Here is a 144179-nt window from a genome sequence, read left to right as displayed (position 1 = left end):
ATGGGTGATTGCCTTTGGGACCCTTGAAGATTGAAACTTTATATGTCTCAAGGTTTGCTAGACTATTCTCATGTTTCGCAATCCTTGTCTAAATTCACTTGTTCGAATATCAAAGCTCCGCGTTCGCTTTATGAATTGATATTTGAGATAATGAATTAACAATTATCAAACCCTCTCGTGTTCGCTGAAGGTAGTACTTTCATACGATCAAAAGTAAGTATTTTCGTTTATATCGTCTCCACGGGGATGGTGTATATCTTTAAATATTTCCACAATATTTGTCACGTTAAGGATCTGAATATAATTTGTTTATTTTTACAAAAACTATTTTAACTACTTGACATAAAAATAAAATGAGAAGATATAGAGTAATTCCGCTTGAGGTCGTAGACATCAACCAAGCGTAACAACCTGCAATTCTCTCGATCAATTAACGAGGTTCTAGCATATTCAACAATATTATCACAATCATTTCTACAACATCCTTCGTGTCCAAAGTGATATTGTTATTTCCAAGTTATCGTTTAAACATTCGTGCACAAAACATTTAAAAGATAACATAATCGATCGTGTCATAAAACGATATAGTTATTTCTAACGTATCTTTTAAACATTCGTGACTAAATCATTTAAAAGATAACAAAGTCGATCGGATAACTTAACGGACGATTTCCCAACCGATTAAATGTCCGAAAGCATTAAGTTCTTGATTAAAAGTGATTATCAAAGATTAGTCAAACGCATCAAGAGTGATAATTTAAGATAGATTGTTATTCTAGTTCTAGATTCAAGAGTTCGTGTCCAAATCATCTTGAATCTCGATGAAAGTATTAAGAACGAGAATAACAACAATATTGAATAAATAAGCTAGAACCATAATTAAAAGATAAAGAAATTACATAATAGCTAGGTTGAATACCTCAAAACCACAAGTTAGATGCAGCTACATATGTCTATGATAGCTTTGCAAAGGATAAAAGAAAGATGAAGATTCCATGAAAAGATCCACGATGTCTCAATGAATCCATTATTGAATCTACTCCTAACTACCTTGCTTTGTGTTTCTCTATGGAACTAACTCCTCTCTTACAAAACATAAACTATCTAAGAAAATATATATTACAGAATAGAGTGAAGATGGTATGCATATGGTATGGGATGAATTGGAAGAGAGGAGAGCCTTGCTTTTATAGGGCAGGAAATTTCGCTAATAGCCTAATTTTCGCTATTAGCAAAATTATTAGGTTACGTGCATGTCACAATCAATGTCTTCTAGTGCCAGATTTCCCGGAGTGGATGTCAATGTCTTGGCCTAACTAATACGCTATTAGTGTAATATACGCTAATAGCGATGTTCTTCACATTGTTGTGCTTTTTCATGATTTCGCTAATAGCCTAATTTAGGCTAATAGCCACGTTCTTCATAATTTCGCTAATAGCCTAATTTAGGCTAATAGCGCCGTTCTTGTGATCTTTTTGGCAATTCTTTTTCCTTGCTTATAATTTCCTGCATCAAAGGGTAAAGTAAAGCATTTAAAGCATAAATGGCATTAGTGCACATAAATGAAGCTTTTCCATAGATAACTTGCATAAAAAGTTACTAAAATGCTTATTTTAACACATGAATTATAGTACTTTTGGGTACTTATCAAACTCTCCCCAACTTGAATGTTTGTTTGTCCTCAAACAAACCATTTAAAAAGGAAATTTACAAGGCTTTGGAAATATTTTTAGTATGGTGCCAAATAGTTCAAAAATAAAATTATCGTGTGGTGATTCATCTGTGATTGCGCCGGCAAGCATGAAGTTCTCTAATTAATCCAAGCATAAATATTGAGTGTTAAACAAGTTCTAAGCACAAAATCTTCTAATAAAGTTCAAGTCACAAACATAATTATCTATGAACCACACCTAACACACTTTGAAAGTAAAAAAAATGAAAAAGGGTTAGTGTACACACATCCAATAATCAAGCTAACATTCTGATTAAGTTATGTGTCTATCCAAATATCATCTCAAAAAGTACAAAGCATGGATCAAAAGGTCTTTATAAGGTTATAACTTGGTTGGGCTACAAAAGAAATGTCATATGTGGGAAAATTGAAATCAAAAAGTTTGACAAATTCTTTGTAATAACAATTGAAACCGATAATCTTCCCTACAACTTTTTCAACCTTTGGTGATTACAATCTAAACTATAACCTTGACAACTTATTCTATTTTTGATTTTTTTTCTTCTTTTTATTTTCTTTTCAAATAAATGTTGCTACTACTAATATATATGTACTTCAATGTTGTCAAGTTAACTCTAAAAATCATCATGATACTTGCCAAAGATTACCTCCCTTTCTCCCCAACTTAAACCAATATCACCCCGTTTGAAAGTTTCCCTATCCTTAGATAAGGGATGTAATACAAGAAGGTTTTAGGGTTCAACAATGTAAAACATCAAAGTCCTAAAGTGATTCAAACATGAACTGAATTTTTCAAAATTTTGGATAATAAGCATTGTGCTTATGAGTATTGCTAGTTCATGTTTGAGGACTTAATTTGGCTCGTATTGGGATATCGATACTCACTCGTCTCGCGGGTAAGCTTTTTATTGTCAAGTGTTTCAACTCAAGTTTGAAAAAAAATGCCTTGATCCTTTCCATGCTTTCATACAATTTAAAATAATTATTAGATTTAACATAACAAAAACAAGTTAGTCAATGAATATTGGTCTCCGGCATATAGTATATAGATTGAGGCTACCTCACATTTAAGCTAAGTTCTAAGTGGTTCAAGAGTAAATATGTTTATGAGAAGAACTAAAAGAGAAAAATTTGTGCAAAGTACTTGTTCGAAAATTTTTACATGCTTTGGAAAACTAGGAACTAATACCTTGGCTTTGCGCTTTCTCAAAACTTATCACTACCTATAATTGTTGCTCATTTCTTTGGTTCTTTTGAGCACTTGATCAAAAACATTTACGAGCCATTTTCTTCTTTGAAACACAAGCAAGATTTTTATTCACAACTGATAGATCTCCGGCAAGTGCACCAAATACTATCGAAGTAGTAAAAATATCGATCCCACGAGGACTGTTTTTAACTTCAATAATTCAATTGCGTTATATAATTAGGATGTATAAAAGTTATTTTTGGTTTGCCACTAGGCAGTAGATTTGGTTTGATTTTACGAAATCAAATAAAAGAAGTAAAGATTTGATTAAGAAAATAGGAGAGAAAGATGAGATCGAATCCGTCGAATCCTCTAAGTTCCCCTAATTGGTCTACCGCACCTATTTGTTATGAATCCTTTTCTAATTTACGATGATTAACAAAATAGCCCTAATCAATCCCTTGAGTTAGGACCCTCTTCTTAAACTACAGCCCCTAATTCCTTAGGTGGTCTAATAATTCTTGAAGGTTTTACCGAACGTTAACCTATTATCACTAACAAACGATTATCTATTCCTAGACTAACCCTGTTTATTAGAACAATTCAATTAGGTCTAAGTTGAAAGCCATGGTCGGTGGTCATTCATTCTCACGAAAACAAGTTATATGTGATCAAGATATAAAAAGCATTAAGAACAATTGAATTGAATAAACTAGAATTGAATTCATAAACAAAATAGAGTTTCACAAGCAACATGTGTCAATTAGGGTTACAAAGATTCATCTCGGATCTAATCTCTAAGAGATTTAGCTACTCATAATCGAGTTTACTTTTTTTTAAACAAAGAAGAGGTATCCTAGCAACAGCCAGGGAACCTCAAAATAGATTACTAAAGAAAAGATGAAATACAAAACAAAGAGGAGGGGGGCCAAACCAAACCTCCTCGGGGATTAACAAACCTATAATTAGGCATCCCAAGCCTATCTTTAACAAAAGCACCTCTAATACTATTAGGAATTTCCATCCATATTTTCAAATGACTCATAATCGAGTTTACAAATAGCATAATCAATGAAATAATTAAAACATACATGAATTGGTAAAAGGTTGAAGAAATCGCCCTTCTAGCCGTCTCCGATGTCTCAAAATTGCACTTTGCTCTCCAAAATCGTAACCCTTGTTCTTCGCATTGAGTGCGGTATTTATAGAAGTCATGGGCCTGACCGTCAAAATCGCGTCGCGCCATGTATATAGGCGTGCCGCGATTTCCCTCAAATAGGGAGGATGTAATTTTGCTTCAAAAATCGCAGCACGGCTTGAAATTGGCGTGGCGCCATTTCCTTCGAACGGTACTTCAATATTTAAGCTTTTTGCACTCCGTAACAGTATAAATTGCATGAGAACTCTATCAAAATGTCACAATAAGTCCTAAAAATTACGTAATGACAGCATGTCATCACAACCCCAAACTTAAACCATTCCTTGTCCTCAAGGAATTTGCTTGCAACAGTGACAAACGACAAGTAAAATAACGGCTACGACAAAACGATAGTACCCAAAAGTTCATTCTCCTTCTAGCTAAAGATGAGCTAGTTTGACTTGTTCGCATCCACCAATTCACAACTCCTCGCATCAAATTGAAACGGGGTTCTACCGATCGACATGCAGTATACATATTACCATACGCTTGAAAAGTTTCTAAACATCAATCAAAGTTAATATCATTACACACTTTTGAGGTCTTTAGGGTTATAACGGGGCTTAGGTGAAAGGTGGGATATATTTGGATAAGTAGGCTACACAAAATTTGAGTTAGGCATTCCTACGGAAGTTAAAGCACAAAATTCAATCCTTCAATCATTCACCTTGTGGAATAACAATCAATGCAAAGGTACTAGAGAACATTTTTAACATTTAGGGACAATCGAGTTTGAAGTTACTCGGATTTTAAATGTTCTGTCCCCTTTTCATCATTCAATTTCTTTTTTTTTTTGATACACCATTTTTGTGTATATTTTGCATGACAATATCATATTTCTTTCATTTTTGTTCTCTTATTCTCTAGTACCCCCACCCCAAACTTAGTTGGTTGCAAATTCCAATAGCAACCCCAAACTTAATCTTTAGCAACATTCTACAATGCCTTAACTCGGAAAATACATTAAGGGACAAGTCATAAAAGTCTCTAGGCTTGTAATGTAGTTTGTCACCGAACAAAAAGTTCTAATCCTACCGGCTCACAATTGGTTAAGAAAGGATAAATTAAACAAATTAAAACGGGGTAGGCTTCAAAAAGCTCACAGACCAAGCACTTTTGCCTCGGTGTGTAATTGACAAAGACCAATCAATAATAGAGAAACAATGCAAGTTCTAGAAATGTAGTTGCATGGAAAACTAATCTAAATATAAGTAAATTGAAAAACAAATTTGGCAATGAACCTTATGGCTGAGATTTACGGGAGTATGTGACTACCTAGCAACGCCGTACACTTCGCCTTTGAATCAAGTCACCCCTCCTTTAGAACTTTTGGAATACCGTTTCATCAAACAACTGTTACTAAACCGGAATAGGTCACATGAAACAAAACAAATTCATTAATAAAACAAGTGCAGGAGCAATTACAATAGGGAAATAAGTTCAATGGACTTCGACATTAAAAAGAAAATAAAGAAAATACATCAAAAAGAAAATAACCGAAAAATAAAATACAAAGCGAGAAAATGCTAATCCATCGGTAGATCAGCCCATGTCCCGATCATCATCCGAGTGTCCAGCCCCGTGTCCTCAATCCTTCAAAGATGCCATCCCCTTGATCTTGCTCGGTGGTATTGAAATCATCGGTGATTTCCCTCCTCATGCGCAGCCCATACTCTTCTTGATGTGTAAAATATTGCTCCATGTGCTCACGGGAGCCTCCAAACCTCTCATAAGACCCCCTAATCGGACCCATATGCAATTGAGCCTCCGCAAGAACGCAGTGAGAACCTAGGACGGTTCACCCACAATGGTCCGAAGTCTCATTCATCCAATTAGCTTGCACATGCATAAATTCCTCAAGCTTTGGGTGAAGAGGAGCATAACCCCCTTGGCTACTACTCCCTCCTTGCTCCATTCGTTGTTGCCTTGCCGCCTCCCTCTCTCTCTCCTTCATATAGCCTTCATATTTCTTCACAAACCCATCCATGACCGAGTCGGTGATCGGCTTCATATTGCTTGTGTTGAGATCACTATCATAAGCCGGCACCAACTCTTGCTCACACAACCAATTAATTAAGCTTCCATGTCCCAATTGTGTGGTGTTCCCGGTTGCTAGATCATGAAGACTATTGGCCAAGAGGCGGCCAATATCTATAGGGTGCCCCTTGATGATGGCATAGGCAGCAAGCACCCTCTTGAGAGGAATTTCGTAAGTGCAAGATGCACTCTCAAGAGTCTCGGACCACATATGATACCCACGCCTTGGGTATCGGCAGCATCTCCGCATAAGTAAGCATCCGGGACTTTTTCCAAGTCGACCCAGGCCTACACATGGTGGTGATGATCTCATCAAAGGTATCCTCCGTAATGGCAAATCTCTCCCTCCTCAATTTTTCTACCCAACACTCCTCCGGTGCTTGAACATTCAGCCATGCGTTGAGAGCATCCGGGCTGAAATCAATGTACTTTCCTCGAACAAAAGATTGAAAGGGTGTATCGGACACCCTTGCATTTGCAAAGAATTCGACGATCACCGTTTTGTTGTTTGCCTCGTCGATCATCTCATTCAATCTCGTCCACCCTCCTTCTTAATTCAGACTCAAAGAAAGGATATTTCACTAGCTTTGTGAAATCAAACTTCCTCTCCCCTATAACTTCGAAACTCTTCATAGATTGATGGAACTCTTGGGCTTGGTCATTGATGAAATGGATGGCGTTTTCGGGTGGTTCGGATGCGGCACGAGGACGTTTGGATTTGCTTGTGGATGGTTTGGGGTTGGTAGTTTTCTTTGAGCGGGTGTTTCTTTGGTTTGAGGCCATTTGTGGTTTAGGAAGATGGTGAAAGGGAAGTTTTGTGAAGTTTGGGAAAGTTGGGAATGATAGTGGTTTGATGGTGGTTTGGATTGATGAATTGATGATAGGATTATGGGTAGATGATGTTTAGGAAGTGAAAAAGGAGATGAAGATGAAGAGAATTCGTGAATGGAAGTTTAGGGAAGTTTTGGTAGAGAAAGGTATGAAGAATGGAATGAAAATGATGATGAATAGTGAGATTTATATAGGGTTGTTTGGGCAAAATCGCGGCACGCCAATATGCAAGGCGCGGCGCGATTTTGTATTGTAACGGGCAATAACGGGCAAATTTGTAACGGCTAGTAACGGATAGTTCCAACGGCTATTTTTTTTCACATAACAACAAAATTGCGCCGCGGTAGATACCGGGCGTGCCGCGATTTTGGCGAAACAGGGTCACCTTTGCCGTTCGAAAATCGCGCCGCGGCCATATATAGGCGCGGCGCGATTTCGAATGCTCGTGAGCATTCTTTGCTTCCTCGTGCCAAAATTTTTTGTTTTCTTGAAAAATGCCCGAGTTCATTGAATCTTTGAAAAACTTTTGAGGAGAGAATCATGCAAGACATCGGTACCTTGCATGATTTTCTTGGCAAGAGGTATCCTTGAAATTTTTTTTTTTTTAAAATTTTCCTGCCATGTATTAAAAGAAAAGAAAAAATATTTTTGTGTTTTTGTTTTTGAAAGCAATAAAAATCATACCCGAAAATTAAACAATGGGTTGCCTCCCACCCCGGCGCTTCTTTACCGTCACTAGCTTCGATTGATGACGATCCCTAAGGATCAGTTGATGTCTCTCCCTCTTCATTGTTTGGGAGTCCTCCTTCACGGTACCGTTTCAGCTTTTGTTCCTTACCCTTAAAAGTTCCTTGTTCACTCGTACTTCCTTAGATCCACATCTTCATCAACGGGCTTGTTCCTTACCAACTCTTTGTCACAAGGTACCGCCTAACTCTTTCTATTGTATCGTAGAAGATAGAAAACATACACCATTGAAAAGTAGCCGGCCCATTACGCATTCCAAATGGGATCTTCTTATAAGTAAATACACCACAAGGGTTAGTGAAAACGATCTTAGGCGTATTGTTCCAAGTTCCCAATCCCCCATACTTGTTGTCAAGGATGTCTTTCGATGGTTGTTGTTGCATAAGTCCCGTGCTTGCTTCAAGTTCCTTAGCACACTCTTTCACCCCAACATCTTCAACCACTTTTTTACTTTCAATATGCTTAACAATTTCTCTGTCCATAGGTCGAATAGGTTGCGATTCAAGGGAGTTTTCTTCGACCGTTTCTTCAACAACGTCAATCTGGTAACACTTGGGATTTTCATCTTGTTGCTTCATTGCCTCAAAGATATTGAAAACTACCTGCTCCTTATGGAACCTCAACATTAGCTCTCCACGTTCAACATCAATCAAAGCACGACCGGTTGCAAGGAAAGGTCTTCCTAGAATGAGTGGCATATCCTCATCTTCACCATATCTAAGATCACAAAATCTCGCCGGAAATACCAAGTCATTAACCTTGACTAGCACATCTTCAAGTATACCGAAAGGATAAGAGATTGACCGATCAGCTAAAGTAATGGTCATTCTTGTTGGTTTTGGTTCCCCACACTTAAGCTTCTTCATCATTGAAAGAGGCATCAGATTTATACTTGCTCCCAAGTCACATAAAGCTCTTCCAATGTCTACCGGTCCAATTGAACAAGGGATAGTAAATGCACCAGATCCTTCGGCTTAGGTGGCAGCTTCTTTTGAAGAATAGCACTACAATTTTCGGAAAGTGCAATGTTCTCGTCATCCTTAGGCTTCCTTCGTTTAGTCAACAAGTCTTTCATGAACTTAGCATATAACGGCATTTGATCGAGAGCTTCACCGAAAGGAATATTCACCTGAAGTTGTGAGAAAAGTTGCATGAACTTCTTGAATTGACCTTCATCCTTTTCTTTCTTCTTTGAAAGGTGAGGGTATGGAAGCTTCACATATGATGGAATAACCTGTGGTTTATCTCCATCCTTCAAAATTTGACTCTTCGACTTCCTCAAGATTGAATCTTCATCAATTAACTTCTCACTTTTTTCTCCCTCTATTTTTTTCTTCCTTTCGTTTTCAACTACTCCATGATCATCTTCTTTTTCAACTACACCCTCATCATTTTTTTCAACTACATCGTTCTCCTCCACCTCAACTACATCATCAACCTTCTTTGGAGCTTTAGGAACTAAAGGTGTCAAAACCTTCCTGCTCCTCAATTCAATAGCATTACAAGACTCATTCTTAGGGTTATCTTTAGTGTTACCCGAGAATCCGCCTTTACTTTGTTCAGCCAATTGCTTAGCTAATTGCCCTAGTTGAGTTTCAAGCATCTTCCTAGAAGCTTCATTATTCTTTCTTTCAGCTTCTTGACTCTTCTTCATCTCTTCAAAATTGCCTTGTGTCATCTTCATGAAGTTCATCATGGTTTCCTCAAGAGCCGATGGCTTCCTTTGTTGTTGTTGAGGAGGAGTGAGCATCTGAGAGTTCAAAGCATTGTTATTTGAGTAGCTTAGATTGGGATGCTTATTGATGCCTGAATTGTAGTATTGATTCTGCCTTTGATAACCTCCCATGAAGTTAGCTTCTTCATTTGATCCTTCGGAACACATTCACCGTTGGGATGTTCTTCACCACATAAGTCACACTTGATTGCAGCTACTTGTTGTTGCTTATGAGCCAAAGTGAAGCCTTGAAACTCCTTAGTTAGAGCTTCGATTTGTTTGTTCATCGCTGCTTGGTTAGTAAGGATAGCAGGTTGTTCACTTACCCCAAACACTCCTCTTTCTTTCTTCTTAGCTTCAAGACGATACTCATTTCCAGCCATGTTTTCTATCAAAGCTTGGACTTCATGATCAGTTTTGCTCTTGAGACTACCTCCCGCGGAAGCATCTAAGAACATTCTAGTGTTTGGTGTTACCCCCTCGGTGAAGATTTGGAGGTATTGCTTCTCGGTGAACTCATGATTAGGGCATCTCTTAAGAAGCAAATTGAATCGCTCCCAAGCATCATACAATGATTCACCTTCTCCTTGCTTGAAGTTAGAGATCTCCATCTTCTTGTCCCAATACATAGACATAGGGAAATATTTCTCCAAGAACTTCAGCTCCAACTCTTCCCATGTTTGGACGTCCCGTTTGGAATTGTTAGCAACCAATCTTTTGCTCTTCCCGTCAAGGTGAAAGGAAATAGCCTTAGCTTCTTTTGTGCTTCAGTCACGGTGGCTGGTTGCACACAAAACTCGCAAGTTTCAGCAAAGCGGCTCAAGTGTTCATGAGGACTCATAGCTTCAGTCCCATCGAATTGCTTGTCCCTCAAACCGTTGAGGACAGCTTGTCTTGATGTCGAAAGCTACGGGGTTAGCTGGTTGAAAAGTGTGGGTCGGTTGACCGCGATGAGTGGCTAACCCGTAGTCTCCTAGCTTAGGTCTTGGTGGTACAACTCCTTCTCCTTCCATAGTTGCAGATTTAGGAGAAGAGATCGTTTCGTATTCGGTTGAGAGTGGCTCCGTATTTGTTCTCGCACACCCGGTGGAACGGACCGAGCTAACCTTTGCGACCGAACAGCTTTCCGAAGTGCTCTAGCAGTTCTTTCAATTTCCGGATCGTACTCTAAGTCGTCCGAGCTCGTTTACCTCGCATATACAACAAAATACCTTAGTAGCACTTTGCACAACGCAAAGTAATCAAGTGAATATGAAAACAGAAAAATAAAAATTAAAAACGTAAAATTAAATTGCAAAAACCCTAAATTATAACGTAATTGCCTTGTTGAAATAATTCAACGGTCCCCGGCAACGGCGCCAAAAACTTGATAGATCTCTGGCAAGTGCACCAAATACTATCGAAGTAGTAAAAATATCGATCCCACGAGGACTGTTTTTAACTTCAATAATTCAATTGCGTTATATAATTAGGATGTATAAAAGTTATTTTTGGTTTGCCACTAGGCAAAGATTTGGTTTGATTTTACGAAATCAAATAAAAGAAGTAAAGATTTGATTAAGAAAATAGGAGAGAAAGATGAGATCGATCCGTCGAATCCTCTAAGTTCCCCTAATTGGTCTACGCACCTATTTGTTATGAATCCTTTTCTAATTTACGATGATTAACAAAATAGCCCTAATCAATCCCTTGAGTTAGGACCCTCTTCTTAAACTACAGCCCCTAATTCCTTAGGTGGTCTAATAATTCTTGAAGGTTTTACCGAACGTTAACCTATTATCACTAACAAACGATTATCTATTCCTAGACTAACCCCTGTTTATTAGAACAATTCAATTAGGTCTAAGTTGAAAGCCATGGTCGCTGGTCATTCATTCTCACGAAAACAAGTTATATGTGATCAAGATATAAAAAGCATTAAGAACAATTGAATTGAATAAACTAGAATTGAATTCATAAACAAAATAGAGTTTCACAAAGAACATGTGTCAATTAGGGTTACAAAGATTCATCTCGGATCTAATCTCTAAGAGATTTAGCTACTCATAATCGAGTTTACAAATAGCATAATCAATGAAATAATTAAAACATACATGGATTGGTAAAAGGTTGAAGAAATCGCCCTTCTAGCCGTCTCCGATGTCTCAAAATCGCACTTTGCTCTCCAAAATCGTAACCCTTGTTCTTCGGATTGAGTGCGGTATTTATAGAAGTCATGGGCTCGACCCGTCAAAATCGCGCCGCGCCATGTATATAGGCGTGCCGCGATTTCCCTCAAACAGGGAGGATGTAATTTTGCTTCAAAAATCGCAGCACGGCTTGAAATTGGCGTGACGCGATTTCCTTCGAACAAGACTTCAATATTTAAGCTTTTGCACTCCGAACGTATAAATTGCATGAGAACTCTATCAAAATGTCACAATAAGTCCTAAAAATTACGTAATGACAGCATGTCATCAACAACAAGCTAATTTATTTAAACAAAAATAAATATTAGCAAAAGTAATTAAATTAACGTACTAAGAAATTAAATTAACAAACTAAGAAATCAAAACCATACTACTAAAATACTAAAAAAAACAATAAAATTTAACCAAATCCAAAATAAAAAAAACTAATAATCATAAAATGCATAAAGTCATAAAATACATAAAGTAAAATGAAAATAAAAACAAAAAATGCAGCATAACTAAAAATAGAATGAGCCAAGTCAATGAATTTTTTTTTTCGCCAGCATTTCGCTAATAGCTCGTATTTCGCTATTAGCGAAATTTTCTGAACAAAATTTTTTATTTTGATGTTTTTATGCTTATGACTTGGTCCTACATGCAATTAACGAGAAAATAATTGACTTACAAAACTGGGTTGCCTCCCAAGAAGCGTTTGTTTCACGTCATAAACTCGACGCCTTTTTCTTGAAGAAATCATGGATCACTTAATGAATTTGTCGATGTATGTCGAACAACTTCACCATCAAATTAAGGTTCAAAAGGTTCTTCTTTAATCATAAACGGACTGGTCCACCTCAACTTAAGTTCATCCGGAATTAAACTTAAATTTTTGTTTCGCAATCTGCTTACCATAATAACGTTTAACCTTCTCTTTTCAAGTCATGAATCTTTGAGATCAAATTCTTGCAACAAAAAGATCCACCTCAACAGCCGAGGCTTTAAATTTCCTTTCGTCAAGACATATTTCATATATGATGATCTATAGAAACAATAACTTTGGAACCTTATTAGATTAAGAACAAAATTTTTCTAATGCAAAATTTTGCATTGGAAAAATTTGTTTTTGTGTTGGTTAAGGATTGCACAAACAAGATAATCACTTGCATCTCATATAAGTTCAAAAGATGGATTTTAATTAGGTACAAGGATTATTTGTGCAGTTACCAACTTTAATCAAAGAAAAAGTATTTAAATATTCTGAATTAAAATTAAACTTATTTTCTTTGATCAAGATGTTATAAAGGGGCTTGAATATTTTTCAAAAATTGTATAAAACGCCGATCGAAACCGGTATACCCACAAGAAACTCCTCACTCCTTAAAAGGTATGGAAATTTCTCTATAACATCTATCTTAGCTTGGTTTACCTTGATACCTTTGAAGAAGTTTTATGACCAAAGACAAAATCTTTGGTAACCTTGAAGTGATATTTCTTACCATTGAGCACCAAGTTAATATCTTTTCATCGCATCGGTACGATGTCCAAGCTTTATAACAACAAGTTAAACAAAAATATATACAAGAAAGAATTTTGTGCAAAATTGCTTAAAATGACAAAATTGTTTTGATACTTAAGATAATTACGCCATCCCCGGCAACGGCGCCATTTTGAAGGTAGTATTTTCATACGATCAAAAGTAAGTATTTTCGTTTATATCGTCTCCACAGGGATGGTGTATATCTTTAAATATTTCCACAATATTTGTCACGTTAAGGATCTGAATATAATTTGTTTATTTTTACAAAACTATTTTAACTACTTGACATAAAAATAAAAGGAGAAGATATAGAGTAATTCCGCTTGAGGTCGTAGACATCAACCAAGCGTAACAACCGCAATTCTCTCGATCAATTAACAGGTTCTAGCATATTCAACAATATTATCACAATCATTTCTACAACATCCTTCGTGTCCAAAGTGATATTGTTATTTCCAAGTTATCGTTTAAACATTCGTGCCCAAAACATTTAAAAGATAACATAATCGATCGTGTCATAAAACGATATAGTTATTTCTAACGTATCTTTTAAACATTCGTGACTAAATCATTTAAAAGATAACAAAGTCGATCGGATAACTTAACCGACGATTTCCCAACCGATTAAATGTCCGAAAGCATTAAGTTCTTGATTAAAAGTGATTATCAAAGATTAGTCAAACGCGTCAAGAGTGATAATTTAAGATAGATTGTTATTCTAGTTCTAGATTCAAGAGTTCGTGTCCAAATCATCTTGAATCTCGATGAAAGTATTAATAACGAGAATAACAACAATATTGAATAAATAAGCTAGAACCATAATTAAAAGATAAAGAAATTACATAATAGCTAGGTTGAATACCTCAAAACCACAAGTTAGATGCAGCTACATATGTCTATGATAGCTTTGCAAAGGATAAAAGAAAGATGAAGATTCCATGAAAAGATCCACGATGTCTCAATGAATCCATTATTGAATCTACTCCTAACTACCTTGCTTTGTGTTTCTCTATGGAACTAACTCCTCTCTTACAAAACATAAACTATCTAAGAAAATATAAATTACAGAATAGAGTGAAGATGGTATGCATATGGTATGGGATGAATTGGAAGAGAGGAGAGCCTTGCTTTTATAGGGCAGGAAATTTCGCTAATAGCCTAATTTTCGCTATTAGCGAAATTATTAGGTTACGTGCCCGTCACAATCAATGTCTTCTAGTGCCAGATTTCCCTGGAGTGGATGTCAATGTCTTGGCCTAACTAATACGCTATTAGTGTAATATACGCTAATAGCGATGTTCTTCACATTGTTGTGCTTTTTCATGATTTCGCTAATAGCCTAATTTAGGCTAATAGCCACGTTCTTCATAATTTCGCTATTAGCCTAATTTAGGCTAATAGCGCCGTTCTTGTGATCTTTTTGGCAATTCTTTTTCCTTGCTTATAATTTCCTGCATCAAAGGGTAAAGTAAAGCATTTAAAGCATAAATGGCATTAGTGCACATAAATGAAACTTTTCCATAGATAACTTGCATAACAAGTTACTAAAATGCTTATTTTTACACATGAATTATAGTACTTTTGGGTACTTATCATTCGCTTCCACGCTTGATAATGGTTTATTCATGTTAAAGCGGTGAATTTAGATTAGAAATTAGGGTTACATAAAATTAAGGTTTAAGCCTTGGCTTGATCCGGATTACGTCATTAGACTTATCCAACAATCCCAAGAAAAAGAAATCTACTCACTAACGTTCATTGTAGATATGGAGAAGAAGAGGAAGAAGAACATAAAATAAATAACAAGAAAATAAAGATGAACTTTTATTCAAAGAAACAATTGTCACATATTATTTCCAAGAACAAAAGATGAATATTTGTGATGGAGAGCTACTCTATTTATAACTTTACAATTGACTTAAAATCTAAGCAACTATAAGGGCATTCCGTAAAACTAAAACAGGGTAACTTGGCTTTCAAGCAAAAGCAAAGAAAAGCAGTCTGGGAGGTGGCACGGCCGTGCCAAGCTTCGACTTGGGGGAGAGTATTTTTGTCTCCGAATCTTTCATATTTTTGCTCCAAATCAGCTCCAGACTCATTTCTTTTGCTCCAAGAAACCTTCCATCATATATTCGTTCCCGAAATATAAAATATGCAATTGAAGTAAAATAGTTCAAAAAGGAAATAATATTTAAATAAAATAAAACTAAATCTAATTAAAACGAAACTAAATAATGCATAAAAATAGACTAAATAAAGACTCATCAAATACTAAGGACCTACTAATCTGAGGGGTCCAATCTCACCGTCCACTTGCGGTGCCCATTTAAAGTTAGAGCTATGGACCATGTAATATCCCGCTCGTCGGCTAAAGGAAACTTTATCTGTCAATGTATCAGCAGGACTAATGTTCATGGAAAGCGAGCATGATGGAAAATGTTAAGTATGATGGAAGATATAATTATGTGATATCAGTCGGGTATGGACTTATGTATCGGTGCCGAGTCGACGCAATTAAGACGAAGGGTATTTTGGGTATTCGCATGCAAGGAGTATTTAAGCATGTTTGGACCCAAAATATTCATTTTCCCTTTCACTTTCTCTCTCTAGGTTTGAGAGAAAGAATTGTTCTCTTCCTTCTCTCTAACCCACGCCCTCTCTCTCCTCTCTAAATCATCCAAACTTCTTCCCAATGTGATCAAGCATGGTTTTGGGTGGATTAGCAAGCAAGGAACAAGTGAAGGACGAGATTAAAACATGGTTGGTGGGAAAAGTTAAGGATCAAGAATGAAAAGGAAGCTAGGGTTTGATGTTGATGCTTGAGAAGTGCAAGAAACATGTTTAGGTGAGTTCCATAGATAGTTTACCTTCCTTTGGTTGTGTAAATTCATGTTAGAAAGTATTGATTTATGTTAATGAGGGGTTTTAATCCCTAATGTCCCTTTGATCAATTCTTGTTGATTACATGTTAGTTTGCCATGAAATATGTTATTTAAAGTCAATATATGTTGCTGGATGATTATGGTGCATTGCAGATCGATTTGGACGAGTTTTGGGTCAAAATGGCAAATTTGGTACCACGGACCCGAAGAAACTCGCTATTCGCAAAAATTTCGCTAATAGCGAAATTCTTCGAATAGGGCTACGCCCCAAGGTCGCTAATAGCGACTTTCTCGCATTTGCCAACTTGCTTTTGGCTTGTTGGCACAACATAGGGTCGGTGGTGCACTCCGAAGCTTTTCTTTCAACGTTTTACAACTCTATAACCCCAAAACAACATCTAGGAAATGCACATAACATCAAACGATTCTTGAAACGAAAATCATGGCAAACTTAACAAGAAAGGCAAGAGTGACTCAAGAGAGTTTAAGCCGATATTACTCGGGTAGCAATGAATTAATAAAGGGAATGAATGTAGAACCTTGACATAGTTGTTGAGAACTAGCAAGATAGCAAGAATCCCTAAGTATGTCAAGTATAGGTATGAATGCATATGTAAGTAAGACGCGAAGATTATTCTCTTCGCATATGATTAAGAATGACTTAGCAAGTATGTATATGTTTAACTTATGTGAATGACAAGACCATAACTAATATAATGTAGGTGGCATGTCTCTTGCTATCCACTCCAGAGGGATACAAGGGGTTCTCATGATGGGAATGGTTCAAGACGCAAGGGACCCGCACGACACCGAGGGAGTCCGATGTACGTACATCGGTCATGTATGGGATTATTCTCGGGGTTACTCCACCCGAGGCTATCCGTAAAATGAATCAAGATAGTAATTGTTTGTTCAACGTTAACCTAATGAATGAACTTATGTACGACCATGCATGTTATGAATATGCTTATGATTATTCAAGAATGTTATCATGTAAGATTATGTTTATGTACAAGAGCATGAGATGCTATAAGACAAGTACAAGTCATGTATAGGACAAGTAAAGATTATGAAACCGATGACGATCTTAGGTTCCCCTAATCGTCCGGTTTAGGTTCGTGTCATGATTATGTTATGTTTAGGCCTCGATACGTAGAGCGTATTCTTGGTAATGCGGTCCTAGATTCTCCCTCGGCCGCCATGACACGTATAGGGAATGAAGCCTATAACAAGTTAAGATGAGACGATGACGGCCCTAGTATGCACGACCGTCTAGTATGCAAGTCCCCACACACGTATAATCAACCGTCGGGTTGTATTATAGACACGTGGTGACCGTAGGTTTCCCCGAGGTTACCTATAGCCTAAGTTTTAGGGGAACTCACCTGAGACATTATGTATCATCCCAATCCTTATTTGTTTCGGATAAGCGGGATGATTATGCATGTTCATAGTCGGGTGGATGATACATCAAGGGTTCGTTAGTAGCGCTGCAGATGTTATGGTCATCAAGGATGTATTTTTATGTATGGACGAGATGTATAGTATTTATGTTTATACGAACGTAACTTGTTGTAAATATTATTCATTCGGAAATTTTTATGCCGTATATTTTTAATGTATCCGGTACTAAAATTAATGCACGTGCTAAACTTTCTAGATACGTTTAGTATGGGTGTTACATTTGGTATCGAGCAGTCGATTCGTATCGTGCCATGAGTCATTAAATTACAACTAAAGTAGTGGGACCATTAGGTTCCGGTAAATGTTTTAATTGTCATTGTTAGTTGAGCCTCGATCAACTCAATTTAGCATTCGACGGTTAGAACGGATGCCCGAGAGCCGAATAGGACCCAGAGGAACGAAGTATGTGATGAAGAGGTACCGAGAAGTAAGAACTCGGAGCAAGTTATAGTAAGAGTTTGAATGTGCCAATGGGTGGCCAGTGAACTAAGCAAGTATAAATGTGAGTTCTCCAGAGTGCAAGGCTACAAGAATAGGAGAAGACGACATGTGTTGATGGAATTAGTAAGCTCTCGGGGATTGAGATATGAGAACGAAAATAAAGATCTATATGTTCAGGTGTGAATAAGGTTCTAACAATGAATGATGAATGAGTTGTGTAATATCCCGCCCGTCGTTGTCGGAATATTACCGTCGATCGCGCCATAAGATTAATAAAAAAGGAAAGTAAGTTTATGGAGAATATTTTAAGTGATGACAGCTAAATACGAGCTAAGTCTCGCAGTCATATTTAAAATGCTTAATGTAAAGGGTATTTTGGTAAATTCACGTCAAGGTAGTATTTAAATGTTTTTGGGGCCAAATATCTTCATAATGTTTTCTCTTTCTCTCTCTAGGGTTTGAAGTTGGGAACTTCTCTCCCTTCTCTCTCCTTTCCCACGCCCTTCTCTCTTTCTCTCCACCAAAATCTTCCAAATCTTCTTCCTTTCTTGGCATAAGAATTCATCTTGTTTCCTTTTGATCTCTTCTATTTTTAGAAGTGGGATTTTGTTGGTTTCACTACATCTTCTCTCAAGAAAAGAAACAAGGATTAGGGTTTTTGATTGGTAGTGGTTATTATTGAAGGTTTATGCATGAAGTTTCTTTAAGAATGGAGTAGCTCTAATCTCTACAAAGATTGGATACTTTTGAAAGGAGTTGTTTGTACCAGGGTTTGGCTTAAACTCTCTTTTATCTTTGGTTCTTAAGATATGTGATATGGAAGCTAGGTTTGGTTGTTCATTAAGAGGCTAGGGTTTTAGTGCTTGAACATGGAAGCTTATGTTGAAGCATGTATCATGGGGTTGTGAATCAAGAAGTTAAGGCCTTGGGTTTGTATTGAAGCTTTGAAGTGAACTTGAAGGCAAGATCAAGAACTAGGGTTTGTTAATGGTAAAGTGGAAGCTAGAGTTTGAATAGGGTATGGTTTCATCATGATCAAAGAAGAATTATGAAGATAGAAATTGATGGAGTAAAGGAAGCAAGTGGGACAAAAGCTAGGATTTGGACTTGTTGGAGCTTGGGGACTTGTTGATGCTTCAAGAAATTGATAGGTGAGTTCCTTAGATAGTTCCCACCCTTGGGATTATGTGTTTAAGCTTGCAAGAAAACCATATAATTTTGCTAGGGTTTATGTGTAGAAAATTACCCCTTTGTATGCCATGCAACCTTTATACTTGTGAATACTTGTTCAATGGCTGTTTTACAAGTTCCATATGATTTCTAGTGCCATGATATGTCTTGGGATGTTTTGTATTGAGGTTTTTGGGTCAAAAACACCAATTATGCAGGTCCGGATCGTCATAACTCGCCACGGCGAGCAAACAGGCTTGTCTAGGCGAGCAAAACATCCTCCCCGGAGTGTTACTGCCACCATACTCGCCACGGCGAGTAAGTGAACTCGCAACGGCGAGTGATGGAGCTCGCAATGGCGAGCTAAGGGTCATGTCACCCGGTTTGCTCGTTTCAGCCCCTTTTTAACATACTTCGGTCCGGTTCTTCAAGCAATCTTCTACGGTAACAAACCCCTCAATACATGACTCCAAGGCATGGGTTTTTTTATAAATGTTTCTTGAGCATTTAACAAGTATTTGCAACATGTAGACGAACATGGCTTATGAGCAAGGGCAAGAGCTAGAGCCTCGACATAGTTAGTCGAGAACTAGTATGTTTAGCAATTATCCCTAGAATGTTAAGACGCGAAGTATATTATCTTCGCACATGAAACAAGAATAAGTTAGTAAGCATGTTAGTTGTGGTTTGATTAGATATCTCTCCACCATTTTTATAATGAACAAGTATAAGATTACCGCTACTCGGATCGACTCAAGGGTCCGAAGTAGTAAGCAAGCATGAATAGGTTTAATCTTTCACGATGTTAAGACTAAGATTATAACCACATAACAGTTGTTCGTGTCTCTTGTTATCCACGTCGTGGGGATACGGGAGGTTCTCGACCTAAGGGGAACGGTTCAAGCCGCAAGGGACCCGCACGACACCGAGGGAGTCCGATGTACGTACATCGGTCATGTATGGGATTGTACTCGGGGTTACTCCACCCGGGACTCTCCGTAAAATGAACCAAGCTAATAATGTATGTTCAACGCTAACATAATGAATAATGAACGTAGATGCGAGTATATGTATGATATGACTATGACTATGATTGAGAATGAATTCATGTACGATTATGTTAGGTACAAGTACAAGTTAAGTAAAGAATGTGATGCCGATGATGCCCTTAGGTTTCCTTAATCGTCCGGCTTAGGATGGTGTCATGAATATGTTATATGAAGTCCTCGATGCGTTTACCGTATCTTGGCATAGTGGTCTTAGGTTCCCTCGACCGCCATGACACGTATGATAGTAAGCCTATAATTAGTAAGATGAATTATGACGGCCTAGTATGCACAACCGTCTAAGAATGCAAGTCCACACACACGTATAATCAACCGTCGGGTTGTAAAATAGACACGTGGTGACCGTAGGTTTTCCCCCGTGGTTGCCTATAGCCTAGGATTAGGTGGAACTCACCGAGACATTATGTCTCAACCCAATCCTATTTTTGTTTCGGATTAACGGATCGTATGTCAAGTTAGTTTCCGGATGGATATCTCTTCAAGTGCTCGTTCGTACACGCCGAGGAATGGATATGGATTGCAAGGATACATTTATTATTTTAGTCTAAAAGTATTGTATCATTTTATACGAACGTGTATTGATGTATAATATTCATTCGAAGTTTTATTTGTTGTAAATTTTTAATGTATCCAATACTAAATTAACGCTCTTACCGGACTTTCTAGATACGTCTAGTATGGGTGTTACATTTGGTATCGGAAGCAGTCGATCTCGTACCGTGCCTTGGGTCATTAAGTTACAACTAAGGAAGTGGGACCATTGGGTTCCGTAAATGTTTCAATTGTTGATGTTAGTTGAGCCCGATCAACTCAATTTAACATTTGACGGTTAGAACGGATGCCCGAGAGCCGAATAGGACCCAGGAGCAACGAAGTATATGAAGAAGATGATCTCGGAGATAGAACTCGCAGTAAGTAAAGTAAGAATATAATAGTGCCAAATGGTGGCCGGTGAGCTAAGTTATTCAACTTTGAATCCTCCGGAATGCAGAGTAATAATAAGATGGAATGTTTCAACGATGTTGAATAAGTTGTTAAAGATACTTCGTATAACCGTAAGTGAAGACTTTGGAAATATCCGAGTATGGCCGGAAGTTTTGGTAAGAGTCGTTGTTGGAACAAGACTGTGTTATAGAAAGGAAATATATTTCTTGAATGTAAGTACAAGGCTACAAGATAGGGAGAAGTCGACATATGTGGACGGAGTTAGTAGACTCTCGAAGTAGAGTTATGTGAATGAGGTTATGGATTTGTAAGCTCGTAGTGGACAAGGTTCTGGTGTTTGAAAGTGCGATAAGTTGTAATGTAGCGAGGAAAGTTACTCATAGTAGAAGAAGTTAAAGGTTTAAGTGAAAGCTTATGTCGTCCGTATTAAGGCGTTGATTTTTCGACGAGTCGAGAATGGTATTGAAATAGGTTGATGGTTGCCGTGCATATTTTGTAGAATATTTTACGATGATAGGAATGAATGATAAGCATTGGATTACTTGAGAAATAAGAATTTTTATGTGAAGAACGTTTTAGGAAAATTGAGTGAAGGAACTCGCCAATAGTGAACCCGGAGCGAAATTTGAGTTTTTCAAAAATTGTCAATTCGTTCCTAGGATTTATAGTGGCTAATGTAGAGTTGTCTTCACAATCTTATTATGCAACAAAAACCTTTTTATGACATCAAGTAATGAATGCATATTACATCCTAAGATTTTCAAAGGAAAAGGCATGAGCAACTATTAACGAAAATCAATACGGTTAAGGCAACTTTGGAAGTTAATATGTCAAGGGTCAAAGAAGAGTTTAGATCAAAGAATATAGAGGTTCCGGTATATGATTGGACGTGAAGACATGAAGTAAGAAGTTAAGGTGGTTAAGAGTTATGTTTGATCACGGGATTCTCGGGTTTTGTGGAGTATTAATTACCCCTCGAATCTATGATTTGCTTAATTAACTTACTAAGGCACGTTACTAGGACGAATTTAAATTCTTGCAAAGTTTATAAGATTTTAGAAAAGATATACGCATATGGATGATTGGAATTGGTATTCATAAATTTTAAATGGAATTCCGTAGGTATCGGTCGGTTACAATACATGAAAAATAATTTGAACATTTGGAGCAAGATTTGATGACACTATGTGTTATCAACTCGTTCCACGAATTTTATGGTAACGATCGAGACCCAAAATTCAATATTTTATAAATATAATAAAGAAACATCAACACCAATGATCCGTGTGCAAAATTATGAAGTTTTCTTCAATAAGAAAATTAACGAGCTATCATTGGTAAGATTAAACAAAGCATAGCATGCGAGAAACGAAGATGCCAAGTAGGATGTTCAAGAAAAGTATGCACGATGTGCAATACAAGCGTGCTATGGGAATTGAAAATACAAGTAGGTTTATCATGAGATTTTATCTAACAAGGCCTTATGAAGAGCAAGTTGCAGCATGGATGTCACATGAATGGTCATTAGAAGAGTTCGGGAAGATGATAATGCGTAAGGAAGGAATGAGAAGTTTCACTCGTCTCTATGATTTTGAGTATTGGTTAAAGACAACCGGTGGGAATCGCAGTAGCGCAACGAAGTAAATTGATTAAGTTGTTAACAAGTAAAGAAGCTTCATGAGAGGTATTATGAGACAAGCGAAAAGTTCTCGAAATGTTAAGTAATAAGACTTATACCGTCGGTGATGGATAAGATAAGGAGAAATGAATTATGAGCTAAGCAAGATGAGATTCATACTCACCGATGCCATAAAGGTTAAATGATAACGATACTTGCTAGAACAATGTTAAACCAAGATTTTATAACTTTTAAAAGTTAAGACGGGTATTAAGGGACTTGGAAATGAATTATTCTAAACAACATGATATTTTCATTTTTGAAACCAATGACACACGTCGTAAGTGAGTAAGTTCACTCAAGACGTGCGGACTTCCGGATCAACTCGTCGCTGACGAGTTTGGGCGAGATTCAAATCCTTTTCAAAATAAAGAAACTCGTCCCGTGGTTTGGCGATGCATCGTTAGCGGTGTGATTTAAAAATGCTTTCTTTAAAAAGGATATACATATATTCATTCCAAGGATCCGTATACCAATCTTTATAAGGTTTCTTAAAATAAAGAGATAAAACAAGTATCATTATTATCTAACATTATGTGACACCCGAGAGTATGTAGAAGACCATGGAAGGTAAAGTTTGACGAAGCGGACAACCGTGTTCTTCAAAAGGTTATATGAGGCATACAAGTTTATGATAAGAATGTTCAAGTGCAAGCATATTAAGTCGGAAAATTTAAGAGAATGTGAACCAAAGATTGGTTTATAGACGACAAGTTTAATGGTAAAATTTAAAATTGCTTCTCCATGTCAAGATACATGATTTACCCTAAGTAGATGAGATATGGATCCGAGATATCCGGTACAATATGCCGTAAGAATGAGTTTTGGCTCATGATATTTCAAGTTAAGTTAAGACTATGAGAAGAATGTTTCCGACGATACAAGGATTATTTTAAGATGTTATGGTTGAACTCGTTACATGTTAAGTGATCTCTAAATTTCGAGGACGAAATTTTTCTAAGGGGGTAGAATGTAATATCCCGCCCGTTCGGTGTCGGAATATTACCGTCGATCGCGCCATAAGATTAATAAAAAAGGAAAGTAAGTTTATGGAGAATATTTTAAGTGATGACGAGTTAAATACGAGCTAAGTCTCGTAGTCGTATTTAACACGCTTAATGCAAAGGGTATTTTGGTAAATTCACGTCAAGGGAGTATTTAAATGTTTTTGGGGCCCAATATCTTCATAATGTTTTCTCTTTCTCTCTCTAGGGTTTGAAGTTGGGAACTTCTCTCCCTTCTCTCTCCTTTCCCACGCCCTTCTCTCTTTCTCTCCACCAAAATCTTCCAAATCTTCTTCTTTTCTTGGCATAAGAATTCATCTTGTTTCCTTTTGATCTCTTCTATTTTTAGAAGTGGGATTTTGTTGGTTTCACTACATCTTCTCTCAAGAAAAGAAACAAGGATTAGGGTTTTTGATTGGTAGTGGTTATTATTGAAGGTTTATGCATGAAGTTTCTTTAAGAATGGAGTAGCTCCAATCTCTACAAAGATTGGATACTTTTGAAAGGAGTTGTTTGTACTAGGGTTTGGATTAAACTCTCTTTTATCTTTGGTTCTTAAGATATGTGATATGGAAGCTAGGTTTGGTTGTTGATTAAGAGGCTAGGGTTTTAGTGCTTGAACATGGAAGCTTATGTTGAAGCATGTATCATGGTGTTGTGAATCAAGAAGTTAAGGCCTTGGGTTTGTATTGAAGCTTTGAACTGAACTTGAAGGAAAGATCAAGAACTAGGGTTTGTTAATGGTAAAGTGGAAGCTAGAGTTTGAATAGGGTATGGTTTCATCTTGATCAAAGAAGAATTATGAAGATAGAAATGGATGGAGTAAAGGAAGCAAGTGGGACAAAAGCTAGGATTTGGACTTGTTGGAGCTTGGGGACTTGTTGCTGCTTCAAGAAATTGATAGGTGAGTTCCTTAGATAGTTCCCACCCTTGGGATTATGTGTTTAAGCTTGCAAGAAAACCATATAATTTTGCTAGGGTTTATGTGTAGAAAATTACCCCTTTGTATGCCATGCAACCTTTATACTTGTGAATACTTGTTCAATGGTTGTTTTACAAGTTCCATATGATTTCTAGTGCCATGATATGTCTTGGGATGTTTTGTATTGAGGTTTTTGGGTCAAAAACACCAATTATGCAGGTCTCCGGATGTCATAACTCGCCACGGCGAGCAAACAGCTTGTCTAGGCGAGCAAAACACCCTCCCCGGAGTGTTACTGCCACCATACTCGCCACGGCGAGTAAGTGAACTCGCAACGGCGAGTGATGGAGCTCGCAATGGCGAGCTAAGGGTCATGTCACCCGGTTTGCTCGTTTCAGCCTCTTTTTAACATGCTTCGGTCCAGCTTCTTCAAGCAATCTTCTACGGTAACAAACCCCTCAATACATGACTCCAAGGCATGGGTTTTTTTATAAATGTTTCTTGAGCATTTAACAAGTATTTGCAACATGTAGACGAACATGGCTTATGAGATTTATAATATGAGTTGCATCGGGTAGCATGTTATTTATAAGCAAGGGCAAGAGCTAGAGCCTCGACATAGTTAGTCGAGAACTAGTATGTTTAGCAATTATCCCTAGAATATTAAGACGCGAAGTATATTATCTTCGCGCATGAAACAAGAATAAGTTAGTAAGCATGTTAGTTGTGGTTTGATTAGATATCTCTCCACCATGTTTATGATGAACAAGTATAAGATTACCGTTACTCGGATCGACTCAAGGGTCCGAAGTAGTAAGCAAGCATGAATATGTTTAATCTTTCACGATGTTAAGACTAAGATTATAACCACATGACGGTGTTCGTGTCTCTTGTTATCCACGTCGTGGGGATACGGGAGGTTCTCGACCTAAGGGGAACGGTTCAAGCCGCAAGGGACCCGCACGACACCGAGGGAGTCCGATGTACGTACATCGGTCATGTATGGGATTGTACTCGGGGTTACTCCACCCGGGACTCTCCGTAAAATGAACCAAGATAATAATGTTTGTTCAACGCTAACATAATGAATTCATGTACGATTATGTTAGGTACAAGTACAAGTTAAGTAAAGAATGTGATGCCGATGACGACCTTAGGTTTCCCTAATCGTCCGGCTTAGGATGGTGTCATGAATATGTTATATGAAGTCCTCGATGCGTTTACCGTATCTTGGCATAGTGGTCTTAGGTTCCCTCGACCGCCATGACACGTATGATAGTAAGCCTATAACAAGTAAGATGAATTATGACGGCCCTAGTATGCACAACCGTCTAAGAATGCAAGTCCACACACACGTATAATCAACCGTCGGGTTGTAAAATAGACACGTGGTGACCGTAGGTTTTCCCCCGTGGTTGCCTATAGCCTAGGATTAGGTGGAACTCATCGAGACATTATGTCTCATCCCAATCCTATTTTTGTTTCGGATTAACGGATCGTATGTCAAGTTAGTTTCCGGATGGATATCTCTTCAAGTGCTCGTTCGTACACGCCTGAGGAATGGATATGGATTGCAAGGATACATTTATTGTTTTAGTCTAAAAGTGTTGTATCATTTTATACGAACGTGTGTTGATGTATAATATTCATTCGAATTTTATTTGTTGTAAGTTTTTAATGTATCCAATACTAAATTAACGCTCTTACCGGACTTTCTAGATACGTCTAGTATGGGTGTTACAAGTTGACAGAGAAATAAGTTAAGCCGTTCTTAGCGGACGAAATTAAGGTTTTATGTGGAAGTTTTATGTCAAGTGACATGATGAACAAGATATTAGTTTCTAATGTGCCGTGAATTAAATCGAATGATGTTAATGCTTGCCATGCAACAGCTTATAAAATTATTTTTTTATGATGACAAAGGAATGAATAATGTGCACTAGATTACTTGAGGAAGTAAGATTTTTATGTAAAATATGATTTCGGGAAACTGATCTGAAGAAACTCGCCAATAGCGAAATTTTTGCCATTAGCGAAATTACTCCGAGAGGATTTCGCCGATAGCGAACCCGGGGCGAAATTTTCGCTTTTTTCGGAAACCGTCATTTCGTCTCTAGGGCCTTAGTAGCTATTGGGGGTTGTTTTCACAATCTTTTATGCAAGAAACACTCTTTATAACATCAAGTATCGAATGCACATCAAGTATTAACGGAATCAATCCGGTTTAAGGTAACATTAGAAGATAACGTGGCAAGAGCCGACAAAGAACTTGGATCAAGATTTTTAAGGTTCCGGTATATGAATGGATAAAGTGGATGCAAAGTCATGAGATGGAAGATAAATTGGTAAAGAGTTAAGTGAAGTCACAAGATTTTCAGATTTAATGAAGTTATGAGTATTCCCCCGGACCTATGTTTTGCTTAATTGAATTGCTAAAGCTCGTTATGATGATGAATCATAAAGTTTACTCGAGTTTAGAAAGATATATGCATATGGGTGATTGAAATTGATATTTTTGAAATTCAAATGAAAAATTTTGTACGTACCGGTTTGTTACGATTCGCGTAGAGTGGGCTAAACTCACTAGAACCAAGATTTGATGGCACGTATGTGTTATCAATTCGTTCTGTGATTTTAGAGTAACGACTGGGACCTATGTTCGGTATATGTTTATTTATAGTGGAAAATCATCAACGTCAATAATCCGTGTGTTATATCATAATGTTTTCTTAAAGAAGGAAATTAACGAGTAAGCGTTAGTTGATTACGCAAAACGTAGTATGCGAGAATACAAGGATGCAATGAAGCAAGATCAAGGAAAGGCATGTATAATTTATGATGAATCTACCATGAGAATTCGAGTTTTGTTCGGAAACAAGTTTAAGTATGATAAGTATATGTCATGAGGTAAACCCAACCAAGTGGGAATGTGAGGTCCATCCCCAAGTAAAATAATATGGTAATGCGATAAGTCTACTGTGAGATTCAATCTTGCAAGGTATTGTGAGGTGCATGTTTATGGAAATGGTTGGCACATGAAATGTTTTGAGAAAGGTTCAAGAAGACGATGATTATATGGGAAAAAGAATGTGAAGTTTCAGTCGTCTCAATGGATTAGAATATTGGTTAAAGTCAACGGTGGGAATCGTAGTAGCGCAATGGAATGTTAATAGATAAAGTTTTCGACAATAACCATGGAACAGAAACTATATAGTAAGAGTCTTCTTGAGAAACAATATGGGACAAGCAAGAAGATCACACAATGTTAAGTAAGCGAAGAGATTAATACGGACGGTGAAGCATATGGTAAAGGTATAATGGATGCGTCGGAACCAAAGTAAGATAGGAAATGTTAGAGTCACAACAAATGAAGAGTATGTGCTATGATAAGAGAAATACATGTAAGAGTCGAAAGGTTCCTTTTTGTGACTCAAAGTAATGATTGAATTATCAAGTGTGGAACTGGTATTAAAAGAAGAAGTGTCATGCAGAGAAGGTAACAATATGTGATTGTAACCGGATATGATGTTTTGAAGATTCAAGTTTATTGTTCTTAGAATGAGGAAATGAGATTTTGTTATGAGGGTCAAGGATCCTATATGATTTATGTTATGCAATAATGTGAGTCTCCAAGATATGTATGCAAGTCAAGAAAGAATGAGAAAGAAGTTACTTTTGAAGTTCAAGAATTTCATTATGGAAGGAGATACAAATCATGAGTTATGCACGATGAAGTGCATACCCTCTTATGTCAAACTTGTTAAATGATCACGATACTTGTTATGAAGATTCCGAACTATGATTTAAAAACTCTTAAAATTTAAAATGGGTATTGAGGGACTTGGAAACGAAATTATTTTTAACATGACATTTTTCACAAAATTCTTTTAAAAGATTATGTCACTATTCGTTCCAAGGATCCGAATACTCATGTTTAGAAAACTTCTTAAAGCAATATGTTAGAATGAGTATCGTTATTATTTAACAAGAAGCGACACTTGAAGGTATGCGAGTGCTATAGAAAGTAAGATGTGTTGAAGTAAACAACAAAGTTTTTCGATAGGTTTCATGAGGTGCACAAGATTATGCCGGGAGTATTCGAATGCAAGTGGCCTAAGTCGGAAGTTTTAAAAGCTTATGAGCCGTAAGACTAGTTGATGAATGTCGGAAGTATCGGTGCATATAAATTTTGCTTCTCCATGGCACGTTATACGAGTCATCCATGAATTTGGGTGCAATAAGAATGGTAATGAAATCAAAAGATTTAATAAGACTCTAAAAAGAGACAAGAGATTCGTAGAATCGTCAAGATAGGTAATGTAAGGAAGAGGCACATGTCTCAAGGTGTAATAAGGAAGATTATGTATGAACTATGTATATGTGTGATGAGATGATTTAGTTGTTATTGAGCATTGCGGGGCAAACCTGGATCCCGGTAGGACCCCGAGTTAAAAGGCAAATCCTGAGAGTTCCGGTAATGATGAGTTACTTATATGAATGGTTTACGTTAAGCGGATATGATATGGATCCTGAGATAACTAGACCAAGATGTCGCAAGAATAAGATATGATCAAGATGATTCAAGTTAAGCCAAGTTTATGAAAGAGTTAATTTCCACAATATGAGGATTACTTCAAGATGTTATGCTTTGAACTCGGTAAATGTTAAGTGAACTCTAAATTTCGAGGACGAAATTTTTTTAAGGGGGTAGAATGTAATATCCCGCTCGTCGGCAAAAGGAAACTTTATCTTTCAATGTTTCGTAGGACTAATGTTCATGGAAAGCGAGCATGATGGAAAATGTTAAGTACGACGGAAGATATAAGTATGTGATATCGGTCGGGTATGGACTTATATATCGTTGCCGAGTCGACGCAATTAAGACGAAGGGTATTTTGGGTATTCGCACGCAAGGAGTATTTAATCATGTTTGGACCCAAAATATTCATTTTCCTTTCACTTTCTCTCTCTAGGTTTGAGAGAAAGAATTGTTCTCTTCCTTCTCTCTAACCCACGCTCTCTCTCTCCTCTCTAAATCATCCAAACTTCTTCCCAATGTGATCAAGCATGGTTTTGGGTGGATTAGCAAGCAAGGAACAAGTGGAGGAAGAGATTAAAACATGGTTGGTGGGAAAAGTTAAGGATCAAGAATGAAGAGGAAGCTAGGGTTTGATGTTGATGCTTGAGAGGTGCAAGAAACATGTTTAGGTGAGTTCCATAAATAGTTTACCTTCCTTTGGTTGTGTAAATTCATGTTAGAAAGTATTGATTTATGTTAATGAGGGGTTTTAAACCCAAATGTCCCTTTGATCAATTCTTGTTGATTACATGTTAGTTTGCCATGAAATATGTTATTTAAAGTCAATATATGTTCCTGGATGATTATGGTGCATTGCAGGATCGATTTGGACGAGTTTTGGGTCAAAATGGCAAATTTGATACCACAGACCCGAAGAAACTCGTTATTAGGAAAAATTTCGCTAATAGCGAAATTCTTCGAACAGGCTACGCCCCGGGGTCGCTAATAGCGACTTTCTCTATAGTTGCCAACTTGCTTTTGGCTTGTTGGCACAACATAGGGTTGGTGGTGCATTCCGAAGCTTTTCTTTCAACGTTTTACAACTCTATAACCCCAAAACAACATCTAGGCAATGCACATAACATCAAACGATTCTTGAAATGAAAATCATGGCAAACTTAACAAGAATGGCAAGAGTGACTCAAGAGAGTTTAAGCCGATATTACTCGGGTAGCAATGAATTAAGAAAGGGAATGAATGTAGAACCTTGACATAGTTGTTAAGAACTAGCAAGATAGCATGAATCCCTAAGTATGTCAAGTATAGGTATGAATGCATATGTAAGTAAGACGCGAAGATTATTCTCTTCGCATATGATTAAGAATGACTTAGCAAGTATGTATATGTTTAACTTATGTGAACGACAAGACCATAACTAATATAATGTAGGTGGCATGTCTCTTGTTATCCACTCCAGGGGGATACAAGAGGTTCTCAAGATGGGAATGGTTCAAGCCGCAAGGGACCCGCATGTCACCGAGTAAACAAGACGTAGATGTTCGTGTCTCTTGTTATCCACGTCGGGGGATACGAGAGGTTCTCGATCTAAGGGGAACGATTCAAGCCGTAAGGGACCCGCACGACACCGAGGGAGTCCGATGTACGTACATCGGTCATGTATGGGATTGTTCTCGGGGTTACTCCACCCGAGGCTATCCGTAAAATGAATCAAGATAGTAATTGTTTGTTCAACGCTAACCTAATGAATGAACTTATGTACGACCATGCATGTTATGAATATGCTTATGATTATTCAAGAATGTTATCATGTAAGATTATGTTTATATACAAGAGCATGAGATGCTATAAGACAAGTACAAGTCATGTATAGGACAAGTAAAGATTATGTTATGTTTAGGCCTCGATACGTAGAGCATATTCTTGGCAATGCGGTCCTAGATTCCCCCTCGGCCGCCATGACATGTATAGGGAATGAAGCCTATAACAAGTTAAGATGAGACGATGACGGCCCTAGTATGCACGACCGTCTAGTATGCAAGTCCCCACACACGTATAATCAACCGTCGGGTTGTATTGTAGACACGTGGTGACCGTAGGTGTCCCTTGAGGTTACCCATAGCCTAGGTTTTAGGGGAACTCACCGAGACATTATGTCTCATCCCAATCCTTATTTGTTTCGGATAAGCGGGATGATTATGCATGTTCGTAGCCGGATGGATGATACATCAAGGGTTCGTTCGTACCGCAGATGTTATGGTCATCAATGATGTATTTTTATGTATGGATGAGATGTATAGTATTTATGTTTATACGAACGTAACTTGTTGTAAATATTATTCATTCGGAAATTTTTATGTTGTATATTTTTAATGTATCCAAGTACTAAAATTAATGCACGTGCTAAACTTTCTAGATACGTTTAGTATGGGTGTTACGGACCAGCCATCGAAATTGGCAAACCGGGGAATCGAACACGGGACCTTGAGAGATGCACACCCCAAGGTCCAAACCGTTATCACTTAGTTAACCTAAATTACAACAATATTCTTGACTCGTCTCTCATTTGTTGGTATGATCTTGAATGTTATTTTTTTAAGGTTAGTTTGGTCTAAAATATAACCTTCATTAGTCGTTTGGTCCATCAAATTACTAACGAGAAGATGCGCTTAGTTATTTTTTACGGTTAATTTGGCCTTCAATATACCTTCCATTATTGTTGCATTCTTATTCCCATTTTCTTTTATGATTTTAACGGAATAAATGACTACGGCTTTGTTGAATAGTGAATTTCAAAACATCTTGGGGTTGTTTTATAAAATAAACAAATAATTGAAGGACTGATTAACCTTTCATTCTTTATTGGAAAGACAAGAGTAATGGTTTCTTCCTTTTTGGTTCAGAATTTCTTAATTTTTTATACTTGACAATTGAATATGTAAACAATGTCACGGTTTCTTTCCACATAAAAAATCGAGAGGTAGTAGACATCATGCTATAATTTTTCTTTTTTTGTTCTTTGAACTTTGTATTCCTTTTGTTGGTTGTGCAAAGGATATACCTATGGCTCAATATATCATCAATATGAATGCTTCACTGCCTCCATCCGACAAATTCATAATACATATATTGGATAGTACTCACATGTTTGTTCAACCCCATGTCGAGCAAATGATTCGAAGTCAAATTGCAAAGTTTCGAGAGGACAACACATATGTCAAACCTTCTTGATTCGATCTCGGGACTATATGTTTCTTGTATCTTCTGAATTTCATCTTTGGAATACATGTGATATTAGTTTTTAATTATGTTTCCTTTCTATTATATGTATGAAAACACTATTCCATTGATGTCGAGAGTGATTCGCCGTTTGAAAAGTTCTATAGACACATAATACGGTTATATGTGTATAATTATGAATATCTTTATAATTGTGTGAGTAATTTTTTTTGTTTTATATGCATTTTCTTTGATGTGATAATTTCTATGTGTGTGCCTTAATAATTAATTTAAATTATTAGCACTATATTTATTTTCTTAAGATAAATTGTAGTGTTTTCTTTGGAATTGCCGATAAGCTTTAGCGTAGCTACTTGTTAATTTTTATGTATATATATCTGGTTTTTTTTTTCCTTTTATCATTTAAAAAGTGTAATAAACTAGGTGAATGTATTTATACTTACTTTTTTCATTATCTCAATTATACCCTTAAACAACTTTTTCTATAATAAAGATCGTTGTTGATGTAATTAAAAAATAGATTATATTTTTTTATTATATTGTTGGTGTCATCCCTTACTCTAAATGCTTATTAGGTCTTGCAACAAGTTAACCTAATTTTTCCCTCTATTATTCCTTCATTAATTGTGATTAGTAACTTAACCCTCCAAATTTTCCCTCCTACTCTATACCCACTTTGAAATTCAAATCATGACTCTTTGGTTTTGCATGGTATGCCGCGTCCCAATAACCCTTGGTGGCGTTCAATATTTTTTTCATGCTAATAATTTTCACCTTTCCCATACCCCATGCAGACCCGGTTTTCCCTACCAATCATAACTCGTATGTTGGTTTCCAAGGCATGGCTTCTACAACCGAATCCCCACTATAAATACACTCCAATCTTGCTATTACATTCATCTTTTCTGTGTTTTGCTGATGTTAGGATGTAACCTTCAGACCCTTTTGTCATTCCATTGTTTAACTGATATACACATATCAGTTCATGATTATTCAATGTTTGGGGCGTGACAAATTGTTGTATGACAGCAGCTGTGTGCCGTTGCTACAGTTTCTGTTTCGGTTTAATTTGTTTTGTTGTATCATTGCCTTCTCGTTTAGTAGGTCTTGTGCCGGATTTGTGTTATTATATTATGTTGTTTCAAAAAATATAACTTCGTCACCTTCGAGATGGTTTAGTAGGTGGTTCCGCCGCCGATTTGGAGAATAAAGAGAATGTTACGGGAGGCACGGTTGATGTCGATGAGTGTGCGGTGAGGTTCAGTTCTTCTAACCATTCTTCATGTATTTGTTTTCCAGCCTTGGTTGATCTCAATCTTTTTTATTTCTCCATTATTATAATGTGTTCTTACCTTCATGCTCACATCTTTTTTACCTATTAGGTTTGCAACATGCCTGATAATATCAAACGAAACAAGAGGTTCAGCAGTCAGCTGTGTAGGCTCCCACAATAAATACATCAATCTTCATGAATTTTACAATAATTATTTATTTATCCTATTACCTATGTGGTGGATTGAATCAAAATAAGTGTAGAATATTCAAGTGGATATTTCGAAGGCTAAAATATCCTTCAAAAAAAAATCTCAATCGCTAAATAAATATGATTTTTTGATAATTCAATTGTACCTACAAATATTAAAGCTAGCTTAAGTCTTTCAAAAAAAATTAAAATTAAAGCAAGCTTAAGTGAAACGATGTTGAGTTTTCTATTTAAGTATATTTATGTATTAATTTGTTTTCTTTTGGTTCCATAATCTATCAATTCGTATTTTTGTTACTTAGCTTGCTGATGTCTTTAGGCTCCCTTGAGGCTCCTTTATGATGTCTTTTATCCTTCAATCCAAAGACTCAAGGATGTCTTTTTCTAACCTTTACTTTTCAAGAATGATTAGTTCAGATAATTTCTATGATTTTTCTTATAAAAAATCCATTTACTTTTACATGTAGTTTTTTCATATTTAAAACAATTTGAGATATGGAGCATAACATATTTTATTTGATAATTCAAAGTAGATTTTTCTGGTGTGATTCATATAAACATAGCAGTGCAAGTTAAGAAATGTTTGGTCTTATATAACACTTCATATATCCGTGCTTAACATATCTGTTCATTTGGTTTGAGTTGTTCTAAAGGGTTTTATTCTCATACACAATAACGATTTCCTTTCTCTATTCAAACCAAATTATTGTTAGTGTGAGAACCGTCATGGAGCCTAATGAGAGATGTAAAATTGTTCAACGAAGATCCCCATTGTTTTATATCACGAATGACGTACATGATCCTACTATTTAATATATATGGTGAATTCGACTTTTTTTTGTTTGTTCTATACAACTTATTAAATTGTTAACTGTTTTCTTATTAATGTGATGCAATTTAAGTTGTACATGCTTTTTCATATCATGATCATTCTTATGTTTTGCTAGTAAACTCCAACACAGATGTCATTAATAAAAATTAATGATTTGTAATTTAAAATGGCAAATTTTAACTTGGGTATATTAAGTCATGTCAATAATGCTTGACTCATTTGATAAAAAAATGACATAAGGTTTGGATCAAGTCTCAAAAGAGACAATTTTTATTATAATTGTTTTATACTTACAATGACTATTAACAAGAGTTATTTCAAGAGATTGGTTTAATACGTCAAAAATAAAAGGGATGAAAATACATATAACCGATGAAGATGGTCAAAATGCTAATGTCTTCAAATGTCGTTTATAGAGAAGTATTTTGTAATGTATGAAATAACTAATTTACGATGTATGATTTTCTATATTAATGTCAAGATGATATGACTAATGTAATACATTTTTATCATATGACTTTCACTATATTTTTTTTATTATGGTATAACTTATTTGTGCATGTTTTAATCGATAAGACCCGTGCATCGCACGGGTCGGCGATCTAGTTGAAATATATAATCATAATTAGTTTGGTTTGTTATAAGTTGAAAACAACAAACATTTATATTTTTAGTTTTAATAAAAATCAAAATTTCATTAAAAACACCGTTAATAATTTACAAAGGTTAACGCAATAAAAAGAGCGGAAAGATGGGCACGTGAGTGCTCGTCTTTTCGCTAGTATATATAATAACAATCTATTAAGAGAGCACAAAAAAATTTGTTACATGGACAAATTTACTTATAAATACCGATGTTTCGACGGAGTGGCATTGGCTCCCGGATATGGAGGGAGGATATACGGTGCAAGGGGCATATCGATTCTAACGTTTCGTGCGGCACCTTTAATTAATGCAACGGAAGAGCTCGTTTCGCATAAGCAGGTTCCTTTGAAGGTGTCTATTCTTGCGTGGAGGTTGCTTCGAGATTGGCTGCCCACGTAAATAAATCTTCTAAGGCGCGGCATTCTCCCCGCCGAGGCCATTAGGTGCGTGGCGGGGTGTGGTATCGACGAATCGGCACATCATCTGTTTCTTCACCGTAATACTTTTGGTTCCATATGGCAGCACATAAGGAATTGGATTGGCATTTCAGGAGTTGATCTGTTTACTCTTCATGACCATTTCTTTCAATTTACTAACTCCATAGGTGGGTCTCTAAAGAGTCACTCATTCATGTAGATGCTTTGGTTATTGTGTGTGTGGATAGTTTGGAATGAACGAAATAATAGATTATTTAACAATGTCCAAACTAATATGATAGGTCTCTTGGAAAAGATTAAGTATAATTCATTATGGTGGCTTAAAGCTCACAATGCCAACTTTGTTTAGGGCACGTTTAGTTGGTGGTCGGACCCGTTACTTTGTCCGGGCATTTACCGATCTTTTATTGTAATTATACAGTGATTGTTGGTTCTTTGGGGTGGCCTCTTTAGTACACCTTGTGCTAAAGAGGAATCATCGTCGTTGTTAATATATTTCATTTTTGATTCTTCAAAAAAAATGTCAAGGGTCATTTTCAATACAAGTATACAATTTCAAGAGGGAATTTGCTCGTAATCTTTAAAAAATCCAAATTTAAAAATAAAAAACTAAGCAAAGTCCCCATGTGACCGATATGGCATGTCATATTACATAGCAAGTGTTACGTAGACAAATAACCGTCACATACGTATAGAAAAAACATACAAAAAAGACAAGTTGCTTAACATTTAACGATTTCAAGAAAGATTGTTTGCCTATTTTCGAATTTCAAAGGTATTTATTTATTTACTCTATAACTAACTGACTCCATTTGTGTATCATAAAGGCATGAATGTCACATTGATCAATGCAAGTGTGACACATATGTCAATTCAACTCTTTTTTTCTCAACCTTAAAAAAATTACTATTTTTACTCTATCTTCCGCATCTTTTGTGTTTAAATATTCTTTTTAGTTGTATCACAGTTGAGTTGAATTAGTCGTTGTCATCACATCGACCCACACGAGTGCAATCCATAAATAACGGTTTTTTATTTTTGCTTCAAATAAAAAAAAACAAGACACGTCTTTTTACTTTGTTAATTCTATAAATAATCAAAAAATAAAAAATCAGCAGTTGTTATACAGCGGTATTGCAGATCTCTATTCCAAATCGCGATTCATCATGGTGAATGCAACCCAAGGCGTCTTTATTTCATGGTTTGTTTGTTTCTTCTCTTTTCAATTTGAACCTTCAATTGTTGGAATCGATTCTCTACAATACTTTTTTAATTCCATTCATTCATTGAGTTTTGTATTCTTTTATTGTTGATTGTGCGGTGACATACCAATGGCTCAATTTATCATTAAAATGAATGCTTCACTCCCTACATCCGACAAATTCATAATACATATATTGGATAGTACTCACATGTTTGTTCAACCACATGTCGAGCAAATGATTCGAAGTCAAATTGCAAAGTTTCTAGTGGACAACACATGTGTCAAACTCAAACCACCTTGATGACTATCTCAGTACTATATGTTTTATTAGTTTTTAATTATGTTTCTGTTCTATTATATGTATGAAAACACTCTTTCTTTTACGTTGAGAGTGATTCGCCATTTTGCCAATTTTTGCAAGCCATAATTATGATTAATTTTTCAGACTCGACTTGATTGTAAACTATAGTATTCATTCGTAGAAGACGCTCCTCGTATTAGGTTTTCCGGTGTCGGACACGACACGACAACCACACATAATTACACTAAATTATATGATTTTTTTCTTCAAATTATTAGCATGTCAACGTGGCGTACCGTGTCGTTGTTCATGTCTAGAAAGTTGACAACACCCCTTAACAAATTGTCAGCAAGAGTTAGTTCCTATCTATAGAGTCCTTCACATGAAACCAAAAGCTGGATTGAATAAGAAAAGAATGTGTAGTATCGCCTGATAAAAAAGTCTATACTAAATCTGATTTGTATCTTCTATTGATATAACTCACTTTACAGAAAATTTCACATACATTTTGTCTTTCCTATTTTAATTATCTACACCAAAGATTAAAGCAGATGCATGTCATTTAATTATAGTGAGAATATTAATTAGGCCTGATTGTTGACCCTTTGATTAAGTAGATGTCTTAAAAATATTGTGAATTAGTTGATATAGGATTCCTCTATTTGATTGGCCATTTCATTGTACTCGTATATTCACACACACACACACTCGTATACAAAGAACACATATATGTGGGAATTTATGACTTTCATTAATATAATGGATCAATTTATGAATGATAGATTTTTTTTGTTACATTATGAATGATAGATAATACATCTAACTTTTTATCATGCACAAGTTTATAGAGAATTGTTGGTAAAGTTTATATTAAAAACTGTTCCTATCTTTTGTTATCATATATATTTAAGGCAGTTAAAATGAAAAGTATTTTCAACAATCTACGATATAAACACATGAATCCCCTTCTATTCACAAATACACATGGCTTATTTCAGTCTCATTTATCATTAATGCTAGGCTGATTCAAATGTTTATTTCAATCAAATGACACAATTATGCTTCAAGTTTATACGGATGATATGATCGTAAAATCCGAACAAGAGGTTGAATATGTCATCCGTCTCAAAAATGTCTTTGAGCAAACTTGAAAATATAATATGAGACTCAACCCCGAAAAATGCACTTTCGTAGTTCGAGCAGGGAAGTTCTTAGATTTTTACCAAACATAATGAGGGATAGAAGCAAACCCAAACAAATGTCGAGTACCCAACTTCCACTTCCAAAAAAAGGTTACAAATGTTGAACAGAATGTTGACTACACTCTCACGATGTGTGGATTATGCTCAATACGCTCTCATTCACAATTGATAATTTATAATGAAGAGGTTCAAGAGGAAGTCAAGCACTAGGAGCTTCAAAGAAGGAGTCTCTCTCCTCATCCCTAGTCTCTAGGGTATGTTTTATTTCTTTTGTACTTTGTCTTTAGTTACCATGAGTAACTAAACCATACTGGATAGGTTCTAAGATCAACCTCTATTTTATTTGTCGGATCTATTTAATTAAAGTCTTTTTATTCAACTATTTTATGAGTCATATTTAATTTTTTTATTATACTAAATACTTAATGCTTTCACTCGAATTAGTCATTCTAGGATGGACGACCCTACGACCGTATAGCAACTTAATCCACGTGTGAATCTTGTGCAACTCAACGAGTTGGAGGGGATAAAACCCCACAAACTCATCATCAACTCGGATAGGTACTATTTAACCAATCTCTAAATAATTTGAGCGATATTTAATTCCAACAAATCGATAGAGAAGATTCAAAGAATCCTAACCACCGCTAACATTCTACATTTAAAAACGAGTTACTTCTAAACTTTCGCTTTGAGCAAACCTATCGAATTGCACAAACTCCCCCATTTACTTTATTTAATTGTTTTATCTATTTTTATTTTCTGTTTTAAATAAGTAACGTGAATTGCCTACTTGGAACGGCAATCCCTTAGGATACGATACTCTACCGATCACTTTATTATTCGATAATGATTTAGTACACTTGCCTAAATTGTCTATTAGTGAGCCGAGTTCTTTTGAGAAAAAATTCTTAAACATCTTCATTCAAAAATATGAAAGTTACACATAAGTTGGTTTAAAAGCATGAATAAAAAGTTATACATAAGTTGGTTTAAAAGCAATGATAAAAAATGATGATTGAAAACTTTTGAAAAACTAACTCAATGAAAATTTTCGTCTCAAGTAACCTCCGAAAGTAGTGTAGGATTTGCGGTGGCGGACCTACCGTAGGGCATTGTGTGCTATAGTCACACCAGATTATTGCCTTTTTTTTTGTATAAATGAAACGAGACAACGTACGCGTCTCCCTCTTCGCCCTCGGGCTCCATTTCAATATCTCACCGTTTCTCTCACGTCTCAAGTCTCTCAACCGATCATTACCACCTTTTCTTCTCACTCTCTTGCTAATTGAAATCGACTCAACTCTCTCGTCACGGTTGTCACTCACTCTAAGGTAAGTTTGTTTTAAGGTTTCAAAACTGGTAATTGGAAATGGAATTCGGGTATTTTAGAAACCTGAAGTTTGACAATTTTATGTAATAATTGGATATAGCTACGTTGCAAGGTCCCCCTTTCAACTATTGTCGGATTTCATGTTCAATTAAAGCTTGAACTTTTGGCATAGTGAATTTTTAATCAGCAACATGGTTAATGGTTTTCATTGTAAATGTATAATTTAGTTCATAGTTTATTTGAAATTTTAACCACAGATGACGCACGGACACTCCTCGCATTAGGCGTGTCCCCGTGTCGACACGGACACACGGGCGGATCTCTGTTGAGACCCCCAGGTGCCATGGCAACCCCTAACATTGCTATATATATGATATTAGGCATAATTATATCATGAATTTCCATTGGTTGCGGTGGAAGGGGTGCCGAACTTTCATTGAAATTGGGCGGTGTTCGAGTCCCGCCTCCGTCTAGTTTTTAATATTTCAACCGTAATTTTTATATTTTATTCAAAAAAATAGGTTCCTGTGGGGAATCGAACCAGCTCCCACAAGCCACAATCAAAAGAGACCAACCACTAGACCGTTGGTTGCTCTGTGATATCCCGCCCGACGGTATCGGTATATTACCCGTTGACCGTGTCGAATGAATTTAATTCATAGAAAGTAAATTATTGGAAATATTTTATGACATGTCGGCTTTTTACGGGAAAAGTATCGAGTTGTTTTTAACACGCTTGAGCCAAGGGTAAATTGGTAAATTCGCGTGGAATGGATATTTAAATGATTTTGGACCAAAATATCTCATAATTCTCATTTCTTTCTCTCTCTAAGTGGGAAAAGAATTCTTCTCCTTCTCTCTTCTCTTCTCCCACGCCATTCCTTCTCCTTCCACCCTCCTTCAAGCTTACAAACTTCCTCCTTCTTGGATTCTAGGGTTGGAGATGGATCTTTCATTATGGTTTTCTTCTTCCTCTCTCTCAAGAACAACTAGAAACTTTGGTGATCTCACAACTTCTTCTCTTCACCAATCTTAATGAAACTTCATCCTCTTTTGGTAAGTTTCCAAACTTGTTCTCTTATGATCATTTAAGATTAAGGAAGTATGGATTATGCTTGATTTTCTTCTATTCTCCTATTGAAGAAGTGATTGGAAATCTAGGGTTTGGTATATGGTGAAGGTGAATCCTAATTGGTGCAAGGTATGGTCTCCACATGAGCAAGGTAATAATAATAAGTTTTAATGGATAAATATCTCTATCCTTCCTCACCAAGAATTCCTTTTGACATGATGTTTTGAATATGTGTTTTGAGGGTAATGTTGAAGTATGGTTTTGATCTTGAAATGGTGTATTGGTTTGCAAGAAAAGGATGATAGGTTTGAATGGTTTGAGCAAGGAAGCAAAGGGAGCAAAACTAAGGTTTTGGGCATGTTTGAGCTTGGAGCTTGGAGTTGCTTCAAGATTGCGATTAGGTGAGTTCCATAGATAGTTTCCCACCCTTTGGGATTCATGATTATGCCATGTTAAGATTATGTTTAAAATGAATAAGTAGGTGACATGTCTCTTGATATCCACACCAGGGGGATACAAGGGGTTCTCATGATGGGAACGATTTAATCCGTAAGGGACCCGCATGTCACCGAGTAAGCAAGATGTAGGTGTTGGTGTCTCTTGATATCCACGCTAGGGGGATACAAGAGGTTCCCCAAGGGGAACGATTTAAGCCGCAAGGGACCCGCACGACACCGATGGAGTCTCGATGTGCCTTAGCTAGGTTTACATCGGTCATGATGGGATTGTACTCGGGGTTACTCCACCCGGGACTCTCCGTAAAATGAATCAAGATGATAATTGTATGTTCAACGCTAACATAATGACTAATGAACTTAGATACGTTCATGCATGATTATGTTATGTTATGTTATGATTATGTTCATGATTATGTAATAGTGATTACATAAATGATTAAGTTAAGAGCAATGGCATTAGATGCTTTAAGACAAGTGCAAGATGCAATAGAACAAGTAAAGTATGTTATGCCGATGACGATCTTAGGTTTCCCTAATCGTCCGGTTTAGAATCGTGCCATGATATGTTATGTTTAGGCCTCGATACGTAGAGTGTATCTTTGGCAATGCGGTTCTAGTTTCCCCCTCGACCGCCATGACACGTATAGGATGTGAAGCCTATAACAGTTAAGATAAGATTATGACGGCTCTAGTATGCACTACCGTCTAAGCATGCAAGTCCCCACACACGTATAATCAACCGTCGGGTTGTAATGTAGACACGTGGTGACCGTAGGTTTCCCCTCGAGGTTGCCTATAGCCTAGGATTTAGGGGAACTCACCGAGACATTATGTCTCATCCCAATCCTTATTTGTTTCGGATAATCGGGTTGGATGTCGAGGTAGTAGCCGGATGGATTTTGCGGCAAGAGCTCGTTCGTATCCGAAGCATGAAGAATATGGATCTCAAGGATGTATTTCATTTTATTAGACAAGATGTGATGTTTTGATTTTTGTACGAACGTGTTATGTTGTATATAAATTCATTCAAAATTTTCATTGTTGTATGTTTTAGTGTATCCAAGTACTAAATTCAACGCACGTGCTAGACTTTCTAGATACGTCTAGTATGGGTGTTACATGCTCGGTGATTTTTCATGAAACCGTTTAATATATATTATATACAATTTTGGTACCCCCAAGAAATTTATTCAAGATCCGCCACGCGGACACATGTCATGTATGATACGTCATCAACACCTATAATTACACCTGAGTTATGTGATTTTCTCGGATTATTAGCGGTGTCGGCGTGTTAGTGTTAGTGTCCGTGTCATATCCGTGCTTCATAGAGCCACACCAATATCAATTGTCTAGATAATCATTGCTTTTAAAAATAAAACTCCTGATAATTATTATGTTCCAAAGAATAATATTCCTAAGATTGTGATTCGAAACAAGTAAGAGTGGCACCGATCGATCTCTAACTAGTCGGAATAATCGCGATAACCGCCGCTTCAAAAGGAATTGTGTCGCGAGAGCTTCTTGATGACAAGTGCATCAACATTAGTTATTAAGTCATATTTAGGTCTTTATTATAGCATTTAGAGAGTCAATCGCAATGAATTCAAGGTGAAATCAAGCCAAAACAGAACAACTCAAAAGAAGAAATATGGAGAAAACAAGGAAAATTGCCCAAGAATGAAGCATTGTGCCACGTTTGGTGACCTTTGTGGCACGATTTATGAGCGTGGGACAAAGGATCAGCTCTGGAAATTTCGTGGCACGAAGCAATATGCAACGTGCCACGATGCTAGGTTTTGTCTGCTGCCACGTAGGATTAATGAAGACCATCGTGCCACGACCAGCCCGTAACGTGGCACGATGATGGGCTTTTCCGAAACCCTAATTTCTTTATATAAATATCCAGCTGCTAGCAAGGGTTGAGAGACCGATTATTATTGCGATTTTGAGCACTAAGGACGCCAGGAGACCAAGGAACGAGCTGCGAATCTCATACCAACACTCCGTTGTTTAGATTTATGTATGTTTTCTCTTGTTATTGCTTATGATTGTTTAGCTATGAGTAGCTAAACCTTTAGTTTGGTTAAGCCATGATGAAACTATTGTAATATATGATTTTGTAGTTGAACTCTCTCTATAATCAATGCTATTCGGTTTTTATTCGAATTACTTGTGTTTATTGCTTTTCATGTTATTGTTTTGTATGACTACTAGCCCTAGCTTCTTGCAATCACATGAATTGATCTTAGGAATTGAATGACTACTAGCCCTAGCTTTTAATCCCGAAATAGTAATTTTGTTTAACTCAACACTAGGAACCTAGAGATAGGAAATTGAGGGTTATGATACATGAATTAACGTTCCAATATTGCTTCCACGGTTATTCAATCAAGTTAAGAGATTAATAAGGTTATAACTTAGGAAAGGGTTTTGAGTCAAGAGATTGATCAAAACCACTTAGTTAATTTATCGTAAAAACCGAGTAGTAATTGAGAATAAAGAGAGGTAGACTTGTCATATAGAACAATAGTGGATTAACCGGCTTAACCATTCATCTCAATATAATTTTCTTTCGAACTCTTTCTACTTTAATCAACTCGATTAAAACAAACTTTTTCTGCCCAAGGGCACCCAAATACAAACTTTACACATCCTAACATATAACGCGCTTGATAGAATTGAAATTAACACGGTCCTTGTGGATCGATATTTTTTACTACTTCGATAGTTTTTGGCGCCGTTGCCGGGGACCGTTGATTTATTTCAACAAGGCAATTACGTTATAATTTAGGATTTACGCAATTTAATTTTCTCGTTTTTATTTTAAATTTTCTCGTTTTAGTATTCATTTAATTACTTTGTAATGTGCAAAGTGCTACTAAGGTATTTTGTTGTTTATGCGAGGTAAGGTGAGCTCCGACGATCTCGAATTCAATCCGTAAATTGAAAGGACTGCTAGAGCACTCTGGAAAGCTGTCCGGTTGCAAAGGTTGTCTCGGTTCGTTCCACCGGGTATTCGAGAACAAATACCGGAGCAAATCTCTCTTGAATCTCGAAACATCTGCTTCTCCTAAATCTGCTATCATGGAAGGAGTTGTACCACCGAGACCTAAGCTAGGAGACTATGGGTTAGCAACTCATCGCGGTCAACCGACCCACATTTTTCAACCGACTAACCCCGTTGCTTTTGACATCAAGACCACCGTTCTCAACGGTTTGAGGGACAAACAATTCGATGGGACCGAAGCTATGAGTCCACATGAACACTTAAGCCGCTTTGCCGAAACTTGCGAGTTTTGTGTGCAACCAGCCACCGTGACCGAAGCACAAAAGAAACTAAGGCTATTTCCTTTCACCTTGACGGGAAGAGCAAAAGATTGGTTGTTAACCATACCGAACGGGACTGTCCAAACATGGGAAGAGTTAGAGCTGAAGTTCCTAGAGAAATATTACCCTATGTCTAAATATTGGGAAAAGAAGATGGAGATTTCTAACTTCAAGCAAGGAGAAGGTGAGTCGTTGTATGATGCTTGGGAGCGATTCAATTTGCTTCTTAAGAGATGCCCTAATCATAAATTCACGGAGAAACAATACCTCCAAATCTTCACGGAGGGGGTGACACCAAACACTAGGATGGTCTTAGATGCTTCGCGGGAGGTAGTCTCAAAAGTAAAACTGATCATGAAGTTCAAGCCCTAATCGAAAACATAGCGGGTAATGAGTATCGTGTTGAAGCTAAGAAGAAAGAAAGATGAGTGTTTGGGGTGAGTGAGCAAACTGCTATCCTAGCTAATCAAGCAGCCATGAACAAGAAAATAGAGGCTCTAACTAAGGAGTTTCAAGGCTTCACTTTGGCTCACAAGCAACAACAAGTAGCCGCAATCAAGTGTGACTTATGTGGTGAAGAACATCCCAATGGTGAATGTGTACCGAAGGATCTAGCGAGGAAGCTAACTACATGGGAGGCTATCAAAGGCAAAATCAATACTACACTCCAGAATCAACAAGCATCCCAATCTTAGCTACTCAAATAACAACGCTTTGAACTCTCAAATGCTTGCTCCTCCACAACAACAACAAAGAAAGCCTTCACTCTTGAGGAAACTATGATGAACTTTATGAAGATGACTCAAGGCAACTTTGAAGAGATGAAGAAAAGTCAAGAAGCTTAAAGAAAGAACAATGAAGCCTCCAGGAAGATGCTTGAAACTCAATTAGGGCAATTAGCTAAGCAATTGGCTGAACAAAACAAAGGCGGATTCTCGTGTAACACTAAATAAAACCCTAAGAATGAGTCTTGTAATGCTATTGAATTGAGGAGCAAAAAGGTTTTCACACCATTAGTTCCAAAAGCTCCAAAGAAGGTTGATGATGTAGTAGTTGAGATAGAGGAAGATGGTGAAGTTGAAAAAGAAAGTGATCAAGGAGTAGTTGAAAATGAAAGGAAGAAAAAAATAGAGGGAGAAAAAAGTGAGAAATTGATATATGAGGATTCAATTTTGAGGAAGTCGAAGAGTCAAATCTTGAAAGATGGAGATAAACCACAAGTTATTCCATCATATGTGAAGCTTCCATACCTCATTTAGCCAAGAAGAAAGAAAATGATGAAGGTCAATTCAAGAAGTTCATGCAACTTTTCTCACAACTTCGTATGAATATTCCCTTCGGTGAAGCTCTTGATCAAATGCCATTATATGCTAAGTTCATGAAAGACTTATTGACTAAAAGAAGGAAGCCTAAAGACGATGAGAACATAGCACTTTTAGAGAATTGTAGTGCTATTCTTCAAAAGAAGCTGCCACCTAAGCCGAAGAATCACGGTGCTTTCACTATCCCTTGTTCCATTGGACCGGTAGACATTGGTAGAGTGATTTGGGAGCAAGTATCAACTTGATGCCTCTTTCAATGATGAAGAAGCTTGGATGTAGCGAGCCAAAACCAACAAGAATGACCATTACTTTAGCCGATCGGTCAATCTTTTATCCTTTCGGTGTACTTAAAGATGTGCTAGTCAAAGTTAATGACGTGGTGATTCCGGCAGATTTTGTGGTCTTAGATATGGCTGAAGATGAAGAAATGCCACTCATTCTAGGAAGACCTTTCCTTGCAACCGGTCGTGCTTTGATTGATGTTGAGAGGGGAGAGTTGATGTTGAGATTCCATAAGGAGCGAGGTGGTGTTTAATATCTTTGAGGCAATGAAGCACCAAGATGAGAACCCAAAGTGTTATCGGATTGACATTGTTGAAGGAATAGTTGAAAATAACTCCCGTGAGCCTCAACCTATTCAACCTATGGAAAGAGCAATTGTTAAGTCTATAAAGAGTAAAAAATGGTTGAAGATGTTGAGGTGAAATAGTGTGTTTAGCAACTTGAAGCAAGCACAGAACAAATGCAACAACAATCATCTGAAACATCATTGACAACAAGTGTGGGGGATCGGAAACTTGGAGTAAAGAAAAAAGACTACTTTCACCGGTCCATTGGGTATATCTCGCTTATAGGAAGATCCCCTTTGGGATGCGTAATGGGCCGGCAGCCTTTCAATGGTGTATGCTCTCCATCTTCTCCGACACGATAGAGAAAGCTAGGAGGTATTGTGACAAAGGGTTGATAAGGAACAAGCCTTCTTATGAAACTCGTGGAGCCGAGGAAATCCGGTATTCAAGAGACCTTAAAGGGTAAAGAACAAAAGCCGCAACTGTACCGTGAAGGTGGACTCCCAAACAATGAAGAGGGAGAGATGTCAAATGATCCTTAGGGGTCGTCATCGGTCAAGCTAGTGACGGTAAAGAAGCGGCTGGATGGGAGGCAACCCATCGGATTTAGATCCACTCGGGTATTGTCTATATTTATTTATTGCATTTTCATAAAACAAAAACAGCAAAAATATTTTTTAGAAAGTTTGAAAAAGAAATTTTTTTTCCAAGTCTAGACCAACGTGGCACGACGGTTCTTCATCGTGGCACGTTTTGATAGTTGTTTCAACATGGTTCGCCATGGAATTTTCGTGGCACGAACACTCTCAAAACGTGGCACGTTTGCCGGAAGAACTATGAACGCGGCACGATGGTTCTATGATAGTGGCACGTTGCTACCCGAGAATGATGATCATGCCACGTTTTTCGCATCGTGGCACGTGAGTGGGAAGTTTTGAAATCATTTGACCATTACGAACGGCTTCGTGGCACGACCATCACCCAACGTGGCATGATGACCCTTTGCCTATATATACATGCTTCACAAAATGTTTCATTATTTCATTCTCCCTACCGAAACTCGCCCAAATTTCATCCTACTCATCTTCATCCTCTCAAATTCGTCCTTAAACCTCAATTCATCATCTCCATCACCCCTACAAACAACCTAACCACAAATATCACCAACCCATTAATCTTTAAACCACAAATTCAACCAAACCCTTCTTTCACTAACCCTAACCCACAAATCTTCATCTCCCTCTATCCAAACATCTACCCTAACTCTACAAATGGCCTCATCATCCCACAAACGTTCTAGAACAACCCGCAACACCCAATCAACCCAACCACCCCCGAACCTACCTATGAGAAATTCGAAGATGATGTTCATGCCGAACGGTTCGAGAAAATCAAGGGATTCAAATTCTCTGGTGAAAGGAGGTTTGATTGCATCAACCTTCGAGAGGTATCCCCAATTTGAAACCACTATAAGGACACTTGGGTGGAAAAAGCTTAATGACATGGTAGTGAAAGAGAGCAATCGAACCATCGCTCTCGAGTTCTTTGCTAATGCATTTGGAAGTGAGAGTCGTGTTGCGTATGTGCGAGGGAAGCGGGTAGATTACAGCCCTAGAGCCATCAATGCATTTCTAGGGCTTAAGCCTCCAAGACAGTGTCACGTGGAGTTTAGGAGGCAGAGAAGCACAAACAACTTTCCATCCGATGATGTGCTTCACAGATTCTCGCAGAAATTGGGATAGAGTGTACCGATTATGTGAGGTCTAGGGCCACCGGACTGCCCACTAGGATGGATGTGGTGGATCTTAAGCCACAATACAAGGCTTTGGCTTCATTCATTCATTCTACGATTGAGAGTGTCTCTGCAACATCCGAGTTACCCATGGAGAGGCTGTACATTCTGGAGGCCATTATCTTTGGCTATGGGATTAATGTTGGGCAACGCTCAACATGAGTATCCAAGAGATGGCGTTGCGGGACTTCGGTGCATTTGGGGCACGTTTGCTTGATTAATGCTTTGTGTAAGAAGGAAGGTGTCCCGGAGGAGCTTGGGGACATCATGCTAAAGTCAAAGGGAGACATTGATGATACCGCTATGGTGAAGTTTGAGAAGAAGAAGGGTCGGGAAGGACCAACGGTTCGAGAGGGAGCGTGGAGGACCATCTCGTGCACAACCTATGCGGGAGGATGCGCCTCAATACCCACCACTACACCCGATGATGCTGGATTACTTAGGAGGTATGGCTTGCTGGGCTCGGGATACATCATCACAACTATATGTGGGCGGTCCTTACTTTGGAGCGGAGCTTTCTCTTGCTGGCCGATCGGCACCGTCGAGAGGTCGCCGCAGCAATGCTTTTGATAGGTTTGGCACCGAAGCCAACATGGAGGACTACATTATGGAGCAGAGGAGACGTGCTTTGGTGAGAGAGAGGGTCGCCTTCGATCCGACTTCCATCGTGGGAGGGCAGCTAGTGTGCAGAGCGCAAATGAGTTTTATGCGAGGCTTGCAAGGAGCCGATCCGGAGGCCACCGATGATGATGAGCGTGATGGACTTGGAGTCCAATTTTACTTTTCAGCTTTCGTATTTTGTTCTTTTAATTTTGATGTACTTTTTTATTCCATTTGAACATTATGTTGGTGACATTGTTTAACTTTATTGCCCCCGTTTGTGATGCTTTCCCGTATTTATTATTAATGAATCTCGTTTGTTTGTGATGCTTTCCGTTTGTTTGTGAACATTATACCAATGATATGCCAAAGAGTTCAAGGAGGATGATGCCTAATTGATTCAAAGGGAAGTGTTCGACAAAGGAATTAGGTAGCCACAACTCCCGTATATCTCAACTTGTAAGGTCCATAGCCAAATTTTTATTTTTCGAATTTTACATATATGAGTGTTCCATGCAACCGCTGTTTCTAGAACTTGCGATATTTCTCTATTTGTTGATTGGTCTTGTTTTGTACACACTAAGGCAAAGTGCTTGGTACCTTGAGCCTTTTTGAGCCTACCCCGATTTATGCGTTATTTATCCTTTGTGAAGCCAAATTGAGCCATTAGGTATAGATCTTTTTGTTCGGTGACGAGCCATGTTACAAACCTAGAAGGCCTTAGGAATAAATGTCCCAATTATTTGTTTGAAGTAAGCTCTTTAGGTTATGTGAAATGTTCAAGTTTGGGGTTGCTTCGGAATTAGCAACTTACTAAGTTTGGGGTGGGGGTACTAGAGAACCAAGAGAAGAAAAATGGCTAAATTATATATTTTATCTCTTGAAAAGCACTTGGAAATGTGCGAGAAAAAATGAATGAAAAGAAAAGAATCTTGTATATGAGACCAACAATGTTTATATGTCTCGAAAAGAATAAGTTCTCTAGTACTTTTCTCGTTTTAAATTTGAAAGGAACGAGATTGGTTTTACGTGTTGTTACCAAAGATATCCAAGTAGTATGAGCTTAACTTCATTGTTTTATAACACTACTTCCCAAATTATATCCACCTTTAACCTAAGCCCCGTTATAACCCAAAAAGACCTTAAAAGTGTGTACTTGACTCGACTTTGATTGACGGTTTAGAAATTTTTCAAGCTTACGGTAATACAATGACCGCATGATGATTGTGTGACCCTATTCAAACAATTGCGTGGAGTTGTGGATTTGGAGGTAAGAGCTAGGCATCCGTACATCATTACATCGGAAAGGAGTGAACTTTTTAAGCATATCATTGGTTGGTAAGCTGATATCTCACTGCGATTTTTCCATTTGTAAATTGGATTCCTTGAGGACAAAGAATGGTTTAAGTTTGGGGTTGTGATGACGGTGCATCAACATTAGTTATTAAGTCATATTTAGGTCTTTATTATAGCATTTAGAGAGTCAACCGCAATGAATTCATGGTGAAATCAAGCCAAAACAGAACAAGAGCTCAAAATAAGAAATATGGAGAAAACAAGGAAAATTGCCCAAGAATGAAGCATCGTGCCACGTTTGGTGACCTTCGTGGCACGATTGATGAGCGTGGGACAAAGGATCGCCTTCGGAAATTTCGTGGCACGAAGCAATATGCAACGTGCCACGATGCTAGGTTTTGTCCGTCGCCACGTAGGATTAATGAAGACCATCATGCCACGACCAGCCCGTAACGTGGCACGATGATGGGCTTTTCGAAACCCTAATTTCTTTCTATAAATATCCAGCTGCTAGCAAGGGTTGAGAGACCGGTTATTATTGCGATTTTGAGCACTAAGGACGCCGAGGAGACCAAGGAACGAGCCCCTGAATCTCATACCAACACTCCGTTGGTTAGATTTATGTATGTTTTCTCTTGTTATTGCTTACGATTGTTTAGCTATGAGTAGCTAAACCTTTAGTTTGGTTAAGCCATGATGAAACTATTGTAATATATGATTTTGTAGTTGAACTCTCTCTATAATCAATGCTATTCAGCTTTTATTCGTAATTACTTGTGTTTATTGCTTTTCATGTTATTGTTTTGTATGACTAATAGCCCTAGCTTCTTGCAATCACATGAATTGATCTTAGGAATTGAATGACTACAAGCCCTAGCTTTTAATCCCGAAATAGTAATTTTGTTTAACTCAACACTAGGAACCTAGAGATAGGAAATTGAGGGTTATGATACATGAATTAACGTTCCAATATTGCTTCCACGGTTATTCAATCAAGTTAAGAGATTAATAAGGTTATAACTTAGGAAAGGGTTTTGAGTCAAGAGATTGATCAAAACCACTTAGTTAATTTATCGTAAAACCGAGTAGTAATTGAGAATAAAGAGAGGTAGACTTGTCATATAGAGCAATAGTGGATTCACCGGCTTAACCATTCATCTCAATATAATTTTCTTTCGAACTCTTTCTACTTTAATCAACTCGATTAAAACAAACTTTTTTTGCCCAAGGGCACCCAAATACAAACTTTACACATCCTAACGTATAATGCGCTTGCTAGAATTGAAATTAACACAAATTCCTTGTGGATCGATATTTTTTACTACTTCGATAGTTTTTGGTACACTTGTCGGTATATCTATCACTTCTCACCGACTCCATCCACAAACTTGTCTTTCTTTCCACACATCATCCATCATGGTCAATGCAACTAAAGGCGTCTTCATTTCCTGGTTCGTAATCGTAAACACTCTCTCTTTTCCTTTCATTTCTTCATATGCATTTTTAATCCAATTCATTTCAAAAATTAATTAGTAATTTTAGTCCTCAAATAACCCCGAATGTGGTGTAGGCTTGTCACCTCGTAATGTGCTCCTCTATAAGTCTTATGTTCAAATACTCTTGGTGTTAACCATTCTTGTGTTTGGTCGGTTCATACATGAACTAGGATTGGTCTCCAATCCTTGGATCGGGTACTAAGTTTTCAATTAAAATAAAAAATTGTCCTCAAATGTGTAAAGGACAATACTAAGGACCTACCGATCCGAGGGGTCCAATCTCACCGTCCACTTGTGGTTCCCATTTAAAGTTAGAGCTATGGACCAAAGAATCGAAATTGGCAACTGTGGAATCGAACACGAGACCTTGAGAGATGCACACCCCAAGGTCCAAACCGTTATCACTTAGTTAACCTAAATTACAACAATATTCTTGACTGTCTCTCATTTGTTGGTATGATCTTGAATGTTATTTTTTACGGTTAGTTTGGTCTAAAATATAGCCTTCATTAGTCGGTTTGGTCCATCAAATTACTAACGAGAAGATGCGCTCGGTTATTTTTTACGATTAATTTGGTCTTCAATATACCTTCCATTATTGTTGCATTCTTATTCCCAATTTCTTTTATGATTTTAAAGGAATAAATGACTACGGCTTTGTTGAATAGTGAATTTCAAAACATCTTGGGGGTTGTTTTATAAAATAAACAAATAATTGAAGGACTCGATTAACCTTTCATTCTTTATTGGAAAGACAAGAGTAATGGTTTCTTCCTTTTTGGTTCAGAATTTCTTAATTTTTTATATTGACAATTGAATATGTAAACATTTGTCACGGTTTCTTTCCACATAAAAAATCGGTGGTAGTAGACATCATGCTATAATTTTTTTTTTCTTTGAACTTTGTATTCCTTTTGTTGGTTGTGCAGTGATATACCTATGGCTCAATATATCATCAATATGAATGCTTCACTTTGCCTCCATCCTGACAAATTCATAATACATATATTGGATAGTACTCACATGTTTGTTCAACCCCATGTCGAGCAAATGATTCGAAGTCAAATTGCAAAGTTTCGAGAGGACAACACATATGTCAAACCTTCTTGATTCGATCTCAGGACTATATGTTTCTTGTATCTTCTGAATTTCATCTTTGGAATACATGTGATATTAGTTTTTAATTATGTTTCCTTTCTATTATATGTATGAAAACACTATTCCATTGATGTCGAGAGTGATTCGCCGTTTGAAAAGTTCTATAGACACATAGTACAGTTATATATGTATAATTATGAATATCTTTATAATTGTGTGAGTAATTTTTTTTGTTTTATATGCATTTTCTTTGATGTGATAATTTCTATGTGTGTGTGCCTTAATAATTAATTTAAATTATTAGCACTATATTTATTTTCTTAAGATAAATTGTAGTGTTTTACACTAGGGTCTAAGAATTGCCGATAAGCTTTAGCGTAGCTACTTGCTAATTTTTATGTATATATATCTGGTTTTTTTACTTTTATCATTTAAAAAGTGTAATAAACTAGATGAATGTATTTATACTTACTTTTTTTATTATCTCAATTATACCCTTAAACAACTTTTTCTATAATAAAGATCGTTGTTGATGTTATTAAAAAAATAGATTATATTTTTTTATTATATTGTTGGTGTCATCCCTTACTCTAAATGCTTATTAGGTCTTGCAACAAGTTAACCTAATTTTTCCCTCTATTATTCCTTCATTGTGATTAGTAACTTAACCCTCCAAATTTTCCCTCCTATTCTATACCCACTTTGAAATTCAAATCATGACTCTTTGGTTTTGCATGGTATGCCGCGTCCCAATAACTCTTGGTGGTGTTCAATGCTTTTTTCATGCTAATAATTTTCACCTTTCCCATACCCCATGCAGACTCGGTTTTCCCTACCAATCATAACTCGTATGTTGGTTTCCAAGGCATGGCTTCTACAACCGAATCCCCACTATAAATACACTCCAATCTTGCTATTCCATTCATCTTTTCTGTGTTTTGCTGATGTTTGGATGTAACCTTCAGACCCTTTTGTCATTCCATTGTTTAACTGGTATACACATATCAGTTCATGATTATTCAATGTTTGGGGCGTGACAAATTGCTGTATGACAGCAGCTGTGTGTCGTTGCTACAGTTTCTATTTCGGTTTGTTTTGTTGTATCATTGCCTTCTCGTTTAGCAGGTCTTGTGCCGGATTTGTGTTATTATATAATGTTGTTTCAAAAAATATATAACTTCGTCACCTTCGAGATGGTTTAGTAGGTGGTTCCGCCGCCGATTTGGAGAATAAAGAGAATGTTACGGGAGGCACGGTTGATGTCGATGAGTGTGCGGTGAGGTTCAGTTGTCCGAATCTCTTTTTCCATTCACTTCTTCTAACCATTCTTCATGATTGTTTGCTATTCTAACCATTCTTCATGTATTTGTTTTCCAGCCTTGGTTGATATCAACCTTTTTTATTTCTCCATTATTATAATGTGTTCTTACCTTCATGCTCACATCTTTTTTCCCTATTAGGTTTGCAACATGTCTGATAATATCAAACGAAACAAGAGGTTCAGCAGTCAGCTGTGTAGGCTCCCACAGTAAATACATCAATCTTCATGATTGTGTGGACTTTCAAACAAAATTTCGATGAAAATGACTTATATGGTCTTCAGCAGTCAGCTGTGTTATTTGTGCTCTCAACCATTTGCATCTATATAAGCCATTGCCCCATAATTCAATAACTTTATACATGACAATGATTATGAAATTCCATTATGCAAATACATCCTCAGGTGCATGCTTCGTTGATTGTCTTCATATGCAATAAAGAAATATAAGCAAATACTTATGTATCTCAATTAACCACATGAATTTTACAATAATTATTTATTTATCCTATTACCTATGTGGTGGATTGAATCAAAATAAGTGTAGAATATTCAAGTGGATATTTCAAAGGCTAAATAAAAATGATTTTTTGATAATTCAATTGTACCTACAAATATTAAAGCTAGCTTAAGTCTTTCAAAAAAAAAAATTAAAATTAAAGCTAGCTTAAGTGAAACGATGTTGAATTTTCTATTTAAGTATATTTATGTATTAATTTGTTTTCTTTTGGTTCCATAATCTATCAATTCGTATTTTTGTTACTTAGCTTGCTGATGTCTTTAGGTTTCCTTTAGGCTCCTTTATGATGTCTTTTATCCTTCAATCCAAAGACTCAAGGATGTCTTTTTCTAACCTTTACTTTTCAAGAATGATTAGTTTAGATAATTTCTATGATTTTTCTTATAAAAAATCCATTTACTTTTACATGTAGTTTTTTCATATTTAAAACAATTTGAGATATGGAGCATAACATATTTTATTTTATAATTCAAAGTAGATTTTTCTGGTGTGATTCATATAAACATAGCAGTGCAAGTTAAGAAATGTTTGGTCTTATATAACACTTCATATATTCGTGCTTAACATATCTGTTCATTTGGTTTGAGTTGTTCTAAAGGGTTTTATTCTCATACACTAACGATTTCTTTTCTCTATTCGAACCAAATTATTGTTAGTGTGAGAACCGTCATGGAGCCTAATGAGAGATGTAAAATTGTTCAACGAAGATCCCCATTGTTTTATATCACGAATGACGTACATGATCCTACTATTTAATATATATGGTGAATTCGACTTTTTTTTTGTTTGTTCTATACAACTTATTAAATTGTTAACTGTTTTCTTATTAATGTGATGCAATTTAAGTTGTACATTCTTTTTCATATCATGATCATTCTTATGTTTTGCTATTAAACTCCAACACAAATATGTCATTAATAAAAATTAATGATTTGTAATTTAAAATGTCAAATTTTAACTGGCTATATTAAGTCATGTCAATAATGCTTAACTCATTTGATAAAAAATTGACATACGGTTTGGATCAAGTCTCAAAGGAGACAATTTTTATTATAATTGTTTTATACTTACAATGACTATTAACAAGAGTTATTTCAAGATATTGGTTTAATACGTCAAAAAAAGGGATGAAAATACGAATAACTGATGAAGATGGTCAAAATGTTAATGTCTTCAAATGTCGTTTATAGAGAAGTATTTTGTAATGTACGAAATAACTAATTTACAATGTATGATTTTCAAAATATATTAATGTCAATATGATATTACTAATGTAATACATTTTTATCATATGACTTTCAATATATTTTTTTTATTATGGTATAACTTATTTGTGCATGTTTTAATTGGTAAAACCCGTGCATCGCACGGGTCGGCGATCTAGTTGAAATATATAATCATAATTAGTTTGGTTTGTTATAAGTTGAAAACAACAAACATTTATATTTTTAGTTTTAATAAAAATCAAAATTTCATTAAAAAAAAACAGCGTTAATAATTTCCAAAGGTTAACGCAATAAAAAGAGCGGAAAGATGGGCACGTGAGTGCTCGTCTTTTCGCTAGTATATATAAAAAATCCAAATTTAAAAATAAAAAACTAAGCAAATTCCCCATGTGACCGGCATGTCATATTACATATACTACAAGAAAAACAACGATCCGGGACGGAATATTCCGTCGCACAATAGTGTAAATATCTCGTCCCAATTCAAATGCGGGACGGAATTTGCGACAATTTACTTTCGTCGCAAATAGTGCCGTCGCAATCGATTGGGGACGGAATTATTTCGTCCGTCACATATTTGGGACGGAATGTGGGACGGAATGAAATTATTTGTTTTTTTAACACTTCTTTGTTTCCGTCCCAAGGTTGCGACAGAATACTTTTATTCCGTCCCAATGCAAAGTGACGGAGTTTGGGACAAAATGAAATTAATGTAAATCATTTAAAACAAGTTCAAAGTTACAACACTATGAAAAGATAACAAATAACCAAGATGCATTACCGCCCACTCATTAAACCAAATTTCTTTTATTTTATCGTTGCAACATTTCCAATTGTTGTAAGGGCCATCAAACATAGATTTAATTGCCTTCGATATATCTTTAGTCTCGTTATCATCGGGATAAAGGCTGCCAAATTCAACACATGAATTAACAAATTAAATAAAAAAGATTATATAATCTACAATAAATTAAAACTGAGAACTATACATGCATATTAAATTAAATAAACAACTTGACTTACTATCCTTTAAGAGTATAAATCCAAATTTTGTTATCAGTAAGATCTTTGCCCCATGGTAGATGTGGTTTATGAGGACCAGGTAAGGTAGGGTCTCCAAATGGGATAAAATTTTCAGGTACATATATATCAGTAAAAGTTGATGACAGTATCAGTAAAATTTTGTTATCAGTAAAATTTTCAGGATCTTTGCCCCAAATTTTTTTACGTGCCATGTCTAAAAGTTGATGACAATGGCCAACATACATATCTATCTGAATCAACAGTGAAGCTAAATCCCACCGAATTTGTACATATATTATTGACACTCACGGTCGAAGTTAGATGATAAGGTATGTATAGGTAATAACTCCAAGAGTATCACATAATCTCATCATTCAATTGGACAAACATATTAGACAAAATACAAACAGCTATTTTGACTTCAATCTGTCTATAACAGACAAAACAAACCACACTCAGTACTTAATTTAGAAAATGCATAAGAAAATGCATTCAAAAGGTACCTTCAATCTTAATGATAATGCTTGCTTACTAAAATACCCAAGACACTAAATGCAGCAAATGAAGCAACATAGAAAAACCAAAACAAAGAAAACAAACCCATTTCATAATTTCAACAAACCAGGTTCAAATTTTCATTAAAGAGAAACATAATTTCAACAAAAATCAAAACAAACCAGTACAAAAATGATTATTACATGGGGTAAAGCACCATTAACCTTTCAACCAAAAAAAATTATTATTGTGCTCCAATCTTTAAACTCTCATTCATGATAAAGTTAATCAATACCCTATTGTTACCTTCAAACTCACATTCAAAGTATAAGCAAACAAACACACAAGCTCACCTCTTAGAAAAAACAAGCAAAACTTTGATAAAACTATTTTGACACAGAGTAGAAAGAATAAAAATCATTGTTGCATTTTTAGAAACATGTTAGGAAAAACAATTATGACAGGGTATTGATACCATCAACTATGTACTAAGCCATCAACATCATCCTCATCAGAAAGATTTTCCTGATTTTCTACCAACATTAAGTATTTCTAATAATAATGACAGAGGAGCTATAAAACAGAGCTTCAATGGAGAAAGGAGATTTCACATTAACATCAACTTACATGAAAAACTTATCAACAAGTGCTGAACTATTACTTAGCTAATTCTTAATAAAGATTCAGCATTGCTAGCTTTCAAAATGATGTATTTTTTATGTTAATCTTAACTATTTCTTTAATTGCCAACAAGTGAGTAATGCAAATTATTGCATCAGAAAAAAGATTAAATGTGGTGATTATTACTACCACTCTATGTTGAACTAACACAATTCATGTCTTAAATAAGTAAATCATAGCTTGAATATCAATACACATTAAGTATTGCACATGTTAAGATATCTAAAAGTGTTTTTCTGTTGTATTCTACTAAAATGATTACTATTTTGCTACAACATTCTGGAAAAAAAAAATCACTTTTCTGCTGCAACCTTCCGACAAAAAAAATCATTTTTATACTGCAACATTCAAACCCACATCTAGGACAAAATAAAACAATACTTTTCTACAACCTTCAAACTCACATTCAACATACTCTTTTACCAAAAATCAAATTTCAACAAACCCATTTCATGAAAATCAAAAAATTCATTAAAGAGAGACAAGTTAACAAGCTGAGAAAGAAATGAAATTTCAAACCTGAAATTGCACAGAACTGTGAAGGAAAAGCGATTTCTGATTGAACTGAGAAGGAGAAAGAACCTGGACTGAGAAGGAGGAGCGATTGTGAACTGAGAAGGAGAAAGAACCTGGACTAAGAAGGAGGAGCGATTGAGAGAGAGAGAGAGAGAGAGTGAGTGAGAGATGGAATTTAGGGAGGGTTATGGCGGGTTATCATCATCTTCAGATTACTGCGAAAGAGCTTTGAGAGGGAGAGCGATTTAGGTTTTCAGATGGATTGTGTTTTTACGGAACCGTGTGATAAGCAAGATGGATTGTGTTTTTGTTTTTGTTTATTGTTACAGATGGATTTGTTTTGTACGTATATAGATAAGGTTGGATTCTGTTGATATTATTTTTAATTATCTTAATCTTATTTTTGAAGAAAAATAATAAATAATATTAAAAATAACAAATAATTTTCCCGCCCACGTTATTCACCAAAAATATTCACTCCAACAATTCTCACAAATTTTTTGGATTAAAATAGACCAAGTTGTGACAGAAATAAAAATTCCGTCCCAAATTTGTGAAAAAAATATTAGTTCCGTCCCAAATTTGCGACGAAATATTAATCCGTCCCAAAAATATATATAAATTAAAACAAAATATTTGTAACACGAAGCGTCGCAAATTCCGTCCCGATTTAATTAATTTGGGACGGAAATAAAATTCCGTCACGACGTTCCGTCTTAATTTGGTCGTTTTCCGGTGTTACGTGGACAAATAACCGTCACATACGTATAGAAAAAACATACGAGAAAAGACAAGTTGCTTAACATTTAATGATTTCAAGAAAGATTGTTTGCCTATTTTCGAATTTCAAAGGTATTTGTTTATTGAGCAATGCTATTTAGTGGGAAAGAAAAGACGGCGAATGCTTCCCGACACGAATTAACCAATGACGGTTTGTTCTTTGGCGGAATACAAGGAGGTAGTTGCTTTGAAAAAATGGAAATCAAAAAACAATCCTCCCTATCCAATGGCTATAAAAGATTCGCCGTGTTTCACGAAGTTTTCTTTCGCCGTATTTAGCTTTATCCTTGTTTATTTACTCTATAACTAACTGACTCCATTTGTGTACCATAAAGGCATGAATGTCATATTCATCAATGACACATATGTCAATTCAACTATTTTTATTTCTCAACCTTAAAAAAATTACTATTTTTACTCTCTCTTCCGCATCTTTTGTGTTTAAATATTCTTTTTAGTTGTATCACAGTTGAGTTGAATTAGTCGCCGTCATCACATCGACCCACACTAGTGCAAATCCATAAATAACGGTTTTTTTATTTTTGCAAATCTCTATTCCGAATCACGATTCATCATGGTGAATGCAACCAAAAAGGCGTCTTTATTTCCTGGTTTGTTCGTTTCTTTTCTTTTCAATTTGAACCTTCAATTGTTGGAATCGATTCTCTACAATACTTTTTTAATTCCATTCATTCATTGAGTTTTGTATTCCTTTTGTTGATTGTGCAGTGACATACCAATGGCTCAATTTATCATTAAAATGAATGCTTCACTCCCTACATCCGACAAATTCATAATACATATATTGGATGGTACTCACATGTTTGTTCAACCCCATGTCGAGCAAATGATTCGAAGTCAAATTGCAAAGTTTCAAGAGGACATTTGTTCAAAAAAAAGTTTCGACAGGACAACACTTATGTCAAACCTTCTTGATTCATTTATATTAGTTTTTAATTATGTTTTTGTTCTATCATATGTATGAAAACACTCTTCCTTTTACGTTGAGAGTGATTCGCCATTTTGCCAATTTTTGCAAGCCATAATACAGCCATTATGATTAATTTTTCAGACTCAACTTGATTGTAAACTATAGTATTCATACAAGACACTCCTCGGATTAGGCTTCCTGTGTGAGACACGACACCCACACATATAATTGCACTAAATTATTTGATTTTCTCAAATTATTAGCAGTGTATCTATGTTGATATCGTGTCTGGTGTTCGCATTTGTATCCGTGCTTCATAGTTACCAAGTGAATCATGTTTGGAAAGTTGACAACACCACTTAACAGCTTGTTAGCAAGAGTTAGTTCCTATCTGTATAAAGTCCTTCATAGTTATAAAGTTCCTATCTATATGATGTATTTTTTCCAAGTAAAGATTATTACTTGATTGTTTGACACCTTGATTAAGCAGATGTCTTAAAATCATTGCGAATTAGTTGGATATAGGACCACACTTCTGTTATGTCTGATGTCATTTTCAGCTATTATGATTGTTTTTTCAGACTGGGCTTGATTGTAATTTGTAATTGACTGTTTAAAATGGTGTTGTGTACATTGATGATACCTAGAAAGCGAATCATGTCTTGAAAATTTACAGCACCCCTTAGCAGGTTGTGGTGACTTACTTTAAAGTTTTTGGAAGGAAATAGAAAGTCAAAAGTTTATGGTAGTAGATAACTTATGTTTTTCACTGGAGTACATAGCTACAACATGAATTGAATTTTGAACTCTTGAAAGGCAAATCATTTTATGCGGTTCATTTGGTCCTCTTTTGTGTCTGTCATTACTTCTACTGGCTATGGCTAGAGGAACACTATGAGACTGTATATATTCATCCTGGTTTTCAAATAGGATCCAAACCTCTTTTCCCATTTGACAATCTTTCCGACACGAAACTTCAAAACATTTTTCATGGGGAAAGATGAGCATTTGTTCGGTTTACTTACTTTGGTTTAGAGTGACAATTTCCGACACGAAACTTCAAAACATTTTTCATGGGGAAAGATGAGAATTTGTTCGGTTTCCTTACTTTGGTTTAGACTCATCAACTTTAATATCATTTGTTTCACAATTGTATGATATGGTTTTTCATGTATATATGTAGGCCGCAGTCAAATGTTTTTCTGGTATAATAATAATGGCAGCATCTTATTTTTCTGATTTTTCTTGTATATATGGTCTCAAGCACTTTTTTTCTTCATTTTTATTGATCATTTAGTTTGTTTGAACAGGTTTGAAGTTTAGATTTCTAACTACATTACTTAGATTATAACTTTCTCAATTTTCAAAAGACATGCTATTCCCCTTATTTTTAGTAAAGGCTATTATGTATGTTAATACTTTAGTTTTACATTTTCACTTTGCCAAACACTGGCTAGTTGCATCCATATCCATCTCTTCTCAGACACTCAAATAAAAACACTATCTATGCATATTAATTGTAATTATGTTACGTACTTTTCCTAAATAGGATTCTTCTAATAGATCCTCTAAATTACGAACCCTTTGCATCATGTGATTTTTCATTGAAGAAAGTCTTTGTGCATAATTGAGCTTGTTTAATGTATACAAAACAAATTTGTCCAGTAATAAGCACTTTTGCATAAAAAGTCTTGAGCAAACTCGAAAATATAATACGAGACTCAACCCCGAAAAATGCACTTTCGTACTTCGAGTAGGGAAGTTGTAAGATTTTTACCGAGCAAAACGAGGGATAGTGGCAAACCCAGACAAATGTTGATTACCCAACTTCCACTTCAAAAAATGCATACAAACGTTGAATGGAATGTTGACTACACTCTCACGATGCATAGCAAAGTATGTTCAACACGCTCTCATTCACAATTGATAATTTAGAACGAAGAGGTTCAAGAGGAAGACATGTACTAGGAGCTTCAAAGAAGAAGTCTCTCTCCTCATCCATAGTCTCTAGGGTATGTTTTATTTCTTTTGTACTTTGTCTTTAGTTACCATGAGTAACTAAACCTTATTGGGTAAGTTCTAAGGTGAACCTCTATTTTATTTGTTGGATCTATTTAATTAAATTCTTTTTATTCAGCTATTTTATGAGTCATATTTAATTTTATTATACTAAATATTTAATGCTTTCACTCGAATTAGGGCATACCTAAGATAACGGTATCTAATCACTCTAATTATGACGGTGAAATACTCCCTCCGGTCCTATTTATAAGAAAAAGTTGACTTTTTAGATTCATTGAGTAATTAATGTACTTGGTATAAAATATAGACCAAATACATTATTTATGCAATGAATCAAAAAAGTTAAATGTTTCTTACAAATTGGACCGGAGGGAGTATCTAATATAACAGTGAATACTTACACGAATTAGGAAGTACCTAAGTAACGGTTGAGAATCCACCCGAACCAGTGAAATTGAAATTCCTAAGAAAACAATGATTGAACTTAGAATTAGGCAAACAATTGCTGACCTAATCCACCTACCATAGTAATTTTACCATTTTCATCCCTGGTAAGTGGCAGAGGAAACATGTGAGTGAGATGGTGAACTTCTAAGATTCATAGATTAGGGAACATTTAGGATAAATTTAGGAACTCTTATTTAAGTATATGTTTCAATTACCTCTAAGAGAGTAAGACCCCACATTACAAGCTAGTAAAGGCGTACATAATCATTCTCGAATTGACGACCCTAGAACCATATAACACCTTAACCCACATGTGAATCAGTGCAACTCAAAAGTTAGGGGGATAAAACCCGACAAACTCATCAACTCGGATAGGTACTATTTACCTAATCTCTGAATAATTTGAGTGATATTTAATTCCCAATAAATAGTTAGAGAAGATTCAAAGATCCTAACCAACGCTAACATTTTGCAATTAATAACAGATTACTTCTAAACTTTAGCTCTGAGTAAACATATCAAATTGCACACCCCGCCCCCCACCCACCCCACCACACACACATTTACTTTATTTATTGTTTTATTCATTTCTATTTTTTGTTTTAAATAATTAATGTGAATTGCCTAGTTAGAACGACAATCCTTTATGATACGATAGTCTATTTATCATTTTATTATTTGGTAATGATTTGGTACACTTGCCTAAATTGTCTATTAGTGAGCCGATTCTTTTGAGAAAAATATTCTTGGAAATTTTCATTCAAAAATATGAAAGTTACACGAGTTGGTTTAAAAACATTGATAAAAAGTTACACATAAGTTGGTTTAAAAGCGTTGATAAAAAATGATGATTGAAAACTTTTGAAAAACTAAAACTCAATGAAATTTTTAAAGGGATACAAAAGATTTGATATATATATATATATATATATATATATATATATATATATATATATATATATATATATATATATATATTCCTATAAGCCATCCATGAAGGTGTCTTTTAGCAATCCACACCTCAAGGTGTGATTTTCACTTTTTAGTTATAATTTTGCTAAAAGACACCTTCATAAAAATTAGTTGGTGTCTTTTAGCAAATGCTCATAGAATAACTTGCTAAAAGACACCTTCATAAAATGTGTCTCCTAGCAAAACCCATATATATACATAAGAGTAAATTACTCTCCCCTCCCATCAAAGATACTTGAATTACACACCCTCCCCTCTTATGTTAGAATATACACTCCCCTCCCTTGAAAAGAAAAATTTATACTCTCCTCCTCTAAAAGATACTTGAATTACAACTCCCTCCCTTAATAATTAAGCATGCACTAAACTTTAATATATAAATTTATACTCTCCTCCCCTAAAAGATGCTTGAATTACAACTCACTCCCTTAATAATTAAACATGCACTAAACTTTAATATATTTTAACTTAAATAAATATTTTTATGATATATATACTAATTTTGAACCACCATTTAAGAAAAATAAATGCATTTTTTTATAATTTTTTGGTGGTGGCCGGGGTTCGAACCCCCGACCTTGCATATTTTATTCATTGTCCATACCAACTGAGCTAAGCTCACGAGGACTCATTTTTTATAATTTAAATGTCAAAGATAATTATCCCCGTGAGCTTAGCTCGGTTGGTAGGGATATTGCATATTATATGCGGGGGCGAGGTTCGAACCCCGGACACTCCACTTCTCCCTAATTAAATTGTGTGAGCTCTAGACACTAGATTACTTGACCAAAAAAAATGTCAAAGATAATTAAATTTAAATATTTTGCTATTAATTTTATATTTTGACATATATTAATTTTATTTTGGGTTGTTTCAGCATTTTATATTAGAGTTTAAAACTATATGTTAATGAAATTGTCAATAAAAATATAAAAAAAATATGTATTCAAATTTTGATTATATTAAAATAGACTCGTATTTAAATTTTTGGTCAAAAAAAATAGACTCGTATTGATTTTTTTTAACACAGAGGGAGGGGTGTAACACCCATACCGTACGTATCTAGAAAGTCCGGCACGTGCGTTAATATTAGTACCGGATACATTAAAATATACAACAAATAAAGACTTCGAATGAATTTATATACAACAAAACACGTTCGTATACTATCAATACATCATAGCTTGTCTAAATTATCATAAATACATCCTTGAGATCCATAATCTTCATGCTTCGTGTACGAACGAGCTCTTGTTGAAAAATCCATCCGGCTACTACCTTGAAGTCCATCCCGTTTATCCGAAACAAATAAGGATTGGAATGAGACATAATGTCTCAGTGAGTTCCCCTAAATCCTAGGCTATAGGCAACCTCAAGGGGAAACCTACGGTCACTACGTGTCTACTATACAACCCGACGGTTGATTATACGTGTGTGGGGACTTTCATACTAGACGGTCGTGCATACTAGAGCCGTCATAGTCTTATCTTAACTTGTTATAGGCTTCACTTCCTATACGTGTCATGGCGGTCGAGAGGAAACCTAGAACCGCATTGCCAAGAATACGCTCTACGTATCAAGGCCTAAACATAACATAATCATGGCACGATTCTAAACCGACGATTAGGGGAAACCTAATATCGTCATCGGTATCATGTTCATAGCTTGCTATATACATAACCCGTACTATTTCATATCTTGCTCTTGTTCTTAACTTAAACATAAACATATCATAATCATGTCGTGCATAACGTATCTAAGTTCATTCATATTGGTTAGCGTTGAACAAACAATTATTATCTTGATTCATTTTACGGATAGTCCCGAGTGGAGTAACCCCGAGATCAATCCCATACATGACCGATGTACGTACATCGGACTCCCTCGGTGCCGTGCGGGTCCCTTACGGCTTAAACCGTTCCCCTTAGGTCGAGAACCTCCCGTATCCCCCGGCGTGGATAACAAGAGACACGAGCACCTACGTCTTGTTAATTTCGGTGACATGCGGGTCCCTTACGGCTTGAATCGTTCCCCTTAGATCGAGAACCTCTTGTATCCCCCGATGTGGATAACAAGAGACATGCCACCTACTTATACTTGTCATGGTCTTGTCGTTCATATAAAATAAACTTATACATACATGCTTGCTTATTACCTCGGACCCTTGAGTCGATCCGATTAGCGGTAAACTTATACTTGCTCATATACATACCTAATCATGGTGGAGAGATTTACTAATCAAACCACAACTTAACTTGCTTGCTAACTTATTCTTGTACATGTGCGAAGATAATATTTCGCGTCTTATCATCTAGGGCTCTTGCTAACATGCTAGTTCTCAACAACTATGTCGAGGCTCTAGTTCTTTCCCTTGCTTAATGGATAATTTACTACCCAATTCATATCATGATTCTCTCGTATGCCATGCTTTACTAACATGCCTAATACTTGCTTCATTTAATCAACATTTGGGACCTTGGTTTGAGGGGTTTATTTTTATAAAAGATCGCACAAAAGATCCGGAACGGAAAAACACCGAATTCGCGTAACGAGCAAGCGGCACCAGAGGTACCACTTGCTCGCCATTGCGAGCTCTCCTTACTCGCCATTGCGAGTAATTGGTTCTTGCTCGCCATTGCGAGCTACCTTCACTCGCAATTGAGAGTTAACTTACTCGCCGTGGCGAGTAGGTGGCGAGCAGCACTCCAGGGAGAGTGTTTTGCTTGCCCCGGCGAGCCGTTTGCTCGCCGTGGCGAGTTGTGACAAATTCCGTACCCGCATAAATGGTGTTTTTGACCCAAAAACCTCAACCAAGTGTCTCTAATCATGTTATGACCCTTAGAGGTCATAGAAAACATTGTAAAACATTTTCATGGCAAGTATTAGCAATTATAGCAAGCATAGAAAAAAGGGCAACTAAACATACACATTAAACCCTAGAATTTATCATATGATTCACAACCATTAACAAGGCTTAAACATGATCCCAAAGGGTGGGAAAGCTAGCTATGGAACTCACCTAACAATTCCTTGAAGCATCAACAAGCTCCTAAGCAAAAACCCTAGCTTTGCTCCACTTGCTTCCTTTGCTCACACCATACATTCTTGTTATCCTTTCTTACAATCCAAAACACCATTTCATGCTCAAAGTCATACTCCAACATTACCACCAAAACACATATTCAAAACTTGAAATCAAAAGGAATTCCTTGTGAGGAAGAATAAAATATCAATCCATTCAACTTAATACTCTTACCTTGATCATGTAGAAACCACTCCTTGTACCGATTTAGAATCCATCTTCACCACACACCAAACCCTAGTTTTCCAATCACTTCTTCAAGAGGAGAAAATAGAAGATTCAAACACAATACACACTTCCCTAATCTCAAGTGATCATAAAAGAACAAGTTTTTTGGAAGCTTACCATCAAACAAACCTTAACTCTAGATTTCTTGCTTATCTTGAAACCTAGCTCTTGATTCCAACTTCTAATCATCTTCTTGTTCATGGAGAAAACACATCTTGCACAAGATCAAGCTTCCACTTCCAACATAACCAAAACCCTAACTTTTAGAGAGGAGATAGGGAAGAGATCAAACAAGATACAAGCTTCCCTTAGCTTAGATTAATCATGGAGGGACATAATTTAGAAGTTTGCCATGGGAGGAGAAGGATTTGAGAAGATTGATGGAGATGAAGAGAAGAAAGTGGCGTGAGGGAAAGAAGAGAAAAGGAGAAGAAATATTTTTCCCAACCAAGAGAGAGAAAAGGATAAGGGAAATGAGATATTTTTCCCACACAAAACATATAAATATTCCTTTCCATGTGATATTACCATATTGCCCCTGCCTTAAACGGGTTAAATCCGACACGTATACTCTTCCCGTAAATAGCCGACATGTCATAAAATATTTCCAATAACTTACTTTTCATGAATTAAATTCATTCGACACAGTCAACGGGTAATATACCGATACCGTCGGGCGGGATATTACATTCTACCCCCCTTAAAAAAATTTCGTCCTCGAAATTTAGAGATCACCTACCGATTATCATGACAAAGACTTACCATTTATGGTCTGATCCATACATCTTCTATTCATACATATCCAAGAAGTTCATCATTGCTTGTGTTTCCTTTTGTTCTCGATTCACATACATAAACATATAGTTTTCTTGGTCTTAATATCACTTAAACTTGAAGTTATCTTAGTATATCATGACTTGGAACTTACCTTGCTACACATAGACGTATTGTCTCGAACTCGAATCTTATCCGCTTAGAATAAATCATTCATAAAAGTATCTTATCATAACATGAACACTCAGATTTGCCTTTTAACTGGGATCCTACGGAGACCAGTTTGCCCCGCAAAGGCTTACTTGCAACATTAAAACACCTTTTTATGCATGCATAATCTTATTGGGTAAACATATAATTCATACATCAGTTTACTTATCGTGTCTTAAAACATGTGCATCATTCCGACATCACTTATCTTGACGATTCTACGAATCTCTTATCTCTTTTCGCAGTCTCATTAATTCTTCGATTCCATAACCATTCTCTTAGCATCCGAATTCATGGGTAACTCATAAAAATTCGTCGTGGAGAAGTGGAATTAAATACACCGATACATATGTCATTCATCAATCCATCTTGTAGCTTACATGTTCTCGAAACTTTCTAGCAAATCCACTTGCACATACATCAAACATTCATAACACATCCACCACATGTACATACTTTTGAGTGCCACTTCTTGTTAAATGATAACGATACGTGTTCTAGTATCTTACTTAATATAATTTCTTAAATATTGGTATGCGGATTCTTGGAACGAATAAATACTCGACTAAAAGAATTATCATTTCAAAACCGAGTCTATACCGGTACTACATAACCACAAGACGAGTCTTTATATTTTGAAAAAGGTTTCACAAATTCGTCTTATGTAAACTTACTTGCCTCGCGATGTACTTCCTCGGTTTGACAATGAAAAGTTTCGTGTTTAAATTATGCATTGTTCCCAAGTTCCTTGATACCAATCTTAACTTAAAAGTTGTAAATCATGCTATAACATTTCTTAACAAGTATCGTCTTCATTTAACAAGTATCGCATACAAGGGCATGAAGTTCATTACACAACACTCAAAAGTTGCTTCTTTCTCATGATAGCATACTTAACTTCAAAGATGGGTTCTTCTCTTTTAATCGATATACTTATTCATATTACATTACGATAGCCATAGAAAATCCTTGAACCTCTGGACACTAACTTGATTCTCCATATTATCTTATTTGGCTATCGCTTGAACGTTAATACCTTTTCCGGAAACCGGTCATCATTCTTGATACTTTGATTCTCTAATGGAGTCGCAAGTCGAACCTTCGAATCTTACATATTTTCCATATTTCATGATTACCGATTAACTTTCATGGCGCTACTCGATTCCCACCGGTTGGCTTAAACCATTACTCCAATCCGTTAGAGCAATTAAGACTTCACATTTCGCTTATCACTTGAATACTTACTTCTTGAGATCCTCCATGTCGCAACCAACATTATAATCTTATACTCATAATACTTGACTTGGGGGTAAACCTTACGTTATTGCCGGTTGCATTTACCATACATATCATATTCAAACTTGTCTCCAAGTAAACTCAAAATCCTTTGACAAACTCGTCTTGTACCCGAACCTATCTTTCTTACACATTTAACCTTTGCATTCTCGCATACTATATTTTGCTTAATCATACCAATGCTTGCTCATTGATTTTTCCTCTAGAAAACTTCGAAAAAATTGCGTACGGGTCATTGACGTTGGTGATTTTCTATTATATAAATATATTGAGTTTAGGCCCCGGCCGTTGCTATAAAATCATAGAACGAGTTGATAACACTTACGTGTCATCAATTTTAGATTCTAATGAGTCTAGCTCGTTCTACAAGGGTCGTAGCAACCCGGTTCCTAGAAAAATCTCATGAATTTTCAAAATGTCAACTTCAATCACCCCTATGCATAAATCATTTCTAAAATTCTTTAAACTTATAACTCAATAACATACCGAGCCTTTGCAAGTATATTAAGCAAAACATAGATTCGAGAGATACGTCATAATTCCGAGAACCTTGTGATTTCCCATGACTTTGCACCGCTTAACTTCTAACTTCATACTCATACATAAACATATGTGACCTTCCTTCTAAATACCGAAACTTCTATACTCTTGATCTTGGCTTGCTCTTGACTCTTGACACATTAACTTCCATAGTTACATTAAACCGTATCGATTTCGTTGATGATTGCCCATGCCTTTTTCCTTGGAAATCTTAGAATGTGATATGCATTCATTACTTGATGTCATAAAAGATTTTCTTTACACAAAAGTCTATTGTGAAGACATCTCACCAATAGTCATTGCAAACCATAGGAACGAAATGGTAGGTTTCATAAAACAGAAAGTTTTGTCCCAGGCTTGCTATTGGTGAGCTTCTCCAACTCTATTTTTCGTAAAACATTATTTACATAAAATTCTTATTCTCGCGTACAATGCACATCATTCATTCCTGTCATTGTGAAAGATTTTATAACATTTGCATGGCAACATCACCCTTTTTCAATACAATTCTTGGCACGTCGGAAATCAATGCCTCAATCCCGATAATACAAACTTTCTCCACTACGAATAGCTTACCTCATTACGTCCCACTTAACGCAACTTGATAACTTACATGTCCCGAATTTCATTCATATAAGACTATTCATGAAAGCTCGTCGACTCCGTCAACATATGTCGACTTCTAACTATCTTGTAACCTTGTACCGACATTCCATAATATCTTAACCTATACTTGTCGGAACGTTCCTTCTTAACATATCTTACATTCCCGTGAGGATTCACACTTCCACCCGATTAGTTCACCGGCCACCTTTTGGCACGATCAACTACTTCATCCCATACTTCGTTCCTCCCGGGTCCTATTCGGCTCTCAGCATCCATTCTAATCGTTGAATGCTAAATTGAGTTGATCGGGCTCAACTAACAACAACAACTAGAACATTTACCGGAACCCAATGGTCCCACTACCTTAGTTGTAATTTAATGACCCAAGGCACGGTCCGAATCGACTCGCTACGATACCAAATGTAACACCCATACCGTACGTATCTAGAAAGTCCGGCACGTGCGTTAATATTAGTACCGGATACATTAAAATATACAACAAATAAAGACTTCGAATGAATTTATATACAACAAAACACGTTCGTATACTATCAATACATCATAGCTTGTCTAAATTATCATAAATACATCCTTGAGATCCATAATCTTCATGCTTCGAGTACGAACGAGCTCTTGTTGAAAAATCCATCCGGCTACTACCTTGAAGTCCATCCCGTTTATCCGAAACAAATAAGGATTGGAATGAGACATAATGTCTCGTTGAGTTCCCCTAAATCCTAGGCTATAGGCAACCTCAAGGGGAAACCTACGGTCACCACGTGTCTACTATACAACCCGACGGTTGATTATACGTGTGTGGGGACTTGCATACTAGACGGTCGTGCATACTAGAGCCGTCATAGTCTTATCTTAACTTGTTATAGGCTTCACTTCCTATACGTGTCATGGCGGTCGAGAGGAAACCTAGAACCGCATTGCCAAGAATACGCTCTACGTATCAAGGCCTAAACATAACATAATCATGGCACGATTCTAAACCGGACGATTAGGGAAACCTAATATCGTCATCGGTATCATGTTCATAGCTTGCTATATACATAACCCGTACTATTTCATATCTTGCTCTTGTTCTTAACTTAAACATAAACATATCATAATCATGTCGTGCATAACGTATCTAAGTTCATTCATATTGGTTAGCGTTGAACAAACAATTATTATCTTGATTCATTTTACGGATAGTCCCGAGTGGAGTAACCCCGAGATCAATCCCATACATGACCGATGTACGTACATCGGACTCCCTCGGTGTCGTGCGGGTCCCTTGCGGCTTAAACCGTTCCCCTTAGGTCGAGAACCTCTCGTATCCCCTTGGCGTGGATAACAAGAGACACGAGCACCTACGTCTTGTTAATTTCGGTGACATGCGGGTCCCTTACGGCTTGAATCGTTCCCCTTAGATCGAGAACCTCTTGTATCCCCACGATGTGGATAACATGAGACATGCCACCTACTTATACTTGTCATGGTCTTGTCGTTCATATAAAATAAACTTATACATACATGCTTGCTTATTACCTCGGACCCTTGAGTCGATCCGATTAGCGGTAAACTTATACTTGCTCATATACATACCTAATCATGGTGGAGAGATTTACTAATCAAACCACAACTTAACTTGCTTGCTAACTTATTCTTGTACATGTGCGAAGATAATATTTCGCGTCTTATCATCTAGGGCTATTGCTAACATGCTAGTTCTCGACAACTATGTCGAGGCTCTAGTTCTTTCCCTTGCTTAATGGATAATTTACTACCCAATTCATATCATGATTCTCTCGTATGCCATGCTTTACTAACATGCCTAATACTTGCTTCATTTAATCAACATTTGGGACCTTGGTTTGAGGGGTTTATTTTTATAAAAGACCGCACAAAAGATCCGGAACGGAAAAACACCGAATCCGCGTAACGAGCAAGCGGCACCGGGAGGTACCACTTGCTCGCCATTGCGAGCTCTCCTTACTCGCCATTGCGAGTAATTGGTTCTTGCTCGCCATTGCGAGCTACCTTCACTCGCCATTGCGAGTTAACTTACTCGCCGTGGCGAAGTAGGTGGCGAGCAACACTCCGGGGAGAGTGTTTTGCTTGCCCCGGCGAGCCGTTTGCTCGCCGTGGCGAGTTGCGGACAGTCCGTACTTTCCTGCATAAATGGTGTTTTTGACCCAAAAACCTCAACCAAGTGTCTCTAATCATGTTATGACCCTTAGAGGTCATAGAAAACATTGTAAAACATTTTCATGGCAAGTATTAGCAATTATAGCAAGCATAGCAAAAAGGGCAACTAAACATACACATTAAACCCTAGAATTTATCATATGATTCACAACCATTAACAAGGCTTAAACATGATCCCAAAGGGTGGGAAAGCTAGCTATGGAACTCACCTAACAATTCCTTGAAGCATCAACAAGCTCCTAAGCAAAAACCCTAGCTTTGCTCCACTTGCTTCCTTTGCTCACACCATACATTCTTGTTATCCTTTCTTACAATCCAAGACACCATTTCATGCTCAAAGTCATACTCCAACATTACCACCAAAACACATATTCAAAACTTGAAATCAAAAGGAATTCCTTGTGAGGAAGAATAAAATATCAATCCATTCAACTTAATACTCTTACCTTGATCATGTAGAAACCACTCCTTGTACCGATTTAGAATCCATCTTCACCACACACCAAACCCTAGTTTTCCAATCACTTCTTCAAGAGGAGAAAATAGAAGATTCAAACACAATACACACTTCCCTAATCTCAAGTGATCATAAAAGAACAAGTTTTTTGGAAGCTTACCATCAAACAAACCTTAACTCTAGATTTCTTGCTTATCTTGAAACCTAGCTCTTGATTCCAACTTCTAATCATCTTCTTGTTCATGGAGAAAACACATCTTGCACAAGATCAAGCTTCCACTTCCAACATAACCAAAACCCTAACTTTTAGAGAGGAGATAGGGAAGAGATCAAACAAGATACAAGCTTCCCTTAGCTTAGATTAATCATGGAGGGACATAATTTAGAAGCTTGCCATGGGAGGAGAAGGATTTGAGAAGATTGATGGAGATGAAGAGAAGAAAGTGGCGTGAGGGAAAGAAGAGAAAAGGAGAAGAAATATTTTTCCCAACCAAGAGAGAGAAAAGGATAAGGGAAATGAGATATTTTTCCCACACAAAACATATAAATATTCCTTTCCATGTGATATTACCATACTGCCCCCGCCTTAAACGGGTTAAATCCGACACGTATACTCTTCCCGTAAATAGCCGACATGTCATAAAATATTTCCAATAACTTACTTTTCATGAATTAAATTCATCTGACACGGTCAACGGGTAATATACCGATACGTCGGGCGGGATATTACAAGGGGAGTGTAATTCAAACATCTTTGAGGGGAGGAAAGTGTAATTTACTCTATATATAAAGATAATGATAAAAAAACGTATTTTTTTTTGCGGTGGAAAAAAACGTATTTAACCCGATTAATAGTAATAAGTAATTTTTGTCTCCGGGATTTGCGATGGCGGACCTACCATGGGGCATTGTGTGCTATAGTCACACCGGATTATTGACCAATTTTTTGTTTTTTCTTTTATATGAAATGAGACAACGTATGCGTCTCCCTCTTTTCCCATCCGTTTCACTCTCTCTCTCTCTCTCTCTCTCTCTCTCTCTCTCTCTCTCTCTCTCTCTCTCGAGGTAAGCCATTTGATTCTCCAATTGTTTGCTTTTGGGAATTGGAAATGGAATTTGGGTATTTTAGAAACTGAAATTTGATAATTTTATAAACGAATTTTATCTAATAATTAAAGCTTTAACTTTTGGCATAGTGAATTTTTAATCGGCAACATGGTTAATGGTTTTCATTGTAAATGTATAATTTAGTTCATAGTTTATTTGAAATTGTAGATGTAATATCCCGCCCGTCTCTATCGGAATATTACCGGCTTGACGTGTCGACGTCAAATATTTAAAGAAAACAAGTATGATGGAAATTTATTATGGTATGTCACTTGGGTACGAGTTAAGTATCGGTATCGTGTCTAACACACTTAAGGTAAGGGTATTTTGGTAATTTCACTTGGGAAGGATATTTATTTGGTTAAGGCACCAAAATATCCCATTTTTGGATTTCTTTCTCTTTCTATGTTTTGGCAAGACATATTCTCCTCCTTCCCTCTTCTCATGCGCCACTCTCTCTTCTTCTTTCTTCCACTAATTCTTCCTCTACTCATGTCAAGCTTGTAGGTTATGTTCCTATATGATCTTCCAAGTTGTGGGAGTTTGGTTTGGGTTGTTCCACTCTTTCTCCTCAAGATAAGTTCATGAAGAAATATGGTTTGTTGATGTCAAGGGAAGATGATGCAAGCTATGGTTTATTCATGGTTAAGAAACAAAGAAGAAGATGATTTGAAGATGGATTGATGAGCTAAGGCCATAGTTGTTGGTAAGTCAAGAGTTAGGGTTTTGAGACATGAAGTAAAGAAGATGCTTGAAGCTTGGAAATCAAGTTCACAACATGATTAGGTGAGTTCCATAGATAGCTATCCTACCCTTTTGGGATTATGTTTTGATTTGTGAGAAAACATGAATTATGTTAGTTTGTAAAACTAGGGTTTTAGTACCCCTTTGTGTCATTTATGAGCAATTATTGTTAATTGATGCCATGCACATGTTATATAACGTTTTTATGATGTATTGGATGATTGGGTCACATTAGATCACTTGGAAGTTGAGATTTTAAGCAAAAATATGATTTCTCGCACTTCGGATCGATGGCAGGACGCTTAAGCGTCCACATCACGCGAAAGCGTCCAAAATGTCGTAACTACCGGACCTGCACGCTTGGAGGACGCTAAAGCGTCCTAAAAGCGTCCTCGGCACGCTTTAGCGTCGCTTAAGCGTCCAGACAGTTTTTGACGGCACTTTTTATGAAAACGTTTTGAAATGTTCACGGCTTTAGACAAGACTTTGTGCAAATGTTCTAAAATGTTCCACAGTCCGTAAATGTCTTTTGAGTTCCGTTTCTTGCAAACTTTTATTGAAATATTAACCCCTCAATTACAAGTGCCTAATGTACAATTCCAAACAAGGTTTTAAACGAAGGAAAGGCATGGTAAATCATTAACAATGCTTGTTGATAAATGATACGCAAGAATGATATGTTATGTAATATGCATGGGTAATGAACTAGCAAGGGAATGAAACTAGAGCCTCGACATAGTTGTCGAGAACTAGCTAGTTAGCAAGAATCCCTAGATGATAAGACGCGAAAAATGTTATATTCGCACATGATTAAGAATAAGATAGCAAGCATGTTAAGATGTGGTTTGATTAGTTAATCACTCCACCACGATTAAGTATGTACATGAACAAGTATAAGTTTACCGTTAATCGGATCGACTCAAGGGTCCGAGGTAATAAGCAAGTAAGTATGAATATGTTTAAGTATACGTACGACAAGACCATGATAAGTTTATGTAGGTGCCATGTCTCTTGCAATCCATGAAGGTATGGATTCAAGTGGGTTCTCATGATGGGAACGGGGAAGGCTCCGTAAGGGGATCACATGGTACCGAGTAATTAAGATGTAGGTGTTCGTGTCTCTTGCAATCCATGAAGGTATGGATTCAAGGGGTTTCCATTTGGAAACGGGGAAGGCTCCGTAAGGGGATCGCACGACACCGAGGGAGTCCGATGTACATACATCGGTCATGTATGGGACTGTACTCGGGGTTACTCCACCCGGGACTATCCGTAAAATGAACCAAGATAATGATTGTTTGTTCAACGCTAACCTAATGAATGAACTTAGATACGTTTATGCATGATATGGATACGATTATGTTACTCATGATTATGATTATGTTATGACATGTAAGAATGAGTCCATGCACGTTTATTTTAAGAACTAGAGCACTAGGTGCTATAAGACAAGTACAAGGCATGGAATAGAACAAGTAATGAACATGATACCGAGAACGATCTTAGGTTTCCCACGATCGTCCGGTTTAGAATCGTGCCATGATTATGATATGTTTAGGCCTTGATACGTAGACCGTATTCTTGGCAATGCGGTTCTAGGTTCCCTTTCCACCGCCATGACACATATAGGAAGTGAAGCCTATAACAAGTTAAGATAAGATTATGACGGCTCTAGTATGCACTACCGTCTAAGTATGCAAGTCCCCACACACGTATAATCAACCGTCGGGTTGTAATGTAGACACGTGGTGACCGTAGGTTTCCCCTCGAGGTTGCCTATAGCCTAGGATTTAGGGGAACTCACCGAGACATTATGTTTCATCCCAATCCTTATTTGTTTCGTATAAGCAGGATGTTATGCAAGCTTGAAGTCGGATGGATGTTCGGCAAGTGTGCGTTCGTGTTGCCGCAAGATGCTTTGGAATTTAAGGATGAAATTATATATGTATGGTCGAGATGTTTATGTGATTTATGTACGAACGCAATTTGTTGTATAAATATTCATTCGTATGAAATTTATGTTGTAAATTTTAATGTATCCAAGACTAAAATAACGCACATGCTAGACTTTCTAGATACGTCTAGTGTGGGTGTTACATTTGGTATCGTAGCAGTCGATTCGTACCGTGCCTTGGGTCATTAAATTACAACTAAGGTAGTGGGACCATTGGGTTCCGTGTAAATGTTCTGGTTGTTGTTGTTAGTTGAGCTCGATCAACTCAATTTAGCATTCAACGATTAGAATGGATGCCTGGGAGCCGAATAGAACCCGGGAGGAACGAAGTATGTGATGAAGTAGTTTGATCGTGCCAAAAGGTGGCCGGTGAACTAATCAAGTAGAAGTGTGAATCCTCCGGAATGTAAGACATGTTAAGAAGGAACGTTTCGACAATGTCGGGTAAGATGATAGTGATACTTAATGTACCCGTAAGCGAAGAAGTTGGATATATATATATATATATCTAACCATGACCGAAAGTTTCGGTAAGAATTCTTGTTGGAACGGATTTATGATATTCGGAATGTCGGTACAAGGTTACAAGATAGTGAGAAGTTGACGTATGTTGACGGATTCGGCCGAGCTCTCGTGAATGATGTTATATGAATGAAGTTAAGGACATGTATGTTCGGAAATTTGCGTAAGTGGCAACGTAAAGAGGTAAGCTATTCGTAGTGGAGGAAGTTAAGGATTCAAGAGAAAGTTTTATGTTAACAGATTAAGGCATTGATTTCCGACGTGCCAAGAATTGTATCGAAAAGGTTGAAGTTGCAATGCATACTTTATGGAATGTTTTACGATGCTAGGAATGAATATTGTGCATTGGTTACTTAAGGAAAAAAATATAGTTGGAGAAACTCACCAATAGCGAACTTGGAACATTTTCCGTTTTTTATGAAATTTACCCGTTCGTTCCAATGGTTTGCAATGGCTATTGGGGAGATGTCTTCACAATAATCTTTTATATGACGAAAATAATTTATGACATCAAGTAACTAATGCATAACATAGCCTAAGATTTTCAAGGAAAAGACATGGGCAACCATCAACGAAATCGATACGGTTTAAGGTAGCTTTGGAAGTTAATGTGTCAAGAGTCAAGAGCCAAGATCAAGAGTATATAAGTTCCGGCATTTAGAAGGAAGTCACCGAGGTATATACATGATGTATGAAGTAAGAAGTTTAAGAGGTGCAAAGTTATAAGAAATCACAAGGTTCACGGATTATGTGGAAATATGACGTATCTCTCGAACCTATGTTTTGCATAATAGACTTGTTAAGGCTCGATATGATGTTGAAACATAAAGTTTAAATAAATTTAAAAAGATTTACGCGTATGGGTGATTGAAGTTGACATTTTGAAAATTCACGAGATTTTCTAGGAATCGGTTTGCTACGACACTCGTAGAGCGAGCTAGACTCATTAGAATCTAGATTTGATGACACGTATGTGTTATCAACTCGTCCTATGATTTTAGAGCAACGGCCGGGGCCTAAACTCAATATATTTATAAAGTATAAAATCATCAACGTCAATGACTCGTGCGCTAGTTTACGAAGTTTTCTTTAAAAGAAAAATCAACGAGCAAGCATTGGTATGATTAAGCAAAATATAGTATGCGAAGATACGAGGGTACCAGGCTAGATGTTCAAGAAAGATATGTTTAAGTGTTAGATGAGTTTGTTAAAATAATTTGAGTTTTCTTGGAAAGAAGTTCAAGTGTGTTATGTATACCTTAGCAGGTAAATTCAACCAGCAAGAACGTAAAGTTTACCCCCAAGTCAAGTATTATGAGTTTGAAATTTACAAGACAAGTGTAAGGTCGTGATGTTGGTTGCAAAATGGAAGATTTTGAGAACAAGTTCAAGAAAAGAGTATTCAAGTGATAAGCGTAAATGTGAAGTCTCCATCGCTCTAACGTAATAGAGTATTAGTTTAAGCCAACCGGAGGGAATCGCAGTAGCGCCATGGAAGCTAATCGTTAATCATGAAACATGGAATTTTAGTATGAAAGAATCATAGTGAAGAATATTCGGTTGGTAACACAAGTTAACAAGAATGCATTATAAGACAAGTGAGGAGTTATCGACGTGATAAGTAAGGATGGATGCTCAATCAATCGGTATTAGCTAAAGTAAAAGTTTTAAGTATGTGTTGTTATATAAGTAAGATGAAAAGGACAAGAGTTATCATATATGAATTGATCGGGATGTATTAATGATGATATTGGGAAATATGTAAGATTTAGAGGGATGCAACTCTCGGGTTTTCTGAGATGAGAATCATACTCCCGTATGCAATACTTGTTGAGTGAAAACGATACTTGTTAAGATATGTTAAAGCATGATTCATAATATTTTTTTAGTTAAGACCGGTATCGAGGAACTTGGGAACGAAGCTTATTTTAAACGTGAAACTTTTCATTGTCGAAACCGAGGAGTTATGTCGTGAGCAAGTAAGTTCACATAAGACGAGCCGTGAAACCTTTTTCAAAATATAAAGACTCGTCTTGTGGTTATGTTGTACCAAAACCGACTCGGTTTGAAATGATAATTTTTTTTAGCAAAGTATCTATTCGTTCCAAGAACCCATATACGAATATTTAAAAAAAAATTCTTAAAGCAAGATGCTTGAACATGTATCGTTATCATTTAACAAGAAGCAGCACTTGAAAGTATGCAAATGTTATAAAAACATAGATGTTCGTGTGATACTAATATCATACGGGATGCACGGGTTTGTGCTAAGAGTGTTTTATACAAGTAAAAATAGATTTAATAGAAAGTTTCAAGAGCATGTGAACCACAACACCGGTTATTAGATTGTTCGATGAATCGGCATTGTTAATTTCACTTCTCCATGTCATGTTATATGAGTTATCCATTATTTTGGATGTAATGAGATCGCAATTAAATCGCAATGAGATAGTAAGATTTGTTAAGGCTCGAAAGGAGATAAGAGATTCTTGGAATCGTCTAAGTAAGATAATGCATGAACTATATGTTTACATGACCAGATGTTTATGATGTAATTGAGCACTACAGGCAAACTCCGGATTCTAGTAGGATTCCGGTTGAAAGGCAAATCCCGAGTGACCAAGTTAATGTTAAGTTACTATGTGAATGATACATGTTAAGTGATTAAGTTATGGATCCGAGACGATCAATCATGAGTAAGTTTTGATCACAATGTTCTAAGATGGTCTATGTTTTTAAGAGAGAGTGGGAATCACATGTTTTGATAAGAAGTATGTTCGAACTCTTTCGAGTGAGCATGATAAGATATTATACAACTGAACCCAAGAAGACACGGTTTAGCTACGATGACCGGTAGATGGTTTCTAAATTTCGAGGACGAAATTTCTTTAAGGGGGTAGAATGTAATATCCCGCCGGTCTCTATCGGAATATTACCGGCTTGACGTGTCAACGTCAAATATTTAAAGAAAACAAGTATGATGGAAATTTATTATGGTATGTCACTTGGGTACGAGTTAAGTATCGCATCGTGTCTAACACACTTAAGGTAAGGGTATTTTGGTAATTTCACTTGGGAAGGATATTTATTTGGTTAAGGCACCAAAATATCCCATTTTTGGATCTTCTTTCTCTTTCTATGTTTTGGCAAGACATATTCTCCTCCTTCCCTCTTCTCATGCGCCACTCTCTCTTCTTCTTTCTTCCACTAATTCTTCCTCTACTCATGTCAAGCTTGTGGGTTATGTTCCTATATGATCTTCCAAGTTGTGGGAGTTTGGTTTGGGTTGTTCCACTCTTTCTCCTTAAGATAAGTTCATGAAGAAATATGGTTTGTTGATGTCAAGGGAAGATGATGCAAGCTATGGTTTATTCATGGTTAAGAAACAAAGAAGAAGATGATTTGAAGATGGATTGATGAGCTAAGGCCATAGTTGTTGGTAAGTCAAGAGTTAGGGTTTTGAGACATGAAGTAAAGAAGATGCTTGAAGCTTGGAAATCAAGTTCACAACATGATTAGGTGAGTTCCATAGATAGCTATCCTACCCTTTTGGGATTATGTTTTGATTTGTGAGAAAACATGAATTATGTTAGTTTGTAAAACTAGGGTTTTAGTACCCCTTTGTGTCATTTATGAGCAATTATTGTTAATTGATTCCATGCAAATGTTATATAACGTTTTTATGATGTATTGGATGATTGGGTCGCATTAGATCACTTGGAAGTTGAGATTTTAAGCCAAAATACGATTTCGCACTTCGGATCGATGGCGGGACGCTTAAGCGTCCACAAGACGCGAAAGCGTCCAAAATGTCGTAACTACCGGACCTGCACGCTTGGAGGACGCTAAAGCGTCCTAAAAGCGTCCTCGGCACGCTTTAGCGTTGCTTAAGCGTCCAGACAGCTTTTGACAACACTTTTTATGAAAACGTTTTGAAATGTTCACGGCTTTAGACAAGCACTTTGTGCAAATGTTCTAAAATGTTCCGAGAGGTCCAAAAATGTCTTTTGAGTTCCGTTTCTTGCAAACTTTTATTGAAATATGAACCCCTCAATTCCAAGTGCCCGATGTACAATTCCGAACAAGGTTTTAAACGAAGGAAACGCATGGTAAATCATTAACAATGCTTGTTGATAAATGATACGCAAGAATGATATGTTATGTAATATGCATGGATAATGAACTAACAAGGGAATGAAACTAGAGCCTCGACATAGTTGTCGAGAACTAGCTAGTTAGCAAGAATCCCTAGATGATAAGACGCGAAAAATGTTATCTTCGCACATGATTAAGAATAAGATAGCAAGCATGTTAAGATGTGGTTTGATTAGTTAATCACTCCACCACGATTAAGTATGTACATGAACAAGTATAAGTTTACCGTTAATAGGATCGACTCAAGGGTCCGAGGTAATAAGCAAGTAAGTATGAATATGTTTAAGTATACGTACGACAAGACCATGATAAGTATATGTAGGTGCCATGTCTCTTGCAATCCATGAAGGTATGGATTCAAGGGGTTCTCATGATGGGAACGGGGAAGGCTCCGTAAGGGGATCACATGGTACCGAGTAATTAAGATGTAGGTGTTCATGTCTCTTGCAATCCATGAAGGTATGGATTCAAGGGGTTTCCATTTGGAAACGGGGAAGGCTCCGTAAGGGGATCGCACGACACCGAGGGAGTCCGATGTACATACATCAGTCATGTATGGGATTGTACTCGGGTTACTCCACCCGGGACTATCCGTAAAATGAACCAAGATAATGATTATTTGTTCAACGCTAACCTAATGAATGAACTTAGATACATTTATGCATGATATGGATACGATTATGTTACTCATGATTATGATTATGTTATGACATGTAAGAATGAGTCCATGCACGTTTATGTTTAAGAACTAGAGCACTAGGTGCTATAAGACAAGTACAAGGCATGGAATAGAACAAGTAATGAACATGATACCGAGGACGATCTTAGGTTTCCCCGATCGTCCTGGGTTTAGAATCGTGCCATGATTATGATATGTTTAGGCCTTGATACGTAGACCGTATTCTTGGCAATGCGGTTCTAGGTTCCCTTTCGACCGCCATGACACATATAGGAAGTGAAGCCTATAACAAGTTAAGATAAGATTATGACGGCTCTAGTATGCACTACCGTCTAAGTATGCAAGTCCCCACACACGTATAATCAACCGTCAGTTGTAATGTAGACACGTGGTGACCGTAGGTTTCCCCTCGAGGTTGCCTATAGCCTAGGATTTAGGGGAACTCACTGAGACATTATGTCTCATCCCAATCCTTATTTGTTTCGGATAAGCAGGATGTTATGCAAGCTTGAAGTCGGATGGATGTTCGGCAAGTGTGCGTTCGTGTTGCTGCAAGATGCTTTGGAATTTAAGGATGAAATTATATATGTATGGTCGAGATGTTTATGTGATTTATGTACGAATGCAATTTGTTGTATAAATATTCATTCGTATGAAATTTATGTTGTAAATTTTAATGTATCCAAGACTAAAATAACGCACATGCTAGACTTTCTAGATATGTCTAGTATGGGTGTTACATTTGGTATCGCAGCGGGTCGATTCGACCGTGCCTTGGGTCATTAAATTACAACTAAGGTAGTGGGACCATTGGGTTTCGGGTAAATGTTCTGGTTGTTGTTGTTAGTTGAGCCGGATCAACTCAATTTAGCATTCAACGATTAGAATGGATGCCCGAGAGCTGAATAGAACCCAGGAGGAACGAAGTATGTGATGAAGTAGTTTGATCGTGCCAAAAGGTGGCCGGTGAACTAATCAAGTAGAAGTGTGAATCCTCCGGGAATGTAAGACATGTTAAGAAGGAACGTTTCGACAATGTCGGGTAAGATGATAGTGATACTTAATGTACCCGTAAGTGAAGAAGTTGGATATATATATATATATATATATATATATATATATATATATATATATATCTAACCATGACCGAAAGTTTCGGTAAGAATTCTTGTTGGAACGGATTTATGATATTCGGAATGTCGGTACAAGGTTACAAGATAGTGAGAAGTTGACGTATGTTGACGGAGTCGACGAGCTCTCGTGAATGATGTTATATGAATGAAGTTAAGGACATGTATGTTCGGAAAGTTGCGTAAGTGGCAACGTAAAGAGGTAAGCTATTCGTAGTGGAGGAAGTTAAGGATTCAAGAGAAAGTTTTATGTTATCGGGATTAAGGCATTGATTTCCAACGTGCCAAGAATTGTATCGAAAAGGTTGAAGTCGCAATGCATACTTTATGGAATGTTTTACGATGCTAGGAATGAATGATGTGCATTGGTTACTTGAGGAAAAAAATATAGTTGGAGAAACTCACCAATAGCGAACTTGGAACATTTTCCGTTTTTTATGAAATTTACCCGTTCGTTCCAATGGTTTGCAATGACTATTGGGGAGATATCTTCACAATAATCTTTTATATGACGAAAATAATTTATGACATCAAGTAACTAATGCATAACATAGCCTAAGATTTTCAAGGAAAAGACATGGGCAACCATCAACGAAATCGATACGGTTTAAGGTAGCTTTGGAAGTTAAGGTGTCAAGAGTCAAGAGCCAAGATCAAGAGTATATAAGTTCCGGCATTTAGAAGGAAGTCACCGAGGTATATACATGATGTATGAAGTAAGAAGTTAAAGCGGTGCAAAGTTATAAGAAATCACAAGGTTCACGGATTATGTGGAAATATGACGTATCTCTCGAACCTATGTTTTGCATAATAGACTTGTTAAGGCTCGATATGATGTTGAAACATAAAGTTTAAATAAATTTAAAAAGATTTACGCGTATGGGTGATTGAAGTTGACATTTTGAAAATTCACGAGATTTTCTAGGAATCGGTTTGCTACGACACTCGTAGAGCGAGCTAGACTCATTAGAATCTAGATTTGATGACATGTATGTGTTATCAACTCGTCCTATGATTTTAGAGCAACGACCGGGGCCTAAACTCAATATATTTATAAAGTATAAAATCATCAACGTCAATGACTCGTGTGCTAGTTTACGAAGTTTTCTTTAAAAGAAAAATCAACGAGCAAGCATTGGTATGATTAAGCAAAATATAGTATGCGAAGATACGAGGGTACCAAGGCTAGATGTTCAAGAAATATATGTTTAAGTGTTAGATGAGTTTGTTAAAAGAATTCGAGTTTTCTTGGAAAGAAGTTCAAGTGTGTTATGTATACCTTAGCAGGTAAATTCAACCAGCAAGAACGTAAAGTTTACCCCCAAGTCAAGTATTATGAGTTTGAAATTGACAAGACAAGTGTAAGGTCGTGATGTTGGTTGCAACATGGAAGATTTTGAGAACAGTTCAAGAAAAGAGTATTCAAGTGATAAGCGTAAATGTGAAGTCTCCATCGCTCTAACGTAATAGAGTATTAGTTTAAGCCAACCGGAGGGAATCGCAGTAGCGCCATGGAAGCTAATCGTTAATCATGAAACATGGAATTTTAGTATGAAAGAATCATAGTGAAGAATATTCGGTTGGTAACACAAGTTAACAAGAATGCATTATAAGACAAGTGAGGAGTTATCGACGTGATAAGTAAGGATGGATGCTCAATCAATCGGTATTAGCTAAAGTAAAAGTTTTAAGTATGTGTTGTTATATAAGTAAGATGAAAAGGACAAGAGTTATCATATATGAATTGATCGGGATGTATGAATGATGATATTGGGAAATATGTAAGATTTAGAGGGATGCAACTCTCGGGTTTTCGAGATGAGAATCATACTCCCGTATGCAATACTTGTTGAGTGAAAACGATACTTGTTAAGATATGTTAAAGCATGATTCATAATATTTTTTTTAGTTAAGACCGGTATCGAGGAACTTGGGAATGAAGCTTATTTTAAACGTGAAACTTTTCATTGTCGAAACCGAGGAGTTATGTCGTGAGCAAGTAAGTTCACATAAGATGAGCCGTGAAACCTTTTTCAAAATATAAAGACTCGTCTTGTGGTTATGTTGTACCAAAATCGACTCGGTTTGAAATGATAATTTTTTTTTAGCAAAGTATCTATTCGTTCCAATAACCCATATACGAATATTTAAAAAAAAATCTTAAAGCAATATGCTTGAACATGTATCGTTATCATTTAACAAGAAGCGGCACTTGAAAGTATGCAAATGTTATAAAAACAAGGATGTTCGTGTGATACTAATATCATACGGGATGCACGGGTTTGTGCTAAAAGTGTTTTATACAAGTAAAAATAAATTTAATAGAAAGTTTCAAGAGCATGTGAACCACAACACCGGTTATTAGATTGTTCGATGAATCGGCATTGTTAATTTCACTTCTCCATGTCATGTTATATGAGTTATCCATTATTTTGGATGTAATGAGATCGCAATTAAATCGCAATGAGATAGTAAGATTTGTTAAGGCTGCGAAAGGAGATAAGAGATTCGTGGAATCGTCTAAGTAAGATAATGCATGAACTATATGTTTACATGACCGGATGTTTATGATGTAATTGAGCACTACAGGCAAACTCTGGATTCTAGTAGGACTCCGGTTGAAAGGCAAATCCCGAGTGACCAAGTTAATGTTAAGTTACTATGTGAATGATACATGTTAAGTGATTAAGTTATGGATCCGAGACGATCAATCATGAGTAAGTTTTGATCACAATGTTCTAAGATGGTCTATGTTTTTAAAAGAGAGAGGGAATCACATGTTTTGATAAGAAGTATGTTCGAACTCTTTCGAGTGAGCATGATAAGATATTATACAACTGAACCCAAGAAGACACGTTTAGCTACGATGACTGGTAGATGGTTTCTAAATTTCGAGGACGAAATTTCTTTAAGGGGTAGAATGTAATATCCCGCCGGTCTCTATCGGAATATTACCGGCTTGACGTGTCAACGTCAAATATTTAAAGAAAACAAGTATGATGGAAATTTATTATGGTATGTCACTTGGGTACGAGTTAAGTATCGCATCGTGTCTAACACACTTAAGGTAAGGGTATTTTGGTAATTTCACTTGGGAAGGATATTTATTTGGTTAAGGCACCAAAATATCCCATTTTTGGATCTTCTTTCTCTTTCTATGTTTTGGCAAGACATATTCTCCTCCTTCCCTCTTCTCATGCGCCACTCTCTCTTCTTCTTTCTTCCACTAATTCTTCCTCTACTCATGTCAAGCTTGTGGGTTATGTTCCTATATGATCTTCCAAGTTGTGGGAGTTTGGTTTGGGTTGTTCCACTCTTTCTCCTCAAGATAAGTTCATGAAGAAATATGGTTTGTTGATGTCAAGGGAAGATGATGCAAGCTATGGTTTATTCATGGTTAAGAAACAAAGAAGAAGATGATTTGAAGATGGATTGATGAGCTAAGGCCATAGTTGTTGGTAAGTCAAGAGTTAGGGTTTTGAGACATGAAGTAAAGAAGATGCTTGAAGCTTGGAAATCAAGTTCACAACATGATTAGGTGAGTTCCATAGATAGCTATCCTACCCTTTTGGGATTATGTTTTGATTTGTGAGAAAACATGAATTATGTTAGTTTGTAAAACTAGGGTTTTAGTACCCCTTTGTGTCATTTATGAGCAATTATTGTTAATTGATTCCATGCAAATGTTATATAACGTTTTTATGATGTATTGGATGATTGGGTCGCATTAGATCACTTGGAAGTTGAGATTTTAAGCCAAAATACGATTTCGCACTTCGGACCGATGGCGGGAAGCTTAAGCGTCCACAAGACGCGAAAGCGTCCAAAATGTCGTAACTACCTGGACCTGCACGCTTGGAGGACGCTAAAGCGTCCTAAAAGCGTCCTCGCACGCTTTAGCGTTGCTTAAGCGTCCGTACAGCTTTTGACAAGACTTTTTATGAAAACGTTTTGAAATGTTCACAGCTTTAGACAAAGACTTCAGTGCAAATGTTCTAAAATGTTCCGTAGGTCCAAAAATGTCTTTTGAGTTCCGTTTCTTGCAAACTTTTATTGAAATATGAACCCCTCAATTCCAAGTGCCTAATGTACAATTCCGAACAACGTTTTAAACGAAGGAAACGCATGGTAAATCATTAACAATGCTTGTTGATAAATGATACGCAAGAATGATATGTTATGTAATATGCATGGGTAGTGATGAACTAGCAAGGGAATGAAACTAGAGCCTCGACATAGTTGTCGAGAACTAGCTAGTTAGCAAGAATCCCTAGATGATATGACGCGAAGAATGTTATCTTCGCACATGATTAAGAATAAGATAGCAAGCATGTTAAGATGTGGTTTGATTAGTTAATCACTCCACCATGATTAAGTATGTACATGAACAAGTATAAGTTTACCGTTAATCGGATCGACTCAAGGGTCCGAGGTAATAAGCAAGTAAGTATGAATATGTTTAAGTATATGTACGACAAGACCATTATAAGTATATGTAGGTGCCATGTCTCTTGCAATCCATGAAGGTATGGATTCAAGGGGTTCTCATGATGGGAACGGGGAAGGCTCCGTAAGGGGATCACACAGTACCGAGTAATTAAGATGTAGGTGTTCGTGTCTCTTGCAATCCATGAAGGTATGGATTCAAGGGGTTTCCATTTGGAAACGGGAAGGCTCCGTAAGGGGATCGCACGACACCGAGGGAGTCCGATGTACATACATCGGTCATGTATGGGATTGTACTCGGGGTTACTCCACCCGGGACTATCCATAAAATGAACCAAGATAATGATTGTTTGTTCAACGCTAACCTAATGAATGAACTTAGATACGTTTATGCATGATATGGATACGATTATGTTACTCATGATTATGATTATGTTATGACATGTAAGAATGAGTCCATGCACGTTTATGTTTAAGAACTAGAGCACTAGGTGCTATAAGACAAGTACAAGGCATGGAATAGAACAAGTAATGAACATGATACCGAGGACGATCTTAGGTTTCCCCGATCGTCCGGTTTAGAATCGTGCCATGATTATGATATGTTTAGGCCTTGATACGTAGACCGTATTCTTGGCAATGCGGTTCTAGGTTCCCTTTCGACCGCCATGACACGTATAGGAAGTCAAGCCCGTAACAAGTTAAGATAAGATTATGACGGCTCTAGTATGCACTACCGTCTAAGTATGCAAGTCCCCACACACGTATAATCAACCGTCGGGTTGTAATGTAGACACGTGGTGACCGTAGGTTTCCCCTCGAGGTTGCCTATAGCCTAGGATTTAGGGGAACTCACCGAGACATTATGTCTCATCCCAATCCTTATTTGTTTCGTATAAGCAGATGTTATGCAAGCTTGAAGTCGGATGGATGTTCGGCAAGTGTGCGTTCGTGTTGCTGCAAGATGCTTTGGAATTTAAGGATGAAATTATATATGTATGGTCGAGATGTTTATGTGATTTATGTACGAACGCAATTTGTTGTATAAATATTCATTCGTATGAAATTTATGTTGTAAATTTTAATGTATCCAAGACTAAAATAACGCACATGCTAGACTTTCTAGATACGTCTAGTATGGGTGTTACAAGAGATAATCATTGCTTTTAAAAATAAAACTCCCGATAACTATTATGTTCCAAAGAATAATATTCCTAAGATTGTGATTCTAGGGACAATTCAAACCAAATCAATTTGATATGTGGTTGTGACCAAGTAAAACCGCCCATGATTTTAGACCTTCAAACAAATACATGCTAAATGATTTAAAAAATATTGGCTAAAATATGGTTTTGGTCCTGCAAAATAGGCCAGTTTTGGTTTTAGTCTCGCAAATTTTTTTTATAGCTTTTGGTCCCTGCAAAAATAGGCCAGTTTTGGTTTTAGTCCCTCGCAAAAAAAATTTATAGCTTTTGGTCCCTGCAAAAATAGGCCATTTTTGGTTTTAGTCCCCGCAAATCTTTTATAATTTTTTTTATAGTTTTTTTTTAAAAAAAATTAAAAATTCTGGAAAATTGAAAAATTAATAAAAAAAATTAAAAAAAATCTGGAAAAATTAAAAATTAATAAAAAATATTAAAAAATTCTGGAAAATCGAAAAATTAATAAAAAAATTTAAAAATTCTGGAAAAATTAAAAATTAATAAAAAAAATTGAAAAAAACCGGAAAAAATTTAAAAAATCTGGAACAAATAAAAGATTAAAAAATTCTGGAAAAAATAAAATTTCAAAAATTTTCTAAAAAAAATAAAATTATGGAAAAATGAAATTTTCGAAATTTTAAAATTTAATGAAATTCTGGAAAATAAATTTTAATGAAATTTTAAATTTTCGAAAATAAAAATGAAATTCTGGAAAAATGAAATTTTAATGAAAAATTTTCGAAATTTTTGAAATTTTCATTAGTATTTCTCAAAAAATTTCCGGGAATTTTTGTGTATTTATAAACCGAGCTTAGGTTTTTTATGTATTTTTCGAAATTTCGAAATTTTCATTAGTATTTTTTTCGGGAATTTTTGTGTATTTATAAAGCGGGAACTTTTGTGTATTTATAAACCGAGATATATACTAACCAAAGCTAGACATATATACTAACCAAAATTTCAAAATTTTGAAAAATACATTTTTTCCGTAATTTCGAAATTTCGACATATATACTAATCGAATATTTTTTATTTTCCGAATTTTTTCATTATATTTCATTTTATTAGATTATTTTATTTTTTAATCATTTTTTATTTTTATTAATTTTTCCAGATTTTTTTTATTTTTTCTGTTTTTTTCTATTTTTTTCATTTTTATTAATTTTTCAATTTTCCAATTTTTTAATATTTTTTCAATTTTTTTATTGATTTTTCATTTTTCCAGAATTTTTTAATTTTTTTATTAATTTTTCGATTTTCCAGACTTTTTAATATTTTTTTCAATTTTTTATTAATTTTTAATTTTTCCAGAATTTTTTTAATTTTTTTTTAATTTTTCAATTTTCCTAATTTTTTTAATTTTTTTATTAATTTTTCAATTTTCCAGAATTTTTTAATTCTATAAAAAAAATTATAAAAGATTTGCGAGGACTAAAAGCAAAACCGACATATTTTTGCGGGGACCAAAAACTATAAAAAAATTTTGCAGGGACTAAAACCAAAACTCGGCCTATTTTTTCGGACGAAAAGCTATAAAAAAATTTGCAAGGACTAAAACCAAAACTGGCCTATTTTTGCGGGGACCAAAAGCTATAAAAAAAATTTGCAGGGACTAAAACCAAAATCGGCCTATTTTGCGGGGACCAAAACCATATTTTAGCCAAAAATATTTTAGTTCCGCTTTGGTAATGTGGAATCAAAAACAAGTAAGAGTGGCACCGATCGATCTCTAACTAGCCGGAATAATTGCGATAACCACGGCTTCAAAAGGAATTGCGTCAGCAGCAGAGCTTCTCATCGACTCCATTCACAAACCATGGTCAATGCAACTAAAGGCGTCTTCATTTCCTGGTTCGTTATCGTAACACACTCTCTCTTTTCCTTTCATTTCTTCATATGCATTCTTAATCCTATTCGTTTCAAAAATTAATTACTAATTTTAGTCCTCAAATCACCTTGGAATACTCTTGGTGTTAAGTTAACCATTCTTGTGTTTGTTTAGTTCATACATGAACTCGGGATTGGTCTCCCAATTCTTGGACCGGGTACTAAGTTTTCAATTAAAATCAAAAATTGTCCTCAAATGTGTAAAGAGTTATCACTTTTTTTTGAACTCGATATCCGACCTAAGGACCGACTAATCCGAGGGGTCCAATCTCGCCGTCCAATTGCGGGGCCCATTTAAAGTTAGAGCTATGGACCAACCATCGAAATTGGCAACCGGGGAATCGAACACGAGACCTTGAGAGAAGCACACCCCAAGGTCCAACCCGTTATCACTTAGTTAACCTAAATTACAACAATATTCTTGACGGTGTCTCTCGTTAGTTGGTATGATCTTGAATGTTATTTTTTATAGTTAGTTTTGTAACATCCACACTAAACGTATCTAGAAAGTTTAGCATGTGCGTTAAGTTTAGTACTAGATACATTAAAATTTACAACAATAAAACTTCGAATGAATATCTTATACAACAATGTGCGTTCGTACAATGATAATACAACTCAACTTTTCTAAAGCATAGTAAATGCCCCTTGAATATCCATACCATCCCGCAACAGTACGAACAAACACTTGCTAAAACATCCATTCGGCTACTAGCTTGTCATCCAACCTGTTTATCCGAAACAAATAAGGATTGGGATGAGACATAATCTCTCGGTGAGTTCTACCTAATCCTAGGCTATAGGTAACCTCGAGAAACCTATGGTCACCACGTGTCTACAATACAACATGCCGGTTGATTATAGGTGTGTGGTCATGCTTACCAAGACAAGTAGTGCATACTAGACCCATCATAGGTACTTCTTACCTTGTTATAGGCTTTACTTCTTATACGTGTCATGGCGGTCAAGGGGAATCTAAAACCGCGTTGCCAAGAATACGCTCTACGTATCGAGGCCTAAGCATACTCAATCATGACACGATTCTAAACCGGACGATTAGGGAAACCTAAGATCGTCATCGGTATAACTTTCTTTACTTGCTTCTACTTGCATGAATACGTTGCGTCTAACAACATATCATATCTAGACTTTCTCGTGGAATTCCCGTTAACTTACTAGTTCTTGACAATCTACGTAAAGGCTCTATGACATAATATAAACATGTCTAATAATTATGCATAGCATTCATTGATTAGGTTAGCGTTGAAAAAACATAATTATCTCGAGTTCATTTTACGGATTAATCCCAAGTGGAGTAACCCGGAAGTTAATCCCTTACTACCGTGGAATTACCTAGCTAAGGTACACCGGACTCCCTTAGTGACGTGCGGGTCCCTTACGGCTTACCCCGTTCCCCTTGGAGAACCTTTTATATCCAACCTTGGAAGGAATACAAAAGACACGACACCTTCACTTTGATTACTTAGTGACATGCGGCTCCCTTGTGGCTTAACCGTTCCCCTCGGAGAACCCCTTGTATCCAACCTAGTGTGGATAGCAAGAGACATGGCACTTTCATCTTAAAAGTCTTAGTCTTATGCATGCATGAAGGTTAAACCTATACATACTATCTCTTTTACCTCGAATCCTTAAACGATCCAACTAGAGGTAAACTTATATGCTTGCTTAACTTTCTATGTGAATAGATATCTAATCGACTCACGTCTTGCCATACTTGTATAGTCACTTTAGCTCCTATGCGAAGAGAATACTCTAAAATACTTTGCGTCTTATCAAGCATATTGCCCATGCGTAGCATTCTATTTCTTTACTTGCTATTCTAATTCCCGACAAGCTATGTCAAGGCTCTACTTTCATTCCCTTCCCGAATTATTAAATTGCTACCGTATTCTAATCGTAACATCTCTCGTTTGTCATGCTTTGCTAACTTTGTCACATACTTGCTTCTTTCTCAAGAAAACCTTGCACAAGATTATCAAATAGGACCTTGGTTTAAGGGGTTTACCTTTATAAAAAGACTTCTCGAAGAAAAAGCCGAACCGGAACATGCCAACAACGCCCGAAGCGAGCAATCGGTGCACTTGCACACCGTCTACTCGCCTAGGCGAGTGATTTACTCACCGTGGCAAGTTGGGAGCGAGCAAACCCCCGGTTCTGGTGGTCTAGCTTGCCTAGCGAGCAACCCGCTCGCCGTGGCGAGTTGTGACAGTCCGGCACTTGTAAAAATGGTGTTTTGGACCCAAAAACCTCAAAACCAAGTGTCTCTATGCATATTATTACTCTAGTGATCTTAGAAAACCCGTAAAACAGTCTCAAGACAAGTATTCACAAGTATAGCAAGCATGGCAAGAAAAGGGCAACTAATCTTAATATATAAAAACCCTAGAATTCAAGGTTATCTTACAAGAGTAAAACACATAATCCCAAGGGTGGAAAACTATCTAAGAACTCATTTGATAATTGCAGCATCTAACAAGCTTAAATCCATCTTGCTCAAGCTCAAACCCTAACTCTTGATCTTGATTCCAAGATAGTCCTCAAGCTTCAATTCTAACCCATGGTTGTTTCTTGCTTGATAAGTTGCTAATATCCATATTGGTTCATCAAGCTTCCAAGCCTCACCTTCTCCTAACTTCAATGAAACCCTAACTTCTTCAATCTTGTCAATGGTGAAAGAAGTGAAATCATGTTAGAACCAAGCTTCCTTTTGGCTTAAGAAATCTTGACGGAACATAACTTAACTTGATTCAATGTTGGAACAAACTTTTGGATGGTAAGGAGAAGAGAGGTAGGGCGTGAAAGAGGAGAGAAGGAGGAGAGAATTCTTTGCCAAAAACCTAGAGAGAGAAAGGATAAGGGAAAATGAGATATTTTTGGCCAAACCTACTTAAATATCCCTCTTTCATGCATTTACCATAATGCCCTTGTCTTAAGCGTGTTAAATACGACACCGATACTTAATTCGTATTAAGTGACATCACATAATTAATATTTCCATCAAACTTTCTTTCGTAAAATTAATCCTTCCGGCACGATCGACCGGTAATATTCCAAAGATCGACGGGCGGGATATTACATTCTACCCCTTAAAGAAATTTCTTCCTCGAAATTTAGAGTTCACCTACCAATCACCGCGACTAAAACTCGCCTTTTTGGTTTCGTTAAATATAGTCTCGATCATACCCACTCCAAAGAGTTCGAAGCATACTTTCCTCATCAATACACGTAACTCATCCTCTTTCTTAATCCGCATAAAATCGAATGTAGTCTCTTCAGCCTTAATATCTTCCTCAAAATTCCAGGACTATCGTAGAACACCATGATTGAAACTTACCTTTGCTACATGTGGACCGGTTGTTTCGGATCCATAATTTATTCGCTTAGCATTAACTGTTCATATAAGTAACCTTTCATTAACTAAAACACTCAGATTTGCCTTTAAACTCGGAGTCCTACCGGAATTCAAGTTTGCCCGCAGATCTTACTTGCATCTAAATCATCTTATCACGCATACATCTCATCATGCATACATAAACTTTCCTACCACACCTTGTGACTTATGTTTCTTACTTATGTTACTCATCTTGATGATTCTACAAACCTCTTATCTCCTTTCAGCAGTCTTAAGAAACTTTTCTATTTCTCCAAAATCGCATTGCACCCGAATCCATGGGTAACTCGTCTAACTTGGCATAGAGAAGCGAAATCAACTACGCCGATTCACTGGCAATCTATTAACCAATTTTGTAGATCAAATGCTCTTAAAACTTTCTACTAAGTCCATTTGCACTTGCTCTTGAATACCCTTAGCAAAAATCTCGTGCATCCCGTATGTTATTGTTATCACACGGACATTGTCGTTTCTTCATAAAACCTTATCTCCATAATTTTTGCATACTTTCAAGTACCTCTTCTTGTTAGTTAATAACGATACTCATTCTAGCATTTTTCTTCTAGAAATTTTCTAAACATTGGTACACGAGTTCTTGGAACGAGTAGATACATGACTAAAACAAAATCATTTTAAAACGAGTACGTATTGGTAATGCGTAACCACAGACGAGTCTCTATATTTTGAAAAAGGTTTTACAACTAGCCCCAAACTTGCCTATAACAAGTTGGTTCTGAAGTCCGTACGTCTTAAGCGAGCGTACTTGCTTACGACATACCTCATCGCTTTTTAAAATAAACATCGTTCCCAAGTTCCTTAATATCGATCTTAACTTTAAAAGTTATAAAATCATGGTTTGACATTATTCTAGCAAGTATCGTTATCACTTAACAAGTATAGTATAAGAGGGTACGTACTTCATCGTGCATAACTCATGATCCGGATTTTCTTTACATAGCACATAATCTTTCCGACTAACCAACAGCTCTTCTATGCATTCGACATCACCAATTAGGCAACCCGATTACTTCATTTGTGACGACTCTAGTCTTTCTTGTCTTACTTAAGTGAAGGTACATCCTTTATACTTTTACCTTAATCCTCACCGACCGTATAAGCATCATTACTTACTTATCATATCGAGAACTCCTCGCTCGTCTTATGATGCTTCTTGCTAAATCCGTGTTACCAACCGAACATTTTTCACAAGATTCTTAAATAACAAAATTCCATATTCCATGGTTTCCGTTAACAACTTTACCGATTAACTTCCATTGCGCTACTCGATTCCCACCGGTTGGCTTTAACCAATACTCTAATCCATTGAGACGAGTGAACTTTACCCTTCTTCTATCATTTCATTAATATCTTCTCAAAACTTTCTATGTTGCACTCAACTCGCAATCTTGCTATACTCTTTGCTTGTAAGATTAAATCTCAATGTAGACTTACCTCTTAACATATCAATGCCATACTTACAATTGTTCTCGAGCAACCTTTACTTATAGAGCACATCTCTGTTACTACATACTTACTTAAGCATCTTAACATGAATCGTTCTTATGCCTTCCCATGGTAGACTCATCTTGCACTCGGACCTACTTTCCTTAAGCATCTAACATTGTATCTTTGTATTCTCGCATACCATATTTTGCTTAATCATACCAATGCTTGCTCGTTGATTTTCTTTTAAAGAAGACTTCATAAATTAGCACACGGGTCATTGACCTTGATGATTTTCCACTATATATATTTATAAAAGTATATTGAACCTAGGCCCTAGTCGTTACTCTAAAATCACGAAACGAGTTGACAACACTAGCGTGCCATCAAATCTTGTTCCAGGTGAATTTAGCTTACTCTTTACGAGCCGTGACCGATCGGTACCTGTAGAATTCCATTTTAATTCCAAAAATGTCAACTTCAATCACCCATATGCGTACATCTTTCTAAACTCATGTAAACTTTATGATTCAACATCCTAACGAGCCTTAGCAAGTCAATCAAGCAAAACATAGGTTTGAAGGATACTCATAACTCCACGAAAACCGAGAACCTTGTGATTCCACACCACTATAACTCCTTTATTCCTGTCTTCACATCCGTGACGTCCATTCTAGATACCAAAACCTCTAAACTCTTGATCTAAGCTCATTCTTGTCTCTTGGCACATTAACTTCCAAAGTTACCTTAAAAAGAATCGATTTCGTTAATGGTTGCCCATGACTTTTCCTTTGGAAACCTTAGTATGTGATATGCATTCGTCACTTGATGTCATAAAAGGTTTTCGTCGAATAAAAGATTGTGAAGATAACTCCCCATTAGTTACCGCAGATCCTAGAGACGAACCGTCGGTTTTCGGAAAAACAGAAAATTTCGCCCTAGGTTTGCTATTGGCGAGTTTCTTCACTCAATTTTCCGGAAACATTCTTTGCATAAAAATTCTTATTTCTCAAGTAATCAAATGCACATCATTCATTCCCAACATCATAAAATATTCTGTAATATATGCATGGCAAACATCAACCTATTTCGATACAATTCTCGGCACGTCGTAAATTGATGCCTTAGTCCGAAGGACATAAAACTTTCTCTTAAATCCTTAACTTCTTCCACTACGAGTAGCTTACCTCATTACGTTGCCGTTAAACGCAACTTCCCGAACACTAGAACCTTGTCCACTCTGAACATACAAGTCCATAACTTCAATCACATAACGTTATTCCTTGAGAGCCTACTAACTTCGTCAACATATGTCAACTTCTCCCTATCTTGTAGCCTTGCACTTACGTTCCAAAACACATTCCCTTTCTATACAATAAACCTATTCCAACAACAACTCTTACCGAAGCTTCAGGTCGTACTTAGATATTTCCAAATTCTTCACTTACGATATACGAAGTATCATAACATCTTACTCAATAATGTCGGAATGTTCCTTCTTAACATTGCCTTACATTCCCGGAGGATTCACACTTCTACTTGCTTAGTTCACCGGCCACCTACCGGCACGATCAAACTTCTTACTAATACTCATTCCGAGTTCTTACTTCTCGGTTCATTTTCATCACATACTTCGATCCTCTAGGGTCCTATTCAGCTCTCATCCATTTGTTCTAATCGTCGAATGCTAAATTGAGTTGATTAGAATCAACTAACAACAACAACTAGAACATTTACCCGGAACCCAATGGCCCCACTACCTTAGTTGTAACTTAATGACCCAAGGCACGATCTGAATCGACCTGATCCGATACCAAATGTAACACCCACACTAAACGTATCTAGAAAGTTTAGCATGTGCGCTAAGTTTAGTATTGGATACATTAAAATTTACAACAACAAAACTTCGAATGAATATCTTATACAACAATATGCGTTCGTACAATGATAATACAACTCAACTTCTCTAAAGCATAGTAAATGCCCCTTGAATATCCATACCATCCTGCAACGTATACGAACGAACACTTGCCGAAACATCCATTCGGCTACTAGCTTGCCATCCAACCCGTTTATCCGAAACAAATAAGGATTGGGGATGAGACATAATGTCTAAGTGAGTTCTACCTAATCCTAGGCTATAGGTAACCTCGGGAAACCTACGGTCACCACGTGTCTACAATACAACCCGCCTGGTTGATTATACGTGTGTGGTCATGCTTTATTAGACGGTCATGCATACTAGACCTGTCATAGGTACTTCTTACCTTGATATAGGCTTCACTTCTTATACGTTTCATGGCGGTCAAGGGGAATCTAAAACCGCATTGCCAAGAATACGCTCTACATATCGAGGCCTAAGCATACTCAATCATGACACGATTCTAAACCGGACGACTAGGGAAACCTAAGATCGTCATCGGTATAACTTTCTTTACTTGCTTCTACTTGCATGAATACGTTGTGTCTAACAACATATCATATCTAGACTTTCTCGGGGAATTCCCGTTAACTTACTAGTTATTGACGATCTACGTCAAGGCTCTATGACATAACATAAACATGTCTAATAATTATGCATAGTCGATTCATTGATTAGGTTAGCGTTGAACAAACATAATTATCTCCGAGTTCATTTTACGGATTAATCCCGAGTGGAGTAACCCCGAAAGTTAATCCCTTACTACCGATGGAATTACCTAGCTAAGGTACACCGGACTCCCTTAGTGACATGCGGGTCCCTTACGGCTTACCCCGTTCCCCTTGGAGAACCTTTTATATCCAACCTTGGAAGGAATACAAAAGACACGACACCTTCACTTTGATTACTTAGTGAAATGCGGCACCCTTGCGGCTTAATCGTTCCAATTGGAGAACCCCTTGTATCCAACCTAGTGTGGATAGCAAGAGACATGGCACTTTCATCTTAAAAGTCTTAGTCTTATGCATGCATGAAGGTTAAACCTATACATACTATTTGTTTTACCTCGGATCCTTAAACGATCCAACTAGAGGTAAACTTATATGCTTGCTTAATTTTCTATGTGAATAGATATCTAATCGATTCACGTCTTGCCATACTTGTATGGTCACTCTAGCTCCTATGCGAAGAGAATACTCAAAAATACTTCGCGTCTTATCAAGCATATTGCTCATGCGTAGCATTCTATTTCTTTACTTGCTATTCTAATTCTTGACAAGCTATGTCAAGACTCTACTTTCATTCCCTTCCCGAATGATTAAATTGCTACCCGATTCTTATCGTAACATCTCTCGTTTATCATGCTTTGCTAACTTTGTCACATACTTGCTTCTTTCTCAAGAAAACCTTGCACAAGATTATCAAATAGGACCTTGGTTTAAGGGGTTTACCTTTATAAAAAGACTTCTCGAAGAAAAGCTGAACCGGAACATGCCAACAACGCACGAAGCGAGCAAACAAGGTACTTGCACATCGTCTACTCGCCTAGGCGAGTGATTTACTCGCCGTGGCGAGTTGGGAGCGAGCAAACCCCCGGTTACGGTGGTCTAGCTCGCCTAGCGAGCAACCCGCTCGTTGTGGCAAGTTGTGACAGTCCAACACTTGTAAAAATGGTGTTTTGGACCCAAAAACCTCAAAACCAAGTGTCTCTATACATATTATGACTCTAGTGATCTTAGAAAACCCGTAAAACAGTCTCAAGACAAGTATTCACAAGTATAGCAAGTATGGCAAGAAAAGGGCAACTAATCTTAATACATAAAAACCCTAGAATTCATGGTTATCTTACAAGAGTAAAACACATTATCCCAAGGGTGGAAAACTATCTAAGAACTCACTAGATAATTGCAGCATCTAACAAGCTTAAATCCATCTTGCTCAAGCTCAAACCCTAACTCTTGATCTTGATTCCAAGATAGTCCTCAAGCTTTAATTCTAACCCATGGTTGTTTCTTGCTTGATAAGTTGCTAATATCCATATTGGTTCATCAAGCTTCTAAGCCTCACCTTCTTCTAACTTCAATGAAACCCTAACTTCTTCAATCTTGTCTTAATGGTGAAAGAAGTGAAATCATGTTAGAACCAAGCTTCCTTTTGGATTAAGAAATCATGAGGGAACATAACTTAACTTGATTCAATGTTGGAACAAACTTTTGGATGGTAAGGAGAAGAGAGGGAGGGCGTGAAAGAGGAGAGAAGGAGGAGAGAATTCTTTGCCAAAAACCTAGAGAGAGAAAGGATAAGGGAAAATGAGATATTTTGGGCCAAACCTACTTAAATATCCCTCTTTCGTGCATTTACCATAATGCCCTTGTCTTAAGCGTGTTACATACGACACCGATACTTAATTCGTATTAAGCCGACATCACATAATTAATATTTCCGTCAAACTTTCTTTCGTAACATTAATCCTCTCCGGCACGATCGACCGGTAATATTCCGGTGCGACGGGCGGGATATTACATTCTACCCCTCTTAAAGAAATTTCGTCCTCGAAATTTAGAGTTCACCTACCAATCACTCGCGACTAAAACCTCGCCTTTTTTAGTTTCGTTAAATATAGTCTCGATCATACCCACTCCAAAGAGTTCGAAGCATACTTTCCTCATCAATACACGTAACTCATCCTCTTTCTTAATCCGCATAAAATCGAATGTAGTCTCTTCGGTCTTAATATCTTCCTCAAAATTCCGGGACTATCGTAGAACACCATGATTGAAACTTACCTTTGCTACATGTGGACTGGTTGTTTCGGATCCATAATTTATTCGCTTAGCATTAACTGTTCATATAAGTAACCTTTCATTAACTAAAACACTCAGATTTGCCTTTAAACTCGGAGTCCTACCGGAATTCAAGTTTGCCCCGCAATGCTTACTTGCATCTAAATCATCTTATCACGCATACATCTCATCATGCATACATAACCTTTCCTACCACACCTTGTGACTTATGTTTCTTACTTATGTTACTCATCTTGATGATTCTACAAACCTCTTATCTCCTTTCGAGTCTTAAGAAACTTTTCTATTTCTCCAAAATCGCATTGCACCCGAATCCATGGGTAACTCGTCTAACTTGGCATAGAGAAGCGAAATCAACTACGCCGATTCACCGGCAATCTATTAACCAATTTTATGGATCACATGCTCTTAAAACTTTCTACTAAGTCCATTTGCCCTTGCTCTTGAATACCCTTAGCAAAAATCCGTGCATCCCGTATGCTATTGGTATCACACGGACATTGCCGTTTCTTCATAAAACCTTATCTCCATAATTTTTGCATATTTTCAAGTACCGCTTCTTGTTAGTTAATAACGATACTTATTCTAGCATTTTGCTTCTAGAAATTTTCTAAACATTGGTACACGAGTTCTTGGAACGAGTAGATACATGACTAAAACAAAATCATTTTAAAACGAGTCCGTATTGGTAATGCAACCACAGACGAGTCTCTATATTTTGAAAAAGGTTTTACAACTCGCCCCAAACTTGCCTATAACAAGTTGGTTCTCAAGTCCGTACGTCTTAAGCGAGCGTAATTGCTTACGACGTTCCTCATCGATTTCAACAACGTAAAATTTCATGTTTTTAAAATAAACATCGTTCCCAAGTTCCTTAATATCGATCTTAACTTTAAAAGTTATAAAATCATGGCTTGACATTATCTAGCAAGTATCGTCATCACTTAACAAGTATAGTATAAGAGGGTACGTACTTCATCGTGCATAACTCATGATCCGGATTTTCTTTTCATAGCACATAATCTTTACGACTAACCAACATCTCTTCTACGCATTCGACATCACCAATTAGGCAACCCGATTACTTCATTTGTGATGATTCTAGTCTTTCTTGTCTTACTTAAGCGAAGGTACATCCTTTATACTTTTACCTTAATCCTCACCGACCGTATAAGCATCATTACTTACTTATCATATCGAGAACTCCTCGCTCGTCTTATGATGCTTCTTTCTAAATCCGTGTTACCAACCGAACATTTTTCACAAGATTCTTACATAACAAAATTCCATATTCCATGGTTTCCGTTAACAATTTTACGGATTAACTTCTGTTGCGCTACTCTTATTCCCACCGGTTGGCTTTAACCAATACTCTAATCCATTGAGACGAGTGAACTTTACCCTTCTTCTATCATTTCATTAATATCTTCTCAAGACTTTCTATGTTGCACTCAACTCGCAATCTTGCTATACTCTTTGCTTGTAAGATTAAATCTCAAGGTAGACTTACCTCTTAACATGTCAATGCCATACTTACAATTGTTCTCGAGCAACCTTAACTTATTGGAGCACATCTTTGATACTACATACTTACTATTTCCATGAATCGTTCTTATGCCTTCCCATGGTAGACTCATCTTGCACTCGGACCTACTTTCCTTAAGCATCTAACATTGTATATTTGTATTTTCGCATACCATATTTTGCTTAATCATACCAATGCTTGCTCGTTGATTTTCTTTTAAAGAAGACTTCATAAATTAGCACACGGGTCAATGACGTTGATGATTTTCCATTATATATATTTATAAAAGTATACCGAACCTAGGCCCCAGTCGTTACTCTAAAATCACAAAACGAGTTGACAACACTAGTGTGCCATCAAATCTTGTTCCAGTGAATTTAGCTTACTCTTTACGAGCCGTGACCGACCGGGTACCTCGTAGAATTCCATTTTAATTCCAAAAATGTCAACTTCAATCACCCATATGCGTACATCTTTCTAAACTCGGTAAACTTTATGAGTCAACATCCTAACGAGCCTTAGCAAGTCAATCAAGCAAAACATAGGTTTGAAGGATACTCATAACTCCACAAAAACCGAGAACCTTGTGATTCCACTCCACATTAACTCCTTTATTCATGTCTTCACATCCACGACGTCCATTCTAAATACCAAAACCTATAAACTCTTGATCTAAGCTCATTCATGTCTCTTGGCACATTAACTTCCAAAGTTACCTTAAACCGAATCGATTTCGTTAATGGTTGCCCATGACTTTTCCTTTGGAAACCTTAGGATGTGATATGCATTCGTCACTTGATGTCATAAAAGGTTTTCATCGAATAAAAGATTGTGAAGATAACTCCCCATTAGTTACCGCGGATCCTAGAGACGAACCGACAGTTTTCGAAAAAACAAAATTTCGCCCCGGGTTTGCTATTGGCGAGTTTCTTCACTCAATTTTCCGGAAACATTCTTTGCATAAAAATTCTTATTTCTCAAGTAATCCAATGCACATCATTCATTCCCAACATCATAAAATATTTTGTAATATATGCATGGCAAACATCAACATATTTCGATATAATTCTCGGCATGTCGTAAATTAATGCCTTAGTCCTAAGGACATAAAACTTTCTCTTAAATCCTTAACTTCTTCCACTACGAGTAGCTTACCTCATTACGTTGCCGTTAAACGCAACTTCCCGAACACTAGAACCTTGTCCACTCTGAACATACAAGTCCATAACTTCAATCACATAACGTTATTCCTTGAGAGCCTACTAACTTCGTCAACATATGTCAACTTCTCCCTATCTTGTAGCCTTGCACTTACGTTCCAAAACACATTCCCTTTCTATACAATAAACACGTTCCAACAATGGCCCCACTACCTTAGTTGTAACTTAATTACCCAAGGCACGATCTAAATCGACCTGCTCCGATACCAAATGTCACACCCTCACTAAACGTATCTAGAAAGTTTAGCATGTGCGTTAAGTTTAGTATTGGATACATTAAAATTTACAACAATAAAACTTCGAATGAATATCTTATACAACAATGTGTGTTCGTACAATGATAATACAACTTAACTTTTCTAAAGCATAGTAAATGCCCCTTGAATATCCATACCATCCCGCAACAGTACGAACGAACACTTGCCGAAACATCCATTCGGCTACTAGCTTGCCATCCAACCTCGTTTATCCGAAACAAATAAGGATTAGTGATGAGACATAATGTCTAAGTGAGTTCCACCTAATCCTAGGTTATAGGTAACCTCGAGAAACATACGGTCACCACGTGTCTACAATACAACCTACCGGTTGATTATACGTGTGTGGTCATGCTTTCCTAGACGGTCGTGCATGCTAGACCCGTCATAGGTACTTCTTACCTTGTTATAGGCTTCACTTCTTATACGTTTCATGGTAGTCAATAGGAATCTAAAACCACATTGCCAAGAATACGGTCTACGTATCGAGGCCTAAGCATACTCAATCGTGACACGATTCTAAACCGGACGATTAGGGAAACCTAAGATCTTCATCGGTATAACTTTCTTTACTTGCTATTACTTGCATCAATACGTTGTTTCTAACAACATATCATATCTAGACTTTCTCGGGGAATTCCTGTTAACTTACTAGTTCTTGACGATCTACGTCAAGACTCTATGACATAACATAAACATGTCTAATAATTATGCATAGTCGATTCATTAATTAGGTTACCATTAAACAAACATAATTATCTCGGTTCATTTTACGGATTAATCCCGAGTGGAGTAACCCCGGAAGTTAATCCCTTACTATCGGTGGAATTACCTAGCTAAGGTACACCACACTCCCTTAGTGACGTGCGGGTCCCTTAAGGCTTACCCTGTTCCCCTTGGAGAACCTTTTATATCCAACCTTGGAAGCAATACAAAAGACACGACACCTTCACTTTAATTACTTAGTGACATGCGGCTCCCTTGTGGCTTAACCGTTCCACTCGGAGAAACCCTTGTATCCAACCTAGTGTGGATAGCAAGAGACATGGCACTTTCATCTTAAAAGTCTTAGTCTTATGCATGCATGAAGGTTAAACCTATACATACTATCTCTTTTACCTCGGATCCTTAAACTATCCAACTAGAGGTAAACTTATATGCTTGCTTAACTTTCTATATGAATAGATATCTAATCGATTCACATCTTGCCATACTTGTACGATCACTCTAGCTCCCATGCGAAAAGAATACTCTAAAATACTTCGCGTCTTATCAAGCATATTGCTCATGCGTAGCATTCTATTTCTTTACTTGCTATTCTAATTCTTGACAAGCTATGTCAAGGTTCTACTTTCATTCCCTTCCCGAATGATTAAATTGCTACCCTATTCTTATCGTAACATCTCTCGTTTGTCATGCTTTGCTAACTTTGTCACATACTTGCTTCTTTCTCAAGAAAACCTTGCACAAGATTATCAAATAGGACCTTGGTTTGAGGGGTGTACTTTTATAAAAAGACTTCTCAAGGAAAACTGAACCGGAACATGCCAACAACGCCCGAAGCGAGCAAACAAGGCACTTGCACACAGCCTACCCGCCTAGGCGAGTGATTTACTCGCTGTGGCGAGTTGGGGGCAAGCAAACCCCCAGCTTTGGTGGTCTAGCTCGCCTAGCAAACAACCTGCTCGCCGTGGCGAGTTGTGACAGTCCAACACTTGTACAAATGGTGTTTTGGACCCAAAAACCTTAAAACCAAGTGTCTCTATGGATATTATTACTCTAATGATCTTAGAAAACCCGTAAAACAGTCTCAAGACAAGTATTCACAAGTATAGCAAGCATGGCAAGAAAAGGGCAACTAATCTTAATACATAAAAAAACCCTAGAATTCATGGTTATCTTACAAGAGTAAAACACATAATCCCAAGGGTGGAAAACTATCTAAGAACTCACTTGATAATTGCAGCATCTAACAAGCTTAAATCCATCTTGCTCAAGCTCAAACCCTAACTCTTGATCTTGATTCCAAGATAGTCCTCAAGCTTCAATTCTAACCCATGGTTGTTTCTTGCTTGATAAGTTGCTAACATCTATATTGGTTCATCAAGCTTCCAAGCCTCACCTTCTCCTAACTTCAATGAAACCCTAACTTCTTCAATCTTGTCTTAATGGTGAAAGAAGTGAATCATGTTAGAACAAACTTTTGGCTTAAGAAATCATGAGGGAATATAACTTAACTTGATTCAATGTTGGAACAAACTTTTGGATGGTAAGGAGAAGAGAGGGAGGGCGTGAAAAAGGAGAGAAGGAGGAGAGAAGTATTTGCCAAAAACCTAGAGAGAGAAAGGATAAGGGAAAATGAGATATTTTGGGCCAAACCTACTTAAATATCCCTCTTTCGTGCATTTACCATAATGCCCTTGTCTTAAGCGTGTTAAATACGACACCGATACTTAATTCGTATTAAGTGACATCACATAATTAATATTTCCGTCAAACTTTCTTTCCGTAACATTCCTCTCGGCACGATCGACCGGTAATATTCCGGTGCGACAGCGGGATATTACAAGTTTGGTCTAAAATATAGCTTTCATTAGTCGGTTTGGTCCATCAAATTACTAACACAAGATGTGCTCAATTATTTTTTTCCAGTTAATTTGGCTTTCAATATACCTTCCATTATTGTTGCATTCTTATTCCCATTTTCTTTTATGATTTTGAAGGAATAAATGACTACGGCTTTGTTGAATAGTGAATTTTAAAACATCTTGGAGTTGTTTTATAAAATAAACAAATAATTGAAGAACCGATTAACCTTTCATTCTTTATTGGAAAGACAAGAGTAATGCTTTCTTCCTTTTTGGTTCAATTTCTTAATTTTTTATATTGACAATTGAATATGTAAACAATCACAATTTCTTTCCACATAAAAAATCGGTGGTAGTAGGGGCGTGCGCGCCCACACACACACACACACACACATATATATATATATATATATATATATATATATATATATATATATATATATACCATTCGTGACAAGAACTTGCAGATTAAATGGAACTAGACTCATGGTGTTTAACTCACCATAACTTATTTTAATTTAGCAAGACATATATTATGTTAAAAGATAAAAATGAAAAGATAAACTAACCTTTAAAAGAAATTGTATAACTGAAGCAAGCAAGAGAACTCAAGAGCAGAATTATAAAAACAAAGTTTTATTTGTGAGAGAAATATTGTCCAACGAGCGTAGAACTTACTAGATTGCGTAATTGAAGCGTGCTCTCTAAAACACAAAAAACCTCTATATATAGAGGGAAATGATTCACTATTTGAATAAGTAAAACTAAACCGTTACAACCGGTATCCGGTAAGCAACAATAATTACAAACAACAAAATAAAATGATATCGAGCCTTTGCCGATTTTTAAGATCCAAAGAACGAGATTTAATGATTCTCGCAAAAAATTCATCAATTTTTCCCGTGAGGAGGGAGTGTTTATGATGATGAACATACGCTTGAGATTTTTTTGTTAAAACTGTTCTTACTTCTTTGGTTTAGGAGAAATCCTTACTATCCCGGCGGGTTGATTGCCGTCCCCTGCAGTTGATAATTTAAACACTTGGTGTTTACAAAGAAGATAGTAAATCTTCATAAAAAGGCTTTATGGTATTATTATCATAAGAGTTTGCAGATTCTTTTGAACTTTAATCATGGTATTTAACAAACTATAACTTATCTTAATAATTGATGATCGAGTCCGAAGATCATAATTATGATCAAGATAATTTAATTAAAAATAGAGATTTGGTTGAATATCCAACCAAAATGGATCAATTAAATAAATGGACTATACCTTCGTTTCGTAACACCCATACTAAACGTATCTAGAAAGTTTAGCATAAGCTTATTTTTAGTACCGGATACATTAAAATATACAACATAAAATTTCCGAATGAATAATATTTACATCAAGTCACGTTCGTATAAACAATAATATAATACATCTCGACCATACATAAAAATACTTCCTTGTTATCCATGGCATCCCGCATCGTTACGAACGAACCCTTGACGTAACATCCATCCGGCTACGAACATGCATAATCATCCTCGCTTATCCGAAACAAATAAGGATTGGGATGAGACATAATGTCTCAGGTTGTTCCCCTAAATCCTAGGCTATAGGTAACCTCGGGGAAACCTACGGTCACCACGTGTCTACTTTACAACCTCGGCGGTGGTGCATACTTAGACGGTAGTGCATACTAAAGCCGTCATAATCTTATCTTAACTTGTTATAGGCTTCACTTCCTATACGTGTCATGGCGGTCAAGGGGGAAACTAAAACCGCATTGCCAAGAATACAATCTATGTATCGAGGCCTAAACATATCATAATCATGGCACGATGCTAAACCGGACGATTAGGGAAACCTAAGATCGTCATCGGTATCATGTTCTTTACTTGTTCTATGCATAACTTGCACTTGTCATAGCATCTAATGCTCTTAACTTGATCATACATGTAATCATTCTTGCATAAACATAACATACTCATATCGTGCATAAACGTATCTAAGTTCATTCATTAGGTTAGCGTTGAACAAACAATTATTATCTTGATTCATTTTACGGATAGTCCCGGGTGGAGTAACCCCGAGAACAATCCCATACATGACTGATGTACGTACATTGGACTCCCGCGGTATCGTACGGGTCCCTTGTGGCATAAACCGTTCCCCTTAGGTCGAGAACCTCCCGTATCCCCCACGACGTGGATAACAAGAGACACGAGCACCTACGTCTTGTTAATTTCAATGACATGCGGGTCCCTTACGGCTTGAATCGTTCCCCTTAGATCGAGAACCTCTTGTATCCCCCTGATGTGGATACCAAGAGACATGCCATCTACTTATAATAGTCATAGTCTTGTCGTACGTAAACTTAACATATTCATACTTGCTTGCTTATTACCTCGGACCCTTGAGTCGATCCGATCACGGTAAACTTATACTTGTTCATGCTTGTACTATCTTAATCATGGTGGAGAGATTAACTAATCTAACCACAACTTAACATGCTTGCTATTTCATTCTAAAACATGTGCGAAGATAACATGCTTCGCGTCTATCATTCTAGGGATCTTGCTAACTAGCTAGTTCTCGACAACTATGTCGAGGCTCTAGTTTTTCCCTTTGCTTATTGTATATCTTGCTACACGATTCTTATCATATTATCTCTCATGTACCATGCTTGAAAATACTTGCCAAATACTTGCTTTAATTTTAAGAAAGATTTCTTGCAAGGATTAACATCTAGGATCTTGGTTTGAGGGGTTTTACTTTTCTTAAAAAGACCGCACAAGCAAAAACCGCTCGCGAATCGCCGGAACGACCAAATGCGAACAAAACAATGGGTTCACCACTGAGTTGCTCGCCTAGGCGAGCTCACTTACTTGCCTAGGCGAGTGGTTGCTTGCTCGGGCGAGTTGGGAGGCGAGCAGACCTCCGGGACGGCCATTTGGCTCGCCTAAGCGGCCGCTGCTCGCCCGGGCGAGTTATGACAAGTCCAGCCACCTCAAAAATGATATTTTTGACTTAAAATCCTCAAACCAAGCATCTCCAAGTGTTATATGACCCTTAGGATCATTAGGAACCTGTAAAACAGTCATGGAACAAGTACATATAAGTATAGCAAGCATGGCAAGAAAAGGGGCAACTAACTTACACTTTAAACCCTAGAATTTTCATGTTGTTCATATTAATCATACATGGCTTAAACATAATCCCAATGGGTGGGAAATCTATCTATGGAACTCACCTAATCAAGCTCTTGAAACAGCTCCAAGCTCCAAGCTCAATCATGATAAAACCCTAACTTGTGATCACTTGCTTCCTATGCTCAAACCACACCATCTTGTTATCTTTTCTTGCAATTCAAACACCATAATTCTTGATCATGAAGAAGACCCATCTTGAATCATCTTCCATCTTACCATGAACCAAACCCTAGCTCTTGACTCTAAAAAATATGCTCAACTCAAGTTGTTTCTTGATTAACCTTCCATCCCATGTAATAATACCCACAAGAGTTCCAAAACAACAACATAAACCTTAGCTTCTTGTTGCAATCCAAAACCCTAGATTTTTGATTCACTTCTTGAGAGGAGAAGTAGAGGAAATCAAACATAATCCAAGCTTCTACAAGTTCAAGAGACCATGAGGGAGCAATATCATTTCACTTGCCATGGAGAGGAAGAAGATTTGGAAGATTGATGGAGAAGAAGAGAGGGGAGTGGCGTGAGAAAGAAGAGAGAAGGGAGAGGAAATGTTTCTTCCAACTTAGAGAGAGAAAGAGATTGGGATAATGAGATATTTTGCCCAAAAACCATTTAAATATCCTTTCCACGTGAAATTACCATAATACCCTTGCCTCAAGCGTGCTAAAAACGACTCGATACTTTTCCCGTAAAAAGTGACATCTCATAAAATATTTCCATTAACTTACTTTCCATGAATTAAATTCATCGACATGGTCAACGGGTAATATATCGATACCGACAGCGGGATATTACATTCTACCCCCTTAAAAAAATTTCGTCCTCGAAATTTAGAGATTGCCTACCAATCATCATAACAAAAACTTACCATCTTTGGTCCGAGCCATACATTTTCTATTCATACATATTCAAAGGGCTCGTCTTATCATGTCCTCATCATGTTTCTTAACCCACATGTAACCGAACATCACCTTCTTGATCTTAAAATCACTCAAAATTGGAGTTATCACATTACATCATGATTTGGGACATTCCATGTTAAACATAGACTCATTGTTTCGGATTGTATCTTACCGCTTAACATAAAACATTCATAAAGGTATCTTATCATAAACATGAACACTCAGATTTGCCTTTTAACCGGAATCCTACCGGAAACCAAGTTTGCCCTACGGTGCTTACTTGTAACTTTAAAACATCTTTTCATGCATACATAATCTTATCGGGTAAAATATACTTCATGCATCAATTTACTTATTGTACCATGAGACATATGCCTCTTACGTGCATTACTCATATAAACGATTCAACGAATCTCTTATCTCTTTTCGTAGCCTTAGGAAATCTTCCGATTTCATCACAATCTTATTGCATCTCATTGCACCCAAACTAATGGGTATCTCATATAGCTTGACATAAAGGAGTGAAATCAAATTGTTACATCATCTGACAATCTAATAACCAACGATGTGGTCAACATATTCTTGAAACTTTCTAGCAAATTTACTTGCACATACATCATACATTCTTAACACATTTCCGTGTATCCCGTAGGATATTGACTTCATACGAACATTCTCGTTTCCATAACATGTGCATACTTTCAAGTGCCTCCCCTTGTTAAATGATAACGATACGTGTTCTAAAATCTTTCTTTTTTTAAGAAATTTTTTCTAAACTTTGGTATACGGGTTCTTGGAACGGATAAACGCTTAGCTAAATAAATTTATCATTTCGAAACCGAGTCGGTAATGGTACTTCATAACCACAAGATGAGTCTTTAAATTTTGAAAAAGGTTTTACTGCTCATCTTATGTAAACTTGATTGCGACATACCTCCTCGGTTTTGACGGTGAAAAGTTTCATGTTTAAAATAAGCATCGTTCCCAAGTTCCTTAATACCAACCTTAACTTTTAAAAGTTACAAAATCATGACTCGACATGTCTTAACAAGTATCGTTTCATTCAACAAGTATTGCATACAAGGGCATAAAGCTCAAGAGTTGCATCTCCTTTCTTGATAACATGCTTTGATTCTTTACTTGAGTCACGAGAGGTACCTTCGAACCTTACATATTTCCCATATCATCATTTATGCATCATGGCCAATCAATATATGGCAACACTCGTCTTTCTCATCTTACCTAGGTAGAGATACATACTTTCAACTTTTACCTTAGCCAACACCGACTATATAAACATCCATACTTACTTATCACATCGAGAACTCCTCGCTTGTCTTATGATGCTTTCTTGTTAAACTTGCATTACCAACCGAAAATTCTTTCACACTAGAATTCCATGTTTCGTGATTAACGATTAGCTTCCATGGCGCTACTCGATTCCCACCGGTTGACTTAAATCACTACTCTAATCCGTTAGAGCAATTGAGATTTCAATTCATGCTTATCACTTGAATACTTACTTCTTGAGATCTTCCATGTTGCAACCTACAACACAACCTTACACTTGTCTTGTAAATTCAAAATTCATGATAACTTATCTTATACTTATAATACTTGACTTGGGGGTAAACCTTACATTCTTGCTGGTTGGATTTACTTGCCGAGGCATACATGTCATACTTGAACTTGCTTCCGAGTAAACTCGAATTCCTCTCGACAAACTCGTCTTGTACGTGAACATATCTTTCATAAACATTTAACCTTGTACCTTCGCATTCTCGCATACCATATTTTGCTTAATCATACCAATGCTTGCTCGTTGATTTTCTCTTAAAGAAAACTTCGTAAACTAACGCAATAGTCATTGACGTCAAAAATTTTCTACTATAAAAATTGACTTTAGGTCCCGGCCGTTGCTCTAAAATCATAGGACGAGTTGATAACACATACGTGCCATCAAACCTAGACTCTTATAAGTCTAGCCCGCTCTACGAGTGTCGAAGCAAACCGGTTCCTAGAAAATCTCGTAAATTTTCAAAATTTCAACCTCAATCACCCATACATGTAAATCTTTTTAAAATCCTTTAAACTTTATAGTTCAACTTCATAATGAGCCTTAGCAAGTCAATTAAGCAAAACATAGGTTCGAGAAATACGTCATATTCCACATAATCCGTGAACATTGTGATTTCTCATAACTTGCACCGCTTTAACTTCTATACTCTTGATCTTGGCTTGTTCTTGACTCTTGACACATTAACCTCCAAAGCTACCTTAAACCGTATCGATTTCGTTGATGGTTGCCCATGTCTTTTTCCTTGAAAATCTTAGAATATGATATGCATTCATTACTTGATGTCATAAAAGATTTTCGTCACATAAAAGTTTATGGTGAAGACATCTCCCCAATAGTCATTGCAAACCATAGGAACGAAATGGAAGATTTCATAAAAACGGAAAGTTTCGTCCCATGCTTGCTATTGGTGAACTTCTCCAACTCTATTTTTTTTCTTCGTAAAACATTCTTTACATAAAGTTTTTATTCTCAAGTATACATACAATGCACATCATTCATTCCTATCATCATGAAATATTCTATTACATCTGCATGGCAACATCAACTTTTTTTTTTTCGATACAATTCTTGGCACGTCGGAAATCAATGCCTTAATCCCGACAACACAAATCTTTCTCTTGAATCCTTAACTTCCTCCACAACGAATAGCTTACCTCATTACGCCTGCCGCTTACGCAACTTTTCAAACATACATGTCCTTAACTTCATTCATATAATACCATTCCCGAGAGCTCGTCGACTCCGTCAACATATGTCGACTTTTAACTATCTTGTAACCTTGTACCGACATTCCGAATATCATATACCCATTCCAACGACAACTCTTACCGAAACCTTCGGTCATGGTTTGATACATATAACCAACTTCTTCACTTTCGGGTACATAAAGTATCACTAACATCTTACCCGACATTGTCGGAACGTTTCTTCTTAACATATCTTATATTCCCGGAGGATTCACACTTCTACTTGCTTTGTTCACCGGCCACCTTCTCGGCACGATCGAACTTCTTCATCACATACTTCGTTCCTCCCGGGTCCTATTCAGCTCTCAGCATCCATTCTAATCGTTGAATGCTAAATTGAGTTGATCGGGCTCAACTAACAACAACAACTAGAACATTTACCGGGAACCCAATGGTCCCACTACCTTTGTTGTAATTTAATGACCCAAGTCACGGTCCGAATCGACCTGCTCGATACCAAATGTAACACCCATACTAAACGTATCTAGAAAGTTTAGCATAAGCGTTATTTTTAGTACCGGATACATTAAAATATACAACATAAAATTTCCGAATGAATAATATTTACATCAAGTCACGTTCGTATAAACAATAATATAATACATCTCGACCATACATAAAAATACTTCCTTGTTATCCATGGCATCCCGCATCGTTACGAACGAACCTCGACGTAACATCCATCCGGCTACGAACATGCATAATCATCCCGCTTATCCGAAACAAATAAGGATTGGGATGAGACATAATGTCTCGCCGCTCCCTAAATCCTAGGCTATAGGTAACCTCGGGGAAACCTACGATCACCACATGTCTACTTTACAACCTCGGGCAACGCTGATTATACGTGTGTGGGGACTTGCATACTTAGACGGTAGTGCATACTAAAGCCGTCATAATCTTATCTTAACTTGTTATAGGCTTCACTTCCTATACGTGTCATGGCGTTCAAGGGGGAAACTAAAACCGCATTGCCAAGAATACACTCTATGTATCGAGGCCTAAACATATCATAATCATGTCACGATGCTAAACCGGACGATTAGGGAAACCTAAGATCGTCATCGGTATCATGTTCTTTACTTGTTCTATGCATAACTTGCACTTGTCTTAGCATCTAATGCTCTTAACTTGATCATACATGTAATCATTCTTGCATAAACATAACATAATCATATCGTGCATAAACGTATCTAAGTTCATTCATTAGGTTAGCGTTGAACAAATAGTTATTATCTTGATTCATTTTACGGATAGTCCCGGGTGGAGTAACCCCGAGAACAATCCCATACATGACCGATGTACGTACATCGGACTCCCTCGGTGTCGTGCGGGTCCCTTGCAGCTTAAACCGTTCCCCTTAGGTCGAGAACCTCCCGTATCCCCCCGACGTGGATAACAAGAGACACGAGCACCTACGTCTTGTTAATTTCGGTGACATGCGGGTCCCTTACGGCTTGAATCGTTCCCCTTAGATCGAGAACCTCTTGTATCCCCCTGATGTGGATAGCAAGAGACATGCCACCTACTTATAATAGTCATAGTCTTGTCGTACGTAAACTTAACATATTCATACTTGCTTGATTATTACCTCGGACCCTTGAGTCGATCCGATTAGCGGTAAACTTATACTTGTTCATGCTTGTACTATCTTAATCATGGTGGAGAGATTAACTAATCTAACCACAACTTAACATGCTTGCTATTTCATTCTAAAACATGTGCGAAGATAACATGCTTCACGTCTTATCATTCTAGGGATCTTGCTAACTAGCTAGTTCTCGACAACTATGTCGAGGCTCTAGTTTTTCCCTTGCTTATTTTATATCTTGCTACCCGATTCTTATCGTATTATCTCTCATGTACCATGCTTGAAAATACTTGCTAAATACTTGCTTTACTTTTAAGAAAGATTTCTTGCAAGGATTAACATCTAGGATCTTGGTTTGAGGGGTTTTACTTTTCTTAAAAAGACCGCACAAGCAAAAACCGCTCGCAAATCGCCGGAACGACCAAAGGCAAACAAAACAATGGGTTCACCACTGAGTTGCTCACCTAGGCGAGTGGTTGCTTACCTAGGCAAGTTGGGAGGCGAGCAGACCTCCAGACGGCCATTTGGCTCGCCTAGGCAGCCCAGTTGCTCGCCCGGGTGAGTTATGACAATCCAGCCCACCTCAAAAATGATATTTTTGACTTAAATTCCTCAAACCAAGCATCTCCAAGTGTTATATGACCCTTAGGATCATTAGGAACCTGTAAAACAGTCATGGAACAAGTACATACAAGTATAGCAAGCATGGCAAGAAAAGGGGCAACTAACTTACACTTTAAACCCTAGAATTTTCATGTTGTTCATATTAATCATACATGGCTTAAACATAATCCCAATGGGTGGGAAATCTATCTATGTAACTCACCTAATCAAGCTCTTGCAACAGCTCCAAGCTCCAAGCTCAATCATGATAAAACCCTAACTTGTGATCACTTGCTTCCTATGCTCAATCCACACCATCTTGTTATCTTTTCTTGCAATTCAAACACCATAATTCTTGATCATGAAGAAAACCCATCTTAAATCATCTTCCATCTTACCATGAACCAAACCCTAGCTCTTGACTCCAAAAATATGCTCAACTCAAGTTGTTTCTTGATTAACCTTCCATCCCATGTAATAATACCCACAAGAGTTCCAAAACAACAACATAAACCTTAGCTTCTTGTTGCAATCCAAAACCCTAGATTTTTGATTCACTTCTTGAGAGGAGAAGTAGAGGAAATCAAACATAATCCAAGCTTCTACAAGTTCAAGAGACCATGAGGGAGCAATATCATTTCACTTGCCATGGAGAGGAAGAAGATTTGGAAGATTGATGGAGAAGAAGAGAGGGGAGTGGCGTGAGAAAGAAGAGAGAAGGGAGAGGAAATGTTTCTTCCAACTTAGAGAGAGAAAGAGATTGGGATAATGAGATATTTTGCCCAAAAACCATTTAAATATCCTTTCCATGTGAAATTACCATAATACCCTTGCCTCAAGCGTGCTAAAAACGACTCGATACTTTTCCCGTAAAAAGCCGACATCTCATAAAATATTTCCATTAACTTACTTTCCATGAATTAAATTCATCTGACACGGTCAACGGGTAATATACCGATACCGACGGGCGGGATATTACAGTTTCACCTAAGCAAATTTATAGCTTTGGCAAATTTGATTTATTATCTAGATTTGCCGATAAAACCATTAAGCAAACTATTCAAGTATCCGATCAAAGTCAAGTCATTAATTTAATTAGAAAAGAGGATTTAAAATCCTTTAAGAATTATAAATTTATGCATATTGGACTAATACAAGTAGCTTTTAAACCTTTAACTTTGTTGGGTTTAAACGCTAGTCTTATGGCCTATGTTAGAGATGGAAGACGTAAAGACTTTAAATCATCCCTAGCAGCTTTAATTGAAACTAGTCTTTGTCATGGACCAGTTTATTTTGATATTTTTCCAAATATAACTTTGTCTTTAACCGACAAAAATCTTTATGAGGCTATGCAATTAAAAATTCACACTAGTGGATATAATTTTAAATCTGGAAGTGAAATTATGGCTATTTGTTATAGGATTTATTATAAAGTCCTTAATACTTTAAATCCTAAGGTTAACACCGATAATATTAGTTTTCTGGAAAAACAACTTTAGTTCAGACAAATCTTCGAATTCAAATATTGCTACTAATAGATTAATTAGATGGGATGAAATAAACTTCCCCTGAAACTTGGGATCTTCAACAAGAAGTTGAACCCGAACCTATCCTTAATAAGGATATTGATCAAATTATTCATACCACTGAAGGGGATATAGAAGTAAAATTTAATCCTCGTCGTAGCTTAACAATTCCTAGAAGCCTATCTTCTATTCCTAGAAGTTTATCTTCTAGATATGATAATAATGATTTTCATTCCTGCACCTAGTAATTTGTCTAGGGCATCTACTTCTCAAATAAGAGAAGAATTAGAATCGTTGAAAATATAATTATTAGTGAAAATAAAATTCCTCAAGGTATTTATAATCAACATACCACAAGTAGGACATCACCTACTCAATCCTGAGATGAGCTTTCATCTCCCTAAATAATGAGTTTTTTATGGATTTTACACCAGTGTAGTGATTTTAGGAAACTTATCAATGATGATTTTGAAATGCCTAGATATGCTGAATTTAGAAAATGGTATTTTAAAACCTTTAGATCTTGGGAATTAGCTGAGATAAAACAAGATTATTATGATGATCTTAGTAAGAAGATGGATTATATTCCGTTTGTAAAATGGGTTTTAAACTATTTTTCGAGAAAAAATTGAAAATGAAGTCTTAATTCTAAAATCTAGATCGTGGACTTTAACTAATGGGAAAATTGTTGAGTCTCCTTTTCCTCCCGAACAAAATATAAGTTTAGGAAAAAGATGTTGAAGCTACCGCTTACATTTGTAACAAAATTGGTAATACCCAAGTAACTCTTCAGAATTGAATCCTATAATTAAAGCTCAAAATTATGCTAATGCTTTCATTACTCGAATAGGAGATCAACTTATTTCTTTAGAAAAAGAATTAAGTAATTTAAATTTTTTTTGAAAAACATATACTTCGGACATATAACAAATTTTCGATATTCCTAGTACTTCAAAATCGTATATTGAGGTTCCTTTAATTCAACCACCCATCAATGTTAAGGGTTTCAAAATGGAAAAAGAAAGTGACGAATTTGTCAAAATTCTTGAACAAAAACTTAGCCAATTAAAATTAAATATGGTATCTCAAAAGGATGTTTCGAAATTTCGGACACTTCCAAAGGATAGTAGTAATAATAACGGTGAAATTGGTGATGTGGACCAACTCACAGCTATGTTTAATAATCAAAACCTTAATGAAGCTGAAATAAATCCAGTTTATACTTCTAAATCGTTAGAAAAATATTATTATAAGAGGCCTTCACCTCAAGATCTTCTTTTTGAAGAAAATGAATTTTATCAAAATTCTTATTCTGGAAAAGCCATTTATGAATGGAATATTGATGGTTTAAATGAAAAACAGATTATGGATGTTATACACCGTATGATTATGTATTCCATTGTTTGTAAACAACATGGAAATTTTGATAGTTCTATAGCCCAGTTTATTGCAACTGGATTTGTTGGTCAATTAAGAGGATGGTGGGATCACTATCTTAATGAGGATCAGAGACATGAAGTCCTTAGACATAAGAAAACTATTGTTAAAGTCGAAGGACCTAACAATACCGTTATTAATACCGAAGAGGAAGATGCAGCTTATACTCTGTGTCTTGCTATTCTCCATCATTTTGTGGGATCTAATATTCCTATAGGAGAAAAACTTAATACCCTTCTTCAAAATTTAAGATGTCCATCTTTAACTCACTTTAGATGGTACACGGATACTTTTTCATCAAAAGTTTTTCAATTAAAAAACCCTAATGCCGACCATTGGAAATCAAAATTTGTTGATGGTCTTCCTTATTTATTTGCTGAAAAAATTAGGCAATCGTTAAGAAATAAGAATGATGGTATTAATATTAATTACTCTAATTTAACCTATGGTCAAATTATTGGTACTTGTATTAATGAAGGATTAGCCTTATGTAATGACATAAAATTAAAAAATCAATTAAAAAAGCAAAGGTTAACTGAAAAACATCAAATAGGAGAGTTTTGTGAACAATTTGCTTTTGATCTTGATAAACCTCTTACTAATAATGGTAAGAAGAAAGAAAAAATTTCTAGTAAAAAATCTAGAGATAGTAAAGGAGTTTACAAATCTTCTCATAAGAAGAGACATAAACATAGAAAGAATTTTTCTAAAAATAAATTCAAAGACAAGAATCCTAATAAGGATACTAGAAAAAGAAAAGCTAAAAATTTAGACGTAACATGCCATAAATGTGGTAAAGTGGGCCATTATGCAATCATTGTTGGACAAAAAAGGCTCTCAATAATATAGAAGATGAGAATCTTCGTAAGCAATTGGAAAAAGTCCTTCTTATCAATAGTGATAGTGAAGCTAGTGCTAATAACTCTTCGATAATGACATTGAGGTTATCAATGAATCCTCTTCAGATTCCGAAAACAATAATAATGATGATTGTCAATGTGATTATTGGAAAGATATTGTTGAAATGAATGGATTAAATGTTCTTACTAAAGAACAGATGAAACTTTAAAAGTATTAGAATCAATTCCAGATAATAATATGAGAAGAAAAATGATAGAATTCCTAATAAAGGAAAACTCTAAAAAGAAACGCCTCTAATTATAGAAGCACCTTATCAATTAAGTGAAGTCTTATCAAGATTTCATCAATCCAACATTAAGGAAAATCATGTCTCTACTAATGATTTGAAAAGAGAAATAAATCTCTTAAAGTCTGAAATTATTTAGATTAAAAGAGATAATAATATATTATCTCAAAGAATTGGTGCTTTAGAAAAAGGCAAAACCACTAATATTTCTTTAGAAGAAATAGCAACAGATAATAATCCCGAAAAGGGTTATTTAAATCTTTTAGAAAGAGTAACTTCTCAAAAATGGTTTGTTAAAATTACTCTTGTTATTAATAAAGAATTCATCCTTGAAGATGAAATAGCTTTAATTGATAGTGGTGCAGATCTTAACTGCATCCAAGAGGGAATTATCCCAACTAAATATTTTGAGAAAACTACTCAATCTATTTCTCATGCAAGGAGGTAATAAACTCCAGGTAAAATATAAATTAACCAACACCTATGTTTGTAATAAAAATGTGTGTTTACCAACCCATTTTATTTTAATAAAAAATTTAACTCACATAATAATATTAGGAACCCCTTTTTTAAATGCTATTATGCCTATCAATAATATTGATAAAAAGGGAATTACTACTTTTTTAAAAGGTAAAAAAATAGTTTTTGAATTTATTACGGATCCTCAAACTAAAATGTTAAACGAAGTAAAAGATATTTTACTTAAAAAGGAAAAACAATTATGTTTTCTGAAAGAAGAAATTAATTTTAGAAACCTTAACGATCAACTTAATAAAGATGAGATTAAAAGACAAATTAAGTCTATTGAAAAACAATTTCAAAATGAAGTTTGTAGTGATCTTCCTAATGCTTTTTGGGAAAGAAAAAGGCATGTTATAACTTTACCTTATGTTGATGATTTTAATGAAAATCAAATCCCAACTAAGGCTAGACCTGCCCAAATGAATCAAGAATATCTTGATCTTTGTCAAAAAGAAATCCAAACCCTTTTAGATAAAGGATTAATTAGAAAATCCAAATCTCTTTGGAGTTGTACATCTTTTTATGTTAATAACGCAGCTGAAAAGGAACGTGGAGTTCCTAGATTGGTTATAAATTATAAACCTCTTAATAAAGTTTTAAAATGGATTAGATATCCTATACCTAATAAAAAGGATTTATTAGACAGGTTAAGTAATGCTTTAATCTTTTCAAATTTTGATATGAAATCTAGGTATTGGCAAATTCAAATTGCTGAAGAAGACATATATAAAACTCGCATTTACCACTCCTTTTGGACAATACGAATGGATTGTTCTTCCTTTTGGGATTAAAAACGCCCCTTCGAATTTCAAAAATTATGAAGGACATTTTCAATGCATATTCTGATTTTATAATTGTTTATATCGATGATGTTTTGATATTTTCTAAAAGCATTGATCAACATATGAAGCATTTGAAAATATTCAAAGATATCATAAAAAGAAATGGGTTAGTTATATCTCGCTCCTAAGATGAAACTTTTCCAAACAAAAATTAGATTTTTAGGACATGAAATTCATAATGGTACGATAATTCCAATACAAAGAAGTATTGAATTTGCTTCTAAATTTCCAGATGTTATTAATGATAAGAAACAATTACAAAGATTTCTTGGAAGTTTGAATTATATTTCAGACTATTACAAAGACTTTGCTAAGGACACATCTATTTTATATAATAGACTTAAAAATAATCCTAAACCTTGGACAGATAAGCATACCGAGGCTGTCCAAAGAATTAAATCCAAAGTAAAATGCCTTCCTTGTTTGTCTTTGGCCAATCCAAATTATTTCAAAATAGTTGAAACTGATGCTTCGTACATTGGCTATGGCGGCATTTTAAAACAAATTATTCCTGAAAATAATAAAGAAGTTTTAGTAAGATTTAATTCGGGTAAATGGAATCCGACACAAGCAAAATATTCAACAATTAAAAAGAAATGCTTGCTATAATTAAATGCATTTCTAAATTTCAAAGTGATTTATTAAATCAAAATTTTTTATTAAGAATTGATTGTAGCTCTTCTAAATCAAGAATAGAAAAAGATGTTAAAAATCTTGTGTCAAAGCAAATATTTGCAGGATGGCAAGCTCAATTAGCTGTTTTTGAATTTGATATTCAATTTATTAAAGGAGAAAATAATTCCCTTGCCTGATTACTTGACCCGTGAATTTTTACAGGGAAATGACAACCCCTAATAGGGGAAGAGGAAGAGGCCGTGGCCCAGAAGCTATGGCGAGGTAGAGGTAATAATATATTACCTTACCAAGAGTCGACATTCCCCTAGTAGGGGATTGGACCACAATCTCATATAACAAGGGTAAAGCATCTTTTACCCAAAAAAGAAGAAGCATCTTCTTCAAAAACTTCTAATAAGATAATATCTTACAAAGAAGTAGCCACTACCGAAGAACAGATTTCGGAATATTTCGAAAACCCCGTTATCGAAAAAGTTCTTCATATTGAAGAAGAAGATATTGAAATAGCCAAAAATGATGGTTGGTTCTTAAGAACTAGATACCTTGAATCAAGAGGTTATCCCGGTCCGACCGTAAAATCTAGACCTCATTTAGAAATTCTCTTAACATTCACAGAATCTGTGACCATCACTCACTATTATTATAATAGTTATCCAAAAATTTTATAAATTTTAGCAAATGTCATATTACAAAAATTTTGTCTTCAAAAGAATGGGGACTAGATCCCAATAAAGAAAAACCTATAAAAATAGCCGATAATAAAATTATCTCTTTTAATTACTAGGACTATGTCCAAGCTTTTACACAAGCTTTCTATTACCAAAATCCAAAGAATAAGCATTCTTGGTTTTTCTCAATAAACCCTCAAATTATTACCAAACCTATACCAAATTGGTTTTCTGAATGGTGGACAAAATTTGGTCCCATAACAAATGAAATTTTGCCAAAAAATTTGCCGAATTATATGAAGAATGGTGTGACAATAGTCCCCTAATCTCGAAAATAAGACCAGATAAATTAATCACAGGACAAAGTCCAATGTTGTTCTTCATTCAATTCCAGATACCTTGGATATGGAGGTGGTCACTAATAGTGGCTAGAGATAAATTTAATATTCCAATTCTTCAGAGAATATTCTTTTTCAAATGGTGGTCTAAAATGGACCCCGAAGATGTTAAATCTCTAATTAATAATATTGAGAATGTTATTAAAGAAGACAAAATCAATAAGGATAAAGAACAAAGTTTTCAACCAAATCCTTTAATGCAAATGAAGAATTACTTTCAAAGGAAATATCCCAATGAAACCGAGAATCAAATAATGCTTAGAACAATGGAGTATATGAAACAGCAATTCTGTTCCACTTTCTCAACAACTCAAAAGGATGATACTATGTCAACATCCTCACAAGGATCATTCAATTCTAATTTAGCCGGAGAATCTCAGCCGGACTATGAGCCTACTACGAAGACATCTTTGATGCCATGATCTACACCGTTGGTTCTAAAGGGCAAAAGGACAAAGGACCAATGAAATAATTGAAGTAATATTTTCAAAGATTCCTTTAATGCAATGGCCGACAATTCAAAGTGGCCTCCAACAATTGCTTTTCTTTTGGTATTTTGTATTTTTATGCTTTTGTCATTGTTGATATGATCGATGGGGCCCACAAAGTGTACCCGGCATCAATAAGTGACTCTTTTATCATTTTATTTTGTCGTTTGTAATTATTGTTGCTTACCGGATACCGGTTGTAACGATTTAGTTTTACCGATTCAAATAGTGAATCATTTCCCTCTATATATAGAGGTTTTTTGTGCTTTAGAGAGCACGCTTCAATTCTGCAATCTAGTAAGTTCTACGCTCGTTGTACAATAATTCTCTCATAAATAAAACTTTGTTTTTATAATTCTGCTCTTGAGTTCTCTTGCTTGCTTCAGTTATACAATTTCTTTTAAAGGAGTTTATCTTTTCATTTTTATCTTTTAACATAATATATGTCTAGCTAAATTAAAATAAGTTATGGTGAGTTAAACATATATATATTTATATATATATATATATATATATATATATATATATATATATATATATATAAAGGGAAAAAGGGCTCACTATTTGAACCGGTAAAAGGCTACCTAAACAAACGGTGGCCGGTTACAAACGACAAAACAACATTATTGTAGAAGCCGGGTGCTCATTGGGCCCCATCGTCACTTTCACAATAATTACAACACTACAAACAACTTTAACAAAGTTGTCAAAAAGAAAAAGAAAAAGCTAAAGCTAAAGTTGATTTCGACTAAAGCAAAAGCTGAAAAGGACCATTTGTCCACCAGAGATTCCTTTCAAAATATTGCCACCTTGCAAAGATATCTAAGATATCGTTTACGTTCCTTTCTTAGAAATAATTTCTATCATTGAATCCCAAATATCTTCAACCGTTGGATCTGGTTGTGATTCACCAGCAAGAACATCTTCTTCTTCCTCTTGATCTTTAGACCCTTTTGAAGATACGTACATACTATCTTCGGGGAAAGAGCAAAAAAACCGATCTTTCATGAAATCAAGAACTCGACGTTAATTTGATCATTAGTCTCTTGAGGATATTTCCTCTGAAAATAAGTTTTAACTTCATTCATAGAAAAGTTTTGAGTGTTTGTTGATTTCACACTCTTGGCTTTGTCCGATGAAATAGAAGCCGAAATTTTCTCGTATATAATTTTTATATCGTCCGAACTCATATTAGTCCGTAATTTGTAAAAGAAATTTCTTTGTAAAATAGGAACATTAAACCTATCTTTAGATATGGTAATATTCCATCTCCAAATCCAAGGAATTTGAAACTTACTAAAGAAAAGACAGGACATTGTCCCGTGATCGATTTACTAGATGCAACCTTTTCAATTAAAGGGCTAGTATTACACCAAGCAAGATACAAATTTTGTATTTCGAAGGTAAAATTTCTAAGGATGGACCAAATTTTTGCCACCACGAGAAAAACCAATTTGGAATAGATTTTTCAACAATTTCGGGATTGATTGAAAAGAACCAAGAATGCTTGTTCTTAGGATTTTGATAATAAAATGCCCGAGTAAAAGCATTAATGTAGTCCCAATAATTAAAATTAATTGAATTGTTTTGGCTATCTATAATAGCTTTTTCATTATTTGGGTTAATACCCCAATCTTTTGGTAACAAAATTTTGTTAATATGACATTTTGAAAAACTTATAAAATCTTTAGTATTACCATTATGATGATTATGAGTAATGGTAACCTGACCCCGATCCGATCAAAAGCATTTCAAGATGTGGTCCGGATTTTCCAAATTCCCATACCAGGATATCCTCTAGTATCCAAGTATCTATCTTTAATAGACCAACCATCACTATTATTTAGTGAAAGATCTTCATCATCAATATACATGATGGTTTCCACAATAGGGTTTTCAAAATACTCTTGGGAAGATTCTTCCGTAGTTGCTTGTTTGTAAGATATTATCTTACCTTTTGTAGATGAAGAAGAGGATGCTTCTTCTTTCTCTTTTTTCATATTTGAAAAATTAGGTCTTCCTCTCGTTGTATTGAACAACCGACCGGTCCCCAATTATCGGAACATTACTAGTAGATTGGGCTTGGGGCAGCATATTATTTCTCCCTTGATAACCACGACCATATTGGCCACGGCCTCCTCTTCCCCTATAAGGGGTTGTCATATCCCCGCAAAATTCACGAGTTAAGAAATCAGCAAGAGAGTTATTTTCTCCTTTTATATATTGAATATCAAATTCAAAAGCCGATAATTGAGCTTGCCGGTTAGCAAAAATTTGTTTTGCTACAAGATTTTTAACATCTTTTTCTATAATAGATTTTGCAGAACTACAATCAATTCTAAGCAAAAACTTTTGATTAAGTAAATCACTCTGAAATTTAGAGATACATTTAATAATTGAAAGCATTTCTTTCTTAACCGTAGAATATTTGATTTGAGTGGGATTCCACTTTCCCGAAGTAAACCTAACTAAAACTTCCTTATTGGAATTAGGGATAACTTGTTTAAGAATTCCCCCATAGCCAAAATTGGAAGCATCGGTTTCAACAATTTTAAAATAATTAGGATTAGCTAGAGAAAGACAGTGGTAAACATTTGACTTTACTCTTAATCCTTTGAACAAATTCGAGTATGTTCATCTGTCTGTGGTTTAGGTTTAGATTTTAACCTATTATATAGAATAGTTGTATCTTTAAACATGTATTCATAATAGTCCGAAACATAATTAAGACTACCTAAAAATCTTTGTAATTGAGTTTTGTCCAATAATATCAGAAACTTAGAAGCAAATTCAATACTTCTATCAATAGGAATAATAGTTCCTTTATCAATGGTATGACCCGAAACCTAATTTTGGTCTGAAATAACTTCATTTTGGGCGCGAAACAACAAGCCCACTTCTTTTAACCACTTCTTTAAAGATTTTTAAATGTTTAACATGTTGATCTATAGTTTTAGAAAATACTAAAACATCATCAATGTAAACAATAATAAAATCTAAGTATTTCTCAAAAATGTCATTCATAATTTTTTGAAATTCGATGGCGCATTTTTTAAACCAAAAGCCATCACTAACCATTCAAATTTTCCAAACGAAACAAGAAAAGCGGTTTTATATCCGTCGATTCCTTAATTTGGATCCGCCAAGAACCAGATTTCATATCAAATTTTGAAAAGATAGTAGCATTAGCTAATCTATCTAACAAATCCTTTTTATTTGGAATAGGATACCTAATCCATTTTAAAACCTTATTAAGGGGTTTATAGTTAATGACCAATCTAGGAACACCACGTTCCTTCTCTCGTTGCGTTATTAACGTAAAAAGCGATACAACTCCAAGGAGATTTAGATTTTCTAATTAATCCCTTGTCAAGAAGAGATTGAATCTCTTTTCTACACAAATCTTGATAATCATCATTCATTTGTGCCGGTCTAGCCTTAGTAGGAATTTGACTTTCATTAAAGTTTTCCACATAAGGTAAAGAAACAAGATGTTTCTTTCTATCCCAAAAAGCATTAGGAAGATCATTACAGTACTTCATTTTTAAATTGAAGTTCTAAAGACTTAATTTGTCTTTGTATCTCAACTTTCTTAAGTTGATCATCAATGTTAAGAAGATTAATTTCTTCTTTCAAAAAACATATTTGTTTTTCTTTTATGTTAAGAATATCCTTAACTTCATTAATCATCCTAGTATGAGGATCTGTAATAAATTCAAAAATAATCTCTTGATTATTAATATTTGTAATAATACCCTTTTGGTCAATATTAATAATAGGCATAATATTATGCAAAAAAGGAGTACCTAATATTATCCTATGAGTAAGGTTTTTAACCAAAATAAAATTTGTGGGTAAACAAATATTTTGATTACAAATATAAGTATTCGAAAGTTTGTAATTAACTTGAAGTTTATCTCCTCCAGCTTGGGTAAGAGATTGAGTAGTTTTTGAAAAATATTTTGTAGGAATAATTCCTTCCGTATGCAGTTAAGATCTGCACCACTATCTACTAAAGCTATTCCATTTTTAAGAATATATTCTTTATTAATAACAAGAGTTATTTTTACAAACCATTTTTGTGAAGTAACTCTTTGTATAGTAGAAAGAAAAGAATTATCCGAAGTAGAAGGTTTAGAATCTTCTATCTTAAGATTATCATTAATCTCTTTATTTATCTCTTCACTATTAGGCATTTCTAATTTAGAAATTCTTTGATATAAAATATTATTATCTCTTTTTATCCGAGCTATCTCACTCTTTAAAAGATTAATTTCTCTTTTAAGATCGTTTGTAGAAACAGGAGTTTCTTTAACATTGGTTTCACTAAACCTCGGCTAAAACCTCACTTATTCGTAAGGTGTCTCAATAATTTGAGGACCTTTATCCTTATTAGAGCCATCTTTAATAAGAAATTCTAACATTTTTCTTTTCGCATTAATGTCCGAAATATTATCTATAGCTTTTGAAGCTTCATCATGTTCTCAAGAAGAACATTGAGACCATTCATTTCAACTATTTGTTTCCAATAGTCTATTTCATCACTACATTGACAATCTTTATTGTCATCCGAGGAATTAGAATCGTCATTAGACGTAGAATCTTCAATTAATTCTAAATCATCATTATTATTTTCTCGATTCATTATCGAATATTTAAACAAAACTTTTTCAAGTTGAGAACGAAGATTTTCATCTTCTATATCATTAAGCTGTTTTTTAGTCCAAAGCATTGGTTGGCATAATGACCAGCCTTACCACATTTATGGCAATTGATATTTTTGGAAAATTGATCAGCTTTCCTTTTGTTTTTCGAACTAGGAAAATTTTCCCTAGATTTTCTTTTAGAGAAATTTTCTCTATGTTTCTTCTTATTAGAAGATTTATGGTGTTTCCTTCTCTTAATATGAGTAGTATCATTAGAAGAGCTAATTTTCTTCTTTTTCTCGTCTATCTACGTAAGGTTTTCCAAGATCGAAAGCAAATTGCTCACAAAATTCACCCAATTGGTGTTTTTCGGTTAATTTCTGTTTTTTCAATTGATTTTTTAATTTTATGTCATTACATAAAGCTAAACCTTCTTGAATACAAGTATTGGTAATTTGACCATACGTAAGATCCGGGTAATTAATATTTACACCATCATTTTTATTTCTCAAAGTTTGCCTAATTCTTTCGGCAAAAAGATGGGGTAGACCATCAACAAATTTTGCTTTCCAATGACTATTATTAGGATTTTCAATCATAAAAAGTCTGGATAAAAAGGTATCTTTATACCATCTAAAGTGTGTCAACGAAGGACACCTTAAATTCGTAAAAGAGTACGTATACGCTCTCCAACAGCATTCTAGTACCCACAAAATTATTTAATATCGAAAGACACAAAGTATAAACCGCGTCTTCTTCATTAGTAGCAGTACTAGTACCAGCTTTCTTCATTTTTAATAATTTTTTTATGAGAAAGAATTTCTTCTCTTTGAGCATCATTGAGGTAATAATCCCACCAACCTCTAAGTTGGCCCACAAAACCAACATTTATAAAAATAGCAATATTTTTATCGTGGTTTCCCTGTTGTTTACAAATAGTTGAATACATCAACATTTTTTGAGTCATAGTGACAATTTGTCTATCATTTAGACCGTCAATATTCCATTCATAAATGGACCTACCCGAATACGAGTTTTGAACAAAATCTTCGTTTTCTTCAAAAAGTAAATCTTGAGGTGAAGGTCTATCGTAATAAATTTTTTCTACCCCTCTTTTACCGTAAACAAGATTGATATCAGCCTTATCATCAAGACTATAATTTGCAAACATAGTAGTGAGTTGTTCAATATTATCATTTTCCTCAAAATTACTATTAGATTTTTTAGAATCATCTTCGTAATCATCATCTTTAGAAATAACATTAAGATTTAATTTCTTAAGTTTTTCTTGTAAAGTATTCATAAATTCATTAGAATTGTCATCAATTTTAAATCCTTCAATTTTTGCCGGAGGTTGAATAATAGGAGTTTCACTAATTTGATCGTAAAATCCTTTTGAAAGTGTAGGAATATCCTTTTTTTAAAAATTATCAATAATAATCTTTTGATTATCAATGTGTTTTTCAACTAAAAATTTTAGAAAAGCAATATCTTTATCTAAAGATAACAGTTGATCTCCTATACGAGTCGTAAGCATTAGAAAAATTTTGAGCTTTTATAATTGAATTTAACTCTTGAAGAGTAATTTGGGTATTACCCATTTTTTGTCCAACAATAGTGTGCGAATATGCCACAGCGTCAACATCCCGGCCTAAAATGATATTTTTTTCAGAGGAAAGGGGGTATGAATCGGATCTTTCTCCCCGCCTATATACCGTGTCCGGACTTTAAAGTCAAAATTTCATTTTCAGTTTGACTAACAAAATAAGTTATGAACCATTCAACCAATCTAATATAATTCTGAGTTTGATTGATATGCTCATAATAATCATCCTTAATTTTTTCTCTTTCCCAAATAGGAAATTTTTTGAAAAATCAATTTCTAAAATTAGAATACTTATCAAGCATAAATTCATCATTGATGAATTTTCTCCAAATACTTGTTTGGTGTAAGGTCCATAAAAACTATTGTTTTTTGGGGAAAGGAAAATCCATTTCCGATTCGGTAGGTGATTTCCTACTTTCGGGTTGACTTTCATTAGTCCGATAAACTCCATAAGGAATTTTATTTTCACTTATTTTTATGTAATCAACAGCTTCCGTATCATCTTTTATTCTAGATGATGAAGCTTCGAAAAAGATGCCCTAGACATATTACTAGGAACAGAATAAAATCTATTTGAGGAATACCTCGAAGATATACTTCTAGGAATAGTACAAATACGTTGAGGAGTAAATCTTATTTCAACGTCTCCGTCCGTAGTCCGAACTATTTGTTCAACTTGATTATTTAAAACAGTTCGTGTTCAACAACCTAAGGAAGGTTCCAATTTTCCGGAAAATCTAATTCTTCCCATTTTATTAACCTATTAGTGGCTATTTTAGAAGTTAATAAATTTGTTTGAACCAAAGCGGTGGTTCCAGAAAACTTATATGTTTCGCTTTAGGATTAAGGGTATTTAGAACTTTAAAATAAATTCTATAACAAACAGTCATTATTTGACTACCAAATTTTTGAAAATCATAACCATTCGTATGAATATTCATTTGTAAAGTTTTAAACAAATTTGCATCTCGAAAGCGATATGCTTAAATTTGGTGATATGTCAAAATAAACAGACCATGGCATAAGCCGGTTTCAATAACCGCAGCTAAAGATTGTTTAAAATTATTACATCTACCATCTCTAACATAAGCCATGAGACCGGTATTTAAACCAAGCGAGTTAAAGGTTTAATAGCAATTTGTATTAACCCAACATGCATATATTTATACTCTTTAAAGGATTCTAAATCCTTTTACATAACAAAAATATGTTTTGAGAATCTTTTGAGATTCTAACATTTTGTTCAATGGTCTTAACAACCATTCTAGATTTGAATTCGAACATCCCAAAATTATAAATTTTGTTTGTGGGAACTGATGGAATAACCCACTTGTTTAATTTTTCCAAATTATTTGGGAATTCGTCCAATTCTTGATTGGTTGTAAGATCATTTTGATCCGGTTCTTCCATAAAAAAAAAAACAAAGGGCGAACAGTGTTATGACATAGTTAAATAACAAAGTAAATCAAAGTATCAAAACTTTCTCATGATTATAATACCAGATAGTTTAGACTTAAAAAACTTTTATAAAAGTCTCAAAACCTATCAACCCGCAGGGATAGAAGAGCAACGCTCTCAACTCGGGAAGAATCTTCCCAAGAGTATTTTGAAAACCCTATTGTGGAAACCATCATGTATATTGATGATGAAGATCTTTGACTAAATAATAGTGATGGTTGGTCTATTAAAGATAGATACTTGGATACTAGAGGATATCCCGGTATGGCTGGAAAATCCAGACCACATCTTGAAATGCTTTTGATCGGATCGTGGTCGCTTACCATTACTCATAATCATCATAATGGTAATACTAAAGATTTTATAAGTTTTTCAAAATGTCATATTAACAAAATTTTGTTACCAAAAGATTGGGGTATTAACCCAAATAATGAAAAAAGCTATTATAGATAGCCAAAACAATTCAATTAATTTTAATTATTGGGACTACATTAATGCTTTTACTCGTGCATTTTATTATCAAAATCCTAAGAACAAGCATTCTTGGTTCTTCTCAATCAATCCCGAAATTGTTGAAAAATCTATTCCAAATTGGTTTTTCTCATGGTGGCAAAAATTTGGTCCATCCTTAGAAATTTTACCTTCGAAATACAAAATTTGTATACCGCTTGGTGTAATACTAGCCCATTAATTGAAAAGGTTGCATCTAGTAAATCGATCACAGGACAATGTCCCTCGTCTTTTCTTTAGTAAGTTTCAAATTCCTTGGATTTGGAGATGGAATATTACCATATCTAAAGATAGGTTTAATGTTCCTATTTTACAAAGAAATTTCTTTTACAAATTCCGGACTAATATGAGTTCGTACGATATAAAAATTATATCCGAGAAAATTTCGGCTTCTATTTCATCGTACAAAGCCAAGAGTGTGAAATCAACAAACACTCAAAACTTTTCTATGAATGAAGTTAAAACTTATTTTCAGTAGGAAATATCCTCAAGAGACTAATGATCAAATTAAGGTCGTAGTTCTTGATTTCATGAAAGATCAGCTTTTCTCGCTCTTTCCCGAAGATAGTATGTATGTATCTTCAAAAGGGTCTAAAGATCAAGAGGAAGAAGAAGATGTTCTTGCTGGTGAATCACAAACCGTATCCAACGGTTGAAGATATTTGGGATTCAATGATAGAAATTATTTCTAAGAAAGGAACGTAAACGATATCTTAGATATCTTTGCAAGGTGGCAATATTTTGAAAGGAATCTCCTGGTGGACAAATGGTCCTTTTCACTTTTGCTTTAGTCGAAATCAACTTTAGCTTTAGCTTTTTCTTTTTCTTTTTCTTTTTGACAACTTTGTTAAAGTTGTTTGTAGTGTTGTAATTATTGTGAAAGTGACGATGGGGCCCAATGAGCACCCGACTTCTACAATAATGTTGTTTTGTCGTTTGTAACCGGCCACCGTTTGTTTAGGTAGCCTTTTACCGATTCAAATAGTGAGCCCTTTTTCCCTTTATAAGGGACTCTTGTTGTTGTTTAGAGGCACGCTTTGCTTCCGCCTCTTGTAAGTTTCCAGTTTATAATACAATTTTGAACTTTTTGTCCTTTTTTAATCTCCTTCATCAACTCGACCCAAGGACGCAACTTTGTGGTATCGAGCCTCGGTATATCTATATAGGGTTATGATAGAAGACACCTTTTATGAAGGTGTCTTTTATCAAGTTACTCTATGAGCATTTGTTAAAAGACACCAACTACTTTTTATGAAGGTGTCTTTTATCAAAATTATAACTAAAAAGTGAAAATCACACCTTGAGGTGTGACTTGATAAAAGACACCACCAAAGGGTGGCTTGTAACATAACCCATATATATATATATATATATATATATATATATATATATATATATATATATATATATATATATATATATATATATATATATTTTTTTTTTTTTTTTTTTTTGTAACTTTGTATTCCTTTTGTTGGTTGTGCAGTAATATACCAATGGCTCAATATATCATCAATATGAATGCTTCACTGCCTGCATCTGACAAATTCATAATACATATATTGGACAGTACTCACATGTTTGTTCAACCCCATGTCGAGCAAATGATTCGAAGTCAAATTTCAAAGTTTCGAGAGGACAACACATATGTCAAACCTTCTTGATTCAATCTCAGGACTATACGTGTCTTGTATCTGCTGAATTGCATCTTTGGAATACATGTGAAATTAGTTGTTAATTATATTTCCGTTCTATTATATGTATGTATACACTCTACCATTGATGGTGAGAGTGATTCTCCCTTTGAAAAGTTCTATAGACACATAATACAGCTATTTTGATTAAATTGACGAGGAACTGGTGCTTTATTAACATGGCCAAGTTGCTAAATAAGAACCATGTTTTGCAAGCCATAAAATTTGGTGGACTGTGTAGTGTGACACTTGAGTATATTGTTTTAAGATTGATCCCATTAAATCATGTAGGCCCCGTATAAATTCAATGGGGCCCATTTGAATTTCAACCAATTAGAGTGTTTGTCGAGAAGAGTGTATTGCTAGCAGAGTTCATTTACTATGAGAGTGTTATCAACACACTTTTCAACACACACTCTAATATTGTTAGATTTTATAGTCATAAAATGTGTTCTTTCTTTTACAGTGTGTACATTGTATGTACAGTTGAAGTCGAAAAAAGGATACATGTTATTTTGGGGGAATGATAGACCCAGTACATATTTAGACCAGTTAATGTCTACTTTCTCTTCTGATAGGTCTAATTTCTTTACAGATTATTAAAAATAAAGCTTTTGTGCTATTTAATTTTATAGAAGTATGCAAGTTCACAGCATCTTTGTTTAGCATGATGTTAGCAATAGAACTCCTAAGGGTAGAAGTTACAGAATATTAGTAGATTGTTTATTTAATATATTATAAATTAGTAACGGTTACATGTGCAGTAACTGCTATCTGCAGTAAAGTTATCTGCACAACTTCTATGTAACTGCTATAGGGACTTGGTATTATAAATAAAGATGCAGAGGAAAAGAAGGGCATTCAGGGATTGGGATAAAGGATAGGTAGGGAGAGACCAAGCTCTCGAATACTTGGAGGGGAGAGAACCAAGACTCTCGAATTTCTTGGGATTATATTGTAATCTTACTATTAGTTTATATTTTGATATCAGTTCCTATCACATGAGTGGATACACTTCATTGAACAGTGATTCGGTGGTGCGTTGTATCTTATACAAGATGTTGTTGTCATTTTATATCTCTTCCATTTTCTGCTAAATCTTCCGCTGTGGAGTTGTGTTGCTTGTCAAGACTATTTGAGGCATTTCTTGGCAGAAATAGATGAAATGGTAGAGGAATGTAAATAGAGAAGATTTGGTAGTTAAAACAATTAGAAAGAGAAGCTAACTAATTAAAAAGTGTCTTCTAGAGTTCTAGTTTTGGCATTTAAGCTATTATATTAATTTCATAGAGCTGACTTGATTGTAAACTATTGTCCAACGTGATGTTGTGTTCATAGAAGATACTTACAAAGTGAATCATGTCTGGAAAATTGACAACACACCTTAACAGTTTGTCAGCAAAAGCAAACTCCCAAGTCCTATCTATATAAAGTCCTTTACAAGAAATTTTGTTTTCTGTCTGTTTTAATTATCTACACCAAGTAAAGATTATTGGTTTATAATGCTTTATTATTTATTTTTTCTCTGCTATTTATAGGGCTGATATATGTCATTTCATTACAATGTAAATAGTGATTGATTAGGCTTGTTTATCGACACCTTGATTATATAGATGTCTATAAAATCTGTGAGTTAACTGTTATAGCATTTTAGTTTCCGCTATGATTGAATGTTGCTGTTTGATATGGCGTTGTGTTCATAGAAGAAACTTAAAAAGTGAATCATATCGTGGAAATTTACAACACCTCTGGCAGCATGGGGGTGACTTATTATAAAGGTTTTGGAGGGAAAAGGAAAGTCAAAAGTTTATTACAATGGCATGGCATTTAATGTGTTTCATTTGGTTCCTCAAAAAAAAAAAAAGTGTTTCATTTGGTCCATTGCATTTAGGTTAGAGGAACACTATATATGAGACTGTATATATGATGCATCCTGGATTTCAAATGGGATCCAAACCTCGTTTACCAGTAGACAATCCCTAGGCAGCATCTTTCGTTTTATATAGATCTCATGCACTTTTTTTCCCCTTTACTGTTAAGCTTTTTATCATCCTGGCGCCGAGCTATTTTTCCGCAGGACCTCCCCTAGAGTATCGTCACCGCAGTAGAGCTTTTTTATTGATCATTTACTTTGCTTATACTGGTTTGAAGTTTAAATTTCTAGTTACATTACATAGATTATAATTGTCTCTTTTTATGAAAGTCAAAGGTTATTCCTCTGATTTTTAGTACAAGGCTATTATGTAAGTTAATACTTTGTTTTCCTAAGATATGAATCTCTTATTTTCAATCCTATTTTAAAGCTGCTCAAAAGGAGGCCTCAGCCTCAGAGTAAAGATTTGGCTATGCTTCTGGGTTAGATCATGATTTATTTGGTACTGAAATTGATGGAAAAATGTTGATCACAAGACTGACCATTGTATCTTGTGCTAAAATATTATCAGGTATGTATTCACGACCGACTCATTGTATTTTTTCATTAAAAACAACATAGGTTTAAAAATGACTTTTATGCACAGAATTAATTAATTACCAAGCCTGTGACAATCTGTCAGATCTTGTAATCAAGCAATTTGATAAGATTTTCTGTAGTCTAGTAACCAATGTGTAGATAGGTCCATACCATAGTCATTCAGCAAATTTATTGAAGAACTAAAACCTATCTTGAGGTCATACACTAAGCAGCACAGAGGAATTGCAAATAATACCAATGATTCATCTTTATAAATTACATATCATCCATTTCGTCTGAGAATATAAATTACATTTCCCATCTTTATAATTCATCATTATTGAATTGTTGCACCTTAGCTACCAAATATGCTAACTATTTTCAGAGAACACGTTTATTTTTATAACCCACATAGTCCTATGATACTTTTATCACTTCCTATTATCTTTTTGAATTCTCATAAGATCAAGACATGATTTCCCCTGTAGCTGGCGTGAAAATATTACTTTGTAGTAATCTTCAACGGTAAGTGTTTTGAACAGTGCAGCCCTTTCAGGGGTAACAAGTCTTGGTGTTGGACCTACAACGGTGCTCATTTGAGGTCTGTGGAAAGCTACAATGGAAATCCTCTCTTTCTTTGAGTTAATTGTAGCTCGATGTTCGATGCTTCGATAAATTCCATTGGTCAGTATCTGCACAACCATTACTGATTAAATTGGTAAGTGATTTTTAATTTCTGTGATACTATTGTAATTTCGGCAATTTTCAAGTACAAAGAGTTTGAGGTATCGGTTTAGACACTTAAAAAGTATTTGACATTTTATAGATTCAAATTTAAGTGTAAACTTTGCCTCTGCTACTAAGAGTTTCATGTGGCAGTAATTTTTCTAATTCAATGTAAAATTTTCATGCATAACATTTGGTTTTGATTCTTACACACTCATAAGAACACTTAAAGGGTAAAATAATAAGAGGATATTGACTAATTTTCTATCTATTACCTCCAAAATGTCTCCGACGTTTATGACAAAAGCATTGGTGAGCGGTTTAACAGAAATCCACTGTCCATCTTTTCTGATTTGGAGACCTTCAATGTCATTGGCTTGGAGAAGGATGGTTAAGGCACCCGCATCAGAATGAGGATTGAGTCCAATGACATTTTCCGGTTGGGGACAAGGAGGATAGTAATTCATCCTCATTGATTGAGTTATATCATCAATTAAGTCTAGCAGTTCATTTGGTTCAACTTTAAGAGCTTTTGACATATGTTTGATGATTGTGATGCAAACATTTTTCAATTCTAAACAATAGGTTTCTAAATTATCTCTGCAACATGAAACAAAGTTGGTTAGACATAGAGTAATGCATTTATATTCGCTCAAGTAAAAGAGCGATCTTTGTTGTAGTTTAGAGGAAAACGGATGCTTAGCCAATATTGTTAAACTGTGCCTATAGTTGTACTATTGCATTCAGCATAGTAAAATTTGAACAAATTGCTGTTGTTCTGTGATACGGTATTTAGTGCAAAATATTGTCAAATAGCGACTATATAGCATCACTATTAAGCATTGTAGAATTTGAACAAAGATCTATTTTTCGCGATCGACAATTGACAACATTGTGGCTAGCAAACAAGGATGGAGTCAGAACAAGATATAAAACCTGAATGGTTGAGGAATATTTGGAAATAAGCGGGGATTCCTTGCATAGGATGGAAGAGTCGTAGTGAAGAATAAATCTGCCCATTCTAACTTTTGATTCTCAGATAAAACATGCAGTTGACCAAACCCCTCAATATCTTCTTGGTGTTGCCAAAATTTCTTCTTCTCTTCCAATGGAAGACTTAGGAACTCTTGAACACCTATCTTCACATTTTCCACCAATAAAGGATCGACTCCGTGATTAATCAACTGTAATCATTTTGAATTTTAGAAACCTTACAAAGTTGATAAAATTAAAGTATAATAAAGGAGGAGTAATAGTTAAAACCTGGAAGAACCCCCATTCTTTACATGCATGGTCTAGCTTCTCTAGCTCAGTTGCATCTTCAGATAACAATTTACTTAGGTCAATGACTGGAACTTGTTGTAAGGGATTTGTATTTGACACATTAATAGGGTCTTGATTTGGATGAAGATATTGTTCTGGAATTTCTTCTATGTTTGGCTGCTTTGCAAGCTCTTGGACAGAAGGCACCAATAATGAGCTTCCAAACTTGATCATTTTTCTTCAATTGATGAATCCTCTTTCTTAGCTGGATAATATTTAAATTGCATATGCACCACGCGAAGCATCTGTTTTTATTATTCACCTAAGCATGTACCCACAATTAAATGCAAGTTACTTACATATCCACACTTTATTATTTTTATTATTCTCCCAAAAAATTATTATTGATATTATTATAAATAAATTAACGGTTGATGGGTGCTCCGCGTCGGTCTAATTGCTCATTTTATTGTGTTGGTGGATGTAAATTTTGTACTTTTATATTGTAACAATCTATATTTATCCTTTTTCGATGATACAATTTTGATCCTTCTATTTTTATCTTTTTGAGGAATTGGTCTCCCTATTTTAAAATTTAACAGTTTTGGAAAATAAAAATGTATCTTATACATTACAGATTATAGCTTATTATTATTTATCACTTTATAGTTCAATTAGTACTTTATCAAACACTAGAAATTCAATCAGCTAGTTTATCCGCTATTAGTTATATACAAACTTATTAACTATCCGTTATAAGTTATCTTATCAACTATTCATTATTTCTAATCAAACAAATTTTAAAATTATTATTATTGTTATTTAAAATAAAAATTACCATATAGGATTGTTTTTTACGGTGCGTACTTGCTTAGTGTTAGGGGAATAACAAAAATGCATGTGCTTCTTCCTTTCAAAAGAAAAAAATAAAAATACATGCTTCGTGCGATATTTGCGAAAATGTTTCGCACCATCGAGCATTTTTCTATTTTTATTTATTATCAAAAAAGTGAGTGAAAAGTTACTTATACTTACAATAAAATAGGCTTAATTCGATATTTGGTCCCCTAACTAATTTGTTGTTTTCATTTTGGTCCCATAAGTTTTAAAATCAACGATTTGGTCCCTTAATTGTTATGAAATTGTGTGCAATTTATGTTTTTCTAATTGGTAGCATTGATGGATTTTTTTACTCCTGTGTTTTCTGGATTTTTTGTATGAAGGTGATGAATGAGGAGAAGGAAGAAGAGGAAGAATGAGATATAAAGTTAGATGTTGTTGGTTCATAGTAAGACACAGAGACAACATGATCTAACAGTCATCCTTTAATAAAAAAAAAATCAAACGGTTTAAATTTAAAAATTAATAGGATCTATGGTGGACCAACATTGTTTGTGTTCCACTTTAGACATTTAAAGTTAAAGTTAACAGTTCGGGACCTTTTTGAAAACTGAAACAAAAGTTGAGGGACCAAATCGTTGATTTTAAAACTTATGCGACAAAAATGTAAACAACAAATTAGTTAGGGGACCAAATATCAAATTAAGCCCAATAAAATATATTGAGGTTATAAATTTATAATGAAAATGTCCCCAAAAAATATTATAAAATTTAAGCAATATATCATCTTTTAGATCTATTAAGTTATGGATGCTATGATTATTAATTAACATGTGGAAAATAAGTAGAGGTTCCCCACTTACAACAATAACAACCAAATATAAACTAATTAATGGTTGTCACTAAAGAAATAATAGTGCAACGCTCCAAAATCGTCCCCAAAACTATCTAAGGGGACAATTAATGGTTGTCACCACTTAAATAACAATATATTGAGGTTATAAATTTATAATGAAAATGTCCCCAAAAAAATATTATAAAATTTAAGCAATATATCATCTTTTAGATCTATTAAGTTATGGATGCTATGATTATTAATTAACAAGTGGAAAATAAGTAGAGGTTCCCCACTTACAACAATAACAACCAAATATAAACTAATTAATTATTTTATGACAATACATTATGACAATACAAACTAATTATTTTGATGATTTTCTTTTATGATTTTCTTTTTGGTGGCTGAGGTTTGAACCCCTGCATCTTACATATATTATGCATTGTCTCTACCAACTCGAGCTAAGCTCACGGGAACAATTATTTTGAATTTAATGTTATATTAATTTAACTATATTTGTCATGAATATATAAATTCAATTTCTTATTTATTGACAACTCACTTTTTAGATACCCATCGTAGACCACCGGAGTATAATAGAAGCTTGCACGCCATATATCTACTTCATTGAATTTGAAATTATATTTTTTTCCAAACCATTATATCAATGGTAAGATAAAGTATTTTTATATATTGTGCATCCTAAAAGACATCGTTCATAAGTTAATTTGTAAAACATTGCAAAGATAATTTAGAGAAAAGATTGTGTGTCACACTCATTGAGTATATGACAAAAGCTCTAAAGGTCCAACAAAATGAATTGGTAGATTTATTTGAAGAGATAGATCAGTCAATAAGGATGAATTACTATCCTCCATGTCCCCAACCAGAACAAGTGATTGGACTATGTTGAAGCCACATTCTATAGTATGTTTTGCTTCACTTCATATGCAAATATTAAAGAACTACAATTCAAAAATACATATATTTAAAGTTCGATGCATGGAATTTAAACAGCAATTACATATTCATTGTAGCAATTGTTGCACATTGTCCCCATTTGTTGCATTATGTTTCTTCTTACTTGTTCTCCATTTTAGCAATTGTAGCAATTATTTATCCATCTCCTTTTGAATCCTTACAACATCTAAGTATGATTTCCCTTCTAGCTGGCGTGAAAGGTATCCCTTAATGTAATCAGCCACCCCAATTGTTTTGAACAAAGCAGATCTTTCAGCAGTAATGAGGCTTGGTGTTGGACCTATAACTCTGCTCATATTAAGCCTATGAAATGTAGCAATGGATATCCTCTCCTTCTTTGAATTTACTATTCCTCGATGCTCAATGCTTCGGTAAATTCCATTCATAAATATCTGTAAAAGGATTTAAAATGTGAACCATAATTGAAAAACTAAATAAAATGTTCGTCAAATACTAAAAGCTTTTACAATGAAACGTAAAAGCTTGCCCAGAAGATCATTGCCAAAACGGATGATTTTGGTCTCATTTAAGCTTTTACGATGAAAACGCTTGCCAATTGTACTAATTCCACGCACTTGGGTGCACATTCTTGAAATGTTCGTCAGTATACTCAAATGTTACTTATTTCTCTCTTCGTAGTGTGTGATGTATGAACGAACATACATTCACATATCTTACGGTTCATAATAAAATTTGATTCACAATTACGAAAAATGTCATTATTCATGATATGAATATCGATTTAATAAGTTTTCCATTAAATTAATTTATGTATATTACCTCCAACATGTCTCCAAGGTTGACGACAAAAGCATTAGGGTGAGGTTGAACAGGAATCCATTGTCCATCTTTTCTTATTTGGAGGCCTTCAATATCATTAGCTTGGAGTAGGATGGTTAACATACCCATATCAGAATGAGGATTTAGTCCAATGACATGCTCTGGTTGAGGACATGGAGGGTAGTAATTCATCCTCATTCCTTGATTTATATCATCAAATAACTCAACTAGTTCATTGGTTTTGATCTTCAAAGTTTTCTCCAAACGACCAATTATTGTGACAGCTAACTTTTTCACCTCTAAACAATAATTCTCTAGATGGTCTCTGCAATGAAACAACAAAATCTAATTTAATTACCAACATGATTAGTTAATGGCTCATGCTAACCGGTACACTTGGACACCGGTTAAGGATACCAAAAAAGGAAGTTATAAATTGAAAATGACACTTTTGAATTTTTTATAGACCGATTACGCAATTTTCAATGCAATAACTACTATATAACTTCTTTTTTCATTATCCTTAATCGGTCCCCACGAGACACCGGTTAGCATTTCCCTTAATTAATTAATCAATAATGTTTAATCAAGGAAACACATAAATTGATATTTAGAAACCTGAATGGTGTGGGAATACTAGGAATTAGATGTGGATGCCTCGAGTCCAATGGCAAAGTGTTAATGTAGAACATGTCTGCCCATTCTAGCTTTTGTTCATCAGATACAACAAACAATTGACCAAATCCCTGTATATCATTAGGTGTTTGCCAAAATAAATTCTTCTTCTCTTCCATTGGAAGGTTGAAGAATTGTTCAACACCTATCTTCATATTTTCAATCAGTGAAGTGTTGACTCCATGGTTAATCAGCTGCAATTAATTTTCAAATTATATATTTTTTTCAAGAGTCATGCTAATTGGTGCTTCGGACATTTTTTTTACTTTTAATAGATTGATTACGCAATTTACAATACAATAACTACTATATTTTCTTTCTTAACCGATGTCGGGGCATCTGTTACCCTTTCCCTTTTTTAAAGGCAAACTAATGACCCAATTATCTTGTTAATGTTATGAATAAATTCATTTTTTTTCCTTGGGTAGTAGTAGTAACTAAATCGTAATTACTTGCTTTATTTTGAATGTATGAAATCTACACCTATAAATAAATTATAAATTATTTTTTTCTTCTTTCAATTATACATTCAATTAAAATATTTTACTTACAAATAATCTCACTAACAACATCGGGCACTATAAAATAACGTATTTGATCTTAGTTGCCAAAATTATTTGATTGTGATATAGTAAAATAAATATACAACTAAACGCAGTAGAAAATTGGAATGATGTACATGGCTAGTATATAAAAAAGTAAATAAGGAGAATAATAATATGCCAAATTTAATTTACCTGGAAGAAACCCCATTCTCTACACGTTTGGTCAAGCTTTTCTAGCTCAGCTGAATCATCAGACAACAATTTGTGTAGGTCAATAATAGGAACTTGTGGTAAAGAAGTTGTGTTAGATACAAAAATAGTGTCCTGATTTGAATGGAAATATCGTTCTGGGATTTTGGTAATTGGTTGTTTTATTAACTCTTGAACCGAAGGAACAATGATAGAGGATGCCTCCAGAGCCATTTGCTGTACCGTTCAGTCCAATTGCTTCTGCTTGATCCATGTATTTGATGATTGATACTTTATAGATAAGAGTTAAATATTTTGTCAAACAAAGATAAGAGTTAAATGTGCTTTATCCTATACTAAAATTGCATTAATTAGGCCTTTTTTTTTTTTGTCGGGGTTTGAACCTCGTACCTTGCATATATTATGCATTGTCTACAACAAACCGAGTTTAACTCACGAGAACACTAATTAGGCCTTTACCAAACGAATTAGAATCGTGTAGAAAAACAAAAAATGAGATTTATTTATTGAAAAATCATATTGAAAAAGTTGGGGCTATGACATCAATATTAAATGGGGAATGCTATTGAGTGATTTTAAAATATTGGTTAAAATATTAAAAGTAGTAATCATTGCATTCATTAAAAGAACAATTTATATTTTCAAAATAAATTTTCTTTTAAAAGAATTCTTAAACAATATCTTTATAACATTCGTTAGCAAAACATATATTAAATTATGAGATGAGATACACTACCAAAAAATACTTATGAGATGAGATTTACGGGTTGTACAAAACGAGCTCTACAATAATGGAAAATCATAGTTTTTTTAGTGGGACTGCCACACGAGAAACACTTGTGTGGACCAGACCAAGAATTTTGGTTTTGGCCACACACACAAGTTTTTTCCTTCTCTCTCTTCTCTTCTCTTCTCCATTTTCTCTCTCTTCTCTCTCTCTTCTCTTTTTTCTCTTTGTGTGACCAAATACAACTCATGCGACCAAGACCACACAAGATTTTCTCCTGCCACACACTCAACAAAATATAGAGCAAAATAGCACCGAGTAGGTAGGTGGGCCAAAATAAAGCTAACAAGAAAGAGAAAGTAAAAAAAGGCCAAATAAAAGGAAGAAGAAAAGAAACTTACGTAATCAAATAGAGAATTCAATGAAAAACTCTCCCCTTGTTTTTCTTGGACCCTACTTTATTGAAAGACTCTTTCATAGCAACCGAACAGTTCTTAAATAATTTATAACTATCACTCTCTCTTCTTCGTTGGTTGATAGACGAAATTGACAAATACATCAAACTCATGATTTATTATGATGTGCTAACAATATGTATCTTTAATTTGTTATTGACAGTTGATATTGTCCACTTTACATTTTAAAAGTAGGTCGGTTATAATAGCTATATATTGTCCATTTTTTGTCGTTGCAATAATTACACCACTTTAAACGAGTCGATTTTTTTAAAGGAGCCGGTTTTTTATTATTGTTTTCTTTACGGGTTATTACAATTATATATGTTGTTTATATAATTTTTTTATTACTCTAGATATAATATCACGAGTTTATGTATCACAAATAAAAAGTAGGGTTAAATTTGTTTTTGGTTGCTATAAATATGTCAACTTTTCGTTTTAGTCTCTCTAAAAATTTCTTCAACTTTTAGTCCTCTAAGAAAAATCTTCATTTTTGGTCTCTCCTTTAAAGTAAACTCATATGTAGAATTCATATTTTTGAATAAAATTTTGTTGAAAAATTTATAATATTATAAGGATCTCTCCAAAAAGAAATTAGAATTTTTACAAAAATATGAATTAAATATGAATTTATATACTTATTGTGATAAAAAAATTCACATTTAATTTATGTTTTTTTAAGGACGTTTAATTTATGTTTTGTTAAAAAAAGCTAATTTTTTTGAGT

At 35.6% G+C, this 144179-nt stretch overlaps 3 protein-coding genes, 2 long non-coding RNA genes, 2 other non-coding genes and 1 pseudogene across 11 annotated transcripts; 3 read left to right on the top strand and 5 right to left on the bottom strand.

Moving 5' to 3' along the window:
- The first annotated feature begins 9923 nt into the window (after window positions 1–9923).
- On the top strand, window positions 9924–10030 carry LOC146922357 (small nucleolar RNA R71). Its single transcript, XR_015013034.1, has one exon. It is a non-coding gene; the product is annotated as a small nucleolar RNA R71 (small nucleolar RNA).
- Window positions 10031–44910: 34880 nt separating this feature from the next.
- On the bottom strand, window positions 44911–45016 carry LOC146922356 (small nucleolar RNA R71). The gene has a single exon (XR_015013066.1). It is a non-coding gene; the product is annotated as a small nucleolar RNA R71 (small nucleolar RNA).
- Window positions 45017–51707: 6691 nt separating this feature from the next.
- LOC146922352 (general transcription and DNA repair factor IIH subunit TFB5-like) lies at window positions 51708–136577 on the top strand. Of its 3 annotated transcripts, none has more exons than XR_015012426.1 (4): window positions 51708–51795; window positions 132750–135401; window positions 135957–136127; window positions 136443–136577. XR_015012426.1 is itself a non-coding variant. In XM_085715338.1 (2 exons), the coding sequence occupies exons 1-2, from the start codon at window positions 51761–51763 to the stop codon at window positions 52948–52950; spliced, it is 216 nt and encodes a 71-aa protein (XP_085571464.1). In that variant the 5' UTR covers window positions 51715–51760; the 3' UTR covers window positions 52951–53096. The 3 variants fall into 3 exon arrangements, 1 of the variants encoding a protein (XP_085571464.1); XR_015012425.1 differs by lacking the exon at window positions 51708–51795 and adding an exon at window positions 91016–91051; XM_085715338.1 differs by lacking the exons at window positions 132750–135401; window positions 135957–136127; window positions 136443–136577 and adding an exon at window positions 52770–53096 and having other exon boundaries at window positions 51715–51795.
- LOC146922355 (uncharacterized) lies at window positions 56784–59450 on the bottom strand. Of its 2 annotated transcripts, none has more exons than XR_015012421.1 (2): window positions 57026–59450; window positions 56784–56910 (listed from the first exon to the last, which is right to left on the bottom strand). It is a non-coding gene; the product is annotated as an uncharacterized LOC146922355 (long non-coding RNA). The 2 variants fall into 2 exon arrangements; XR_015012420.1 differs by having other exon boundaries at window positions 58721–59378.
- Window positions 60072–60561, top strand: LOC146922354 (general transcription and DNA repair factor IIH subunit TFB5-like; annotated as a pseudogene). Its single transcript, XR_015012424.1, has 2 exons — window positions 60072–60108; window positions 60227–60561. The product of XR_015012424.1 is annotated as a general transcription and DNA repair factor IIH subunit TFB5-like (transcript).
- LOC146922353 (uncharacterized) lies at window positions 64982–67518 on the bottom strand. Its single transcript, XR_015010848.1, has 2 exons — window positions 67297–67518; window positions 64982–67206 (listed from the first exon to the last, which is right to left on the bottom strand). It is a non-coding gene; the product is annotated as an uncharacterized LOC146922353 (long non-coding RNA).
- Window positions 135653–137719, bottom strand: LOC146922351 (protein SRG1-like). Its single transcript, XM_085715337.1, has 4 exons — window positions 137399–137719; window positions 137072–137319; window positions 136411–136735; window positions 135653–136101 (listed from the first exon to the last, which is right to left on the bottom strand). Exons 1-4 carry the CDS (start codon window positions 137630–137632, stop codon window positions 135841–135843), a joined length of 1068 nt encoding a protein of 355 aa, XP_085571463.1. The 5' UTR covers window positions 137633–137719; the 3' UTR covers window positions 135653–135840.
- A 2163-nt stretch (window positions 137720–139882) lies between these two features.
- Window positions 139883–142513, bottom strand: LOC146922350 (protein SRG1-like). The gene is made up of 4 exons (XM_085715336.1): window positions 142250–142513; window positions 141456–141706; window positions 140838–141162; window positions 139883–140449 (listed from the first exon to the last, which is right to left on the bottom strand). The coding sequence occupies exons 1-4, from the start codon at window positions 142478–142480 to the stop codon at window positions 140189–140191; spliced, it is 1068 nt and encodes a 355-aa protein (XP_085571462.1). The 5' UTR covers window positions 142481–142513; the 3' UTR covers window positions 139883–140188.
- Between the last annotated feature and the right edge of the window lie 1666 nt (window positions 142514–144179).

The sequence above is a fragment of the Medicago sativa genome, chromosome 5, assembly GCF_051527215.1.
Source record: "Medicago sativa cultivar Bolivia chromosome 5, Bolivia_mono, whole genome shotgun sequence".
Taxonomy (NCBI): Eukaryota; Viridiplantae; Streptophyta; class Magnoliopsida; order Fabales; family Fabaceae; genus Medicago; species Medicago sativa.
This window is presented reverse-complemented; position numbering and strand designations above follow the sequence as displayed.

What these genes read in the sequence shown, in the direction of transcription:
- LOC146922352 (XM_085715338.1), top strand. Translation starts at nt 51,761, where the DNA reads ATGGTCAATGCAACTAAAGGCGTCTTCATTTCCTG. An exon ending in AAAGGCGTCTTCATTTCCTG is followed by an intron (nt 51,796 to 52,769) that starts GTTCGTAATCGT and finishes TTGGTTGTGCAG; the next exon opens with TGATATACCTATGGCTCAAT.
- LOC146922351 (XM_085715337.1), bottom strand. Translation starts at nt 137,632, where the DNA reads ATGATCAAGTTTGGAAGCTCATTATTGGTGCCTTCTGTCCAAGAGCTT. An exon ending in AAGAATGGGGGTTCTTCCAG is followed by an intron (nt 137,320 to 137,398) that starts GTTTTAACTATT and finishes AAATGATTACAG; the next exon opens with TTGATTAATCACGGAGTCGA. An exon ending in ACGTCGGAGACATTTTGGAG is followed by an intron (nt 136,102 to 136,410) that starts GTAATAGATAGA and finishes ATGGTTGTGCAG; the next exon opens with ATACTGACCAATGGAATTTA.
- LOC146922350 (XM_085715336.1), bottom strand. Translation starts at nt 142,480, where the DNA reads ATGGCTCTGGAGGCATCCTCTATCATTGTTCCTTCGGTTCAAGAGTTA. An exon ending in GAGAATGGGGTTTCTTCCAG is followed by an intron (nt 141,707 to 142,249) that starts GTAAATTAAATT and finishes AATTAATTGCAG; the next exon opens with CTGATTAACCATGGAGTCAA. An exon ending in ACCTTGGAGACATGTTGGAG is followed by an intron (nt 140,450 to 140,837) that starts GTAATATACATA and finishes ATCCTTTTACAG; the next exon opens with ATATTTATGAATGGAATTTA.